At 43.9% G+C, this 144,179-nt stretch overlaps 1 long non-coding RNA gene across 1 annotated transcript; it reads right to left on the reverse strand.

Moving 5' to 3' along the window:
* Window positions 1-18,091: 18,091 nt before the first annotated feature.
* On the reverse strand, window positions 18,092-70,312 carry LOC307181136. Its single transcript, XR_013825944.1, has 3 exons — window positions 70,210-70,312; window positions 21,244-21,329; window positions 18,092-18,170 (listed from the first exon to the last, which is right to left on the reverse strand). It is a non-coding gene; the product is annotated as an uncharacterized lncRNA (long non-coding RNA).
* Window positions 70,313-144,179: the final 73,867 nt, after the last annotated feature.

Raw genomic sequence — 144,179 nt, forward strand, 5'->3', positions numbered from 1 at the left:
TACCGGAACCATATTAGGGCCTGAAACCATCCTGCGGTGTTGCGGCCAGGTCACAAGAAAGCGAGTTGAAGAAAGGAGCTCAGGGGCACTGTAATTCACAAACCTGCAGAGTTATAAATGACAGCTATCGTCCAAAAATAGACTGAAGTAAGGCTGCCAAGAGGACTTGAAAGCGGGGCAGAATTGCAGGAAACCGATTTCAGGAGGTAGACTGGAATTGCATTGAAAGCATAGGAAAAGAGGCAGAACGTCCACAATGATGCACTTGGCCAAAAAGGGCGTATGCGTTTTTTCCTGAATATATTCAGGAAAAAACGCATACGCCCTTTTTGGCCAACCAAGCAAGCTTGCAAAGGAAATCTGCACTACAATGAAGTCTCACTTCCCCCCGGTCAAAAGGGCCATCTGAAAAAAGTGTAAAATCCAGAAAGGCAGGACAGGCCATGGAGAACTGGGAGCCTTGTTATGCTGATGGGCGGGATGTAAATTGCCAACAGACACTCAGGAGAAGTGTATGGTGTTTCCTGAAACATCTAAAAAACAAAGCAACAGAACCTAGGGCACTTCCACTTATGGTCCTATAGCTTAGGGAAATTAAAATCAAAAAGACACAGCCACCCCAAAGTTTGGAACGGCTCTGTTTACAAGAACCTCGTTTACAGTACAAGTTCAACATCGCAGAAAGTGAAAAATGGATAAAGAACTTGTGGTACTTTCGTACAATGCAGTATCACTCAGCAATGAAATCTATGTCATCAGGCACGTAGCAGCATAATGAGTAGATTCAGGTACGATGATTCTAACTGAAATAAGTCACACAGAAAAAGAAACATCATAAGATATCACTAATACACGGAATGTAAACTTGGCTACACAGGAACTGAATTCCAAAACAGAACAGGGTCTCAAATTTAGAAAACCAACTTATGCTTGCTTAAGGGGAAAGGTGAGTTGGGGTGCTGCATAAAACCAGAGATTGAAATGAGCACAGATAAAGTTCCTTAAGCCAAATATGGAATAGACAAGAGCTACTCCTTGCTCAACGAAATGGACTCAACACCCCATATTAAACGCCTAAGAATGTACCTGACTAGTAAGTATCTTAAAACCTATGGATTGCTATGTCTCCGAAAGAGAAACAAGCATGTGTACAGGGGCATAAATGCAGCAGTGATAGGATTGGAGAGGTTCGGTGAGCAAATGAAGACCCTTTGAAGTCATATTGCATGGTACCCATTCCACGGGTTTCAACTACCCAGGTTTAAGGTATTCTTCTTTCAGCTAAAACATGCATGTGGAACCTAGAGTATGATCAATCATGTGATCGGGAGACGTGTTCAAATATGTCTCAGTTTTCCTCCCCTGGTACTCGGGTGCAACATTCCAGACGCTTTACTAACACTCTCCCGACTTGGAGAGTCAGTCCCTTTAACCTCCTGTTTGGCCAGGTTGCAATTTCTGCGGAAGATGAACAGGAATAGCGAGAACCAATGAGAGGCTAGCTGGAGGTGTCTGGACGGGCAAATTTAACTCTCATTTCCCACCAGGGAGAGGAATTAACCAAAGGCTCAGCATGCCGGGCCGGAACCAGATTAGGGCCTGAAGCCATCCTGCGGTGTTGCGGCCAGCTCAAAAGAAAGCGAGTTGAAGAAAGGAGCTCAGGGGCACTGTAATTCACAAACCTGCAGAGTTATAAATGACAGCTATCGTCCAAAAATAGACTGAAGTAAGGCTGCCAAGAGGACTTGAAAGCGGGGCAGAATTGCAGGAAACCGATTTCAGGAGGTAGACTGGAATTGCATTGAAAGCATAGGAAAAGAGGCAGAACGTCCACAATGATGCACTTGGCCAAAAAGGGTGTATGCGTTTTTTCCTGAATATATTCAGGAAAAAACGCATACGCCCTTTTTGGCCAACCAAGCAAGCTTGCAAAGGAAATCTGCACTACAATGAAGTCTCACTTCCCCCCGGTCAAAAGGGCCATCTGAAAAAAGTGTAAAATCCAGAAAGGCAGGACAGGCCATGGAGAACTGGGAGCCTTGTTATGCTGATGGGCGGGATGTAAATTGCCAACAGACACTCGGGAGAAGTGTATGGTGTTTCCTGAAACATCTAAAAAACAAAGCAACAGAGCCTAGGGCACTTCCACTTATGGTCCTATAGCTTAGGGAAATTAAAATCCAAAAGACACAGCCACCCCAAAGTTTGGGACGCCTCTGTTTACAAGAACCTCGTTTACAGTACAAGTTCAACATCGCAGGAAGTGAAAAATGGATAAAGAAGTTGTGGTATTTACTTACAAAGCAATATCACTCAGCAATGAAATCTATGTCATCAGGCCCTTAGCATCACAATGAGTGGATTCAGGTATGATGATTCTAACAGAAATAAGTCACACAGAAAAAGAAACATCATAAGATATCAGTAATACACGGAATGTAAACTTGGCTACACAGGAACTGAATTACAGAACAGAACAGGGTCTCAAATTTAGAAAACCAACTTATGCTTGCTTAAGGGTAAAGGTGAGTTGGGGTGCTGCATAAAACCAGAGATTGAAATGAGCACAGATAAAGTTCCTTAAGCCAAATATGGAATAGACAAGAGCTAATCCTTGCTCAACGAAATGGACTCAACACCGCATATTAAACGCCTAAGAATGTACCTGACTAGTAAGTATCTTAAAACCTATGGAATGCGATGTCTCCGAAAGAGAATCAAGCATGTGTACAGGGGCATAAACGCAGCAGTGATAGGATTGGAGAGGTTCGGTGAGCAAATGAAGACCCTTTGAAGTCATATTGCATGGTACCCATTACACGGGTCTCAACTCTCCAGGTTTAAGGTATTCTTCCTTCAGCTAAAACATGCATGTAGAACCCAAGTATGATCAACCATGTGAACGGGAGACGTGTTCAAATATGTCTCAGTTTTCCTCCCCTGGTACTCGGGTGCAACATTCCAGACGCTTTACTAACACTCTCCCCACTTGGAGAGTCAGCGCCTTTAACCTCCTGTTTGGCCCAGTTTGCAATTTCTGCGGAAGATGAACAGGAATAGCGAGAACCAATGAGAGGCTAGCTGGAGGTGTCTGGACGGGCAAATTTAACTCTCATTTCCCACCAGGAAGAGGAAATAACCAAAGGCTCAGCGTGCCGTACCGGAACCAGATTAGGGCCTGAAGCCATCCTGCGGTGTTGCGGCCAGCTCAAAAGAAAGCGAGTTGAAGAAAGGAGCTCAGGGGCACTGTAATTCACAAACCTGCAGAGTTATAAATGACAGCTATCGTCCAAAAATAGACTGAAGTAAGGCTGCCAAGAGGACTTGAAAGCGGGGCAGAATTGCAGGAAACCGATTTCAGGAGGTAGACTGGAATTGCATTGAAAGCATAGGAAAAGAGGCAGAACGTCCACAATGATGCACTTGGCCAAAAAGGGCGTATGCGTTTTTTCCTGAATATATTCAGGAAAAAACGCATACGCCCTTTTTGGCCAACCAAGCAAGCTTGCAAAGGAAATCTGCACTACAATGAAGTCTCACTTCCCCCCGGTCAAAAGGGCCATCTGAAAAAAGTGTAAAATCCAGAAAGGCAGGACAGGCCATGGAGAACTGGGAGCCTTGTTATGCTGATGGGCGGGATGTAAATTGCCAACAGACACTTGGGAGAAGTCTATGGTGTTTCCTGAAACATCTAAAAAACAAAGCAACAGAGCCTAGGGCACTGCCACTTATGGTCCTATAGCTTAGGGAAATTAAAATCAAAAAGACACAGCCACCCCAAAGTTTGGGACGCCTCTGTTTACAAGAACCTCGTTTACAGTACAAATTCAACATCGCAGAAAGTGAAAAATGGATAAAGAACTTGTGGTACTTACGTACAATGCAGTATCACTCAGCAATGAAATCTATGTCATCAGGCCCGTAGCAGCATAATGAGTGGATTCAGGTACGATGATTCTAACTGAAATAAGTCACACAGAAAAAGAAACATCATAAGATATCACTAATACACGGAATGTAAACTTGGCTACACAGGAACTGCATTCCAAAACAGAACAGGGTCTCAAATTTAGAAAACCAACTTATGCTTGCTTAAGGGGAAAGGTGAGTTGGGGTGCTGCAGAAAACCAGAGATTGAAATGAGCACAGATAAAGTTCCTTAAGCCAAATATGGAATAGACAAGAGCTACTCCTTGCTCAACGAAATGGACTCAAAACCCCATATTAAACGCCTAAGAATGTACCTGACTAGTAAGTATCTTAAAACCTATGGATTGCTATGTCTCCAAAAGAGAATCAAGCGTGTGTACAGGGGAATAAACGCAGCAGTGATAGGATTGGAGAGGTTCGGTGAGCAAATGAAGACCCTTTGAAGTCATATTGCATGGTACCCATTACACGAGTCTCAACTCTCCAGGTTTAAGGTATTCTTCCTTCAGCTAAAACATGCATGTGGAACCCAGAGTATGATCAACCATGTGAACGGGAGATGTGTTCAAATATGTCTCAGTTTTCCTCCCCTGGTACTCGGGTGCAACATTCCAGACGCTTTACTAACACTCTCCCGACTTGGAGAGTCAGTCCCTTTAACCTCCTGTTTGGCCCAGTTTGCAATTTCTGCGGAAGATGAACAGGAATAGCGAGAACCAATGAGAGGCTAGCTGGAGGTGTCTGGACGGGCAAATTTAACTCTCATTTCCCACCAGGAACAGGAATTAACCAAAGGCTCAGCATGCCGGGCCGGAACCAGATTAGGGCCTGAAGCCATCCTGCGGTGTTGCGGCCAGCTCACAAGAAAGCGAGTTGAAGAAAGGAGCTCAGGGGCACTGTAATTCACAAACCTGCAGAGTTATAAATGACAGCTATCGTCCAAAAATAGACTGAAGTAAGGCTGCCAAGAGGACTTGAATGCGGGGCAGAATAGCAGGAAACCGATTTCAGGAGGTAGACTGGAATTGCATTGAAAGCATAGGAAAAGAGGCAGAACGTCCACAATGATGCACTTGGCCAAAAAGGGTGTATGCGTTTTTTCCTGAATATATTCAGGAAAAAACGCATACGCCCTTTTTGGCCAACCAAGCAAGCTTGCAAAGGAAATCTGCACTACAATGAAGTCTCACTTCCCCCCGGTCAAAAGGGCCATCTGAAAAAAGTGTAAAATCCAGAAAGGCAGGACAGGCCATGGAGAACTGGGAGCCTTGTTATGCTGATGGGCGGGATGTAAATTGCCAACAACCACTCGGGAGAAGTGTATGGTGTTTCCTGAAACATCTAAAAAACAAAGCAACAGAGCCTAGGGCACTGCCACTTATGGTCCTATAGCTTAGGGAAATTAAAATCCAAAAGACACAGCCACCCCAAAGTTTGGGACGCCTCTGTTTACAAGAACCTCGTTTACAGTACAAGTTCAACATCGCAGGAAGTGAAAAATGGATAAAGAAGTTGTGGTATTTACTTACAAAGCAATATCACTCAGCAATGAAATCTATGTCATCAGGCCCTTAGCATCACAATGAGTGGATTCAGGTATGATGATTCTAACTGAAATAAGTCACACAGAAAAAGAAACATCATAAGATATCAGTAATACACGGAATGTAAACTTGGCTACACAGGAACTGAATTCCAAAACAGAACAGGGTCTCAAATTTAGAAAACCAACTTATGCTTGCTTAAGGGTAAAGGTGAGTTGGGGTGCTGCATAAAACCAGAGATTGAAATGAGCACAGATAAAGTTCCTTAAGCCAAATATGGAATAGACAAGAGCTACTCCTTGCTCAACGAAATGGACTCAACACCGCATATTAAACGCCTAAGAATGTACCTGACTAGTAAGTATCTTAAAACCTATAGATTGCTATGACTCCGAAAGAGAATCAAGCATGTGTACAGGGGCATAAACGCAGCAGTGATAGGATTGGAGAGGTTCGGTGAGCAAATGAAGACCCTTTGAAGTCATATTGCATGGTACCCATTACACGGGTCTCAACTCTCCAGGTTTAAGGTATTCTTCCTTCAGCTAAAACATGCATGTGGAACCCAAGTATGATCAACCATGTGAACGGGAGACGTGTTCAAATATGTCTCAGTTTTCCTCCCCTGGTACTCGGGTGCAACATTCCAGACGCTTTACTAACACTCTCCCCACTTGGAGAGTCAGCGCCTTTAACCTCCTGTTTGGCCCAGTTTGCAATTTCTGCGGAAGATGAACAGGAATAGCGAGAACCAATGAGAGGCTAGCTGGAGGTGTCTGGACGGGCAAATTTAACTCTCATTTCCCACCAGGAAGAGGAAATAACCAAAGGCTCAGCATGCCGTACCGGAACCAGATTAGGGCCTGAAGCCATCCTGCGGTGTTGCGGCCAGCTCAAAAGAAAGCGAGTTGAAGAAAGGAGCTCAGGGGCACTGTAATTCACAAACCTGCAGAGTTATAAATGACAGCTATCGTCCAAAAATAGACTGAAGTAAGGCTGCCAAGAGGACTTGAAAGCGGGGCAGAATTGCAGGAAACCGATTTCAGGAGGTAGACTGGAATTGCATTGAAAGCATAGGAAAAGAGGCAGAACGTCCACAATGATGCACTTGGCCAAAAAGGGCGTATGCGTTTTTTCCTGAATATATTCAGGAAAAAACGCATACGCCCTTTTTGGCCAACCAAGCAAGCTTGCAAAGGAAATCTGCACTACAATGAAGTCTCACTTCCCCCCGGTCAAAAGGGCCATCTGAAAAAAGTGTAAAATCCAGAAAGGCAGGACAGGCCATGGAGAACTGGGAGCCTTGTTATGCTGATGGGCGGGATGTAAATTGCCAACAGACACTTGGGAGAAGTCTATGGTGTTTCCTGAAACATCTAAAAAACAAAGCAACAGAGCCTAGGGCACTGCCACTTATGGTCCTATAGCTTAGGGAAATTAAAATCAAAAAGACACAGCCACCCCAAAGTTTGGGACGCCTCTGTTTACAAGAACCTCGTTTACAGTACAAATTCAACATCGCAGAAAGTGAAAAATGGATAAAGAACTTGTGGTACTTACGTACAATGCAGTATCACTCAGCAATGAAATCTATGTCATAAGGCCCGTAGCAGCATAATGAGTGGATTCAGGTACGATGATTCTAACTGAAATAAGTCACACAGAAAAAGAAACATCATAAGATATCACTAATACACGGAATGTAAACTTGGCTACACAGGAACTGCATTCCAAAACAGAACAGGGTCTCAAATTTAGAAAACCAACTTATGCTTGCTTAAGGGGAAAGGTGAGTTGGGGTGCTGCAGAAAACCAGAGATTGAAATGAGCACAGATAAAGTTCCTTAAGCCAAATATGGAATAGACAAGAGCTACTCCTTGCTCAACGAAATGGACTCAACACCGCATATTAAACGCCTAAGAATGTACCTGACTAGTAAGTATCTTAAAACCTAGGGATTGCTATGTCTCCGAAAGAGAATCAAGCATGTGTACAGAGGCATAAACGCAGCAGTGATAGGATTGGAGAGGTTCGGTGAGCAAATGAAGACCCTTTGAAGTCATATTGCATGGTACCCATTCCACGGGTTTCAACTACCCAGGTTTAAGGTATTCTTCCTTCAGCTAAAACATGCATGTGGAACCTAGAGTATGATCAAACATGTGATCGGGAGACGTGTTCAAATATGTCTCAGTTTTCGTACCCTGGTACTCGGGTGCAACATTCCAGACGCTTTACTAACACTCTCCCGACTTGGAGAGTCAGTCCCTTTAACCTCCTGTTTGGCCCAGTTTGCAAATTCTGCGGAAGATGAACAGGAATAGCGAGAACCAATGAGAGGTTAGCTGGAGGTGTCTGGACGGGCAAATTTAACTCTCATTTCCCACCAGGAAGAGAAATTAACCAAAGGCTCAGCGTGCCGTGCCGGAACCAGATTAGGGCCTGAAGCCATCCTGCGGTGTTGCGGCCAGCTCACAACAAAGCGAGCTGAAGAAAGGAGCTCAGGGGCACTGTAATTCACAAACCTGCAGAGTTATAAATGACAGCTATCGTTCAAAAATAGACTGAAGTAAGGCTGCCAAGAGGACTTGAAAACGGGGCAGAATTGCAGGAAACCGATTTCAGGAGATAGACTGGAATTGCATTGAAAGCATAGGAAAAGAGGCAGAACGTCCACAATGATGCACTTGGCCAAAAAGGGCGTATGCGTTTTTTCCTGAATATATTCAGGAAAAAACGCATACGCCCTTTTTGGCCAACCAAGCAAACTTGCAAAGGAAATCTGCACTACAATGAAGTCTCACTTCTCCCCGGTCAAAAGGGCCATCTGAAAAAAGTGTAAAATCCAGAAAGGCAGGACAGGCCATGGACAACAGGGAGCCTTGTTATGCTGATGGGCGGGATGTAAATTGCCAACAGACACTCGGGAGAAGTGTATGGTGTTTCCTGAAACATCTAGAAAACAAAGCAACAGAGCCTAGGGCACTTCCACTTATGGTCCTATAGCTTAGGGAAATTAAAATCAAAAAGACACAGCCACCCCAAAGTTTGGGACACCTCCGTTTACAAGAACCTCGTTTACCGTACAAGTGCAATATCACAGAAAGTGAAAAATGGATAAAGAACTTGTGGTACTTACGTACAATGCAGTATCACTCAGCAATGAAATCTATGTCATCAGGCCCGAAGCAGCATAATGAGTGGATTCAGGTACGATGATTCTAACTGAAATAAGTCACACAGAAAAAGAAACATCATAAGATATCACTAATACACGGAATGTGAACTTGGCTACACAGGAACTGAATGATAGAACAGAACAGGTTCTCAAATTTAGAAAACCAACTTATGCTTTCTTAAGGGTAAAGGTGAGTTGGGGTGCTGCATAAAACCAGAGATTGAAATGAGCACAGATAAAGTTCCTTAAGCCAAATATGGAATAGACAAGAGCTACTCCTTGCTCAACGAAATGGACTAAACACCGCATATTAAACGCCTAAGAATGTACCTGACTAGTAAGTATCTTAAAACCTATGGATTGCTATGTCTCCGAAAGAGAATCAAGCATGTGTACAGGGGCATAAACGCAGCACTGATAGGATTGGAGATGTTCGGTGAGCAAATGAAGACCCTTTGAAGTCATATTGCATGGTACCCATTCCACGGGTTTCAACTACCCAGGTTTTAGGTATTCTTCCTTCAGCTAAAACATGCATGTGGAACCCAGAGTATGATCAACCATGTGATCGGGAGACGTGTTCAAATATGTCTCAGTTTTCGTACTCTGGTACTCGGGTGCAGCATTCCAGACGCTTTACTAACACTCTCCCCACTTGGAGAGTCAGCGCCTTTAACCTCCTGTTTGGCACAGTTTGCAATTTCTGCGGAAGATGAACAGGAATAGCGAGAACCAATGAGAGGCTAGCTGGAGGTGTCTGGACGGGCAAATTTAACTCTCATTTCCCACCAGGAAGAGGAATTAACCAAAGGCTCAGCGTGCCATACCGGAACCAGATTAGGGCCTGAAGCCATCCTGCGGTGTTGCGGCCAGCTCAAAAGAAAGCGAGTTGAAGAAAGGAGCTCAGGGGCACTGTAATTCACAAACCTGCAGAGTTATAAATGACAGCTATCGTCCAAAAATAGACTGAAGTAAGGCTGCCAAGAGGACTTGAAAGCGGGGCAGAATTGCAGGAAACCGATTTCAGGAGGTAGACTGGAATTGCATTGAAAGCATAGGAAAAGAGGCAGAACGTCCACAATGATGCACTTGGCCAAAAAGGGCGTATGCGTTTTTTCCTGAATATATTCAGGAAAAAACGCATACGCCCTTTTTGGCCAACCAAGCAAGCTTGCAAAGGAAATCTGCACTACAATGAAGTCTCACTTCCCCCCGGTCAAAAGGGCCATCTGAAAAAAGTGTAAAATCCAGAAAGGCAGGACAGGCCATGGAGAACTGGGAGCCTTGTTATGCTGATGGGCGGGATGTAAATTGCCAACAACCACTTGGGAGAAGTGTATGGTGTTTCCTGAAACATCTAAAAAGAAAGCAACAGAGCCTAGGGCACTTCCGCTTATGGTCCTATAGCTTAGGGAAATTAAAATCAAAAAGACACAGCCACCCCAAAATTTGGGACGCCTCCGTTTACAAGAACCTCGTTTACCGTACAAGTTCAATATCACAGAAAGTGAAAAATGGATAAAGAACTTGTGGTACTTACGTACAATGCAGTATCACTCAGCAATGAAATCTATGTCATCAGGCCCCTAGCAGCATAATGAGTGGATTCAGGTACGATGATTCTAACTGAAATAAGTCACACAGAAAAAGAAACATCATAAGATATCAGTAATACACGGAATGTAAACTTGGCTACACAGGAACTGCATTCCAAAACAGAACAGGGTCTCAAATTTAGAAAACCAACTTATGCTTGCTTAAGGGGAAAGGTGAGTTGGGGTGCTGCATAAAACCAGAGATTGAAATGAGCACAGATAAAGTTCCTTAAGCCAAATATGGAATAGACAAGAGCTACTCCTTGCTCAACGAAATGGACACAAAACCCCATATTAAACGCCTAAGAATGCAACTGACTAGTAAGTATCTTAAAACCTATGGATTGCTATGTCTCCGAAAGAGAATCAAGCATGTGTACAGGGGCATAAACGCAGCAGTGATAGGATTGGAGAGGTTCGGTGAGCAAATGAAGACCCTTTGAAGTCATATTGCATGGTACCCATTCCACGGGTTTCAACTACCCAGGTTTAAGGTATTCTTCCTTCATCTAAAACATGCATGTGGAACCTAGAGTATGATCAACCATGTGATCGGGAGACGTGTTCAAATATGTCTCAGTTTTCGTACCCTGGTACTCGGGTGCAACATTCCAGACGCTTTACTAACACTCTCCCCACTTGGAGAGTCAGTCCCTTTAACTTCCTGTTTGGCCCAGTTTGCAATTTCTGTGGAAGATGAACAGGAATAGCGAGAACCAATGAAAGACTAGCTGGAGGTGTCTGGATGGGCAAATTTAACTCTCATTTCCCACCAGGAAGAGGAATTAACCAAAGGCTCAGCGTGCCGTGCCAGAACCAGATTATGGCCTGAAGACGTCCTGCGGTGTTGCGGCCAGGTCACAAGAAAGCGAGTTGAAGAAAGGCGCTCAGGGGCACTGTAATTCACAAACCTGCAGAGTTATAAATGACAGCTATTGTCCAAAAATAGACTGAAGTAAGGCTGCCAAGAGGACTTGAAAGCGGGGCAGAATTGCAGGAAACCGATTTCAGGAGGTAGACTGGAATTGCATTGAAAGCATAGGAAAGGAGGCAGAACGTCCACAATGATGCACTTGGCCAAAAAGGACATATGCGTTTTTTCCTGAATATATTCAGGAAAAAACGCATACGCCCTTTTTGGCCAACCAAGCAAGCTTGCAAAGAAATCTGCACTACAATGAAGTCTCACTTCCCCCCAGTCAAAAGGGCCATCTGAAAAAAGTGTAAAATCCAGAAAGGCAACAGGCCATTGAGAACTGGGAGCCTTGTTATGCTGATGGGCAGGATGTAAATTGCCAACAGACACTCGGGAGAAGTGTATGGTGTTTCCTGAAACATCGAAAAAACAAAGCAACAGAGCCTACGGCACTGCCACTTATGGTTCTATAGCTTAGGGAAATTAAAATCAAAAAGACACAGCCACCCCAAAGTTTGGGACGCCTCTGTTTACAAGAACCTCGTTTACAGTACAAGTTCAACATCGCAGAAAGTGAAAAATGGATAAAGAAGTTGTGGTATTCACTTACAAAGCAATATCACTCAGCAATGAAATCTGTGTCATCAGGCCCTTAGCAGCACAATGAGTGGATTCAGGTATGATGATTCTAACTGAAATAAGTCACACAGAAAAAGAAACATCATAAGATATCAGTAATACACGGAATGTAAACTTGGCTACACAGGAACTGAATTACAGAACAGAACAGGGTGTCAAATTTAGAAAACCAACTTATTCTTGCTTAAGGGTAAAGGTGAGTTGGGGTGCTGCATAAAACCAGAGATTGAAATGAGCACAGATAAAGTTCCTTAAGCCAAATATGGAATAGACAAGAGCTACTCCTTGCTCAACGAAATGGACTCAACACCCCATATTAAACGCCTAAGAATGTACCTGACTAGTAAGTGTCTTAAAACCTATGGATTGCTATGTCTCCGAAAGAGAATCAAGCATGTGTACAGGGGCATAAACGCAGCAGTGATAGGATTGGAGAGGTTCGGTGAGCAAATGAAGACCCTTTGAAGTCATACTGCATGGTACCCATTACACGGGTCTCAACTCTCCAGGTTTAAGGTATTCTTCCTTCAGCTAAAACATGCATGTGGAACCCAAGTATGATCAACCATGTGAACGGGAGACGTGTTCAAATATGTCTCAGTTTTCCTCCCCTGGTACTCGGGTGCAACATTCCAGACGCTTTACTAACACTCTCCCCACTTGGAGAGTCAGCGCCTTTAACCTCCTGTTTGGCCCAGTTTGCAATTTCTGCGGAAGATGAACAGGAATAGCGAGAACCAATGAGAGATTGGCTGGAGGTGTCTGGACGGGCAAATTTAACTCTCATTTCCCACCAGGAAGAGGAAATAACCAAAGGCTCAGCGTGCCGTACCGGAACCAGATTAGGGCCTGAAGCCATCCTGCGGTGTTGCGGCCAGGTCACAAGAAAGCGAGTTGAAGAAAGGAGCTCAGGGGCACTGTAATTCACAAACCTGCAGAGTTATAAATGACAGCTATCGTCCAAAAATAGACTGAAGTAAGGCTGCCAAGAGGACTTGAAAGCGGGGCAGAATTACAGGAAACCGATTTCAGGAGGTAGACTGGAATTGCATTGAAAGCATAGGAAAAGAGGCAGAACGTCCACAATGATGCACTTGGCCAAAAAGGGCGTATGCGTTTTTTCCTGAATATATTCAGGAAAAAACGCATACGCCCTTTTTGGCCAACCAAGCAAGCTTGCAAAGGAAATCTGCACTACAATGAAGTCTCACTTCCCCCCGGTCAAAAGGGCCATCTGAAAAAAGTGTAAAATCCAGAAAGGCAACAGGCCTTTGAGAACTGGGAGCCTTGTTATGCTGATGCGCGGGATGTAAATTGCCAACAACCACTCGGGAGAAGTGTATGGTGTTTGCTGAAACATCTAAAAAACAAAGCAACAGAGCCTAGGGTACTTCCACTTATGGTCCTATAGCTTAGGGAAATTAAAATCAAAAAGACACAGCCACCCCAAAGTTTGGAACGGCTCTGTTTACAAGAACCTCGTTTACAGTACAAGTTCAACATCGCAGAAAGTGAAAAATGGATAAAGAAGTTGTGGTATTCACTTACAAAGCAATATCACTCAGCAATGAAATCTGTGTCATCAGGCCCTTAGCAGCACAATGAGTGGATTCAGGTATGATGATTCTAACTGAAATAAGTCACACAGAAAAAGAAACATCATAAGATATCAGTAATACACGGAATGTAAACTTGGCTACACAGGAACTGAATTACAGAACAGAACAGGGTCTCAAATTTAGAAAACCAACTTATTCTTGCTTAAAGGTAAAGGTGAGTTGCGGTGCTGCATAAAACCAGAGATTGAAATGAGCACAGATAAAGTTCCTTAAGCCAAATATGGAATAGACAAGAGCTACTCCTTGCTCAACGAAATGGACTCAACACCCCATATTAAACGCCTAAGAATGTACCTGACTAGTAAGTATCTTAAAACCTATGGATTGCTATGTCTCCGAAAGAGAATCAAGCATGTGTACAGGGGCATAAACGCAGCAGTGATAGGATTGGAGAGGTTCGGTGAGCAAATGAAGACCCTTTGAAGTCATATTGCATGGTACCCATTCCACGGGTTTCAACTACCCAGGTTTAAGGTATTCTTCCTTCAGCTAAAACATGCATGTGGAACCCAAGTATGATCAACCATGTGAATGGGAGACGTGTTCAAATATGTCTCAGTTTTCCTCCCCTGGTACTCGGGTGCAACATTCCAGACGCTTTACTAACACTCTCCCCACTTGGAGAGTCAGTCCCTTTAACCTCCTGTTTGGCCCAGTTTGCAATTTCTGCGGAAGATGAACAGGAATAGCGAGAACCAATGAGAGGCTAGCTGGAGGTGTCTGGACGGGCAAATTTAACTCTCATTTCCCACCAGGAAGAGGAATTAACCAAAGGCTCAGCGTGCCGTACCGGAACCAGATTAGGGCCTGAAGCCATCCTGCGGTGTTGCGGCCAGGTCACAAGAAAGCGAGTTGAAGAAAGGAGCTCAGGGGCACTGTAATTCACAAACCTGCAGAGTTATAAATGACAGCTATCGTCCAAAAATAGACTGAAGTAAGGCTGCCAAGAGGACTTGAAAGCGGGGCAGAATTGCAGGAAACCGATTTCAGGAGGTAGACTGGAATTGCATTGAAAGCATAGGAAAAGAGGCAGAACGTCCACAATGATGCACTTGGCCAAAAAGGGCGTATGCGTTTTTTCCTGAATATATTCAGGAAAAAACGCATACGCCCTTTTTGGCCAACCAAGCAAGCTTGCAAAGGAAATCTGCACTACAATGAAGTCTCACTTCCCCCCGGTCAAAAGGGCCATCTGAATAAAGTGTAAAATACAGAAAGGCAGGACAGGCCATGGAGAACTGGGAGCCTTGTTATGCTGATGGGCGGGATGTAAATTGCCAACAGACACTCGGGAGAAGTGTATGGTGTTTCCTGAAACATCTAAAAAACAAAGCAACAGAGCCTAGGGCACTGCCACTTATGGTCCTATAGCTTAGGGAAATTAAAATCAAAAAGACACAGCCACCCCAAAGTTTGGGACGCCTCTGTTTACAAGAACCTCATTTACAGTACAAGTTCAACATCGCAGAAAGTGAAAAATGGGTAAAGATGTTGTGGTATTTACTTACAAAGCAATATCACTCAGCAATGAAATCTATGTCATCAGGCCCTTAGCATCACAATGAGTGGATTCAGGTATGATGATTCTAACTGAAATAAGTCACACAGAAAAAGAAACATCATAAGATATCAGTAATACACGGAATGTAAACTTGGCTACACAGGAACTGAATTACAGAACAGAACAGGGTCTCAAATTTAGAAAACCAACTTATGCTTGCTTAAGGGGAAAGGTGAGTTGGGGTGCTGCATAAAACCAGAGATTGAAATGAGCACAGATAAAGTTCCTTAAGTCAAATATGGAATAGACAAGAGCTACTCCTTCCTCAACGAAATGGACTCAACACCGCATATTAAACGCCTAAGAATGTACCTGACTAGAAAGTATCTTAAAACCTATGGATTGCTATGTCTCCGAAAGAGAATCAAGCATGTGTACAGGGGCATAAACGCAGCAGTGATAGGATTGGAGAGGTTCGGTGAGCAAATGAACACCCTTTGAAGTCATATTGCATGGTACCCATTCCACGGGTTTCAACTACCAGGTTTAAGGTATTCTTCCTTCAGCTAAAACATGCATGTGGAACCTAGAGTATGATCAACCATGTGATCGGGAGACGTGTTCAAATATGTCTCAGTTTTCGTACCCTGGTACTCGGGTGCAACATTCCAGACGCTTTACTAACACTCTCCCCACTTGGAGAGTCAGTCCCTTTAACCTCCTGTTTGGCACAGTTTGCAATTTCTGCGGAAGATGAACAGGAATAGCGAGAACCAATGAGAGGCTAGCTGGAGGTGTCTGGACGGGCAAATTTAACTCTCATTTCCCACCAGGAAGAGGAATTAACCAAAGGCTCAGCATGCCGGGCCGGAACCAGATTAGGGCCTGAAGCCATCCTGCGGTGTTGCGGCCAGGTCACAAGAAAGCGAGTTGAAGAAAGGAGCTCAGGGGCACTGTAATTCACAAACCTGCAGAGTTATAAATGACAGCTATCGTCCAAAAATAGACTGAAGTAAGGCTGCCAAGAGGACTTGAAAGCGGGGCAGAATTGCAGGAAACCGATTTCAGGAGGTAGACTGGAATTGCATTGAAAGCATAGGAAAAGAGGCAGAACGTCCACAATGATGCACTTGGCCAAAAAGGGCGTATGCGTTTTTTCCTGAATATATTCAGGAAAAAACGCATACGCCCTTTTTGGCCAACCAAGCAAGCTTGCAAAGAAATCTGCACTACAATGAAGTCTCACTTCCCCCCGGTCAAAAGGGCCATCTGAAAAAAGTGTAAAATCCAGAAAGGCAGGACAGGCCATGGAGAACTGGGAGCCTTGTTATGCTGATGGGCGGGATGTAAATTGCCAACAGACACTTGGGAGAAGTGTATGGTGTTTCCTGAAACATCTAAAAAACAAAGCAACAGAGCCTAGGGCACTGCCACTTATGGTCCTATAGCTTAGGGAAATTAAAATCAAACAGACACAGCCACCCCAAAGTTTGGGACGCCTCTGTTTACAAGAACCTCGTTTACAGTACAAGTTCAACATCGCAGAAAGTGAAAAATGGATAAAGAAGTTGTGGTATTTACTTACAAAGCAATATCACTCAGCAATGAAATCTATGTCATCAGGCCCTTAGCATCACAATGAGTGGATTCAGGTATGATGATTCTAACTGAAATAAGTCACACAGAAAAAGAAACATCATAAGATATCAGTAATACACGGAATGTAAACTTGGCTACACAGGAACTGAATTACAGAACAGAACAGGGTCTCAAATTTAGAAAACCAACTTATGCTTGCTTAAGGGTAAAAGTGAGTTGGGGTGCTGCATAAAACCAGAGATTGAAATGAGCACAGATAAAGTTCCTTAAGTCAAATATGGAATAGACAAGAGCTACTCCTTGCTCAACGAAATGGACTCAACACCCCATATTAAACGCCTAAGAATGTACCTGACTAGTAAGTATCTTAAAACCTATGGATTGCTATGTCTCCAAAAGAGAATGAAGCGTGTGTACAGGGGCATAAACGCAGCAGTGATAGGATTGGAGAGGTTCGGTGAGCAAATGAAGACCCTTTGAAGTCATATTGCATGGTACCCATTCCACGGGTCTCAACTCTCCAGGTTTAAGGTATTCTTCCTTCAGCTAAAACATGCATGTGGAACCCAGAGTATGATCAACCATGTGAACGGGAGACGTGTTCAAATATGTCTCAATTTTCCTCCCCTGGTACTCGGGTGCAACATTCCAGACGCTTTACTAACACTCTCCCGACTTGGAGAGTCAGTCCCTTTAACCTCCTGTTTGGCTCAGTTTGCAATTTCTGCGGAAGATGAACAGGAATAGCGAGAACCAATGAGAGGCTAGCTGGAGGTGTCTGGACGGGCAAATTTAACTCTCATTTCCCACCAGGAAGAGGAATTAACCAAAGGCTCAGCATGCCGGGCCGGAACCAGATTAGGGCCTGAAGCCATCCTGCGGTGTTGCGGCCAGGTCACAAGAAAGCGAGTTGAAGAAAGGAGCTCAGGGGCACTGTAATTCACAAACCTGCAGAGTTATAAATGACAGCTATCGTCCAAAAATAGACTGAAGTAAGGCTGCCAAGAGGACTTGAAAGCGGGGCATAATTGCAAGAAACCGATTTCAGGAGGTAGACTGGAATTGCATTGAAAGCATAGGAAAAGAGGCAGAACGTCCACAGTGATGCACTTGGCCAAAAAGGACGTATGCGTTTTTTCCTGAATATATTCAGGAAAAAACGCATACGCCCTTTTTGGCCAACCAAGCAAGCTTGCAAAGGAAATCTGCACTACAATGAAGTCTCACTTCCCCCCGGTCAAAAGGGCCATCTGAAAAAAGTGTAAAATCCAGAAAGGCAGGACAGGCCATTGAGAACTTGGAGCCTTGTTATGCTGATGGGCGGGATGTAAATTGCCAACAGACACTCGGGAGAAGTGTATGGTGTTTCCTGAAACATCTAAAAAACAAAGCAACAGAGCCTAGGGCACTTCCACTTATGGTCCTATAGCTTAGGGAAATTAAAATCAAAAAGACACAGCCACCCCAAAGTTTGGAACGGCTCTGTTTACAAGAACCTCGTTTACAGTACAAGTTCAACATCTCAGAAAGTGAAAAATGGATAAAGAACTTGTGGTACTTACGTACAATGCAGTATCACTCAGCAATGAAATCTATGTCATCAGGCCCGTAGCAGCATAATGAGTAGATTCAGGTACGATGATTCTAACTGAAATAAGTCACACAGAAAAAGAAACATCATAAGATATCAGTAATACACGGAATGTAAACTTGGCTACACAGGAACTGCATTCCAAAACAGAACAGGGTCTCAAATTTAGAAAACCAACTTATTCTTGCTTAAGGGTAAAGGTGAGTTGGGGTGCTGCATAAAACCAGAGATTGAAATGAGCACAGATAAAGTTCCTTAAGCCAAATATGGAATAGACAAGAGCTACTCCTTGCTCAACGAAATGGACTCAACACCGCATATTAAACGCCTAAGAATGTACCTGACTTGTAAGTATCTTCAAACCTATGGATTGCTATGTCTCCAAAAGAGAATCAAGCATGTGTACAGGGGCATAAACGCAGCAGTGATAGGATTGGAGAGGTTCGGTGAGCAAATGAAGACCCTTTGTAGTCATATTGCATGGTACCCATTCCACGGGTTTCAACTACCCAGGTTTAAGGTATTCTTCCTTCAGCTAAAACATGCATGTGGAACCTAGAGTATGATCAACCATGTGATCGGGAGACGTGTTCAAATATGTCTCAGTTTTCGTACCCTGGTACTCGGGTGCAACATTCCAGACGCTTTACTAACACTCTCCCCACTTGGAGAGTCAGTCCCTTTAACCTCCTGTTTGGCCCAGTTTGCAATTTCTGCGGAAGATGAACATGAATAGCGAGAACCAATGAGAGGCTAGCTGGAGGTGTCTGGACGGGCAAATTTAACTCTCATTTCCCACCAGGAAGAGGAATTAACCAAAGGCTCAGCATGCCGGGCCGGAACCAGATTAGGGCCTGAAGCCATCCTGCGGTGTTGCGGCCAGGTCACAAGAAAGCGAGTTGAAGAAAGGAGCTCAGGGGCACTGTAATTCACAAACCTGCAGAGTTATAAATGACAGCTATCGTCCAAAAATAGACTGAAGTAAGGCTGCCAAGAGGACTTGAAAGCGGGGCAGAATTGCAGGAAACCGATTTCAGGAGGTAGACTGGAATTGCATTGAAAGCATAGGAAAAGAGGCAGAACGTCCACAATGATGCACTTGGCCAAAAAGGGCGTATGCGTTTTTTCCTGAATATATTCAGGAAAAAACGCATACGCCCTTTTTGGCCAACCAAGCAAGCTTGCAAAGAAATCTGCACTACAATGAAGTCTCACTTCCCCCTGGTCAAAAGGGCCATCTGAAAAAAGTGTAAAATCCAGAAAGGCAGGACAGGCCATGGAGAACGGGGAGCCTTGTTATGCTGATGGGCGGGATGTAAATTGCCAACAGACACTTGGGAGAAGTGTATGGTGTTTCCTGAAACATCTAAAAAACAAAGCAACAGAGCCTAGGGCACTGCCACTTATGGTCCTATAGCTTAGGGAAATTAAAATCAAACAGACACAGCCACCCCAAAGTTTGGGACGCCTCTGTTTACAAGAACCTCGTTTACAGTACAAGTTCAACATCGCAGAAAGTGAAAAATGGATAAAGAAGTTGTGGTATTTACTTACAAAGCAATATCACTCAGCAATGAAATCTGTGTCATCAGGCCCTTAGCAGCACAATGAGTGGATTCAGGTATGATGATTCTAACTGAAATAAGTCACACAGAAAAAGAAACATCATAAGATATCAGTAATACACGGAATGTAAACTTGGCTACACAGGAACTGAATTACAGAACAGAACAGGGTCTCAAATTTAGAAAACCAACTTATGCTTGCTTAAGGGTAAAGGTGAGTTGGGGTGCTGCATAAAATGAGAGATTGAAATGAGCACAGATAAAGTTCCTTAAGCCAAATATGGAATAGACAAGAGCTACTCCTTGCTCAACGAAATGGACTCAACACCCCATATTAAACGCCTAAGAATGTACCTGACTAGTAAGTATCTTAAAACCTATGGATTGCTATGTCTCCGAAAGAGAATCAAGCATGTGTACAGGGGCATAAACGCAGCAGTGATAGGATTGGAGAGGTTCGGTGATCAAATGAAGACCCTTTGAAGTCATATTGCATGGTACCCATTCCACGGGTCTCAACTCTCCAGGTTTAAGGTATTCTTCCTTCAGCTAAAACATGCATGTGGAACCCCGAGTATGATCAACCATGTGAACGGGAGACGTGTTCAAATATGTCTCAGTTTACCTCCCCTGGTACTCGGGTGCAACATTCCAGACGCTTTACTATCACTCTCCCGACTTGGAGAGTCAGTCCCTTTAACCTCCTGTTTGGCCCAGTTTGCAATTTCTGCGGAAGATGAACAGGAATAGCGAGAACCAATGAGAGGCTAGCTGGAGGTGTCTGAACGGGCAAATTTAACTCTCAATTCCCACCAGGAAGAGGAATTAACCAAAGGCTCAGCATGCCGGGCCGGAACCAGATTAGGGCCTAAAGCCATCCTGCGGTGTTGCGGCCAGGTCACAAGAAAGCGAGTTGAAGAAAGGAGCTCAGGGGCACTGTAATTCACAAACCTGCAGAGTTATAAATGACAGCTATCGTCCAAAAATAGACTGAAGTAAGGCTGCCAAGAGGACCTGAAAGCGGGGCATAATTGCAAGAAACCGATTTCAGGAGGTAGACTGGAATTGCATTGAAAGCATAGGAAAAGAGGCAGAACGTCCACAGTGATGCACTTGGCCAAAAAGGACGTATGCGTTTTTTCCTGAATATATTCAGGAAAAAACGCATACGCCCTTTTTGGCCAACCAAGCAAGCTTGCAAAGGAAATCTGCACTACAATGAAGTCTCACTTCCCCCCGGTCAAAAGGGCCATCTGAAAAAAGTGTAAAATCCAGAAAGGCAGGACAGGCCATTGAGAACTTGGAGCCTTGTTATGCTGATGGGCGGGATGTAAATTGCCAACAGACACTCGGGAGAAGTGTATGGTGTTTCCTGAAACATCTAAAAAACAAAGCAACAGAGCCTAGGGCACTTCCACTTATGGTCCTATAGCTTAGGGAAATTAAAATCAAAAAGACACAGCCACCCCAAAGTTTGGAACGGCTCTGTTTACAAGAACATCGTTTACAGTACAAGTTCAACATCTCAGAAAGTGAAAAATGGATAAAGAACTTGTGGTACTTACGTACAATGCAGTATCACTCAGCAATGAAATCTATGTCATCAGGCCCGTAGCAGCATAATGAGTAGATTCAGGTACGATGATTCTAACTGAAATAAGTCACACAGAAAAAGAAACATCATAAGATATCAGTAATACACGGAATGTAAACTTGGCTACACAGGAACTGCATTCCAAAACAGAACAGGGTCTCAAATTTAGAAAACCAACTTATGCATGCTTAAGGGGAAAGGTGAGTTGGGGTGCTGCATAAAACCAGAGATTGAAATGAGCACAGATAAAGTTCCTTAAGCCAAATATGGAATAGACAAGAGCTACTCCTTGCTCAACGAAATGGACTCAACACCGCATATTAAAAGCCTAAGAATGTACCTGACTTGTAAGTATCTTCAAACCTATGGATTGCTATGTCTCCAAAAGAGAATCAAGCATGTGTACAGGGGCATAAACGCAGCAGTGATAGGATTGGAGAGGTTCGGTGAGCAAATGAAGACCCTTTGTAGTCATATTGCATGGTACCCATTCCACGGGTTTCAACTACCCAGGTTTAAGGTATTCTTCCTTCAGCTAAAACATGCATGTGGAACCTAGAGTATGATCAACCATGTGATCGGGAGACGTGTTCAAATATGTCTCAGTTTTCCTACGCTGGTACTCGGGTGCAACATTCCAGACGCTTTACTAACACTCTCCCCACTTGGAGAGTCAGTCCCTTTAAACTCCTGTTTGGCCCAGTTTGCAATTTCTGCGGAAGATGAACAGGAATAGCGAGAACCAATGAGAGGCTAGCTGGAGGTGTCTGGACGGGCAAATTTAACTCTCATTTCCCACCAGGAAGAGGAATTAACCAAAGGCTCAGCATGCCGGGCCGGAACCAGATTAGGGCCTGAAGCCATCCTGCGGTGTTGCGGCCAGGTCACAAGAAAGCGAGTTGAAGAAAGGAGCTCAGGGGCACTGTAATTCACAAACCTGCAGAGTTATAAATGACAGCTATCGTCCAAAAATAGACTGAAGTAAGGCTGCCAAGAGGACTTGAAAGCGGGGCAGAATTGCAGGAAACCGATTTCAGGAGGTAGACTGGAATTGCATTGAAAGCATAGGAAAAGAGGCAGAACGTCCACAATGATGCACTTGGCCAAAAAGGGCGTATGCGTTTTTTCCTGAATATATTCAGGAAAAAACGCATACGCCCTTTTTGGCCAACCAAGCAAGCTTGCAAAGAAATCTGCACTACAATGAAGTCTCACTTCCCCCCGGTCAAAAGGGCCATCTGAAAAAAGTGTAAAATCCAGAAAGGCAGGACAGGCCATGGAGAACTGGGAGCCTTGTTATGCTGATGGGCGGGATGTAAATTGCCAACAGACACTTGGGAGAAGTGTATGGTGTTTCCTGAAACATCTAAAAAACAAAGCAACAGAGCCTAGGGCACTGCCACTTATGGTCCTATAGCTTAGGGAAATTAAAATCAAACAGACACAGCCACCCCAAAGTTTGGGACGCCTCTGTTTACAAGAACCTCGTTTACAGTACAAGTTCAACATCGCAGAAAGTGAAAAATGGATAAAGAAGTTGTGGTATTTACTTACAAAGCAATATCACTCAGCAATGAAATCTATGTCATCAGGCCCGTAGCATCACAATGAGTGGATTCAGGTATGATGATTCTAACTGAAATAAGTCACACAGAAAAAGAAACATCATAAGATATCAGTAATACACGGAATGTAAACTTGGCTACACAGGAACTGAATTACAGAACAGAACAGGGTCTCAAATTTAGAAAACCAACTTATGCTTGCTTAAGGGTAAAAGTGAGTTGGGGTGCTGCATAAAACCAGAGATTCAAATGAGCACAGATAAAGTTCCTTAAGCCAAATATGGAATAGACAAGAGCTACTCCTTGCTCAACGAAATGGACTCAACACCCCATATTAAACGCCTAAGAATGTACCTGACTAGTAAGTATCTTAAAACCTATGGATTGCTATGTCTCCAAAAGAGAATGAAGCGTGTGTACAGGGGCATAAACGCAGCAGTGATAGGATTGGAGAGGTTCGGTGAGCAAATGAAAACCCTTTGAAGTCATATTGCATGGTACCCATTACACGGGTCTCAACTCTCCAGGTTTAAGGTATTCTTCCTTCAGCTAAAACATGCATGTGGAACCCAGAGTATGATCAACCATGTGAACGGGAGACGTGTTCAAATATGTCTCAGTTTTCCTCCCCTGGTACTCGGGTGCAACATTCCAGACGCTTTACTAACACTCTCCCGACTTGGAGAGTCAGTCCCTTTAACCTCCTGTTTGGCTCAGTTTGCAATTTCTGCGGAAGATGAACAGGAATAGCGAGAACCAATGAGAGGCTAGCTGGAGGTGTCTGGACGGGCAAATTTAACTCTCATTTCCCACCAGGAAGAGGAATTAACCAAAGGCTCAGCATGCCGGGCCGGAACCAGATTAGGGCCTGAAGCCATCCTGCGGTGTTGCGGCCAGGTCACAAGAAAGCGAGTTGAAGAAAGGAGCTCAGGGGCACTGTAATTCACAAACCTGCAGAGTTATAAATGACAGCTATTGTTCAAAAATAGACTGAAGTAAGGCTGCCAAGAGGACTTGAAAGCGGGGCATAATTGCAAGAAACCGATTTCAGGAGGTAGACTGGAATTGCATTGAAAGCATAGGAAAAGAGGCAGAACGTCCACAGTGATGCACTTGGCCAAAAAGGGCGTATGCGTTTTTTCCTGAATATATTCAGGAAAAAACGCATACGCCCTTTTTGGCCAACCAAGCAAGCTTGCAAAGGAAATCTGCACTACAATGAAGTCTCACTTCCCCCTGGTCAAAAGGGCCATCTGAAAAAAGTGTAAAATCCAGAAAGGCAGGACAGGCCATGGAGAACTGGGAGCCTTGTTATGTTGATGGGCGGGATGTAAATTGCCAACAACCACTCGGGAGAAGTGTATGGTGTTTCCTGAAACATCTAAAAAACAAAGCAACAGAACCTAGGGCACTTCCACTTATGGTCCTATAGCTTAGGGAAATTAAAATGAAAAAGACACAGCCACCCCAAAGTTTGGAACGGTTCTGTTTACAAGAACCTCGTTTACAGTACAAGTTCAACATCGCAGAAAGTGAAAAATGGATAAAGAAGTTGTGGTATTTACTTACAAAGCAATATCACTCAGCAATGAAATCTGTGTCATCAGGCCCTTAGCAGCACAATGAGTGGATTCAGGTATGATGATTCTAACTGAAATAAGTCACACAGAAAAAGAAACATCATAAGATATCAGTAATACACGGAATGTAAACTTGGCTACACAGGAACTGAATTACAGAACAGAACAGGGTCTCAAATTTAGAAAACCAACTTATGCTTGCTTAAGGGTAAAGGTGAGTTGGGGTGCTGCATAAAATGAGAGATTGAAATGAGCACAGATAAAGTTCCTTAAGCCAAATATGGAATAGACAAGAGCTACTCCTTGCTCAACGAAATGGACTCAACACCCCATATTAAACGCCTAAGAATGTACCTGACTAGTAAGTATCTTAAAACCTATGGATTGCTATGTCTCCGAAAGAGAATCAAGCATGTGTACAGGGGCATAAACGCAGCAGTGATAGGATTGGAGAGGTTCGGTGATCAAATGAAGACCCTTTGAAGTCATATTGCATGGTACCCATTCCACGGGTCTCAACTCTCCAGGTTTAAGGTATTCTTCCTTCAGCTAAAACATGCATGTGGAACCCCGAGTATGATCAACCATGTGAACGGGAGACGTGTTCAAATATGTCTCAGTTTTCCTCCCCTGGTACTCGGGTGCAACATTCCAGACGCTTTACTATCACTCTCCCGACTTGGAGAGTCAGTCCCTTTAACCTCCTGTTTGGCCCAGTTTGCAATTTCTGCGGAAGATGAACAGGAATAGCGAGAACCAATGAGAGGCTAGCTGGAGGTGTCTGAACGGGCAAATTTAACTCTCATTTCCCACCAGGAAGAGGAATTAACCAAAGGCTCAGCATGCCGGGCCGGAACCAGATTAGGGCCTGAAGCCATCCTGCGGTGTTGCGGCCAGGTCACAAGAAAACGAGTTGAAGAAAGGAGCTCAGGGGCACTGTAATTCACAAACCTGCAGAGTTATAAATGACAGCTATCGTCCAAAAATAGACTGAAGTAAGGCTGCCAAGAGGACTTGAAAGCGGGGCAGAATTGCAGGAAACCGATTTCAGGAGGTAGACTGGAATTGCATTGAAAGCATAGGAAAAGAGGCAGAACGTCCACAGTGATGCACTTGGCCAAAGAGGGCGTATGCGTTTTTTCCTGAATATATTCAGGAAAAAACGCATACGCCCTTTTTGGCCAACCAAGCAAGCTTGCAAAGGAAATCTGCACTACAATGAAGTCTCACTTCCCCCTGGTCAAAAGGGCCATCTGAAAAAAGTGTAAAATCCAGAAAGGCAACAGGCCATGGAGAACTGGGAGCCTTGTTATGCTGATGGGCGGGATGTAAATTGCCAACAGACACTCGGGAGAAGTGTATGGTGTTTCCTGAAACATCTAAAAAACAAAGCAACAGAGCCTAGGGCACTGCCACTTATGGTCCTATAGCTTAGGGAAATTAAAATCAAAAAGACACAGCCACCCCAAAGTTTGGGACACCTCTGTTTACAAGAACCTCGTTTACAGTACAAGTTCAACATCGCAGAAAGTGAAAAATGGATAAAGAAGTTGTGGTATTTACTTACAAAGCAATATCACTCAGCAATGAAATCTATGTCATCAGGCCCTTAGCATCACAATGAGTGGATTCAGGTATGATGATTCTAACTGAAATAAGTCACACAGAAAAAGAAACATCATAAGATATCAGTAATACACGGAATGGAAACTTGGCTACACAGGAACTGAATTACAGAACAGAACAGGGTCTCAAATTTAGAAAACCAACTTATGCTTGCTTAAGGGTAAAGGTGAGTTGGGGTGCTGCATAAAACCAGAGATTGAAATGAGCACAGATAAAGTTCCTTAGGCCAAATATGGAATAGACAAGAGCTACTCCTTGCTCAACGAAATGGACTCAACACCGCATATTAAACGCCTAAGAATGTACCTGACTAGTAAGTATCGTAAAACCTATGGATTGCTATGTCTCCAAAAGAGAATCAAGCATGTGTACAGGGGCATAAACGCAGCAGTGATAGGATTGGAGAGGTTCGGTGAGCAAATGAAGACCCTTTGAAGTCATATTGCATGGTACCCATTACACGGGTCTCAACTCTCCAGGTTTAAGGTATTCTTCCTTCAGCTAAAACATGCATGTGGAACCCAAGTATGATCAACCATGAGAATGGGAGACGTGTTCAAATATGTCTCAGTTTTCCTCCCCTGGTACTCGGGTGCAACATTCCAGACGCTTTACTAACACTCTCCCCACTTGGAGAGTCAGCGCCTTTAACCTCCTGTTTGGCCCAGTTTGCAATTTCTGCGGAAGATGAACAGGAATAGCGAGAACCAATGAGAGACTAGCTGGAGGTGTCTGGACGGGCAAATTTAACTCTCATTTCCCACCAGGAAGAGGAAATAACCAAAGGCTCAGCCTGCCGTACCGGAACCAGATTAGGGCCTGAAGCCATCCTGCGGTGTTGCGGCCAGCTCAAAAGAAACCGAGTTGAAGAAAGGAGCTCAGGGGCACTGTAATTCACAAACCTGCAGAGTTATAAATGACAGCTATCGTCCAAAAATAGACTGAAGTAAGGCTGCCAAGAGGACTTGAAAGCGGGGCAGAATTGCAGGAAACCGATTTCAGGAGGTAGACTGGAATTGCATTGAAAGCATAGGAAAAGAGGCAGAACGTCCACAATGATGCACTTGGCCAAAAAGGGCGTATGCGTTTTTTCCTGAATATATTCAGGAAAAAACGCATACGCCCTTTTTGGCCAACCAAGCAAGCTTGCAAAGGAAATCTGCACTACAATGAAGTCTCACTTCCCCCCAGTCAAAAGAGCCATCTGAAAAAAGTGTAAAATCCAGAAAGGCAGGACAGGCCATGGAGAACTGGGAGCCTTGTTATGTTGATGCGCGGGATGTAAATTGCCAACAACCACTCGGGAGATGTGCATGGTGTTTCCTGAAACATCTAAAAAACAAAGCAACAGAACCTAGGGCACTTCCACTTATGGTCCTATAGCTTAGGGAAATTAAAATCAAAAAGACACAGCCACCCCAAAGTTTGGAACGGCTCTGTTTACAAGAACCTCGTTTACAGTGCAAGTTCAACATCGCAGAAATTGAAAAATGGATAAAGAAGTTGTGGTATTTACTTACAAAGCATATATCACTCAGCAATGCAATCTGTGTCATCAGGCCCTTAGCAGCACAATGAGTGGATTCAGGTATGATGATTCTAACTGAAGTAAGTCACACAGAAAAAGAAACATCATAAGATATCAGTAATACACGGTTGTAAACTTGGCTACACAGGAACTGAATTACAGAACAGAACAGGGTCTCAAATTTAGAAAACCAACTTATGCTTGCTTAAGGGGAAAGGTGAGTTGGGGTGCTGCATAAAACCAGAGATTGAAATGAGCACAGATAAAGTTCCTTAAGTCAAATATGGAATAGACAAGAGCTACTCCTTGCTCAACGAAATGGACTCAACACCGCATATTAAACGCCTAAGAATGTACCTGACTAGTAAGTATCTTAAAACCTATGGATTGCTATGTCTCCGAAAGAGAATCAAGCATGTGTACAGGGGCATAAACGCAGCAGTGATAGGATTGGAGAGGTTCGGTGAGCAAATGAAGACCCTTTGAAGTCATATTGCATGGTACCCATTACACGGGTCTTAACTCTCCAGGTTTAAGGTATTCTTCCTTCAGCTAAAACATGCATGTGGAACCTAGAGTATGATCAACCATGTGATCGGGAGACGTGTTCAAATATGTCTCAGTTTTCCTCCCCTGGTACTCGGGTGCAACATTCCAGACGCTTTACTAACACTCTCCCCACTTGGAGAGTCAACGCCTTTAACCTCCTGTTTGGCACAGTTTGCAATTTCTGCGGAAGATGAACAGGAATAGCGAGAACCAATGAGAGGCTAGCTGGAGGTGTCTGGACGGGCAAATTTAACTCTCATTTCCCACCAGGAAGAGGAAATAACCAAAGGCTCAGCGTGCCGTACCGGAACCAGATTAGGGCCTGAAGCCATCCTGCGGTGTTGCGGCCAGCTCAAAAGAAAGCGAGTTGAAGAAAGGAGCTCAGGGGCACTGTAATTCACAAACCTGCAGAGTTATAAATGACAGCTATCGTCCAAAAATATACTGAAGTAAGGCTGCCAAGAGGACTTGAAAGCGGGGCAGAATTGCAGGAAATCGATTTCAGGAGGTAGACAGGAATTGCATTGAAAGCATAGGAAAAGAGGCAGAACGTCCACAATGATGCACTTGGCCAAAAAGGGCGTATGCGTTTTTTCCTGAATATATTCAGGAAAAAACGCATACGCCCTTTTTGGCCAACCAAGCAAGCTTGCAAAGGAAATCTGCACTACAATGAAGTCTCACTTCCCCCCGGTCAAAAGGGCCATCTGAAAAAAGTGTAAAATCCAGAAAGGCAGGACAGGCCATTGAGAACTGGGAGCCTTGTTATGCTGAAGGGCGGGATGTAAATTGCCAACAGACACTCGGGAGAAGTGTATGGTGTTTCCTGAAACATCTATAAATCAAAGCAACAGAGCCTAGGGCACTGCCACTTATGGTCCTATAGCTTAGGGAAATTAAAATCAAAAAGACACAGCCACCCCAAAGTTTGGGACGCCTCTGTTTACAAGAACCTCGTTTACAGTACAAGTTCAACATCGCAGAAAGTTAAAAATGGATAAAGAAGTTGTGGTATTCACTTACAAAGCAATATCACTCAGCAATGAAATCTATGTCATCAGGCCCTTAGCATCACAATGAGTGGATTCAGGTATGATGATTCTAACTGAAATAAGTCACACAGAAAAAGAAACATCATAAGATACCAATAATACACGGAATGGAAACTTGGCTACACAGGAACTGAATTACAGAACAGAACAGGGTCTCAAATTTAGAAAAACAACTTATGCTTGCTTAAGGGTAAAGGTGAGTTGGGGTGCTGCATAAAACCAGAGATTGAAATGAGCACAGATAAAGTTCCTTAAGCCAAATATGGAATAGACAAGAGCTACTCCTTGCTCAACGAAATGGACTCAACACCGCATACTAAACGCCTAAGAATGTACCTGACTTGTAAGTATCTTAAAACCTATGGATTGCTATGTCTCCGAAAGAGAATCAAGCGTGTGTACAGGGGCATAAACGCAGCAGTGATAGGATTGGAGAGGTTCGGTGAGCAAATGAAGACCCTTTGAAGTCATATTGCATGGTACCCATTCCACGGGTTTCAACTACCCAGGTTTAAGGTATTCTTCCTTCAGCTAAAACATGCATGTGGAACCTAGAGTATGATCAACCATGTGATCGGGAGACGTGTTCAAATATGTCTCAGTTTTCCTCCCCTGGTACTCGGGTGCAACATTCCAGACGCTTTACTAACACTCTCCCCACTTGGAGAGTCAGTCCCTTTAACCTCCTGTTTGGCCCAGTTTGCAATTTCTGCGGAAGATGAACAGGAATAGCGAGAACCAATGAGAGGCTAGCTGGAGGTGTCTGGACGGGCAAATTTAACTCTCATTTCCCACCAGGAAGAGGAAATAACCAAAGGCTCAGCGTGTCGTACCGGAGCCAGATTAGGGCCTGAAGCCATCCTGCGGTGTTGCGGCCAGCTCAAAAGAAAGCGAGTTGAAGAAAGGAGCTCAGGGACACTGTAATTCACAAACCTGCAGAGTTATAAATGACAGCAATCGTCCAAAAATAGACTGAAGTAAGGCTGCCAAGAGGACTTGAAAGCGGGGCAGAATTGCAGGAAACCGATTTCAGGAGGTAGACTGGAATTGCATTGAAAGCATAGGAAAAGAGGCAGAACGTCCACAATGATGCACTTGGCCAAAAAGGGCGTATGCGTTTTTTCCTGAATATATTCAGGAAAAAACGCATACGCCCTTTTTGGCCAACCAAGCAAGCTTGCAAAGGAAATCTGCACTACAATGAAGTCTCACTTCCCCCCGGTCAAAAGGGCCATCTGAAAAAAGTGTAAAATCCAGAAAGGCAGGACAGGCCATGGAGAACTGGGAGCCTTGTTATGCTGATGGGCGGGATGTAAATTGCCAACAGACACTTGGGAGAAGTGTATGGTGTTTCCTGAAACATCTAAAAAACAAAGCAACAGAGCCTAGGGCACTTCCACTTATGGTCCTATAGCTTAGGGAAATTAAAATCAAAAAGACACAGCCACCCCAAAGTTTGGAACGGCTCTGTTTACAAGAACCTCGTTTACAGTACAAGTTCAACATCGCAGAAAGTGAAAAATGGATAAAGAAGTTGTGGTATTTACTTACAAAGCAATATCACTCAGCAATGAAATCTGTGTCATCAGGCCCTTAGCAGCACAATGAGTGGATTCAGGTATGATGATTCTAACTGAAATAAGTCACACAGAAAAAGAAACATCATAAGATATCAGTAATACACGGAATGTAAACTTGGCTACACAGGAACTGAATTACAGAACAGAACAGGGTCTCAAATTTAGAAAACCAACTTATTCTTGCTTAGGGTAAAGGTGAGTTGGGGTGCTGCATAAAACCAGAGATTGAAATGAGCACAGATAAAGTTCCTTAAGCCAAATATGGAATAGACAAGAGCTACTCCTTGCTCAACGAAATGGACTCAACACCCCATATTAAACGCCTAAGAATGTACCTGACTAGTAAGTATCTTAAAACCTATGGATTGCTATGTCTCCGAAAGAGAATCAAGCATGTGTACAGGGGCATAAACGCAGCAGTGATAGGATTGGAGAGGTTCGGTGAGCAAATGAAGACCCTTTGAAGTCATATTGCATGGTACCCATTCCACAGGTTTCAACTACCCAGGTTTAAGGTATTCTTCCTTCAGCTAAAACATGCATGTGGAACCCAGAGTATGATCAACCATGTGATCGGGAGACGTGTTCAAATATGTCTCAGTTTTCCTCCCCTGGTAGTCGGGTGCAACATTCCAGACGCTTTACTAACACTCTCCCCACTTGGAGAGTCAGCGCCTTTAACCTCCTGTTTGGCACAGTTTGCAATTTCTGCGGAAGATGAACAGGAATAGCGAGAACCAATGAGAGGCTAGCTGGAGGTGTCTGGACGGGCAAATTTAACTCTCATTTCCCAACAGGAAGAGGAAATAACCAAAGGCTCAGCGTGCCGTACCGGAACCAGATTAGGGCCTGAAGCCATCCTGCGGTGTTGCGGCCAGCTCAAAAGAAACCGAGTTGAAGAAAGGAGCTCAGGGGCACTGTAATTCACAAACCTGCAGAGTTATAAATGACAGCTATCGTCCAAAAATAGACTGAAGTAAGGCTGCCAAGAGGACTTGAAAGCGGGGCAGAATTGCAGGAAACCGATTTCAGGAGGTAGACTGGAATTGCATTGAAAGCATAGGAAAAGAGGCAGAACGTCCACAATGATGCACTTGGCCAAAAAGGGCGTATGCGTTTTTTCCTGAATATATTCAGGAAAAAACGCATACGCCCTTTTTGGCCAACCAAGCAAGCTTGCAAAGGAAATCTGCACTACAATGAAGTCTCACTTCCCCCCGGTCAAAAGGGCCATCTGAAAAAAGTGTAAAATCCAGAAAGGCAGGACAGGCCATGGAGAACTGGGAGCCTTGTTATGCTGATGGGCGGGATGTAAATTGCCAACAACCACTCGGGAGAAGTGTATGGTGTTTCCTGAAACATCTAAAAAACAAAGCAACAGAACCTAGGGCACTTCCACTTATGGTCCTATAGCTTAGGGAAATTAAAATCAAAAAGACACAGCCACCCCAAAGTTTGGAACGGCTCTGTTTACAAGAACCTCGTTTACAGTACAAGTTCAACATCGCAGAAAGTGAAAAATGGATAAAGAAGTTGTGGTATTTACTTACAAAGCAATATCACTCAGCAATGAAATCTGTGTCATCAGGCCCTTAGCAGCACAATGAGTGGATTCAGGTATGATGATTCTAACTGACGTAAGTCACACAGAAAAAGAAACATCATAAGATATCAGTAATACACGGAATGTAAACTTGGCTACACAGGAACTGAATTACAGAACAGAACAGGGTCTCAAATTTAGAAAACCAACTTATGCTTGCTTAAGGGGAAAGGTGAGTTGGGGTGCTGCATAAAACCAGAGATTGAAATGAGCACAGATAAAGTTCCTTAAGCCAAATATGGAATAGACAAGAGCTACTCCTTGCTCAACGAAATGGACTCAACACCGCATATTAAACGCCTAAGAATGTACCTGACTAGTAAGTATCTTAAAACCTATGGATTGCTATGTCTCCGAAAGAGAATCAAGCATGTGTACAGGGGCATAAACGCAGCAGTGATAGGATTGGAGAGGTTCGGTGAGCAAATGAAGACCCTTTGAAGTCATATTGCATTGTGCCCATTCCACGGGTTTCAACTACCCAGGTTTAAGGTATTCTTCCTTCAGCTAAAACATGCATGTGGAACCCAGAGTATGATCAACCATGTGATCGGGAGACGTGTTCAAATATGTCTCAGTTTTCCTCCCCTGGTACTCGGGTGCAACATTCCAGACGCTTTACTAACACTCTCCCCACTTGGAGAGTCAGCGCCTTTAACCTCCTGTTTGGCACAGTTTGCAATTTCTGCGGAAGATGAACAGGAATAGCGAGAACCAATGAGAGGCTAGCTGGAGGTGTCTGGACAGGCAAATTTAACTCTCATTTCCCACCAGGAAGAGGAATTAACCAAAGGCTCAGCATGCCGGGCCGGAACCAGATTAGGGCCTGAAGCCATCCTGCGGTGTTTCGGCCAGGTCACAAGAAAGCGAGTTGAAGAAAGGAGCTCAGGGGCACTGTAATTCACAAACCTGCAGAGTTATAAATGACAGCTATCGTCCAAAAATAGACTGAAGTAAGGCTGCCAAGAAGACTTGAAAGCGGGGCAGAATTGCAGGAAACCGATTTCAGGAGGTAGACTGGAATTGCATTGAAAGCATAGGAAAAGAGGCAGAACGTCCACAATGATGCACTTGGCCAAAAAGGGCGTATGCGTTTTTTCCTGAATATATTCAGGAAAAAACGCATACGCCCTTTTTGGCCAACCAAGCAAGCTTGCAAAGGAAATCTGCACTACAATGAAGTCTCACTTCCCCCCGGTCAAAAGGGCCATCTGAAAAAAGTGTAAAATCCAGAAAGGCAGGGCAGGCCATGGAGAACTGAGAGCCTTGTTATGCTGATGGGCGGGATGTAAATAGCCAACAGACACTGGGGAGAAGTGTATGGTGTTTCCTGAAACATCTAAAAAACAAAGCAACAGAACCTAGGGCACTTCCACTTATGGTCCTATACCTTAGGGAAATTAAAATCAAAAAGACACAGCCACCACAAAGTTTGGAACGGCTCTGTTTACAAGAACCTCGTTTACAGTACAAGTTCAACATCGCAGAAAGTGAAAAATGGAGAAAGAAGTTGTGGTATTTACTTACAAAGCAATATCACTCAGCAATGAAATCTGTGTCATCAGGCCCTTAGCAGCACAATGAGTGGATTCAGGTATGATGATTCTAACTGAAATAAGTCACACAGAAAAAGAAACATCATAAGATATCAGTAATACACGGAATGTAAACTTGGCTACAAAGGAACTGAATTACAGAACAGAACAGGGTCTCAAATTTAGAAAACCAACTTATGCTTGCTTAAGGGTAAAGGTGAGTTGGGGTGCTGCATAAAACCAGAGATTGAAATGAGCACAGATAAAGTTCCTTAAGCCAAATATGGAATAGACAAGAGCTACTCCTTGCTCAATGAAATGGACTCAACACCCCATATTAAACGCCTAAGAATGTACCTGACTAGTAAGTATCTTAAAACCTATGGATTGCTATGTCTCCGAAAGAGAATCAAGCATGTGTACAGGGGCATAAACGCAGCAGTGATAGGATTGGAGAGGTTCGGTGAGCAAATGAAGACCCTTTGAAGTCATATTGCATGGTACCCATTCCACGGGTTTCAATTACCCAGGTTTAAGGTATTCTTCCTTCAGCTAAAACATGCATGTGGAACCTAGAGTATGATCAACCATGTGATCGGGAGACGTGTTCAAATATGTCTGAGTTTTCCTCCCCTGGTACTCGGGTGCAACATTCCAGACGCTTTACTAACACTCTCCCCACTTGGAGAGTCAGTCCCTTTAACCTCCTGTTTGGCCCAGTTTGCAATTTCTGCGGAAGATGAACAGGAATAGCGAGAACCAATGAGAGGCTAGCTGGAGGTGTCTGGACGGGCAAATTTAACTCTCATTTCCCAACAGGAAGAGGAAATAACCAAAGGCTCAGCGTGCCGTACCGGAACCAGATTAGGGCCTGAAGCCATCCTGCGGTGTTGCGGCCAGCTCAAAAGAAAGCGAGTTGAAGAAAGGAGCTCAGGGGCACTGTAATTCACAAACCTGCAGAGTTATAAATGACAGCTATCGTCCAAAAATAGACTGAAGTAAGGCTGCCAAGAGGACTTGAAAGCGGGGCAGAATTGCAGGAAACCGATTTCAGGAGGTAGACTGGAATTGCATTGAAAGCATAGGAAAAGAGGCAGAACGTCCACAATGATGCACTTGGCCAAAAAGGGCGTATGCGTTTTTTCCTGAATATATTCAGGAAAAAACGCATACGCCCTTTTTGGCCAACCAAGCAAGCTTGCAAAGGAAATCTGCACTACAATGAAGTCTCACTTCCCCCCGGTCAAAAGGGCCATCTGAAAAAAGTGTAAAATCCAGAAAGGCAGGACAGGCCATGGAGAACTGGGAGCCTTGTTATGCTGATGGGCGGGATGTAAATTGCCAACAGACACTCCGGAGAAGTGTATGGTGTTTCCTGAAACATCTAAAAAACAAAGCAAGAGAGCCTAGGGCACTTCCACTTATGGTCCTATAGCTTAGGGAAATTAAAATCAAAAAGACACAGCCACCCCAAAGTTTGGAACGGCTCTGTTTACAAGAACCTCGTTTACAGTACAAGTTCAACATCGCAGAAAGTGAAAAATGGATAAAGAAGTTGTGGTATTTACTTACAAAGCAATATCACTCAGCAATGAAATCTGTGTCATCAGGCCCTTAGCAGCACAATGAGTGGATTCAGGTATGATGATTCTAACTGACGTAAGTCACACAGAAAAAGAAACATCATAAGATATCAGTAATACACGGAATGTAAACTTGGCTACACAGGAACTGAATTACAGAACAGAACAGGGTCTCAAATTTAGAAAACCAACTTATGCTTGCTTAAGGGGAAAGGTGAGTTGGGGTGCTGCATAAAACCAGAGATTGAAATGAGCACAGATAAAGTTCCTTAAGCCAAATATGGAATAGACAAGAGCTACTCCTTGCTCAACGAAATGGACTCAACACCGCATATTAAACGCCTAAGAATGTACCTGACTAGTAAGTATCTTAAAACCTATGGATTGCTATGTCTCCGAAAGAGAATCAAGCATGTGTACAGGGGCATAAACGCAGCAGTGATAGGATTGGAGAGGTTCGGTGAGCAAATGAAGACCCTTTGAAGTCATATTGCATTGTGCCCATTCCACGGGTTTCAACTACCCAGGTTTAAGGTATTCTTCCTTCAGCTAAAACATGCATGTGGAACCCAGAGTATGATCAACCATGTGATCGGGAGACGTGTTCAAATATGTCTCAGTTTTCCTCCCCTGGTACTCGGGTGCAACATTCCAGACGCTTTACTAACACTCTCCCCACTTGGAGAGTCAGCGCCTTTAACCTCCTGTTTGGCACAGTTTGCAATTTCTGCGGAAGATGAACAGGAATAGCGAGAACCAATGAGAGGCTAGCTGGAGGTGTCTGGACAGGCAAATTTAACTCTCATTTCCCACCAGGAAGAGGAATTAACCAAAGGCTCAGCATGCCGGGCCGGAACCAGATTAGGGCCTGAAGCCATCCTGCGGTGTTTCGGCCAGGTCACAAGAAAGCGAGTTGAAGAAAGGAGCTCAGGGGCACTGTAATTCACAAACCTGCAGAGTTATAAATGACAGCTATCGTCCAAAAATAGACTGAAGTAAGGCTGCCAAGAAGACTTGAAAGCGGGGCAGAATTGCAGGAAACCGATTTCAGGAGGTAGACTGGAATTGCATTGAAAGCATAGGAAAAGAGGCAGAACGTCCACAATGATGCACTTGGCCAAAAAGGGCGTATGCGTTTTTTCCTGAATATATTCAGGAAAAAACGCATACGCCCTTTTTGGCCAACCAAGCAAGCTTGCAAAGGAAATCTGCACTACAATGAAGTCTCACTTCCCCCCGGTCAAAAGGGCCATCTGAAAAAAGTGTAAAATCCAGAAAGGCAGGGCAGGCCATGGAGAACTGAGAGCCTTGTTATGCTGATGGGCGGGATGTAAATAGCCAACAGACACTGGGGAGAAGTGTATGGTGTTTCCTGAAACATCTAAAAAACAAAGCAACAGAACCTAGGGCACTTCCACTTATGGTCCTATACCTTAGGGAAATTAAAATCAAAAAGACACAGCCACCACAAAGTTTGGAACGGCTCTGTTTACAAGAACCTCGTTTACAGTACAAGTTCAACATCGCAGAAAGTGAAAAATGGAGAAAGAAGTTGTGGTATTTACTTACAAAGCAATATCACTCAGCAATGAAATCTGTGTCATCAGGCCCTTAGCAGCACAATGAGTGGATTCAGGTATGATGATTCTAACTGAAATAAGTCACACAGAAAAAGAAACATCATAAGATATCAGTAATACACGGAATGTAAACTTGGCTACAAAGGAACTGAATTACAGAACAGAACAGGGTCTCAAATTTAGAAAACCAACTTATGCTTGCTTAAGGGTAAAGGTGAGTTGGGGTGCTGCATAAAACCAGAGATTGAAATGAGCACAGATAAAGTTCCTTAAGCCAAATATGGAATAGACAAGAGCTACTCCTTGCTCAATGAAATGGACTCAACACCCCATATTAAACGCCTAAGAATGTACCTGACTAGTAAGTATCTTAAAACCTATGGATTGCTATGTCTCCGAAAGAGAATCAAGCATGTGTACAGGGGCATAAACGCAGCAGTGATAGGATTGGAGAGGTTCGGTGAGCAAATGAAGACCCTTTGAAGTCATATTGCATGGTACCCATTCCACGGGTTTCAATTACCCAGGTTTAAGGTATTCTTCCTTCAGCTAAAACATGCATGTGGAACCTAGAGTATGATCAACCATGTGATCGGGAGACGTGTTCAAATATGTCTGAGTTTTCCTCCCCTGGTACTCGGGTGCAACATTCCAGACGCTTTACTAACACTCTCCCCACTTGGAGAGTCAGTCCCTTTAACCTCCTGTTTGGCCCAGTTTGCAATTTCTGCGGAAGATGAACAGGAATAGCGAGAACCAATGAGAGGCTAGCTGGAGGTGTCTGGACGGGCAAATTTAACTCTCATTTCCCAACAGGAAGAGGAAATAACCAAAGGCTCAGCGTGCCGTACCGGAACCAGATTAGGGCCTGAAGCCATCCTGCGGTGTTGCGGCCAGCTCAAAAGAAAGCGAGTTGAAGAAAGGAGCTCAGGGGCACTGTAATTCACAAACCTGCAGAGTTATAAATGACAGCTATCGTCCAAAAATAGACTGAAGTAAGGCTGCCAAGAGGACTTGAAAGCGGGGCAGAATTGCAGGAAACCGATTTCAGGAGGTAGACTGGAATTGCATTGAAAGCATAGGAAAAGAGGCAGAACGTCCACAATGATGCACTTGGCCAAAAAGGGCGTATGCGTTTTTTCCTGAATATATTCAGGAAAAAACGCATACGCCCTTTTTGGCCAACCAAGCAAGCTTGCAAAGGAAATCTGCACTACAATGAAGTCTCACTTCCCCCCGGTCAAAAGGGCCATCTGAAAAAAGTGTAAAATCCAGAAAGGCAGGACAGGCCATGGAGAACTGGGAGCCTTGTTATGCTGATGGGCGGGATGTAAATTGCCAACAGACACTCCGGAGAAGTGTATGGTGTTTCCTGAAACATCTAAAAAACAAAGCAAGAGAGCCTAGGGCACTTCCACTTATGGTCCTATAGCTTAGGGAAATTAAAATCAAAAAGACACAGCCACCCCAAAGTTTGGAACGGCTCTGTTTACAAGAACCTCGTTTACAGTACAAGTTCAACATCGCAGAAAGTGAAAAATGGATAAAGAAGTTGTGGTATTTACTTACAAAGCAATATCACTCAGCAATGAAATCTGTGTCATCAGGCCCTTAGCAGCACAATGAGTGGATTCAGGTATGATGATTCTAACTGAAATAAGTCACACAGAAAAAGAAACATCATAAGATATCAGTAATACACGGAATGTAAACTTGGCTACACAGGAACTGAATTACAGAACAGAACAGGGTCTCAAATTTAGAAAACCAACTTATGCTTGCTTAAGGGTAAAGGTGAGTTGGGGTGCTGCATAAAACCAGAGATTGAAATGAGCACAGATAAAGTTCCTTAACCCAAATATGGAATAGACAAGAGCTACTCCTTGCTCAACGAAATGGACTCAACACCCCATATTAAACGCCTAAGAATGTACCTGACTAGTAAGTATCTTAAAACCTATGGATTGCTATGTCTCCGAAAGAGAATCAAGCATGTGTACAGGGGCATAAATGCAGCAGTGATAGGATTGGAGAGGTTCGGTGAGCAAATGAAGAACCTTTGAAGTCATATTGCATGGTACCCATTCCACGGGTTTCAATTACCCAGGTTTAAGGTATTCTTCCTTCAGCTAAAACATGCATGTGGAACCTAGAGTATGATCAACCATGTGATCGGGAGACGTGTTCAAATATGTCTGAGTTTTCCTCCCCTGGTACTCGGGTGCAACATTCCAGACGCTTTACTAACACTCTCCCCACTTGGAGAGTCAGTCCCTTTAACCTCCTGTTTGGCCCAGTTTGCAATTTCTGCGGAAGATGAACAGGAATAGCGAGAACCAATGAGAGGCTAGCTGGAGGTGTCTGGACGGGCAAATTTAACTCTCATTTCCCAACAGGAAGAGGAAATAACCAAAGGCTCAGCGTGCCGTACCGGAACCAGATTAGGGCCTGAAGCCATCCTGCGGTGTTGCGGCCAGCTCAAAAGAAAGCGAGTTGAAGAAAGGAGCTCAGGGGCACTGTAATTCACAAACCTGCAGAGTTATAAATGACAGCTATCGTCCAAAAATAGACTGAAGTAAGGCTGCCAAGAGGACTTGAAAGCGGGGCAGAATTGCAGGAAACCGATTTCAGGAGGTAGACTGGAATTGCATTGAAAGCATAGGAAAAGAGGCAGAACGTCCACAATGATGCACTTGGCCAAAAAGGGCGTATGCGTTTTTTCCTGAATATATTCAGGAAAAAACGCATACGCCCTTTTTGGCCAACCAAGCAAGCTTGCAAAGGAAATCTGCACTACAATGAAGTCTCACTTCCCCCCGGTCAAAAGGGCCATCTGAAAAAAGTGTAAAATCCAGAAAGGCAGGACAGGCCATGGAGAACTGGGAGCCTTGTTATGCTGATGGGCGGGATGTAAATTGCCAACAACCACTCGGGAGAAGTGTATGGTGTTTCCTGAAACATCTAAAAAACAAAGCAACAGAACCTAGGGCACTTCCACTTATGGTCCTATAGCTTAGGGAATTTAAAATCAAAAAGACACAGCCACCCCAAAGTTTGGAACGGCTCTGTTTACAAGAACCTCGTTTACAGTACAAGTTCAACATCGCAGAAAGTGAAAAATGGAAAAAAAAGTTGTGGTATTTACTTACAAAGCAATATCACTCAGCAATGAAATCTGTGTCATCAGGCCCTTAGCAGCACAATGAGTGGATTCAGGTATGATGATTCTAACTGAAATAAGTCACACAGAAAAAGAAACATCATAAGATATCAGTAATACACGGAATGTAAACTTGGCTACACAGGAACTGAATTACAGAACAGAACAGGGTCTCAAATTTAGAAAACCAACTTATGCTTGCTTAAGGGTAAAGGTGAGTTGGGGTGCTGCATAAAACCAGAGATTGAAATGAGCACAGATAAAGTTCCTTAAGCCAAATATGGAATAGAGAAGAGCTACTCCTTGCTCAAAGAAATGGACTCAACACCGCATATTAAACGCCTAAGAATGTACCTGACTAGTAAGTATCTTAAAACCTAGGGATTGCTATGTCTCCGAAAGAGAATCAAGCATGTGTACAGGGGCATAAACGCAGCAGTGATAGGATTGGAGAGGTTCGGTGAGCAAATGAAGACCCTTTGAAGTCATATTGCATGGTACCCATTCCACGGGTTTCAACTACCCAGGTTTAAGTTATTCTTCCTTCAGCTAAAACATGCATGTGGAACCTAGAGTATGATCAACCATGTGATCGGGAGACGTGTTCAAATATGTCTCAGTTTTCCTCCCCTGGTACTCGGGTGCAACATTCCAGACGCTTTACTAACACTCTCCCCACTTGGAGAGTCAGTCCCTTTAACCTCCTGTTTGGCCCAGTTTGCAATTTCTGCGGAAGATGAACAGGAATAGCGAGAACCAATGAGAGGCTAGCTGGAGGTGTCTGGACGGGCAAATTTAACTCTCATTTCCCAACAGGAAGAGGAAATAACCAAAGGCTCAGCGTGCCGTACCGGAACCAGATTAGGGCCTGAAGCCATTCTGCGGTGTTGCGGCCAGCTCAAAAGAAAGCGAGTTGAAGAAAGGAGCTCAGGGGCACTGTAATTCACAAACCTGCAGAGTTATAAATGACAGCTATCGTCCAAAAATAGACTGAAGTAAGGCTGCCAAGAGGACTTGAAAGCGGGGCAGAATTGCAGGAAACCGATTTCAGGAGGTAGACTGGAATTTCATTGAAAGCATAGGAAAAGAGGCAGAACGTCCACAATGATGCACTTGGCCAAAAAGGGCGTATGCGTTTTTTCCTGAATATATTCAGGAAAAAACGCATACGCCCTTTTTGGCCAACCAAGCAAGCTTGCAAAGGAAATCTGCACTACAATGAAGTCTCACTTCCCCCCGGTCAAAAGGGCCATCTGAAAAAAGTGTAAAATCCAGAAAGACAGGACAGGCCATGGAGAACTGGGAGCCTTGTTATGCTGATGGGCGGGATGTAAATTGCCAACAGACACTCGGGAGAAGTGTATGGTGTTTCCTGAAACATCTAAAAAACAAAGCAACAGAGCCTAGGGCACTTCCACTTATGGTCCTATAGCTTAGGGAAATTAAAATCAAAAAGACACAGCCACCCCAAAGTTTGGAACGGCTCTGTTTACAAGAACCTCGTTTACAGTACAAGTTCAACATCGCAGAAAGTGAAAAATGGATAAAGAAGTTGTGGTATTTACTTACAAAGCAATATCACTCAGCAATGAAATCTGTGTCATCAGGCCCTTAGCAGCACAATGAGTGGATTCAGGTATGATGATTCTAACTGAAATAAGTCACACAGAAAAAGAAACATCATAAGATATCAGTAATACACGGAATGTAAACTTGGCTACACAGGAACTGAATTACAGAACAGAACAGGGTCTCAAATTTAGAAAACCAACTTATGCTTGCTTAAGGGTAAAGGTGAGTTGGGGTGCTGCATAAAACCAGAGATTGAAATGAGCACAGATAAAGTTCCTTAACCCAAATATGGAATAGACAAGAGCTACTCCTTGCTCAACGAAATGGACTCAACACCCCATATTAAACGCCTAAGAATGTACCTGACTAGTAAGTATCTTAAAACCTATGGATTGCTATGTCTCCGAAAGAGAATCAAGCATGTGTACAGGGGCATAAACGCAGCAGTGATAGGATTGGAGAGGTTCGGTGAGCAAATGAAGACCCTTTGAAGTCATATTGCATGGTACCCATTCCACGGGTTTCAATTACCCAGGTTTAAGGTATTCTTCCTTCAGCTAAAACATGCATGTGGAACCTAGAGTATGATCAACCATGTGATCGGGAGACGTGTTCAAATATGTCTGAGTTTTCCTCCCCTGGTACTCGGGTGCAACATTCCAGACGCTTTACTAACACTCTCCCCACTTGGAGAGTCAGTCCCTTTAACCTCCTGTTTGGCCCAGTTTGCAATTTCTGCGGAAGATGAACAGGAATAGCGAGAACCAATGAGAGGCTAGCTGGAGGTGTCTGGACGGGCAAATTTAACTCTCATTTCCCACCAGGAAGAGGAAATAACCAAAGGCTCAGCGTGCCGTACCGGAACCAGATTAGGGCCTGAAGCCATCCTGCGGTGTTGCGGCCAGCTCAAAAGAAAGCGAGTTGAAGAAAGGAGCTCAGGGGCACTGTAATTCACAAACCTGCAGAGTTATAAATGACAGCTATCGTCCAAAAATAGACTGAAGTAAGGCTGCCAAGAGGACTTGAAAGCGGGGCAGAATTGCAGGAAACCGATTTCAGGAGGTAGACTGGAATTGCATTGAAAGCATAGGAAAAGAGGCAGAACGTCCACAATGATGCACTTGGCCAAAAAGGGCGTATGCGTTTTTTCCTGAATATATTCAGGAAAAAACGCATACGCCCTTTTTGGCCAACCAAGCAAGCTTGCAAAGGAAATCTGCACTACAATGAAGTCTCACTTCCCCCCGGTCAAAAGGGCCATCTGAAAAAAGTGTAAAATCCAGAAAGGCAGGACAGGCCATGGAGAACTGGGAGCCTTGTTATGCTGATGGGCGGGATGTAAATTGCCAACAACCACTCAGGAGAAGTGTATGGTGTTTCCTGAAACATCTAAAAAACAAAGCAACAGAGCCTAGGGCACTTCCACTTATGGTCCTAAAGCTAGGGAAATTAAAATCAAAAAGACACAGCCACCCCAAAGTTTGGAACGGCTCTGTTTACAAGAACCTCGTTTACAGTACAAGTTCAACATCGCAGAAAGTGAAAAATGGATAAAGAAGTTGTGGTATTTACTTACAAAGCAATATCACTCAGCAATGAAATCTGTGTCATCAGGCCCTTAGCAGCACAATGAGTGGATTCAGGTATGATGATTCTAACTGAAATAAGTCACACAGAAAAAGAAACATCATAAGATATCAGTAATACACGGAATGTAAACTTGGCTACACAGGAACTGAATTACAGAACAGAACAGTGTCTCACTTTAGAAAACCAACTTATTCTTGCTTAAGGGTAAAGGTGAGTTGGGGTGCTGCATAAAACCAGAGATTGAAATGAGCACAGATAAAGTTCCTTAAGCCAAATATGGAATAGACAAGAGCTACTCCTTGCTCAACGAAATGGACTCAACACCCCATATTAAACGCCTAAGAATGTACCTGACTAGTAAGTATCTTAAAACCTATGGATTGCTATGTCTCCGAAAGAGAATCAAGCATGTGTACAGGGGCATAAACGCAGCAGTGATAGGATTGGAGAGGTTCGGTGAGCAAATGAAGACCCTTTGAAGTCATATTGCATGGTACCCATTCCACGGGTTTCAACTACCCAGGTTTAAGGTATTCTTCCTTCAGCTAAAACATGCATGTGGAACCTAGAGTATGATCAACCATGTGATCGGGAGACGTGTTCAAATATGTCTCAGTTTTCCTCCCCTGGTACTCGGGTGCAACATTCCAGACGCTTTACTAACACTCTCCCGACTTGGAGAGTCAGTCCCTTTAACCTCCTGTTTGGCCCAGTTTGCAATTTCTGCGGAAGATGAACAGGAATAGCGAGAACCAATGAGAGGCTAGCTGGAGGTGTCTGGACGGGCAAATTTACCTCTCATTTCCCAACAGGAAGAGGAAATAACCAAAGGCTCAGCGTGCCGTACCGGAACCAGATTCGGGCCTGAAGCCATTCTGCGGTGTTGCGGCCAGCTCAAAAGAAAGCGAGTTGAAGAAAGGAGCTCAGGGGCACTGTAATTCACAAACCTGCAGAGTTATAAATGACAGCTATCGTCCAAAAATAGACTGAAGTAAGGCTGCCAAGAGGACTTGAAAGCGGGGCAGAATTGCAGGAAACCGATTTCAGGAGGTAGACTGGAATTGCATTGAAAGCATAGGAAAAGAGGCAGAACGTCCACAATGATGCACTTGGCCAAAAAGGGCGTATGCGTTTTTTCCTGAATATATTCAGGAAAAAACGCATACGCCCTTTTTGGCCAACCAAGCAAGCTTGCAAAGGAAATCTGCACTACAATGAAGTCTCACTTCCCCCCGGTCAAAAGGGCCATCTGAAAAAAGTGTAAAATCCAGAAAGGCAGGACAGGCCATGGAGAACTAGGAGCCTTGTTATGCTGATGGGCGGGATGTAAATTGCCAACAGACACTCGGGAGAAGTGTATGGTGTTTCCTGAAACATCTAAAAAACAAAGCAACAGAGCCTAGGGCACTTCCACTTATGGTCCTATACCTTAGGGAAATTAAAATCAAAAAGACACAGCCACCCCAAAGTTTGGAACGGCTCTGTTTACAAGAACCTCGTTTACAGTACAAGTTCAACATCGCAGAAAGTGAAAAATGGATAAAGAAGTTGTGGTATTTACTTACAAAGCAATATCACTCAGCAATGAAATCTGTGTCATCAGGCCCTTAGCAGCACAATGAGTGGATTCAGGTATGATGATTCTAACTGAAATAAGTCACACAGAAAAAGAAACATCATAAGATATCAGTAATACACGGAATGTAAACTTGGCTACACAGGAACTGAATTACAGAACAGAACAGGGTCTCAAATTTAGAAAACCAACTTATGCTTGCTTAAGGGGAAAGGTGAGTTGGGGTGCTGCATAAAACCAGAGATTGAAATGAGCACAGATAAAGTTCCTTAACCCAAATATGGAATAGACAAGAGCTACTCCTTGCTCAACGAAATGGACTCAACACCCCATATTAAACGCCTAAGAATGTACCTGACTAGTAAGTATCTTAAAACCTATGGATTGCTATGTCTCCGAAAGAGAATCAAGCATGTGTACAGTGGCATAAACGCAGCAGTGATAGGATTGGAGAGGTTCGGTGAGCAAATGAAGACCCTTTGAAGTCATATTGCATGGTACCCATTCCACGGGTTTCAATTACCCAGGTTTAAGGTATTCTTCCTTCAGCTAAAACATGCATGTGGAACCTAGAGTATGATCAACAATGTGATCGGGAGACGTGTTCAAATATGTCTCAGTTTTCCTACCCTGGTACTCGGGTGCAACATTCCAGACGCTTTACTAACACTCTCCCCACTTGGAGAGTCAGTCCCTTTAACCTCCTGTTTGGCCCAGTTTGCAATTTCTGCGGAAGATGAACAGGAATAGCGAGAACCAATGAGAGGCTAGCTGGAGGTGTCTGGACGGGCAAATTTAACTCTCATTTCCCAACAGGAAGAGGAAATAACCAAAGGCTCAGCGTGCCGTACCGGAACCAGATTAGGGCCTGAAGCCATCCTGCGGTGTTGCGGCCAGCTCAAAAGAAAGCGAGTTGAAGAAAGGAGCTCAGGGGCACTGTAATTCACAAACCTGCAGAGTTATAAATGACAGCTATCGTCCAAAAATAGACTGAAGTAAGGCTGCCAAGAGGACTTGAAAGCGGGGCAGAATTGCAGGAAACCGATTTCAGGAGGTAGACTGGAATTGCATTGAAAGCATAGGAAAAGAGGCAGAACGTCCACAATGATGCACTTGGCCAAAAAGGGCGTATGCGTTTTTTCCTGAATATATTCAGGAAAAAACGCATACGCCCTTTTTGGCCAACCAAGCAAGCTTGCAAAGGAAATCTGCACTACAATGAAGTCTCACTTCCCCCCGGTCAAAAGGGCCATCTGAAAAAAGTGTAAAATCCAGAAAGGCAGGACAGGCCATGGAGAACTGGGAGCCTTGTTATGCTGATGGGCGGGATGTAAATTGCCAACAGACACTCGGGAGAAGTGTATGGTGTTTCCTGAAACATCTAAAAAACAAAGCAACAGAGCCTAGGGCACTTCCACTTAGGGTCCTAAAGCTTAGGGAAATTAAAATCAAAAAGACACAGCCACCCCAAAGTTTGGAACGGCTCTGTTTACAAGAACCTCGTTTACAGTACAAGTTCAACATCGCAGAAAGTGAAAAATGGATAAAGAAGTTGTGGTATTTACTTACAAAGCAATATCACTCAGCAATGAAATCTGTGTCATCAGGCCCTTAGCAGCACAATGAGTGGATTCAGGTATGATGATTCTAACTGAAATAAGTCACACAGAAAAAGAAACATCATAAGATATCAGTAATACACGGAATGTAAACTTGGCTACACAGGAATTGAATTACAGAACAGAACAGTGTCTCACTTTAGAAAACCAACTTATTCTTCCTTAAGGGTAAAGGTGAGTTGGGGTGCTGCATAAAACCAGAGATTGAAATGAGCACAGATAAAGTTACTTAAGCCAAATATGGAATAGACAAGAGCTACTCCTTGCTCAACGAAATGGACTCAACACCCCATATTAAACGCCTAAGAATGTACCTGACTAGTAAGTATCTTAAAACCTATGGATTGCTATGTCTCCGAAAGAGAATCAAGCATGTGTACAGGGGCATAAACGCAGCAGTGATAGGATTGGAGAGGTTCGGTGAGCAAATGAAGACCCTTTGAAGTCATATTGCATGGTACCCATTCCACGGGTTTCAACTACCCAGGTTTAAGTTATTCTTCCTTCAGCTAAAACATGCATGTGGAACCTAGAGTATGATCAACCATGTGATCGGGAGACGTGTTCAAATATGTCTCAGTTTTCCTCCCCTGGTACTCGGGTGCAACATTCCAGACGCTTTACTAACACTCTCCCGACTTGGAGAGTCAGTCCCTTTAACCTCCTGTTTGGCCCAGTTTGCAATTTCTGCGGAAGATGAACAGGAATAGCGAGAACCAATGAGAGGCTAGCTGGAGGTGTCTGGACGGGCAAATTTAACTCTCATTTCCCAACAGGAAGAGGAAATAACCAAAGGCTCAGCGTGCCGTACCGGAACCAGATTAGGGCCTGAAGCCATCCTGCGGTGTTGCGGCCAGCTCAAAAGAAAGCGAGTTGAAGAAAGGAGCTCAGGGGCACTGTAATTCACAAACCTGCAGAGTTATAAATGACAGCTATCGTCCAAAAATAGACTGAAGTAAGGCTGCCAAGAGGACTTGAAAGCGGGGCAGAATTGCAGGAAACCGATTTCAGGAGGTAGACTGGAATTGCATTGAAAGCATAGGAAAAGAGGCAGAACGTCCACAATGATGCACTTGGCCAAAAAGGGCGTATGCGTTTTTTCCTGAATGTATTCAGGAAAAAACGCATACGCCCTTTTTGGCCAACCAAGCAAGCTTGCAAAGGAAATCTGCACTACAATGAAGTCTCACTTCCCCCCGGTCAAAAGGGCCATCTGAAAAAAGTGTAAAATCCAGAAAGGCAGGACAGGCCATGGAGAACTGGGAGCCTTGTTATGCTGATGGGCGGGATGTAAATTGCCAACAACCACTCGGGAGAAATGTATGGTGTTTCCTGAAACATCTAAAAAACAAAGCAACAGAACCTAGGGCACTTCCACTTATGGTCCTATAGCTTAGGGAAATTAAAATCAAAAAGACACAGCCACCCCAAAGTTTGGAACGGCTCTGTTTACAAGAACCTCGTTTACAGTACAAGTTCAACATCGCAGAAAGTGAAAAATGGATAAAGAAGTTGTGGTATTTACTTACAAAGCAATATCACTCAGCAATGAAATCTGTGTCATCAGGCCCTTAGCAGCACAATGAGTGGATTCAGGTATGATGATTCTAACTGAAATAAGTCACACAGAAAAAGAAACATCATAAGATATCAGTAATACACGGAATGTAAACTTGGCTACACAGGAACTGAATTACAGAACAGAACAGTGTCTCACTTTAGAAAACCAACTTATTCTTGCTTAAGGGTAAAGGTGAGTTGGGGTGCTGCATAAAACCAGAGATTGAAATGAGCACAGATAAAGTTCCTTAAGCCAAATATGGAATAGACAAGAGCTACTCCTTGCTCAACGAAATGGACTCAACACCCCATATTAAACGCCTAAGAATGTACCTGACTAGTAAGTATCTTAAAACCTATGGATTGCTATGTCTCCGAAAGAGAATCAAGCATGTGTACAGGGGCATAAACGCAGCAGTGATAGGATTGGAGAGGTTCGGTGAGCAAATGAAGACCCTTTGAAGTCATATTGCATGGTACCCATTCCACGGGTTTCAACTACCCAGGTTTTAGGTATTCTTCCTTCAGCTAAAACATGCATGTGGAACCTAGAGTATGATCAACCATGTGATCGGGAGACGTGTTCAAATATGTCTCAGTTTTCCTCCCCTGGTACTCGGGTGCAACATTCCAGACGCTTTACTAACACTCTCCCCACTTGGAGAGTCAGCGCCTTTAACCTCCTGTTTGGCACAGTTTGCAATTTCTGCGGAAGATGAACAGGAATAGCGAGAACCAATGAGAGGCTAGCTGGAGGTGTCTGGACGGGCAAATTTAACTCTCATTTCCCACCAGGAAGAGGAATTAACCAAAGGCTCAGCATGCCGAGCCGGAACCAGATTAGGGCCTGAAGCCATCCTGCGGTGTTGCGGCCAGGTCACAAGAAAGCGAGTTGAAGAAAGGAGCTCAGGGGCACTGTAATTCACAAACCTGCAGAGTTATAAATGACAGCTATCGTCCAAAAATAGACTGAAGTAAGGCTGCCAAGAGGACTTGAAAGCGGGGCAGAATTGCAGGAAACCAATTTCAGGAGGTAGACTGGAATTGCATTGAAAGCATAGGAAAAGAGGCAGAACGTCCACAATGATGCACTTGGCCAAAAAGGGCGTATGCGTTTTTTCCTGAATATATTCAGGAAAAAACGCATACGCCCTTTTTGGCCAACCAAGCAAGCTTGCAAAGGAAATCTGCACTACAATGAAGTCTCACTTCCCCCCGGTCAAAAGGGCCATCTGAAAAAAGTGTAAAATCCAGAAAGGCAGGACAGGCCATGGAGAACTGGGAGCCTTGTTATGCTGATGGGCGGGATGTAAATTGCCAACAGACACTCGGGAGAAGTGTATGGTGTTTCCTGAAACATCTAAAAAACAAAGCAAGAGAGCCTAGGGCACTTCCACTTATGGTCCTATAGCTTAGGGAAATTAAAATCAAAAAGACACAGCCACCCCAAAGTTTGGAACGGCTCTGTTTACAAGAACCTCGTTTACAGTACAAGTTCAACATCGCAGAAAGTGAAAAATGGATAAAGAAGTTGTGGTATTTACTTACAAAGCAATATCACTCAGCAATGAAATCTGTGTCATCAGGCCCTTAGCAGCACAATGAGTGGATTCAGGTATGATGATTCTAACTGAAATAAGTCACACAGAAAAAGAAACATCATAAGATATCAGTAATACACGGAATGTAAACTTGGCTACACAGGAACTGAATTACAGAACAGAACAGGGTCTCAAATTTAGAAAACCAACTTATGCTTGCTTAAGGGGAAAGGTGAGTTGGGGTGCTGCATAAAACCAGAGATTGAAATGAGCACAGATAAAGTTCCTTAAGCCAAATATGGAATAGACAAGAGCTACTCCTTGCTCAACGAAATGGACTCAACACCCCATATTAAACGCCTAAGAATGTACCTGACTAGTAAGTATCTTAAAACCTATGGATTGCTATGTCTCCGAAAGAGAATCAAGCATGTGTACAGGGGCATAAACGCAGCAGTGATAGGATTGGAGAGGTTCGGTGAGCAAATGAAGACCCTTTGAAGTCATATTGCATGGTACCCATTCCACGGGTTTCAATTACCCAGGTTTAAGGTATTCTTCCTTCAGCTAAAACATGCATGTGGAACCTAGAGTATGATCAACCATGTGATCGGGAGACGTGTTCAAATATGTCTGAGTTTTCCTCCCCTGGTACTCGGGTGCAACATTCCAGACGCTTTACTAACACTCTCCCCACTTGGAGAGTCAGTCCCTTTAACCTCCTGTTTGGCCCAGTTTGCAATTTCTGCGGAAGATGAACAGGAATAGCGAGAACCAATGAGAGGCTAGCTGGAGGTGTCTGGACGGGCAAATTTAACTCTCATTTCCCAACAGGAAGAGGAAATAACCAAAGGCTCAGCATGCCGTACCGGAACCAGATTAGGGCCTGAAGCCATCCTGCGGTGTTGCGGCCAGCTCAAAAGAAAGCGAGTTGAAGAAAGGAGCTCAGGGGCACTGTAATTCACAAACCTGCAGAGTTATAAATGACAGCTATCGTCCAAAAATAGACTGAAGTAAGGCTGCCAAGAGGACTTGAAAGCGGGGCAGAATTGCAGGAAACCGATTTCAGGAGGTAGACTGGAATTGCATTGAAAGCATAGGAAAAGAGGCAGAACGTCCACAATGATGCACTTGGCCAAAAAGGGCGTATGCGTTTTTTCCTGAACATATTCAGGAAAAAACGCATACGCCCTTTTTGGCCAACCAAGCAAGCTTGCAAAGGAAATCTGCACTACAATGAAGTCTCACTTCCCCCCGGTCAAAAGGGCCATCTGAAAAAAGTGTAAAATCCAGAAAGGCAGGACAGGCCATGGAGAACTGGGAGCCTTGTTATGCTGATGGGCGGGATGTAAATTGCCAACAGACACTCGGGAGAAGTGTATGGTGTTTCCTGAAACATCTAAAAAACAAAGCAACAGAGCCTAGGGCACTTCCACTCATGGTCCTAAAGCTTAGGGAAATTAAAATCAAAAAGACACAGCCACCCCAAAGTTTGGAACGGCTCTGTTTACAAGAACCTCGTTTACAGTACAAGTTCAACATCGCAGAAAGTGAAAAATGGATAAAGAAGTTGTGGTATTTACTTACAAAGCAATATCACTCAGCAATGAAATCTGTGTCATCAGGCCCTTAGCAGCACAATGAGTGGATTCAGGTATGATGATTCTAACTGAAATAAGTCACACAGAAAAAGAAACATCATAAGATATCAGTAATACACGGAATGTAAACTTGGCTACACAGGAACTGAATTACAGAACAGAACAGTGTCTCACTTTAGAAAACCAACTTATTCTTGCTTAAGGGTAAAGGTGAGTTGGGGTGCTGCATAAAACCAGAGATTGAAATGAGCACAGATAAAGTTCCTTAAGCCAAATATGGAATAGACAAGAGCTACTCCTTGCTCAACGAAATGGACTCAACACCCCATATTAAACGCCTAAGAATGTACCTGACTAGTAAGTATCTTAAAACCTATGGATTGCTATGTCTCCGAAAGAGAATCAAGCATGTGTACAGTGGCATAAACGCAGCAGTGATAGGATTGGAGAGGTTCGGTGAGCAAATGAAGACCCTTTGAAGTCATATTGCATGGTACCCATTCCACGGGTTTCAATTACCCAGGTTTAAGGTATTCTTCCTTCAGCTAAAACATGCATGTGGAACCTAGAGTATGATCAACCATGTGATCGGGAGACGTGTTCAAATATGTCTCAGTTTTCCTCCCCTGGTACTCGGGTGCAACATTCCAGACGCTTTACTAACACTCTCCCCACTTGGAGAGTCAGTCCCTTTAACCTCCTGTTTGGCCCAGTTTGCAATTTCTGCGGAAGATGAACAGGAATAGCGAGAACCAATGAGAGGCTAGCTGGAGGTGTCTGGACGGGCAAATTTAACTCTCATTTCCCACCAGGAAGAGGAAATAACCAAAGGCTCAGCGTGCCGTACCGGAACCAGATTAGGGCCTGAAGCCATCCTGCGGTGTTGCGGCCAGCTCAAAAGAAAGCGAGTTGAAGAAAGGAGCTCAGGGGCACTGTAATTCACAAACCTGCAGAGTTATAAATGACAGCTATCGTCCAAAAATAGACTGAAGTAAGGCTGCCAAGAGGACTTGAAAGCGGGGCAGAATTGCAGGAAACCGATTTCAGGAGGTAGACTGGAATTGCATTGAAAGCATAGGAAAAGAGGCAGAACGTCCACAATGATGCACTTGGCCAAAAAGGGAGTATGCGTTTTTTCCTGAATATATTCAGGAAAAAACGCATACGCCCTTTTTGGCCAACCAAGCAAGCTTGCAAAGGAAATCTGCACTACAATGAAGTCTCACTTCCCCCCGGTCAAAAGGGCCATCTGAAAAAAGTGTAAAATCCAGACAGGCAGGACAGGCCATGGAGAACTGGGAGCCTTGTTATGCTGATGGGCGGGATGTAAATTGCCAACAACCACTGGGGAGAAGTGTATGGTGTTTCCTGAAACATCTAAAAAACAAAGCAACAGAGCCTAGGGCACTTCCACTTATGGTCCTAAAGCTAGGGAAATTAAAATCAAAAAGACACAGCCACCCCAAAGTTTGGAACGGCTCTGTTTACAAGAACCTCGTTTACAGTACAAGTTCAACATCGCAGAAAGTGAAAAATGGATAAAGAAGTTGTGGTATTTACTTACAAAGCAATATCACTCAGCAATGAAATCTGTGTCATCAGGCCCTTAGCAGCACAATGAGTGGATTCAGGTATGATGATTCTAACTGAAATAAGTCACACAGAAAAAGAAACATCATAAGATATCAGTAATACACGGAATGTAAACTTGGCTACACAGGAACTGAATTACAGAACAGAACAGTGTCTCACTTTAGAAAACCAACTTATTCTTGCTTAAGGGTAAAGGTGAGTTGGGGTGCTGCATAAAACCAGAGATTGAAATGAGCACAGATAAAGTTCCTTAAGCCAAATATGGAATAGACAAGAGCTACTCCTTGCTCAACGAAATGGACTCAACACCCCATATTAAACGCCTAAGAATGTACCTGACTAGTAAGTATCTTAAAACCTATGGATTGCTATGTCTCCGAAAGAGAATCAAGCATGTGTACAGGGGCATAAACGCAGCAGTGATAGGATTGGAGAGGTTCGGTGAGCAAATGAAGACCCTTTGAAGTCATATTGCATGGTACCCATTCCACGGGTTTCAACTACCCAGGTTTAAGGTATTCTTCCTTCAGCTAAAACATGCATGTGGAACCTAGAGTATGATCAACCATGTGATCGGGAGACGTGTTCAAATATGTCTCAGTTTTCCTCCCCTGGTACTCGGGTGCAACATTCCAGACGCTTTACTAACACTCTCCCCACTTGGAGAGTCAGTCCCTTTAACCTCCTGTTTGGCCCAGTTTGCAATTTCTGCGGAAGATGAACAGGAATAGCGAGAACCAATGAGAGGCTAGCTGGAGGTGTCTGGACGGGCAAATTTAACTCTCATTTCCCAACAGGAAGAGGAAATAACCAAAGGCTCAGCGTGCCGTACCGGAACCAGATTAGGGCCTGAAGCCATCCTGCGGTGTTGCGGCCAGCTCAAAAGAAAGCGAGTTGAAGAAAGGAGCTCAGGGGCACTGTAATTCACAAACCTGCAGAGTTATAAATGACAGCTATCGTCCAAAAATAGACTGAAGTAAGGCTGCCAAGAGGACTTGAAAGCGGGGCAGAATTGCAGGAAACCGATTTCAGGAGGTAGACTGGAATTGCATTGAAAGCATAGGAAAAGAGGCAGAACGTCCACAATGATGCACTTGGCCAAAAAGGGCGTATGCGTTTTTTCCTGAATATATTCAGGAAAAAACGCATACGCCCTTTTTGGCCAACCAAGCAAGCTTGCAAAGGAAATCTGCACTACAATGAAGTCTCACTTCCCCCCGGTCAAAAGGGCCATCTGAAAAAAGTGTAAAATCCAGAAAGGCAGGACTGGCCATGGAGAACTGGGAGCCTTGTTATGCTGATGGGCGGGATGTAAATTGCCAACAGACACTCGGGAGAAGTGTATGGTGTTTCCTGAAACATCTAAAAAACAAAGCAACAGAGCCTAGGGCACTTCCACTTATGGTCCTATAGCTTAGGGAAATTAAAATCAAAAAGACACAGCCACCCCAAAGTTTGGAACGGCTCTGTTTACAAGAACCTCGTTTACAGTACAAGTTCAACATCGCAGAAAGTGAAAAATGGATAAAGAAGTTGTGGTATTTACTTACAAAGCAATATCACTCAGCAATGAAATCTGTGTCATCAGGCCCTTAGCAGCACAATGAGTGGATTCAGGTATGATGATTCTAACTGAAATAAGTCACACAGAAAAAGAAACATCATAAGATATCAGTAATACACGGAATGTAAACTTGGCTACACAGGAACTGAATTACAGAACAGAACAGGGTCTCAAATTTAGAAAACCAACTTATGCTTGCTTAAGGGTAAAGGTGAGTTGGGGTGCTGCATAAAACCAGAGATTGAAATGAGCACAGATAAAGTTCCTTAAGCCAAATATGGAATAGACAAGAGCTACTCCTTGCTCAACGAAATGGACTCAACACCCCATATTAAACGCCTAAGAATGTACCTGACTAGTAAGTATCTTAAAACCTATGGATTGCTATGTCTCCGAAAGAGAATCAAGCATGTGTACAGGGGCATAAACGCAGCAGTGATAGGATTGGAGAGGTTCGGTGAGCAAATGAAGACCCTTTGAAGTCATATTGCATGGTACCCATTCCACAGGTTTCAATTACCCAGGTTTAAGGTATTCTTCCTTCAGCTAAAACATGCATGTGGAACCTAGAGTATGATCAACCATGTGATCGGGAGACGTGTTCAAATATGTCTGAGTTTTCCTCCCCTGGTACTCGGGTGCAACATTCCAGACGCTTTACTAACACTCTCCCCACTTGGAGAGTCAGTCCCTTTAACCTCCTGTTTGGCCCAGTTTGCAATTTCTGCGGAAGATGAACAGGAATAGCGAGAACCAATGAGAGGCTAGCTGGAGGTGTCTGGACGGGCAAATTTAACTCTCATTTCCCAACAGGAAGAGGAAATAACCAAAGGCTCAGCATGCCGTACCGGAACCAGATTAGGGCCTGAAGCCATCCTGCGGTGTTGCGGCCAGCTCAAAAGAAAGCGAGTTGAAGAAAGGAGCTCAGGGGCACTGTAATTCACAAACCTGCAGAGTTATAAATGACAGCTATCGTCCAAAAATAGACTGAAGTAAGGCTGCCAAGAGGACTTGAAAGCGGGGCAGAATTGCAGGAAACCGATTTCAGGAGGTAGACTGGAATTGCATTGAAAGCATAGGAAAAGAGGCAGAACGTCCACAATGATGCACTTGGCCAAAAAGGGCGTATGCGTTTTTTCCTGAATATATTCAGGAAAAAACGCATACGCCCTTTTTGGCCAACCAAGCAAGCTTGCAAAGGAAATCTGCACTACAATGAAGTCTCACTTCCCCCCGGTCAAAAGGGCCATCTGAAAAAAGTGTAAAATCCAGAAAGGCAGGACAGGCCATGGAGAACTGGGAGCCTTGTTATGCTGATGGGCGGGATGTAAATTGCCAACAGACACTCGGGAGAAGTGTATGGTGTTTCCTGAAACATCTAAAAAACAAAGCAACAGAGCCTAGGGCACTTCCACTCATGGTCCTAAAGCTTAGGGAAATTAAAATCAAAAGACACAGCCACCCCAAAGTTTGGGACGGCTCTGTTTACAAGAACCTCGTTTACAGTACAAGTTCAACATCGCAGAAAGTGAAAAATGGATAAAGAAGTTGTGGTATTTACTTACAAAGCAATATCACTCAGCAATGAAATCTGTGTCATCAGGCCCTTAGCAGCACAATGAGTGGATTCAGGTATGATGATTCTAACTGAAATAAGTCACACAGAAAAAGAAACATCATAAGATATCAGTAATACACGGAATGTAAACTTGGCTACACAGGAACTGAATTACAGAACAGAACAGTGTCTCACTTTAGAAAACCAACTTATTCTTCCTTAAGGGTAAAGGTGAGTTGGGGTGCTGCATAAAACCAGAGATTGAAATGAGCACAGATAAAGTTCCTTAAGCCAAATATGGAATAGACAAGAGCTACTCCTTGCTCAACGAAATGGACTCAACACCCCATATTAAACGCCTAAGAATGTACCTGACTAGTAAGTATCTTAAAACCTATGGATTGCTATGTCTCCGAAAGAGAATCAAGCATGTGTACAGTGGCATAAACGCAGCAGTGATAGGATTGGAGAGGTTCGGTGAGCAAATGAAGACCCTTTGAAGTCATATTGCATGGTACCCATTCCACGGGTTTCAACTACCCAGGTTTAAGGTATTCTTCCTTCAGCTAAAACATGCATGTGGAACCTAGAGTATGATCAACCATGTGATCGGGAGACGTGTTCAAATATGTCTCAGTTTTCCTCCCCTGGTACTCGGGTGCAACATTCCAGACGCTTTACTAACACTCTCCCGACTTGGAGAGTCAGTCCCTTTAACCTCCTGTTTGGCCCAGTTTGCAATTTCTGCGGAAGATGAACAGGAATAGCGAGAACCAATGAGAGGCTAGCTGGAGGTGTCTGGACGGGGAAATTTACCTCTCATTTCCCAACAGGAAGAGGAAATAACCAAAGGCTCAGCGTGCCGTACCGGAACCAGATTCGGGCCTGAAGCCATTCTGCGGTGTTGCGGCCAGCTCAAAAGAAAGCGAGTTGAAGAAAGGAGCTCAGGGGCACTGTAATTCACAAACCTGCAGAGTTATAAATGACAGCTATCGTCCAAAAATAGACTGAAGTAAGGCTGCCAAGAGGACTTGAAAGCGGGGCAGAATTGCAGGAAACCGATTTCAGGAGGTAGACTGGAATTGCATTGAAAGCATAGGAAAAGAGGCAGAACGTCCACAATGATGCACTTGGCCAAAAAGGGCGTATGCGTTTTTTCCTGAATATATTCAGGAAAAAACGCATACGCCCTTTTTGGCCAACCAAGCAAGCTTGCAAAGGAAATCTGCACTACAATGAAGTCTCACTTCCCCCCGGTCAAAAGGGCCATCTGAAAAAAGTGTAAAATCCAGAAAGGCAGGACAGGCCATGGAGAACTGGGAGCCTTGTTATGCTGATGGGCGGGATGTAAATTGCCAACAGACACTCGGGAGAAGTGTATGGTGTTTCCTGAAACATCTAAAAAACAAAGCAACAGAGCCTAGGGCACTTCCACTTATGGTCCTATAGCTTAGGGAAATTAAAATCAAAAAGACACAGCCACCCCAAAGTTTGGAACGGCTCTGTTTACAAGAACCTCGTTTACAGTACAAGTTCAACATCGCAGAAAGTGAAAAATGGATAAAGAAGTTGTGGTATTTACTTACAAAGCAATATCACTCAGCAATGAAATCTGTGTCATCAGGCCCTTAGCAGCACAATGAGTGGATTCAGGTATGATGATTCTAACTGAAATAAGTCACACAGAAAAAGAAACATCATAAGATATCAGTAATACACGGAATGTAAACTTGGCTACACAGGAACTGAATTACAGAACAGAACAGGGTCTCAAATTTAGAAAACCAACTTATGCTTGCTTAAGGGTAAAGGTGAGTTGGGGTGCTGCATAAAACCAGAGATTGAAATGAGCACAGATAAAGTTCCTTAAGCCAAATATGGAATAGACAAGAGCTACTCCTTGCTCAACGAAATGGACTCAACACCCCATATTAAACGCCTAAGAATGTACCTGACTAGTAAGTATCTTAAAACCTATGGATTGCTATGTCTCCGAAAGAGAATCAAGCATGTGTACAGGGGCATAAACGCAGCAGTGATAGGATTGGAGAGGTTCGGTGAGCAAATGAAGACCCTTTGAAGTCATATTGCATGGTACCCATTCCACGGGTCTTAACTCTCCAGGTTTAAGGTATTCTTCCTTCAGCTAAAACATGCATGTGGAACCCAAGTATGATCAACCATGTGAACGGGAGACGTGTTCAAATATGTCTCAGTTTTCCTCCCCTGGTACTCGGGTGCAACATTCCAGACGCTTTACTAACACTCTCCCCACTTGGAGAGTCAGCGCCTTTAACCTCCTGTTTGGCCCAGTTTGCAATTTCTGCGGAAGATGAACAGGAATAGCGAGAACCAATGAGAGACTAGCTGGAGGTGTCTGGACGGGCAAATTTAACTCTCATTTCCCAACAGGAAGAGGAAATAACCAAAGGCTCAGTGTGCCGTGCCGGAACCAGATTAGGGCCTGAAGCCATCCTGCGGTGTTGCGGCCAGCTCAAAAGAAAGCAAGTTGAAGAAAGGAGCTCAGGGGCACTGTAATTCACAAACCTGCAGAGTTATAAATGACAGCTATCGTCCAAAAATAGACTGAAGTAAGGCAGCCAAGAGGACTTGAAAGCGGGGCAGAATTGCAGGAAACCGATTTCAGGAGGTAGACTGGAATTGCATTGAAAGCATAGGAAAAGAGGCAGAACGTCCACAATGATGCACTTGGCCAAAAAGGGCGTATGCGTTTTTTCCTGAATATATTCAGGAAAAAACGCATACGCCCTTTTTGGCCAACCAAGCAAGCTTGCAAAGGAAATCTGCACTACAATGAAGTCTCACTTCCCCCCGGTCAAAAGGGCCATCTGAAAAAAGTGTAAAATCCAGAAAGGCAGGACTGGCCATGGAGAACTGGGAGCCTTGTTATGCTGATGGGCGGGATGTAAATTGCCAACAGACACTCGGGAGAAGTGTATGGTGTTTCCTGAAACATCTAAAAAACAAAGCAACAGAGCCTAGGGCACTTCCACTTATGGTCCTATAGCTTAGGGAAATTAAAATCAAAAAGACACAGCCACCCCAAAGTTTGGAACGGCTCTGTTTACAAGAACCTCGTTTACAGTACAAGTTCAACATCGCAGAAAGTGAAAAATGGATAAAGAAGTTGTGGTATTTACTTACAAAGCAATATCACTCAGCAATGAAATCTGTGTCATCAGGCCCTTAGCAGCACAATGAGTGGATTCAGGTATGATGATTCTAACTGAAATAAGTCACACAGAAAAAGAAACATCATAAGATATCAGTAATACACGGAATGTAAACTTGGCTACACAGGAACTGAATTACAGAACAGAACAGGGTCTCAAATTTAGAAAACCAACTTATGCTTGCTTAAGGGGAAAGGTGAGTTGGGGTGCTGCATAAAACCAGAGATTGAAATGAGCACAGATAAAGTTCCTTAAGCCAAATATGGAATAGACAAGAGCTACTCCTTGCTCAACGAAATGGACTCAACACCCCATATTAAACGCCTAAGAATGTACCTGACTAGTAAGTATCTTAAAACCTATGGATTGCTATGTCTCCGAAAGAGAATCAAGCATGTGTACAGGGGCATAAACGCAGCAGTGATAGGATTGGAGAGGTTCGGTGAGCAAATGAAGACCCTTTGAAGTCATATTGCATGGTACCCATTCCACGGGTTTCAATTACCCAGGTTTAAGGTATTCTTCCTTCAGCTAAAACATGCATGTGGAACCTAGAGTATGATCAACCATGTGATCAGGAGACGTGTTCAAATATGTCTGAGTTTTCCTCCCCTGGTACTCGGGTGCAACATTCCAGACGCTTTACTAACACTCTCCCCACTTGGAGAGTCAGTCCCTTTAACCTCCTGTTTGGCCCAGTTTGCAATTTCTGCGGAAGATGAACAGGAATAGCGAGAACCAATGAGAGGCTAGCTGGAGGTGTCTGGACGGGCAAATTTAACTCTCATTTCCCAACAGGAAGAGGAAATAACCAAAGGCTCAGCATGCCGTACCGGAACCAGATTAGGGCCTGAAGCCATCCTGCGGTGTTGCGGCCAGCTCAAAAGAAAGCGAGTTGAAGAAAGGAGCTCAGGGGCACTGTAATTCACAAACCTGCAGAGTTATAAATGACAGCTATCGTCCAAAAATAGACTGAAGTAAGGCTGCCAAGAGGACTTGAAAGCGGGGCAGAATTGCAGGAAACCGATTTCAGGAGGTAGACTGGAATTGCATTGAAAGCATAGGAAAAGAGGCAGAACGTCCACAATGATGCACTTGGCCAAAAAGGGCGTATGCGTTTTTTCCTGAACATATTCAGGAAAAAACGCATACGCCCTTTTTGGCCAACCAAGCAAGCTTGCAAAGGAAATCTGCACTACAATGAAGTCTCACTTCCCCCCGGTCAAAAGGGCCATCTGAAAAAAGTGTAAAATCCAGAAAGGCAGGACAGGCCATGGAGAACTGGGAGCCTTGTTATGCTGATGGGCGGGATGTAAATTGCCAACAGACACTCGGGAGAAGTGTATGGTGTTTCCTGAAACATCTAAAAAACAAAGCAACAGAGCCTAGGGCACTTCCACTCATGGTCCTAAAGCTTAGGGAAATTAAAATCAAAAAGACACAGCCACCCCAAAGTTTGGAACGGCTCTGTTTACAAGAACCTCGTTTACAGTACAAGTTCAACATCGCAGAAAGTGAAAAATGGATAAAGAAGTTGTGGTATTTACTTACAAAGCAATATCACTCAGCAATGAAATCTGTGTCATCAGGCCCTTAGCAGCACAATGAGTGGATTCAGGTATGATGATTCTAACTGAAATAAGTCACACAGAAAAAGAAACATCATAAGATATCAGTAATACACGGAATGTAAACTTGGCTACACAGGAACTGAATTACAGAACAGAACAGTGTCTCACTTTAGAAAACCAACTTATTCTTCCTTAAGGGTAAAGGTGAGTTGGGGTGCTGCATAAAACCAGAGATTGAAATGAGCACAGATAAAGTTCCTTAAGCCAAATATGGAATAGACAAGAGCTACTCCTTGCTCAACGAAATGGACTCAACACCCCATATTAAACGCCTAAGAATGTACCTGACTAGTAAGTATCTTAAAACCTATGGATTGCTATGTCTCCGAAAGAGAATCAAGCATGTGTACAGTGGCATAAACGCAGCAGTGATAGGATTGGAGAGGTTCGGTGAGCAAATGAAGACCCTTTGAAGTCATATTGCATGGTACCCATTCCACGGGTTTCAACTACCCAGGTTTAAGGTATTCTTCCTTCAGCTAAAACATGCATGTGGAACCTAGAGTATGATCAACCATGTGATCGGGAGACGTGTTCAAATATGTCTCAGTTTTCCTCCCCTGGTACTCGGGTGCAACATTCCAGAGGCTTTACTAACACTCTCCCGACTTGGAGAGTCAGTCCCTTTAACCTCCTGTTTGACCCAGTTTGCAATTTCTGCGGAAGATGAACAGGAATAGCGAGAACCAATGAGAGGCTAGCTGGAGGTGTCTGGACGGGCAAATTTACCTCTCATTTCCCAACAGGAAGAGGAAATAACCAAAGGCTCAGCGTGCCGTACCGGAACCAGATTCGGGCCTGAAGCCATTCTGCGGTGTTGCGGCCAGCTCAAAAGAAAGCGAGTTGAAGAAAGGAGCTCAGGGGCACTGTAATTCACAAACCTGCAGAGTTATAAATGACAGCTATCGTCCAAAAATAGACTGAAGTAAGGCTGCCAAGAGGACTTGAAAGCGGGGCAGAATTGCAGGAAACCGATTTCAGGAGGTAGACTGGAATTGCATTGAAAGCATAGGAAAAGAGGCAGAACGTCCACAATGATGCACTTGGCCAAAAAGGGCGTATGCGTTTTTTCCTGAATATATTCAGGAAAAAACGCATACGCCCTTTTTGGCCAACCAAGCAAGCTTGCAAAGGAAATCTGCACTACAATGAAGTCTCACTTCCCCCCGGTCAAAAGGGCCATCTGAAAAAAGTGTAAAATCCAGAAAGGCAGGACAGGCCATGGAGAACTGGGAGCCTTGTTATGCTGATGGGCGGGATGTAAATTGCCAACAGACACTCGGGAGAAGTGTATGGTGTTTCCTGAAACATCTAAAAAACAAAGCAACAGAGCCTAGGGCACTTCCACTCATGGTCCTAAAGCTTAGGGAAATTAAAATCAAAAAGACACAGCCACCCCAAAGTTTGGAACGGCTCTGTTTACAAGAACCTCGTTTACAGTACAAGTTCAACATCGCAGAAAGTGAAAAATGGATAAAGAAGTTGTGGTATTTACTTACAAAGCAATATCACTCAGCAATGAAATCTGTGTCATCAGGCCCTTAGCAGCACAATGAGTGGATTCAGGTATGATGATTCTAACTGAAATAAGTCACACAGAAAAAGAAACATCATAAGATATCAGTAATACACGGAATGTAAACTTGGCTACACAGGAACTGAATTACAGAACAGAACAGGGTCTCAAATTTAGAAAACCAACTTATGCTTGCTTAAGGGTAAAGGTGAGTTGGGGTGCTGCATAAAACCAGAGATTGAAATGAGCACAGATAAAGTTCCTTAAGCCAAATATGGAATAGACAAGAGCTACTCCTTGCTCAACGAAATGGACTCAACACCCCATATTAAACGCCTAAGAATGTACCTGACTAGTAAGTATCTTAAAACCTATGGATTGCTATGTCTCCGAAAGAGAATCAAGCATGTGTACAGGGGCATAAACGCAGCAGTGATAGGATTGGAGAGGTTCGGTGAGCAAATGAAGACCCTTTGAAGTCATATTGCATGGTACCCATTCCACGGGTCTTAACTCTCCAGGTTTAAGGTATTCTTCCTTCAGCTAAAACATGCATGTGGAACCCAAGTATGATCAACCATGTGATCGGGAGACGTGTTCAAATATGTCTCAGTTTTCCTCCCCTGGTACTCGGGTGCAACATTCCAGACGCTTTACTAACACTCTCCCCACTTGGAGAGTCAGCGCCTTTAACCTCCTGTTTGGCCCAGTTTGCAATTTCTGCGGAAGATGAACAGGAATAGCGAGAACCAATGAGAGACTAGCTGGAGGTGTCTGGACGGGCAAATTTAACTCTCATTTCCCAACAGGAAGAGGAAATAACCAAAGGCTCAGTGTGCCGTGCCGGAACCAGATTAGGGCCTGAAGCCATCCTGCGGTGTTGCGGCCAGCTCAAAAGAAAGCAAGTTGAAGAAAGGAGCTCAGGGGCACTGTAATTCACAAACCTGCAGAGTTATAAATGACAGCTATCGTCCAAAAATAGACTGAAGTAAGGCTGCCAAGAGGACTTGAAAGCGGGGCAGAATTGCAGGAAACCCATTTCAGGAGGTAGACTGGAATTGCATTGAAAGCATAGGAAAAGAGGCAGAACGTCCACAATGATGCACTTGGCCAAAAAGGGCGTATGCGTTTTTTCCTGAATATATTCAGGAAAAAACGCATACGCACTTTTTGGCCAACCAAGCAAGCTTGCAAAGGAAATCTGCACTACAATGAAGTCTCACTTCCCCCCGGTCAAAAGGGCCATCTGAAAAAAGTGTAAAATCCAGAAAGGCAGGACAGGCCATGGAGAACTGGGAGCCTTGTTATGCTGATGGGCGGGATGTAAATTGCCAACAACCACTCGGGAGAAGTGCATGGTGTTTCCTGAAACATCTAAAAAACAAAGCAACAGAACCTAGGGCACTTCCACTTATGGTCCTATAGCTTAGGGAAATTAAAATCAAAAAGACACAGCCACCCCAAAGTTTGGAACGGCTCTGTTTACAAGAACCTCGTTTACAGTACAAGTTCAACATCGCAGAAAGTGAAAAATGGATAAAGAAGTTGTGGTATTTACTTACAAAGCAATATCACTCAGCAATGAAATCTGTGTCATCAGGCCCTTAGCAGCACAATGAGTGGATTCAGGTATGATGATTCTAACTGAAATAAGTCACACAGAAAAAGAAACATCATAAGATATCAGTAATACACGGAATGTAAACTTGGCTAAACAGGAACTGAATTACAGAACAGAACAAGGTCTCAAATTTAGAAAACCAACTTATTCTTGCTTAAGGGTAAAGGTGAGTTGGGGTGCTGCATAAAACCAGAGATTGAAATGAGCACAGATAAAGTTCCTTAACCCAAATATGGAATAGACAAGAGCTACTCCTTGCTCAACGAAATGGACTCAACACCCCATATTAAACGCCTAAGAATGTACCTGACTAGTAAGTATCTTAAAACCTATGGATTGCTATGTCTCCGAAAGACAATCAAGCATGTGTACAGGGGCATAAACGCAGCAGTGATAGGATTGGAGAGGTTCGGTGAGCAAATGAAGACCCTTTGAAGTCATATTGCATGGTACCCATTCCACGGGTTTCAACTACCCAGGTTTAAGGTATTCTTCCTTCAGCTAAAACATGCATGTGGAACCTAGAGTATGATCAACCATGTGATCGGGAGACGTGTTCAAATATGTCTGAGTTTTCCTCCCCTGGTACTCGGGTGCAACATTCCAGACGCTTTACTAACACTCTCCCGACTTGGAGAGTCAGTCCCTTTAACCTCCTGTTTGGCCCAGTTTGCAATTTCTGCGGAAGATGAACAGGAATAGCGAGAACCAATGAGAGGCTAGCTGGAGGTGTCTGGACGGGCAAATTTAACTCTCATTTCCCAACAGGAAGAGGAAATAACCAAAGGCTCAGCGTGCCGTACCGGAACCAGATTCGGGCCTGAAGCCATCCTGCGGTGTTGCGGCCAGCTCAAAAGAAAGCGAGTTGAAGAAAGGAGCTCAGGGGCACTGTAATTCACAAACCTGCAGAGTTATAAATGACAGCTATCGTCCAAAAATAGACTGAAGTAAGGCTGCCAAGAGGACTTGAAAGCGGGGCAGAATTGCAGGAAACCGATTTCAGGAGGTAGACTGGAATTGCATTGAAAGCATAGGAAAAGAGGCAGAACGTCCACAATGATGCACTTGGCCAAAAAGGGCGTATGCGTTTTTTCCTGAATATATTCAGGAAAAAACGCATACGCCCTTTTTGGCCAACCAAGCAAGCTTGCAAAGGAAATCTGCACTACAATGAAGTCTCACTTCCCCCCGGTCAAAAGGGCCATCTGAAAAAAGTGTAAAATCCAGAAAGGCAGGACTGGCCATGGAGAACTGGGAGCCTTGTTATGCTGATGGGCGGGATGTAAATTGCCAACAGACACTCGGGAGAAGTGTATGGTGTTTCCTGAAACATCTAAAAAACAAAGCAACAGAGCCTAGGGCACTTCCACTTATGGTCCTATAGCTTAGGGAAATTAAAATCAAAAAGACACAGCCACCCCAAAGTTTGGAACGGCTCTGTTTACAAGAACCTCGTTTACAGTACAAGTTCAACATCGCAGAAAGTGAAAAATGGATAAAGAAGTTGTGGTATTTACTTACAAAGCAATATCACTCAGCAATGAAATCTGTGTCATCAGGCCCTTAGCAGCACAATGAGTGGATTCAGGTATGATGATTCTAACTGAAATAAGTCACACAGAAAAAGAAACATCATAAGATATCAGTAATACACGGAATGTAAACTTGGCTACACAGGAACTGAATTACAGAACAGAACAGGGTCTCAAATTTAGAAAACCAACTTATGCTTGCTTAAGGGGAAAGGTGAGTTGGGGTGCTGCATAAAACCAGAGATTGAAATGAGCACAGATAAAGTTCCTTAAGCCAAATATGGAATAGACAAGAGCTACTCCTTGCTCAACGAAATGGACTCAACACCCCATATTAAACGCCTAAGAATGTACCTGACTAGTAAGTATCTTAAAACCTATGGATTGCTATGTCTCCGAAAGAGAATCAAGCATGTGTACAGGGGCATAAACGCAGCAGTGATAGGATTGGAGAGGTTCGGTGAGCAAATGAAGACCCTTTGAAGTCATATTGCATGGTACCCATTCCACGGGTTTCAATTACCCAGGTTTAAGGTATTCTTCCTTCAGCTAAAACATGCATGTGGAACCTAGAGTATGATCAACCATGTGATCGGGAGACGTGTTCAAATATGTCTGAGTTTTCCTCCCCTGGTACTCGGGTGCAACATTCCAGACGCTTTACTAACACTCTCCCCACTTGGAGAGTCAGTCCCTTTAACCTCCTGTTTGGCCCAGTTTGCAATTTCTGCGGAAGATGAACAGGAATAGCGAGAACCAATGAGAGGCTAGCTGGAGGTGTCTGGACGGGCAAATTTAACTCTCATTTCCCAACAGGAAGAGGAAATAACCAAAGGCTCAGCATGCCGTACCGGAACCAGATTAGGGCCTGAAGCCATCCTGCGGTGTTGCGGCCAGCTCAAAAGAAAGCGAGTTGAAGAAAGGAGCTCAGGGGCACTGTAATTCACAAACCTGCAGAGTTATAAATGACAGCTATCGTCCAAAAATAGACTGAAGTAAGGCTGCCAAGAGGACTTGAAAGCGGGGCAGAATTGCAGGAAACCGATTTCAGGAGGTAGACTGGAATTGCATTGAAAGCATAGGAAAAGAGGCAGAACGTCCACAATGATGCACTTGGCCAAAAAGGGCGTATGCGTTTTTTCCTGAATATATTCAGGAAAAAACGCATACGCCCTTTTTGGCCAACCAAGCAAGCTTGCAAAGGAAATCTGCACTACAATGAAGTCTCACTTCCCCCCGGTCAAAAGGGCCATCTGAAAAAAGTGTAAAATCCAGAAAGGCAGGACAGGCCATGGAGAACTGGGAGCCTTGTTATGCTGATGGGCGGGATGTAAATTGCCAACAGACACTCGGGAGAAGTGTATGGTGTTTCCTGAAACATCTAAAAAACAAAGCAACAGAGCCTAGGGCACTTCCACTCATGGTCCTAAAGCTTAGGGAAATTAAAATCAAAAAGACACAGCCACCCCAAAGTTTGGAACGGCTCTGTTTACAAGAACCTCGTTTACAGTACAAGTTCAACATCGCAGAAAGTGAAAAATGGATAAAGAAGTTGTGGTATTTACTTACAAAGCAATATCACTCAGCAATGAAATCTGTGTCATCAGGCCCTTAGCAGCACAATGAGTGGATTCAGGTATGATGATTCTAACTGAAATAAGTCACACAGAAAAAGAAACATCATAAGATATCAGTAATACACGGAATGTAAACTTGGCTACACAGGAACTGAATTACAGAACAGAACAGTGTCTCACTTTAGAAAACCAACTTATTCTTCCTTAAGGGTAAAGGTGAGTTGGGGTGCTGCATAAAACCAGAGATTGAAATGAGCACAGATAAAGTTCCTTAAGCCAAATATGGAATAGACAAGAGCTACTCCTTGCTCAACGAAATGGACTCAACACCCCATATTAAACGCCTAAGAATGTACCTGACTAGTAAGTATCTTAAAACCTATGGATTGCTATGTCTCCGAAAGAGAATCAAGCATGTGTACAGTGGCATAAACGCAGCAGTGATAGGATTGGAGAGGTTCGGTGAGCAAATGAAGACCCTTTGAAGTCATATTGCATGGTACCCATTCCACGGGTTTCAACTACCCAGGTTTAAGGTATTCTTCCTTCAGCTAAAACATGCATGTGGAACCTAGAGTATGATCAACCATGTGATCGGGAGACGTGTTCAAATATGTCTCAGTTTTCCTCCCCTGGTACTCGGGTGCAACATTCCAGACGCTTTACTAACACTCTCCTGACTTGGAGAGTCAGTCCCTTTAACCTCCTGTTTGGCCCAGTTTGCAATTTCTGCGGAAGATGAACAGGAATAGCGAGAACCAATGAGAGGCTAGCTGGAGGTGTCTGGACGGGCAAATTTACCTCTCATTTCCCAACAGGAAGAGGAAATAACCAAAGGCTCAGCGTGCCGTACCGGAACCAGATTCGGGCCTGAAGCCATTCTGCGGTGTTGCGGCCAGCTCAAAAGAAAGCGAGTTGAAGAAAGGAGCTCAGGGGCACTGTAATTCACAAACCTGCAGAGTTATAAATGACAGCTATCGTCCAAAAATAGACTGAAGTAAGGCTGCCAAGAGGACTTGAAAGCGGGGCAGAATTGCAGGAAACCGATTTCAGGAGGTAGACTGGAATTGCATTGAAAGCATAGGAAAAGAGGCAGAACGTCCACAATGATGCACTTGGCCAAAAAGGGCGTATGCGTTTTTTCCTGAATATATTCAGGAAAAAACGCATACGCCCTTTTTGGCCAACCAAGCAAGCTTGCAAAGGAAATCTGCACTACAATGAAGTCTCACTTCCCCCCGGTCAAAAGGGCCATCTGAAAAAAGTGTAAAATCCAGAAAGGCAGGACAGGCCATGGAGAACTGGGAGCCTTGTTATGCTGATGGGCGGGATGTAAATTGCCAACAGACACTCGGGAGAAGTGTATGGTGTTTCCTGAAACATCTAAAAAACAAAGCAACAGAGCCTAGGGCACTTCCACTTATGGTCCTATAGCTTAGGGAAATTAAAATCAAAAAGACACAGCCACCCCAAAGTTTGGAACGGCTCTGTTTACAAGAACCTCGTTTACAGTACAAGTTCAACATCGCAGAAAGTGAAAAATGGATAAAGAAGTTGTGGTATTTACTTACAAAGCAATATCACTCAGCAATGAAATCTGTGTCATCAGGCCCTTAGCAGCACAATGAGTGGATTCAGGTATGATGATTCTAACTGAAATAAGTCACACAGAAAAAGAAACATCATAAGATATCAGTAATACACGGAATGTAAACTTGGCTACACAGGAACTGAATTACAGAACAGAACAGGGTCTCAAATTTAGAAAACCAACTTATGCTTGCTTAAGGGGAAAGGTGAGTTGGGGTGCTGCATAAAACCAGAGATTGAAATGAGCACAGATAAAGTTCCTTAAGCCAAATATGGAATAGACAAGAGCTACTCCTTGCTCAACGAAATGGACTCAACACCCCATATTAAACGCCTAAGAATGTACCTGACTAGTAAGTATCTTAAAACCTATGGATTGCTATGTCTCCGAAAGAGAATCAAGCATGTGTACAGGGGCATAAACGCAGCAGTGATAGGATTGGAGAGGTTCGGTGAGCAAATGAAGACCCTTTGAAGTCATATTGCATGGTACCCATTCCACGGGTTTCAATTACCCAGGTTTAAGGTATTCTTCCTTCAGCTAAAACATGCATGTGGAACCTAGAGTATGATCAACCATGTGATCAGGAGACGTGTTCAAATATGTCTGAGTTTTCCTCCCCTGGTACTCGGGTGCAACATTCCAGACGCTTTACTAACACTCTCCCCACTTGGAGAGTCAGTCCCTTTAACCTCCTGTTTGGCCCAGTTTGCAATTTCTGCGGAAGATGAACAGGAATAGCGAGAACCAATGAGAGGCTAGCTGGAGGTGTCTGGACGGGCAAATTTAACTCTCATTTCCCAACAGGAAGAGGAAATAACCAAAGGCTCAGCATGCCGTACCGGAACCAGATTAGGGCCTGAAGCCATCCTGCGGTGTTGCGGCCAGCTCAAAAGAAAGCGAGTTGAAGAAAGGAGCTCAGGGGCACTGTAATTCACAAACCTGCAGAGTTATAAATGACAGCTATCGTCCAAAAATAGACTGAAGTAAGGCTGCCAAGAGGACTTGAAAGCGGGGCAGAATTGCAGGAAACCGATTTCAGGAGGTAGACTGGAATTGCATTGAAAGCATAGGAAAAGAGGCAGAACGTCCACAATGATGCACTTGGCCAAAAAGGGCGTATGCGTTTTTTCCTGAACATATTCAGGAAAAAACGCATACGCCCTTTTTGGCCAACCAAGCAAGCTTGCAAAGGAAATCTGCACTACAATGAAGTCTCACTTCCCCCCGGTCAAAAGGGCCATCTGAAAAAAGTGTAAAATCCAGAAAGGCAGGACAGGCCATGGAGAACTGGGAGCCTTGTTATGCTGATGGGCGGGATGTAAATTGCCAACAGACACTCGGGAGAAGTGTATGGTGTTTCCTGAAACATCTAAAAAACAAAGCAACAGAGCCTAGGGCACTTCCATTCATGGTCCTAAAGCTTAGGGAAATTAAAATCAAAAAGACACAGCCACCCCAAAGTTTGGAACGGCTCTGTTTACAAGAACCTCGTTTACAGTACAAGTTCAACATCGCAGAAAGTGAAAAATGGATAAAGAAGTTGTGGTATTTACTTACAAAGCAATATCACTCAGCAATGAAATCTGTGTCATCAGGCCCTTAGCAGCACAATGAGTGGATTCAGGTATGATGATTCTAAATGAAATAAGTCACACAGAAAAAGAAACATCATAAGATATCAGTAATACACGGAATGTAAACTTGGCTACACAGGAACTGAATTACAGAACAGAACAGTGTCTCACTTTAGAAAACCAACTTATTCTTCCTTAAGGGTAAAGGTGAGTTGGGGTGCTGCATAAAACCAGAGATTGAAATGAGCACAGATAAAGTTCCTTAAGCCAAATATGGAATAGACAAGAGCTACTCCTTGCTCAACGAAATGGACTCAACACCCCATATTAAACGCCTAAGAATGTACCTGACTAGTAAGTATCTTAAAACCTATGGATTGCTATGTCTCCGAAAGAGAATCAAGCATGTGTACAGTGGCATAAACGCAGCAGTGATAGGATTGGAGAGGTTCGGTGAGCAAATGAAGACCCTTTGAAGTCATATTGCATGGTACCCATTCCACGGGTTTCAACTACCCAGGTTTAAGGTATTCTTCCTTCAGCTAAAACATGCATGTGGAACCTAGAGTATGATCAACCATGTGATCGGGAGACGTGTTCAAATATGTCTCAGTTTTCCTCCCCTGGTACTCGGGTGCAACATTCCAGACGCTTTACTAACACTCTCCCGACTTGGAGAGTCAGTCCCTTTAACCTCCTGTTTGGCCCAGTTTGCAATTTCTGCGGAAGATGAACAGGAATAGCGAGAACCAATGAGAGGCTAGCTGGAGGTGTCTGGACGGGCAAATTTACCTCTCATTTCCCAACAGGAAGAGGAAATAACCAAAGGCTCAGCGTGCCGTACCGGAACCAGATTCGGGCCTGAAGCCATTCTGCGGTGTTGCGGCCAGCTCAAAAGAAAGCGAGTTGAAGAAAGGAGCTCAGGGGCACTGTAATTCACAAACCTGCAGAGTTATAAATGACAGCTATCGTCCAAAAATAGACTGAAGTAAGGCTGCCAAGAGGACTTGAAAGCGGGGCAGAATTGCAGGAAACCGATTTCAGGAGGTAGACTGGAATTGCATTGAAAGCATAGGAAAAGAGGCAGAACGTCCACAATGATGCACTTGGCCAAAAAGGGCGTATGCGTTTTTTCCTGAATATATTCAGGAAAAAACGCATACGCCCTTTTTGGCCAACCAAGCAAGCTTGCAAAGGAAATCTGCACTACAATGAAGTCTCACTTCCCCCCGGTCAAAAGGGCCATCTGAAAAAAGTGTAAAATCCAGAAAGGCAGGACAGGCCATGGAGAACTGGGAGCCTTGTTATGCTGATGGGCGGGATGTAAATTGCCAACAGACACTCGGGAGAAGTGTATGGTGTTTCCTGAAACATCTAAAAAACAAAGCAACAGAGCCTAGGGCACTTCCACTTATGGTCCTATAGCTTAGGGAAATTAAAATCAAAAAGACACAGCCACCCCAAAGTTTGGAACGGCTCTGTTTACAAGAACCTCGTTTACAGTACAAGTTCAACATCGCAGAAAGTGAAAAATGGATAAAGAAGTTGTGGTATTTACTTACAAAGCAATATCACTCAGCAATGAAATCTGTGTCATCAGGCCCTTAGCAGCACAATGAGTGGATTCAGGTATGATGATTCTAACTGAAATAAGTCACACAGAAAAAGAAACATCATAAGATATCAGTAATACACGGAATGTAAACTTGGCTACACAGGAACTGAATTACAGAACAGAACAGGGTCTCAAATTTAGAAAACCAACTTATGCTTGCTTAAGGGTAAAGGTGAGTTGGGGTGCTGCATAAAACCAGAGATTGAAATGAGCACAGATAAAGTTCCTTAAGCCAAATATGGAATAGACAAGAGCTACTCCTTGCTCAACGAAATGGACTCAACACCCCATATTAAACGCCTAAGAATGTACCTGACTAGTAAGTATCTTAAAACCTATGGATTGCTATGTCTCCGAAAGAGAATCAAGCATGTGTACAGGGGCATAAACGCAGCAGTGATAGGATTGGAGAGGTTCGGTGAGCAAATGAAGACCCTTTGAAGTCATATTGCATGGTACCCATTCCACGGGTCTTAACTCTCCAGGTTTAAGGTATTCTTCCTTCAGCTAAAACATGCATGTGGAACCCAAGTATGATCAACCATGTGAGCGGGAGACGTGTTCAAATATGTCTCAGTTTTCCTCCCCTGGTACTCGGGTGCAACATTCCAGACGCTTTACTAACACTCTCCCCACTTGGAGAGTCAGCGCCTTTAACCTCCTGTTTGGCCCAGTTTGCAATTTCTGTGGAAGATGAACAGGAATAGCGAGAACCAATGAGAGACTAGCTGGAGGTGTCTGGATGGGCAAATTTAACTCTCATTTCCCACCAGGAAGAGGAATTAACCAAAGGCTCAGCGTGCCGTGCCGGAACCAGAATAGGGCCTGAAGCCATCCTGCGGTGTTGCAGCCAGCTCACAAGAAAGCGAGTTGAAGAAAGGAGCTCAGGGGCACTGTAATTCACAAACCTGCAGAGTTATAAATGACAGCTATCGTCCAAAAATAGACTGAAGTAAGGCTGCCAAGAGGACTTGAAAGCGGGGCAGAATTGCAGGAAACCGATTTCAGGAGGTAGACTGGAATTGCATTGAAAGCATAGGAAAAGAGGCAGAACGTCCACAATGATGCACTTGGCCAAAAAGGGCGTATGCGTTTTTTCCTGAATATATTCAGGAAAAAACGCATACGCCCTTTTTGGCCAACCAAGCAAGCTTGCAAAGAAATCTGCACTACAATGAAGTCTCTCTTCTCCCCGGTCAAAAGGGCCATCTGAAAAAAGTGTAAAATCCAGAAAGGCAGGACAGGCCATGGAGAACTGGGAGCCTTGTTATGCTGATGGGCGGGATGTAAATTGCCAACAGCCACTCCGGAGAAGTGTATGGTGTTTCCTGAAACATCTAAAAAACAAAGCAACAGAGCCTAGGGCACTGCCACTTATGGTCCTATAGCTTAGGGAAATTAAAATCAAAAAGACACAGCCACCCCAAAGTTTGGAACGGCTCTGTTTACAAGAACCTCGTTTACAGTACAAGTTCAACATCGCAGAAAGTGAAAAATGGATAAAGAAGTTGTGGTATTTACTTACAAAGCAATATCACTCAGCAATGAAATCTGTGTCATCAGGCCCTTAGCAGCACAATGAGTGGATTCAGGTATGATGATTCTAACTGAAATAAGTCACACAGAAAAAGAAACATCATAAGATATCAGTAATACACGGAATGTAAACTTGGCTACACAGGAACTGAATTACAGAACAGAACAGGGTCTCAAATTTAGAAAACCAACTTATGCTTGCTTAAGGGGAAAGGTGAGTTGGGGTGCTGCATAAAACCAGAGATTGAAATGAGCACAGATAAAGTTCCTTAAGCCAAATATGGAATAGACAAGAGCTACTCCTTGGTCAACGAAATGGACTCAACACCGCATATTAAACGTCTAAGAATGTACCTGACTAGTAAGTATCTTAAAACCTATGGATTGCTATGTCTCCGAAAGAGAATCAAGCATGTGTACAGGGTCATAAACGCAGCAGTGATAGGATTGGAGAGGTTCGTGAGAAAATGAAGACCCTTTGAAGTCATATTGCATGGTACCCATTCCACGGGTTTCAACTCTCTAGGTTTAAGGTATTCTTCCTTCAGCTAAAACATGCATGTGGAACCTAGAGTATGATCAACCATGTGATCGGGAGACGTGTTCAAATATGTCTCAGTTTTCCTCCCCTGGTACTCGGGTGCAACATTCCAGACGCTTTACTAACACTCTCCCCACTTGGAGAGTCAGCGCCTTTAACCTCCTGTTTGGCACAGTTTGCAATTTCTGCGGAAGATGAACAGGAATAGCGAGAACCAATGAGAGGCTAGCTGGAGGTGTCTGGACGGGCAAATTTAACTCTCATTTCCCACCAGGAAGAGGAATTAACCAAAGGCTCAGCATGCCGGGCCGGAACCAGATTAGGGCCTGAAGCCATCATGCGGTGTTGCGGCCAGGTCACAAGAAAGCGAGTTGAAGAAAGGAGCTCAGGGGCACTGTAATTCACAAACCTACAGAGTTGTAAATGACAGCTATCGTCCAAAAATAGACTGAAGTAAGGCTGTCAAGAGGACTTGAAAGCGGGGAAGAATTGCAGGAAACCCATTTCAGGAGGTAGACTGGAATTGCATTGAAAGCATAGGAAAAGAGGCAGAACGTCCACAATGATGCACTTGGCCAAAAAGGGCGTATGCGTTTTTTCCTGAATATATTCAGGAAAAAACGCATACGCCCTTTTTGGCCAACCAAGCAAGCTTGCAAAGGAAATCTGCACTACAATGAAGTCTCACTTCCCCCTGGTCAAAAGGGACATCTGAAAAATGTGTAAAATCCAGAAAGGCAACAGGCCATTGAGAACTGGGAGCCTTGTTATGCTGATGGGCGGGATGTAAATTGCCAACAGACACTTGGGAGAAGTGTATGGTGTTTCCTGAAACATCTAAAAAACAAAGCAACAGAGCCTAGGGCACTTCCACTTATGGTCCTATAGCTTAGGGAAATTAAAATCAAACAGACACAGCCACCCCAAAGTTTGGGACGCCTCTGTTTACAAGAACCTCGTTTACAGTACAAGTTCAACATCGCAGAAAGTGAAAAATGGATAAAGAAGTTGTGGTATTTACTTACAAAGCAATATCACTCAGCAATGAAATCTGTGTCATCAGGCCCTTAGCAGCACAATGAGTGGATTCAGGTATGATGATTCTAACTGAAATAAGTCACACAGAAAAAGAAACATCATAAGATATCAGTAATACACGGAATGTAAACTTGGCTACACAGGAACTGAATTACAGAACAGAACAGGGTCTCAAATTTAGAAAACCAACTTATGCTTGCTTAAGGGTAAAGGTGAGTTGGGGTGCTGCATAAAACCAGAGATTGAAATGAGCACAGATAAAGTTCCTTAAGTCAAATATGGAATAGACAAGAGCTACTCCTTGCTCAACGAAATGGACTCAACACCGCATATTAAACGCCTAAGAATGTACCTGACTAGTAAGTATCTTAAAACCTATGGATTGCTATGTCTCCGAAAGAGAATCAAGCATGTGTACAGGGGCATAAACGCAGCAGTGATAGGATTGGAGAAGTTCGGTGAGCAAATGAAGACCCTTTGAAGTCATATTGCATGGTACCCATTACACGGGTCTCAACTCTCCAGGTTTATGGTATTCTTCCTTCAGCTAAAACATGCATGTGGAACCCAAGTATGATCAACCATGTGAACGGGAGACGTGTTCAAATATGTCTCAGTTTTCCTCCCCTGGTACTCTGGTGCAACACTCCAGACGCTTTACTAACACTCTCCCCACTTGGAGAGTCAGCGCCTTTAACCTCCTGTTTGGCCCAGTTTGCAATTTCTGCGGAAGATGAACAGGAATAGCGAGAACCAATGAGAGGCTAGCTGGAGGTGTCTGGACGGGCAAATTTAACTCTCATTTCCCACCAAGAAGAGGAAATAACCAAAGGCTCAGCGTGCCGTACCGGAACCAGATTAGGGCCTGAAGCCATCCTGCGGTGTTGCGGCCAGGTCACAAGAAAGCGAGTTGAAGAAAGGAGCTCAGGGGCACTGTAATTCACAAACCTGCAGAGTTATAAATGACAGCTATCGTCCAAAAATAGACTGAAGTAAGGCTGCCAAGAGGACTTGAAAGCGGGGCAGAATTGCAGGAAACCGATTTCAGGAGGTAGACTGGAATTGCATTGAAAGCATAGGAAAAGAGGCAGAACGTCCACAATGATGCACTTGGCCAAAAAGGGCGTATGCGTTTTTTCCTGAATATATTCAGGAAAAAACGCATACGCCCTTTTTGGCCAACCAAGCAAGCTTGCAAAGGAAATCTGCACTACAATGAAGTCTCACTTCCCCCCGGTCAAAAGGGCCATCTGAAAAAAGTGTAAAATCCAGAAAGGCAGGACAGGCCATGGAGAACTGGGAGCCTTGTTATGCTGATGGGCGGGATGTAAATTGCCAACAACCACTCGGGAGAAGTGTATGGTGTTTCCTGAAACATCTAAAAAACAAAGCAACAGAACCTAGGGCACTTCCACTTATGGTCCTATAGCTTAGGGAAATTAAAATCAAAAAGACACAGCCACCCCAAAGTTTGGAACGGCTCTGTTTACAAGAACCTCGTTTACAGTACAAGTTCAACATCGCAGAAAGTGAAAAATGGATAAAGAAGTTGTGGTATTTACTTACAAAGCAATATCACTCAGCAATGAAATCTGTGTCATCAGGCCCTTAGCAGCACAATGAGTGGATTCAGGTATGATGATCCGAACTGAAGTAAGTCACACAGAAAAAGAAACATCATAAGATATCAGTAATACACGGAATGGAAACTTGGCTACACAGGAACTGAATTACAGAACAGAACATGGACTCAAATTTAGAAAACCAACTTATGCTTGCTTAAGGGTAAAGGTGAGTTGGGGTGCTGCATAAAACCAGAGATTGAAATGAGCACAGATAAAGTTCCTTAAGCCAAATATGGAATAGACAAGAGCTACTTCTTGCTCAACGAAATGGACTCAACACCGCATATTAAACGCCTAAGAATGTACCTGACTTGTAAGTATCTTAAAACCTATGGATTGCTATGTCTCCGAAAGAGAATCAAGCATGTGTACAGGGGCATAAACGCAGCAGTGATAGGATTGGAGAGGTTCGGTGAGCAAATGAAGACCCTTTGAAGTCATATTGCATGGTACCCATTCCACGGGTTTCAACTACCCAGGTTTAAGGTATTCTTCCTTCAGCTAAAACATGCATGTGGAACCTAGAGTATGATCAACCATGTGATCGGGAGACGTGTTCAAATATGTCTCAGGTTTCCTCCCCTGGTACTCGGGTGCAACATTCCAGACGCTTTGCTAACACTCTCCCCACTTGGAGAGTCAGCGCCTTTAACCTCCTGTTTGGCACAGTTTGCAATTTCTGCGGAAGATGAACAGGAATAGCGAGAACCAATGAGAGACTAGCTGGAGGTGTCTGGACGGGCAAATTTAACTCTCATTTCCCAACAGGAAGAGGAAATAACCAAAGGCTCAGCGTGCCGTACCGGAACCAGATTAGGGCCTGAAGCCATTCTGCGGTGTTGCGGCCAGCTCAAAAGAAACCGAGTTGAAGAAAGGAGCTCAGGGGCACTGTAATTCACAAACCTGCAGAGTTATAAATGACAGCTATCGTCCAAAAATAGACTGAAGTAAGGCTGCCAAGAGGACTTGAAAGCGGGGCAGAATTGCAGGAAACCGATTTCAGGAGGTAGACTGGAATTGCATTGAAAGCATAGGAAAAGAGGCAGAACGTCCACAATGATGCACTTGGCCAAAAAGGGCGTATGCGTTTTTTCCTGAATATATTCAGGAAAAAACGCATACGCCCTTTTTGGCCAACCAAGCAAGCTTGCAAAGGAAATCTGCACTACAATGAAGTCTCACTTCCCCCCGGTCAAAAGGGCCATCTGAAAAAGGTGTGAAATCCAGAAAGGTAGGACAGGCCATGGAGAACTGGGAGCCTTGTTATGCTGATGGGCGGGATGTAAATTGCCAACAACCACTCTGGAGAAGTGTATGGTGTTTCCTGAAACATCTAAAAAACAAAGCAACAGAACCTAGGGCACTTCCACTTATGGTCCTATAGCTTAGGGAAATTAAAATCAAAAAGACACAGCCACCCAAGAGTTTGGAACGGCTCTGTTTACAAGAACCTCGTTTACAGTACAAGTTCAACATCGCAGAAAGTGAAAAATGGATAAAGAAGTTGTGGTATTTACTTACAAAGCAATATCACTCAGCAATGAAATCTATGTCATCAGGCCCTTAGCAGCACAATGAGTGGATTCAGGTACGATGATTCTAACTGAAGTAAGTCACACAGAAAAAGAAATATCATAAGATATCAGTAATACACGGAATGTAAACTTGGCTACACAGGAACTGAATTACAGAACAGAACAGGGTCTCAAATTTAGAAAACCAACTTATGCTTGCTTAAGGGGAAAGGTGAGTTGGGGTGCTGCATAAAACCAGAGATTGAAATGAGCACAGATAAAGTTCCTTAAGTCAAATATGGAATAGACAAGAGCTACTCCTTGCTCAACGAAATGGACTCAACATCGCATATTAAACGCCTAAGAATGTACCTGACTAGTAAGTATCTTAAAACCTATGGATTGCTATGTCTCCGAAAGAGAATCAAGCATGTGTACATGGACATAAACGCAGCAGTGATAGGATTGGAGAGGTTCGGTGAGCAAATGAAGACCCTTTGAAGTCATATTGCATGGTACCCATTACACGGGTCTTAACTCTCCAGGTTTAAGGTATTCTTCCTTCAGCTAAAACATGCATGTGCAACCCAAGTATGATCAACCATGTGAACGGGAGACGTGTTCAAATATGTCTCAGTTTTCCTCCCCTGGTACTCGGGTGCAACATTCCAGACACTTTACTAACACTCTCCCCACTTGGAGAGTCAGCGCCTTTAACCTCCTGTTTGGCCCAGTTTGCAATTTCTGCGGAAGATGAACAGGAATAGCGAGAACCAATGAGAGGCTAGCTGGAGGTGTCTGGACGGGCAAATTTAACTCTCATTTCCCACCAGGAAGAGGAAATAACCAAAGGCTCAGCGTGCCGTGCCGGAACCAGATTAGGGCCTGAAGCCATCCTGCGGTGTTGCGGCCAGGTCACAAGAAAGCAAGTTGAAGAAAGGAGCTCAGGGGCACTGTAATTCACAAACCTGCAGAGTTATAAATGACAGCTATCGTCCAAAAATAGACTGAAGTAAGGCTGCCAAGAGGACTTGAAAGCGGGGCAGAATTGCAGGAAACCGATTTCAGGAGGTAGACTGGAATTGCATTGAAAGCATAGGGAAAGAGGCAGAAAGTCCACAATGATGCACTTGGCCAAAAAGGGCGTATGCGTTTTTTCCTGAATATATTCAGGAAAAAACGCATACGCCCTTTTTGGCCAACCAAGCAAGCTTGCAAAGGAAATCTGCACTACAATGAAGTCTCACTTCCCCCCGGTCAAAAGGGCCATCTGAAAAAAGTGTAAAATCCAGAAAGGCAGGACAGGCCATGGAGAACTGGGAGCCTTGTTATGCTGATGGGCGGGTTGTAAATTGCCAACAACCACTCGGGAGAAGTGTATGGTGTTTCCTGAAACATCTAAAAAACAAAGCCACAGAACCTAGGGCACTTCCACTCATGGTCCTATAGCTTAGGGAAATTAAAATCGAAAAGACACAGCCACCCCAAAGTTTGGAACGGCTCTGTTTACAAGAACCTCGTTTACAGTACAAGTTCAACATCGCAGAAAGTGAAAAATGGATAAAGAAGTTGTGGTATTTACTTACAAAGCAATATCACTCAGCAATGAAATCTATGTCATCAGGCACTTAGCATCACAATGAGTGGATTCAGGTATGATGATTCTAACTGAAATAAGTCACACAGAAAAAGAAGCATCATAAGATATCAGTAATACACGGAATGGAAACTTGGCTACACAGGAACTGAATTACAGAACAGAACAGGGTCTCAAATTTAGAAAACCAACTTATGCTTGCTTAAGGGTAAAGGTGAGTTGGGGTGCTGCATAAAACCAGAGATTGAAATGAGCACAGATAAAGTTCCTTAAGTCAAATATGGAATAGACAAGAGCTACTCCTTGCTCAACGAAATGGACTCAACATCGCATATTAAACCCCTAAGAATGTACCTGACTAGTAAGTATCTTAAAACGTATGGATTGCTATGTCTCCGAAAGAGAATCAAGCATGTGTACAGGGGCATAAACGCAGCAGTGATAGGATTGGAGAGGTTCGGTGAGCAAATGAAGACCCTTTGAAGTCATATTGCATGGTACCCATTACACGGGTCTCAACTCTCCAGGTTTAAGGTATTCTTCCTTCAGCTAAAACATGCATGTGGAACCCAAGTATGATCAACCATGTGAACGGGAGACGTGTTCAAATATGTCTCAGTTTTCCTCCCCTGGTACTCTGGTGCAACATTCCAGACGCTTTACTAACACTCTCCCCACTTGGAGAGTCAGCGCCTTTAACCTCCTGTTTGGCCCAGTTTGCAATTTCTGCAGAAGATGAACAGGAATAGCGAGAACCAATGAGAGGCTAGCTGGAGGTGTCTGGACGGGCAAATTTAACTCTCATTTCCCACCAGGAAGAGGAAATAACCAAAGGCTCAGCGTGCCGTACCGGAACCAGATTAGGGCCTGAAGCCATCCTGCGGTGTTGCGGCCAGCTCAAAAGAAAGCGAGTTGAAGAAAGGAGCTCAGGGGCACTGTAATTCACAAACCTGCAGAGTTATAAATGACAGCTATCGTCCAAAAATAGACTGAAGTAAGGCTGCCAAGAGGACTTGAAAGCGGGGCAGAATTGCAGGAAACCGATTTCAGGAGGTAGACTGGAATTGCATTGAAAGCATAGGAAAAGAGGCAGAACGTCCACAATGATGCACTTGGCCAAAAAGGGCGTATGCATTTTTTCCTGAATATATTCAGGAAAAAACGCATACGCCCTTTTTGGCAAACCAAGCAAGCTTGCAAAGGAAATCTGCACTACAATGAAGTCTCACTTCCCCCCGGTCAAAAGGGCCATCTGAAAAAAGTGTAAAATCCAGAAAGGCAGGACAGGCCATGGAGAACTGGGAGCCTTGTTATGCTGATGGGCGGGATGTAAATTGCCAACAACCACTCGGGAGAAGTGTATGGTGTTTCCTGAAACATCTAAAAAACAAAGCAACAGAACCTAGGGCACTTCCACTTATGGTCCTATAGCTTAGGGAAATTAAAATCAAAAAGACACAGCCACCCCAAAGTTTGGAATGGCTCTGTTTACAAGAACCTCGTTTACAGTACAAGTTCAACATCGCAGAAAGTGAAAAATGGATAAAGAAGTTGTGGTATTTACTTACAAAGCAATATCACTCAGCAATGAAATCTATGTCATCAGGCCCTTAGCAGCACAATGAGTGGATTCAGGTACGATGATTCTAACTGAAGTAAGTCACACAGAAAAAGAAACATCATAAGATATCAGTAATACACGGAATGTAAACTTGGCTACACAGGAACTGAATTACAGAACAGAACAGGGTCTCAAATTTAGAAAACCAACTTATGCTTGCTTAAGGGTAAAGGTGAGTTGGGGTGCTGCATAAAACCAGAGATTGAAATGAGCACAGATAAAGTTCCTTAAGTCAAATATGGAATAGACAAGAGCTACTCCTTGCTCAACGAAATGGACTCAACATCGCATATTAAACGCCTAAGAATGTACCTGACTAGTAAGTATCTTAAAACCTATGGATTGCTATGTCTCCGAAAGAGAATCAAGCATGTGTACAGGGACATAAACGCAGCAGTGATAGGATTGGAGAGGTTCGGTGAGCAAATGAAGACCCTTTGAAGTCATATTGCATGGTACCCATTACACGGGTCTTAACTCTCCAGGTTTAAGGTATTCTTCCTTCAGCTAAAACATGCATGTGCAACCCAAGTATGATCAACCATGTGAACGGGAGACGTGTTCAAATATGTCTCAGTTTTCCTCCCCTGGTACTCGGGTGCAACATTCCAGACACTTTACTAACACTCTCCCCACTTGGAGAGTCAGCGCCTTTAACCTCCTGTTTGGCCCAGTTTGCAATTTCTGCGGAAGATGAACAGGAATAGTGAGAACCAATGAGAGGCTAGCTGGAGGTGTCTGGACGGGCAAATTTAACTCTCATTTCCCACCAGGAAGAGGAAATAACCAAAGGCTCAGCGTGCCGTGCCGGAACCAGATTAGGGCCTGAAGCCATCCTGCGGTGTTGCGGCCAGGTCACAAGAAAGCAAGTTGAAGAAAGGAGCTCAGGGGCACTGTAATTCACAAACCTGCAGAGTTATAAATGACAGCTATCGTCCAAAAATAGACTGAAGTAAGGCTGCCAAGAGGACTTGAAAGCGGGGCAGAATTGCAGGAAACCGATTTCAGGAGGTAGACTGGAATTGCATTGAAAGCATAGGGAAAGAGGCAGAACGTCCACAATGATGCACTTGGCCAAAAAGGGCGTATGCGTTTTTTCCTGAATATATTCAGGAAAAAACGCATACGCCCTTTTTGGCCAACCAAGCAAGCTTGCAAAGGAAATCTGCACTACAATGAAGTCTCACTTCCCCCCGGTCAAAAGGGCCATCTGAAAAAAGTGTAAAATCCAGAAAGGCAGGACAGGCCATGGAGAACTGGGAGCCTTGTTATGCTGATGGGCGGGTTGTAAATTGCCAACAACCACTCGGGAGAAGTGTATGGTGTTTCCTGAAACATCTAAAAAACAAAGCCACAGAACCTAGGGCACTTCCACTCATGGTCCTATAGCTTAGGGAAATTAAAATCGAAAAGACACAGCCACCCCAAAGTTTGGAACGGCTCTGTTTACAAGAACCTCGTTTACAGTACAAGTTCAACATCGCAGAAAGTGAAAAATGGATAAAGAAGTTGTGGTATTTACTTACAAAGCAATATCACTCAGCAATGAAATCTATGTCATCAGGCACTTAGCATCACAATGAGTGGATTCAGGTATGATGATTCTAACTGAAATAAGTCACACAGAAAAAGAAGCATCATAAGATATCAGTAATACACGGAATGGAAACTTGCCTACACAGGAACTGAATTACAGAACAGAACAGGGTCTCAAATTTAGAAAACCAACTTATGCTTGCTTAAGGGTAAAGGTGAGTTGGGGTGCTGCATAAAACCAGAGATTGAAATGAGCACAGATAAAGTTCCTTAAGTCAAATATGGAATAGACAAGAGCTACTCCTTGCTCAACGAAATGGACTCAACATCGCATATTAAACGCCTAAGAATGTACCTGACTAGTAAGTATCTTAAAACCTATGGATTGCTATGTCTCCGAAAGAGAATCAAGCATGTGTACAGGGGCATAAACGCAGCAGTGATAGGATTGGAGAGGTTCGGTGAGCAAATGAAGACCCTTTGAAGTCATATTGCATGGTACCCATTACACGGGTCTCAACTCTCCAGGTTTAAGGTATTCTTCCTTCAGCTAAAACATGCATGTGGAACCCAAGTATGATCAACCATGTGAACGGGAGACGTGTTCAAATATGTCTCAGTTTTCCTCCCCTGGTACTCTGGTGCAACATTCCAGACGCTTTACTAACACTCTCCCCACTTGGAGAGTCAGCGCCTTTAACCTCCTGTTTGGCCCAGTTTGCAATTTCTGCAGAAGATGAACAGGAATAGCGAGAACCAATGAGAGGCTAGCTGGAGGTGTCTGGACGGGCAAATTTAACTCTCATTTCCCACCAGGAAGAGGAAATAACCAAAGGCTCAGCGTGCCGTACCGGAACCAGATTAGGGCCTGAAGCCATCCTGCGGTGTTGCGGCCAGCTCAAAAGAAAGCGAGTTGAAGAAAGGAGCTCAGGGGCACTGTAATTCACAAACCTGCAGAGTTATAAATGACAGCTATCGTCCAAAAATAGACTGAAGTAAGGCTGCCAAGAGGACTTGAAAGCGGGGCAGAATTGCAGGAAACCGATTTCAGGAGGTAGACTGGAATTGCATTGAAAGCATAGGAAAAGAGGCAGAACGTCCACAATGATGCACTTGGCCAAAAAGGGCGTATGCGTTTTTTCCTGAATATATTCAGGAAAAAACGCATACGCCCTTTTTGGCCAACCAAGCAAGCTTGCAAAGGAAATCTGCACTACAATGAAGTCTCACTTCCCCCCGGTCAAAAGGGCCATCTGAAAAAAGTGTAAAATCCAGAAAGGCAGGACAGGCCATGGAGAACTGGGAGCCTTGTTATGCTGATGGGCGGGATGTAAATTGCCAACAACCACTCGGGAGAAGTGTATGGTGTTTCCTGAAACATCTAAAAAACAAAGCAACAGAACCTAGGGCACTTCCAATTATGGTCCTATAGCTTAGGGAAATTAAAATCAAAAAGACACAGCCACCCCAAAGTTTGGAACGGCTCTGTTTACAAGAACCTCGTTTACAGTACAAGTTCAACATCGCAGAAAGTGAAAAATGGATAAAGAAGTTGTGGTATTTACTTACAAAGCAATATCACTCAGCAATGAAATCTGTGTCATCAGGCCCTTAGCAGCACAATGAGTGGATTCAGGTATGATGATTCGAACTGAAGTAAGTCACACAGAAAAAGAAACATCATAAGATATCAGTAATACACGGAATGTAAACTTGGCTACACAGGAACTGAATTACAGAACAGAACAGGGACTCAAATTTAGAAAACCAACTTATGCTTGCTTAAGGGTAAAGGTGAGTTGGGGTGCTGCATAAAACCAGAGATTGAAATGAGCACAGATAAAGTTCCTTAAGCCAAATATGGAATAGACAAGAGCTACTCCTTGCTCAACGAAATGGACTCAACACCGCATATTAAACGCCTAAGAATGTACCTGACTAGTAAGTATCTTAAAACCTATGGATTGCTATGTCTCCGAAAGAGAATCAAGCATGTGTACAGGGGCATAAACGCAGCAGTGATAGGATTGGAGAGGTTCGGTGAGCAAATGAAGACCCTTTGAAGTCATATTGCATGGTACCCATTCCACGGGTTTCAACTACCCAGGTTTAAGGTATTCTTCCTTCAGCTAAAACATGCATGTGGAACCTAGAGTATGATCAACCATGTGATCGGGAGACGTGTTCAAATATGTCTCAGTTTTCGTACCCTGGTACTCGGGTGCAACATTCCAGACACTTTACTAACACTCTCCCGACTTGGAGAGTCAGTCCCTTTAACCTCCTGTTTGGCCCAGTTTGCAATTTCTGCGGAAGATGAACAGGAATAGCGAGAACCAATGGAGACTAGCTGGAGGTGTCTGGACGGGCAAATTTAACTCTCATTTCCTACCAGGAAGAGGAATTAACCAAAGGCTCAGCGTGCCATGCCAGAACCAGATTAGGGCCTGAGCCATCCTGCCGTGTTGCGGCCAGCTCAAAAGAAAGCGAGTTGAAGAAAGGAGCTCAGGGGCACTGTAATTCACAAACCTGCAGAGTTATAAATGACAGCTATCGTCCAAAAATAGACTGAAGTAAGGCTGCCAAGAGGACTTGAAAGCGGGGCAGAATTGCAGGAAACCGATTTCAGGAGGTAGACTGGAATTGCATTGAAAGCATAGGAAAAGAGGCAGAACGTCCACAATGATGCACTTGGCCAAAAAGGGCGTATGCGTTTTTTCCTGAATATATTCAGGAAAAAACGCATACGCCCTTTTTGGCCAACCAAGCAAGCTTGCAAAGGAAATCTGCACTACAATGAAGTCTCACTTCCCCCCGGTCAAAAGGGCCATCTGAAAAAAGTGTAAAATCCAGAAAGGCAGGACAGGCCATGGAGAACTGGGAGCCTTGTTATGCTGATGGGCGGGATGTAAATTGCCAACAACCACTGGGGAGAAGTGTATGGTGTATCCTGAAACATCTGAAAAACAAAGCAACAGAGCCTAGGGCACTGCCACTTATGGTCCTATAGCTTAGGGAAATTAAAATTAAAAAGACACAGCCACCCCAAAGTTTGGGACGCCTCCGTTTACAAGAACCTCGTTTACCGTACAAGTTCAATATCACAGAAAGTGAAAAATGGATAAAGAACTTGTGGTACTTACGTACAATGCAGTATCACTCAGCAATGAAATCTATGGCATCAGGCCCGTAGCAGCATAATGAGTGGATTCAGGTACGATGATTCTAACTGAAATAAGTCACACAGAAAAAGAAACATCATAAGATATCACTAATACACGGAATGTAAACTTGGCTACACAGGAACTGCATTCCAAAACAGAACAGGGTCTCAAATTTGGAAAACCAACTTATGCTTGCTTAAGGGGAAAGGTGAGTTGGGGTGCTGCATAAAACCAGAGATTGAAATGAGCACAGATAAAGTTCCTTAAGCCAAATATGGAATAGACAAGAGCTACTCCTTGCTCAACGAAATGGACTCAACACCCCATATTAAACGCCTAAGAATGTACTTGACTAGTAAGTATCTTAAAACCTATGGATTGCTATGTCTCCAAAAGAGAATCAAGCGTGTGTACAGGGGCATAAACGCAGCAGTGATAGGATTGGAGAGGTTCGGTGAGCAAATGAAGACCCTTTGAAGTCATATTGCATGGTACCCATTCCACGGGTTTCAACTACCCAGATTTTAGGTATTCTTCCTTCAGCTAAAACATGCATGTGGAACCCAGAGTATGATCAACCATGTGATCGGGAGACGTGTTCAAATATGTCTCAGTTTTCCTCCCCTGGTACTCGGGTGCAACATTCCAGACGCTTTACTAACACTCTCCCCACTTGGAGAGTCAGCGCCTTTAACCTCCTGTTTGGCACAGTTTGCAATTTCTGCGGAAGATGAACAGGAATAGCGAGAACCAATGAGAGGCTAGCTGGAGGTGTCTGGAAGGGCAAATTTAATTCTCATTTCCCAACAGGAAGAGGAAATAACCAAAGGCTCAGCGTGCCCTACCGGAACCAGATTAGGGCCTGAAGCCATCCTGCGGTGTTGCGGCCAGCTCAAAAGAAACCGAGTTGAAGAAAGGAGCTCAGGGGCACTGTAATTCACAAACCTGCAGAGTTATAAATGACAGCTATCGTCCAAAAATAGACTGAAGTAAGGCTGCCAAGAGGACTTGAAAGCGGGGCAGAATTGCAGGAAACCGATTTCAGGAGGTAGACTGGAATTGCATTGAAAGCATAGGAAAAGAGGCAGAACGTCCACAATGATGCACTTGGCCAAAAAGGGCGTATGCGTTTTTTCCTGAATATATTCAGGAAAAAACGCATACGCCCTTTTTGGCCAACCAAGCAAGCTTGCAAAGGAAATCTGCACTACAATGAAGTCTCACTTCCCCCCGGTCAAAAGGGCCATCTGAAAAAAGTGTAAAATCCAGAAAGGCAGGACAGGCCATGGAGAACTGGGAGCCTTGTTATGCTGATGGGTGGGTTGTAAATTGCTAACAACCACTCGGGAGAAGTGTATGGTGTTTCCTGAAACATCTAAAAAACAAAGCAACAGAACCTAGGGCACTTCCACTCATGGTCCTATAGCTTAGGGAAATTAAAATCAAAAAGACACAGCCACCCCAAAGTTTGGAACGGCTCTGTTTACAAGAACCTCGTTTACAGTACAAGTTCAACATCGCAGAAAGTGAAAAATGGATAAAGAAGTTGTGGTATTTACTTACAAAGCAATATCACTCAGCAATGAAATCTGTGTCATCAGGCCCTTAGCAGCACAATGAGTGGATTCAGGTATGATAATTCTAACTGAAATAAGTCACACAGAAAAAGAAACATCGTAAGATATCAGTAATACACGGAATGTAAACTTGGCTACACAGGAACTGAATTACAGAACAGAACAGGGACTCAAATTTAGAAAACCAACTTATGCTTGCTTAAGGGTAAAGGTGAGTTGGGGTGCTGCATAAAACCAGAGATTGAAATGAGCACAGATAAAGTTCCTTAAGCCAAATATGGAATAGACAAGAGCTACTCCTTGCTCAACGAAATGGACTCAACACCGCATATTAAACGCCTAAGAATGTACCTGACTAGTAAGTATCTTAAAACCTATGGATTGCTATGTCTCCGAAAGAGAATCAAGCATGTGTACAGGGGCATAAACGCAGCAGTGATAGGATTGGAGAGGTTCGGTGAGCAAATGAAGACCCTTTGAAGTCATATTGCATGGTACCCATTCCACGGGTTTCAACTACCCAGGTTTAAGGTATTCTTCCTTCAGCTAAAACATGCATGTGGAACCTAGAGTATGATCAACCATGTGATCGGGAGACGTGTTCAAATATGTCTCAGTTTTCGTACCCTGGTACTCGGGTGCAACATTCCAGACACTTTACTAACACTCTCCCGACTTGGAGAGTCAGTCCCTTTAACCTCCTGTTTGGCCCAGTTTGCAATTTCTGCGGAAGATGAACAGGAATAGCGAGAACCAATGGAGACTAGCTGGAGGTGTCTGGACGGGCAAATTTAACTCTCATTTCCTACCAGGAAGAGGAATTAACCAAAGGCTCAGCGTGCCATGCCAGAACCAGATTAGGGCCTGAGCCATCCTGCCGTGTTGCGGCCAGCTCAAAAGAAAGCGAGTTGAAGAAAGGAGCTCAGGGGCACTGTAATTCACAAACCTGCAGAGTTATAAATGACAGCTATCGTCCAAAATTAGACTGAAGTAAGGCTGCCAAGAGGACTTGAAAGCGGGGCAGAATTGCAGGAAACCGATTTCAGGAGGTAGACTGGAATTGCATTGAAAGCATAGGAAAAGAGGCAGAACGTCCACAATGATGCACTTGGCCAAAAAGGGCGTATGCGTTTTTTCCTGAATATATTCAGGAAAAAACGCATACGCCCTTTTTGGCCAACCAAGCAAGCTTGCAAAGGAAATCTGCACTACAATGAAGTCTCACTTCCCCCCGGTCAAAAGGGCCATCTGAAAAAAGTGTAAAATCCAGAAAGGCAGGACAGGCCATGGAGAACTGGGAGCCTTGTTATGCTGATGGGCGGGATGTAAATTGCCAACAACCACTCGGGAGAAGTGTATGGTGTATCCTGAAACATCTGAAAAACAAAGCAACAGAGCCTAGGGCACTGCCACTTATGGTCCTATAGCTTAGGGAAATTAAAATTAAAAAGACACAGCCACCCCAAAGTTTGGGACGCCTCCGTTTACAAGAACCTCGTTTACCGTACAAGTTCAATATCACAGAAAGTGAAAAATGGATAAAGAACTTGTGGTACTTACGTACAATGCAGTATCACTCAGCAATGAAATCTATGGCATCAGGCCAGTAGCAGCATAATGAGTGGATTCAGGTACGATGATTCTAACTGAAATAAGTCACACAGAAAAAGAAACATCATAAGATATCACTAATACACGGAATGTAAACTTGGCTACACAGGAACTGCATTCCAAAACAGAACAGGGTCTCAAATTTGGAAAACCAACTTATGCTTGCTTAAGGGGAAAGGTGAGTTGGGGTGCTGCATAAAACCAGAGATTGAAATGAGCACAGATAAAGTTCCTTAAGCCAAATATGGAATAGACAAGAGCTACTCCTTGCTCAACGAAATGGACTCAACACCCCATATTAAACGCCTAAGAATGTACTTGACTAGTAAGTATCTTAAAACCTATGGATTGCTATGTCTCCAAAAGAGAATCAAGCGTGTGTACAGGGGCATAAACGCAGCAGTGATAGGATTGGAGAGGTTCGGTGAGCAAATGAAGACCCTTTGAAGTCATATTGCATGGTACCCATTCCACGGGTTTCAACTACCCAGATTTTAGGTATTCTTCCTTCAGCTAAAACATGCATGTGGAACCCAGAGTATGATCAACCATGTGATCGGGAGACGTGTTCAAATATGTCTCAGTTTTCCTCCCCTGGTACTCGGGTGCAACATTCCAGACGCTTTACTAACACTCTCCCCACTTGGAGAGTCAGCGCCTTTAACCTCCTGTTTGGCACAGTTTGCAATTTCTGCGGAAGATGAACAGGAATAGCGAGAACCAATGAGAGGCTAGCTGGAGGTGTCTGGAAGGGCAAATTTAATTCTCATTTCCCAACAGGAAGAGGAAATAACCAAAGGCTCAGCGTGCCCTACCGGAACCAGATTAGGGCCTGAAGCCATCCTGCGGTGTTGCGGCCAGCTCAAAAGAAACCGAGTTGAAGAAAGGAGCTCAGGGGCACTGTAATTCACAAACCTGCAGAGTTATAAATGACAGCTATCGTCCAAAAATAGACTGAAGTAAGGCTGCCAAGAGGACTTGAAAGCGGGGCAGAATTGCAGGAAACCGATTTCAGGAGGTAGACTGGAATTGCATTGAAAGCATAGGAAAAGAGGCAGAACGTCCACAATGATGCACTTGGCCAAAAAGGGCGTATGCGTTTTTTCCTGAATATATTCAGGAAAAAACGCATACGCCCTTTTTGGCCAACCAAGCAAGCTTGCAAAGGAAATCTGCACTACAATGAAGTCTCACTTCCCCCTGGTCAAAAGGGCCATCTGAAAAAAGTGTAAAATCCAGAAAGGCAGGACAGGCCATGGAGAACTGGGAGCCTTGTTATGCTGATGGGCGGGATGTAAATTGCCAACAGACACTCGGGAGAAGTGTATGGTGTTTCCTGAAACATCTAAAAACCAAAGCAACAGAGCCTAGGGCACTGCCACTTATGGTCCTATAGCTTAGGGAAATTAAAATCAAAAAGACACAGCCACCCCGAAGTTTGGGACGCCTCTGTTTACAAGAACCTCGTTTACAGTACAAGTTCAACATCGCAGAAAGTGAAAAATGGATAAAGAAGTTGTGGTATTTACTTACAAAGCAATATCACTCAGCAATGAAATCTATGTTATCAGGCCCTTAGCAGCACAATGAGTGGATTCAGCTATGATGATTCTAACTGAAATAAGTCACACAGAAAAAGAAACATCATAAGATATCAGTAATACACGGAATGTAAACCTGACTACACAGGAACTGAATTACAGAACAGAACAGGGTCTCAAATTTAGAAAAGCAACTTATGCTTGCTTAAGGGTAAAGGTGAGTTGGGGTGCTGCATAAAACCAGAGATTGAAATGAGCACAGATAAAGTTCCTTAAGCCAAATATGGAATAGACAAGAGCTACTCCTTGCTCAACGAAATGGACTCAACACCGCATATTAAACGCCTAAGAATGTACCTGACTAGTAAGTATCTTAAAACCTATGGATTGCTATGTCTCCGAAAGAGAATCAAGCATGTGTACAGGGGCATAAACGCAGCAGTGATAGGATTGGAGAGGTTCGGTGAGCAAATGAAGACCCTTTGAAGTCATATTGCATGGTACCCATTCCACGGGTTTCAACTACCCAGGTTTTAGGTATTCTTCCTTCAGCTAAAACATGCATGTGGAACCCAGAGTATGATCAACCATGTGATCGGGAGACCTGTTCAAATATGTCTCAGGTTTCCTCCCCTGGTACTCGGGTGCAACATTCCAGACGCTTTACTAACACTCTCCCCACTTGGAGAGTCAGCGCCTTTAACCTCCTGTTTGGCACAGTTTGCAATTTCTGCGGAAGATGAACAGGAATAGCGAGAACCAATGAGAGACTAGCTGGAGGTGTCTGGACGGGCAAATTTAACTCTCATTTCCCAACAGGAAGAGGAAATAACCAAAGGCTCAGCGTGCCGTACCGGAACCAGATTAGGGCCTGAAACCATCCTGCGGTGTTGCGGCCAGCTCAAAAGAAACCGAGTTGAAGAAAGGAGCTCAGGGGCACTGTAATTCACAAACCTGCAGAGTTATAAATGACAGCTATCGTCCAAAAATAGACTGAAGTAAGGCTGCCAAGAGGACTTGAAAGCGGGGCAGAATTGCAGGAAACCGATTTCAGGAGGTAGACTGGAATTGCATTGAAAGCATAGGAAAAGAGGCAGAACGTCCACAATGATGCACTTGGCCAAAAAGGGCGTATGCGTTTTTTCCTGAATATATTCAGGAAAAAACGCATACGCCCTTTTTGGCCAACCAAGCAAGCTTGCAAAGGAAATCTGCACTACAATGAAGTCTCACTTCCACCCGGTCAAAAGGGCCATCTGAAAAAAGTGTAAAATCCAGAAAGGCAGGACAGGCCATGGAGAACTGGGAGCCTTGTTATGCTGATGGGCGGGATGTAAATTGCCAACAGACACTCGGGAGAAGTGTATGGTGTTTCCTGAAACATATAAAAAACAAAGCAACAGAGCCTAGGGCACTGCCACTTATGGTCCTATAGCTTAGGGAAATTAAAATCAAAAAGACACAGCCACCCCAAAGTTTGGGACGCCTCTGTTTACAAGAACCTCGTTTACAGTACAAGTTCAACATCGCAGAAAGTGAAAAATGGATAAAGAAGTTGTGGTATTTACTTACAAAGCAATATCACTCAGCAATGAAATCTATGTTATCAGGCCCTTAGCAGCACAATGAGTGGATTCAGGTATGATGATTCTAACTGAAATAAGTCACACAGAAAAAGAAACATCATAAGATATCAGTAATACACGGAATGTAAACCTGACTACACAGGAACTGAATTACAGAACAGAACAGGGTCTCAAATTTAGAAAAGCAACTTATGCTTGCTTAAGGGTAAAGGTGAGTTGGGGTGCTGCATAAAACCAGAGATTGAAATGAGCACAGATAAAGTTCCTTAAGCCAAATATGGAATAGACAAGAGCTACTCCTTGCTCAACGAAATGGACTCAACACCGCATATTAAACGCCTAAGAATGTACCTGACTAGTAAGTATCTTAAAACCTATGGATTGCTATGTCTCCGAAAGAGAATCAAGCATGTGTACAGGGGCATAAACGCAGCAGTGATAGGATTGGAGAGGTTCGGTGAGCAAATGAAGACCCTTTGAAGTCATATTGCCTTCTACCCATTCCACGGGTTTCAACTACCCAGGTTTTAGGTATTCTTCCTTCAGCTAAAACATGCATGTGGAACCCAGAGTATGATCAACCATGTGATCGGGAGACGTGTTCAAATATGTCTCAGGTTTCCTCCCCTGGTACTCGGGTGCAACATTCCAGACGCTTTACTAACACTCTCCCCACTTGGAGAGTCAGCGCCTTTAACCTCCTGTTTGGCACAGTTTGCAATTTCTGCGGAAGATGAACAGGAATAGCGAGAACCAATGAGAGACTAGCTGGAGGTGTCTGGACGGGCAAATTTAACTCTCATTTCCCAACAGGAAGAGGAAATAACCAAAGGCTCAGCGTGCCGTACCGGAACCAGATTAGGGCCTGAAGCCATCCTGCGGTGTTGCGGCCAGCTCAAAAGAAACCGAGTTGAAGAAAGGAGCTCAGGGGCACTGTAATTCACAAACCTGCAGAGTTATAAATGACAGCTATCGTCCAAAAATAGACTGAAGTAAGGCTGCCAAGAGGACTTGAAAGCGGGGCAGCATTGCAGGAAACCGATTTCAGGAGGTAGACTGGAATTGCATTGAAAGCATAGGAAAAGAGGCAGAACGTCCACAATGATGCACTTGGCCAAAAAGGGCGTATGCGTTTTTTCCTGAATATATTCAGGAAAAAACGCATACGCCCTTTTTGGCCAACCAAGCAAGCTTGCAAAGGAAATCTGCACTACAATGAAGTCTCACTTCCACCCGGTCAAAAGGGCCATCTGAAAAAAGTGTAAAATCCAGAAAGGCAGGACAGGCCATGGAGAACTGGGAGCCTTGTTATGCTGATGGGCGGGATGTAAATTGCCAACAGACACTCGGGAGAAGTGTATGGTGTTTCCTGAAACATCTAAAAAACAAAGCAACAGAGCCTAGGGCACTGCCACTTATGGTCCTATAGCTTAGGGAAATTAAAATCAAAAAGACACAGCCACCCCAAAGTTTGGGACGCCTCTGTTTACAAGAACCTCGTTTACAGTACAAGTTCAACATCGCAGAAAGTGAAAAATGGATAAAGAAGTTGTGGTATTTACTTACAAAGCAATATCACTCAGCAATGAAATCTATGTCATAAGGCCCTTAGCATCACAATGAGTGGATTCAGGTATGATGATTCTAACTGAAATAAGTCACACAGAAAAAGAAACATCATAAGATATCAGTAATACACGGAATGTAAACTTGGCTACACAGGAACTGAATTACAGAACAGAACAGGGACTCAAATTTAGAAAACCAACTTATGCTTGCTTAAGGGTAAAGGTGAGTTGGGGTGCTGCATAAAACCACAGATTGAAATGAGCACAGATAAAGTTCCTTAAGCCAAATATGGAATAGACAAGAGCTACTCCTTGCTCAACGAAATGGACTCAACATCCCATATTAAACGCCTAAGAATGTACCTGACTAGTAAGTATCTTAAAACCTATGGATTGCTATGTCTCCAAAAGAGAATCAAGCGTGTGTACAGGGGCATAAACGCAGCAGTGATAGGATTGGAGAGGTTCGGTGAGCAAATGAAGACCCTTTGAAGTCATATTGCATGGTACCCATTCCACGGGTTTCAACTACCCAGGTTTTAGGTATTCTTCCTTCAGCTAAAACATGCATGTGGAACCCAGAGTATGATCAACCATGTGATCGGGAGACGTGTTCAAATATGTCTCAGGTTTCCTCCCCTGGTACTCGGGTGCAACATTCCAGACGCTTTACTAACACTCTCCCCACTTGGAGAGTCAGCGCCTTTAACCTCCTGTTTGGCACAGTTTGCAATTTCTGCGGAAGATGAACAGGAATAGCGAGAACCAATGAGAGGCTAGCTGGAGGTGTCTGGACGGGCAAATTTAACTCTCATTTCCCACCAGGAAGAGGAAATAACCAAAGGCTCAGCGTGCCGTACCGGAACCAGATTAGGGCCTGAAGCCATCCTGCGGTGTTGCGGCCAGCTCAAAAGAAAGCGAGTTGAAGAAAGGAGCTCAGGGGCACTGTAATTCACAAACCTGCAGAGTTATAAATGACAGCTATCGTCCAAAAATAGACTGAAGTAAGGCTGCCAAGAGGACTTGAAAGCGGGGCAGAATTGCAGGAAATCGATTTCAGGAGGTAGACTGGAATTGCATTGAAAGCATAGGAAAAGAGGCAGAACGTCCACAATGATGCACTTGGCCAAAAAGGGCGTATGCGTTTTTTCCTGAATATATTCAGGAAAAAACGCATACGCCCTTTTTGGCCAACCAAGCAAGCTTGCAAAGGAAATCTGCACTACAATGAAGTCTCACTTCCCTCCGGTCAAAAGGGCCATCTGAAAAAAGTGTAAAATCCAGAAAGGCAGGACAGGCCATGGAGAACTGGGAGCCTTGTTATGCTGATGGGCGGGTTGTAAATTGCCAACAACCACTCGGGAGAAGTGTATGGTGTTTCCTGAAACATCTAAAAAACAAAGCAACAGAACCTAGGGCACTTCCACTTATGGTCCTATAGCTTAGGGAAATTAAAATAAAAAAGACACAGCCACCACAAAGTTTGGAACGGCTCTGTTTACAAGAACCTCGTTTACAGTACAAGTTCAACATCGCAGAAAGTGAAAAATGGATAAAGAAGTTGTGGTATTTACTTACAAAGCAATATCACTCAGCAATGAAATCTGTGTCATCAGGCCCTTAGCATCACAATGAGTGGATTCAGGTATGATGATTCTAACTGAAATAAGTCACACAGAAAAAGAAACATCATAAGATATCAGTAATACACGGAATGTAAACTTGGCTACACAGGAACTGAATTACAGAACAGAACAGGGTCTCAAATTTAGAAAACCAACTTATTCCTGCTTAAGGGTAAAGGTGAGTTGGGGTGCTGCATAAAACCAGAGATTGAAATGAGCACAGATAAAGTTCCTTAAGCCAAATATGGAATAGACAAGAGCTACTCCTTGCTCAACGAAATGGACTCAACACCCCATATTAAACGCCTAAGAATGTACCTGACTAGTAAGTATCTTAAAACCTATGGATTGCTATGTGTCCGAAAGAGAATCAAGCATGTGTACAGGGGCATAAACGCAGCAGTGATAGGATTGGAGAGGTTCGGTGAGCAAATGAAGACCCTTTGAAGTCATATTGCATGGTACCCATTCCACGGGTTTCAACTACCCAGGTTTAAGGTATTCTTCCTTCAGCTAAAACATGCATGTGGAACCTAGAGTATGATCAACCATGTGATCAGGAGACGTGTTCAAATATGTCTCAGTTTTCCTCCCCTGGTACTCGGGTGCAACATTCCAGACGCTTTACTAACACTCTCCCCACTTGGAGGGTCAGTCCCTTTAACCTCCTGTTTGGCCCAGTTTGCAATTTCTGCGGAAGATGAACAGGAATAGCGAGAACCAATGAGAGGCTAGCTGAAGGTGTCTGGACGGGCAAATTTAACTCTCATTTCCCACCAGGAAGAGGAATTAACCAAAGGCTCAGCATGCCGGGCCGGAACCAGATTAGGGCCTGAAGCCATCCTGCGGTGTTGCGGCCAGGTCACAAGAAAGCGAGTTGAAGAAAGGAGCTCAGGGGCACTGTAATTCACAAACCTGCAGAGTTATAAATGACAGCTATCGTCCAAAAATAGACTGAAGTAAGGCTGCCAAGAGGACTTGAAAGCGGGGCAGAATTGCAGGAAATCGATTTCAGGAGATAGACTGGAATTGCATTGAAAGCATAGGAAAAGAGGCAGAACGTCCACAATGATGCACTTGGCCAAAAAGGGCGTATGCGTTTTTTCCTGAATATATTCAGGAAAAAACGCATACGCCCTTTTTGGCCAACCAAGCAAGCTTGCAAAGGAAATCTGCACTACAATGAAGTCTCACTTCCCCCCGGTCAAAAGGGCCATCTGAAAAAAGTGTGAAATCCAGAAAGGCAGGACAGGCCATGGAGAACTGGGAGCCTTGTTATGCTGATGGGTGGGATGTAAATTGCCAACAACCACTCGGGAGAAGTGTATGGTGTTTCCTGAAACATCTAAAAAACAAAGCAACAGAACCTAGGGCACTTCCACTTATGGTCCTATAGCTTAGGGAAATTAAAATCAAAAAGACACAGCCACCCCAAAGTTTGGGACGCCTCCGTTTACAAGAACCTCGTTTACCGTACAAGTTCAATATCACAGAAAGTGAAAAATGGATAAAGAACTTGTGGTACTTACGTACAATGCAGTATCACTCAGCAATGAAATCTATGTCATCAGGCCCGTAGCAGCATAATGAGTGGATTCAGGTACGATGATTCTAACTGAAATAAGTCACACAGAAAAAGAAACATCATAAGATATCAGTAATACACGGAATGTAAACTTGGCTACACAGGAACTGAATTACAGAACAGAACAGGGTCTCAAATTTAGAAAACCAACTTATGCTTGCTTAAGGGTAAAGGTGAGTTGGGGTGCTGCATAAAACCAGAGATTGAAATGAGCACAGATAAAGTTCCTTAAGTCAAATATGGAATAGACAAGAGCTACTCCTTGCTCAACGAAATGGACTCAACACCGCATATTAAACGCCTAAGAATGTACCTGACTAGTAAGTATCTTAAAACCTATGGATTGCTATGTCTCCGAAAGAGAATCAAGCATGTGTACAGGGGCATAACCGCAGCAGTGATAGGATTGGAGAGGTTCGGTGAGCAAATGAAGACCCTTTGAAGTCATATTGCATGGTACCCATTACACGGGTCTCAACTCTCCAGGTTTAAGGTATTCTTCCTTCAGCTAAAACATGCATGTGGAACCCAAGTATGATCAACCATGTGAACGGGAGACGTGTTCAAATATGTCTCAGTTTTCCTCCCCTGGTACTCGGGTGCAACATTCCAGACGCTTTACTAACACTCTCCCCACTTGGAGAGTCAGCGCCTTTAACCTCCTGTTTGACCCAGTTTGCAATTTCTGCGGAAGATGAACAGGAATAGCGAGAACCAATGAGAGGCTAGCTGGAGGTGTCTGGACGGGCAAATTTAACTCTCATTTTCCACCAGGAAGAGGAAATAACCAAAGGCTCAGCGTGCCGTACTGGAACCAGATTAGGGCCTGAAGCCATCCTGCGGTGTTGCGGCCAGCTCAAAAGAAAGCGAGTTGAAGAAAGGAGCTCAGGGGCACTGTAATTCACAAACCTGCAGAGTTATAAATGACAGCTATCGTCCAAAAATAGACTGAAGTAAGGCTGCCAAGAGGACTTGAAAGCGGGGCAGAATTGCAGGAAACCAATTTCAGGAGGTAGACTGGAATTGCATTGAAAGCATAGGAAAAGAGGCAGAACGTCCACAATGATGCACTTGGCCAAAAAGGGCGTATGCGTTTTTTCCTGAATATATTCAGGAAAAAACGCATACGCACTTTTTGGCCAACCAAGCAAGCTTGCAAAGGAAATCTGCACTACAATGAAGTCTCACTTCCCCCCGGTCAAAAGGGACATCTGAAAAAAGTGTAAAATCCAGAAAGGCAGGACAGGCCATGGAGAACTGGGAGCCTTGTTATGCTGATGGGCGGGATGTAAATTGCCAACAACCACTCGGGAGAAGTGTATGGTGTTTCCTGAAACATCTAAAAAACAAAGCAACAGAACCTAGGGCACTTCCACTTATGGTCCTATAGCTTAGGGAAATTAAAATCAAAAAGACACAGCCACCCGAAAGTTTGGAATGGCTCTGTTTACAAGAACCTCGTTTACAGTACAAGTTCAACATCGCAGAAAGTGAAAAATGGATAAAGAAGTTGTGGTATTTACTTACAAAGCAATATCACTCAGCAATGAAATCTGTGTCATCAGGCCCTTAGCAGCACAATGAGTGGATTCAGGTATGATGATTCGAACTGAAGTAAGTCACACAGAAAAAGAAACATCATAAGATATCAGTAATACACGGAATGTAAACTTGGCTACACAGGAACTGAATTACAGAACAGAACAGGGACTCAAATTTAGAAAACCAACTTATGCTTGCTTAAGGGTAAAGGTGAGTTGGGGTGCTGCATAAAACCAGAGATTGAAATGAGAACAGATAAAGTTCCTTAAGCCAAATATGGAATAGACAAGAGCTACTCCTTGCTCAATGAAATGGACTCAACACCACATATTAAACGCCTAAGAATGTACCTGACTTGTAAGTATCTTAAAACCTATGGATTGCTATGTCTCCGAAAGAGAATCAAGCACGTGTACAGGGGCATAAACGCAGCAGTGATAGGATTGGAGAGGTTCGGTGAGCAAATGAAGACCCTTTGAAGTCATATTGCATGGTACCCATTCCACGGGTTTCAACTACCCAGGTTTAAGGTATTCTTCCTTCAGCTAAAACATGCATGTGGAACCTAGAGTATGATCAACCATGTGATCGGGAGACGTGTTCAAATATGTCTCAGTTTTCGTACCCTGGTACTCGGGTGCAACATTCCAGACGCTTTACTAACACTCTCCCGACTTGGAGAGTCAGTCCCTTTAACCTCCTGTTTGGCCCAGTTTGCAATTTCTGCGGAAGATGAACAGGAATAGCGAGAACCAATGGAGACTAGCTGGAGGTGTCTGGACGGGCAAATTTAACTCTCATTTCCTACCAGGAAGAGGAATTAACCAAAGGCTCAGCGTGCCATGCCAGAACCAGATTAGGGCCTGAGCCATCCTGCTGTGTTGCGGCCAGCTCAAAAGAAAGCGAGTTGAAGAAAGGAGCTCAGGGGCACTGTAATTCACAAACCTGCAGAGTTATAAATGACAGCTATCGTCCAAAAATAGACTGAAGTAAGGCTGCCAAGAGGACTTGAAAGCGGGGCAGAATTGCAGGAAACCGATTTCAGGAGGTAGACTGGAATTGCATTGAAAGCATAGGAAAAGAGGCAGAACGTCCACAATGATGCACTTGGCCAAAAAGGGCATATGCGTTTTTTCCTGAATATATTCAGGAAAAAACGCATACGCCCTTTTTGGCCAACCAAGCAAGCTTGCAAAGGAAATCTGCACTACAATGAAGTCTCACTTCCCCCCGGTCAAAAGGGCCATCTGAAAAAAGTGTAAAATCCAGAAAGGCAGGACAGGCCATGGAGAACTGGGAGCCTTGTTATGCTGATGGACGGGATGTAAATTGCCAACAACCACTCGGGAGAAGTGTATGGTGTTTCCTGAAACATCTAAAAAACAAAGCAACAGAGCCTAGGGCACTGCCACTTATGGTCCTATAGCTTAGGGAAATTAAAATCAAAAAGACACAGCCACCCCAAAGTTTGGGATGCCTCCGTTTACAAGAACCTCGTTTACCGTACAAGTTCAATATAACAGAAAGTGAAAAATGGATAAAGAACTTGTGGTACTTACGTACAATGCAGTATCACTCAGCAATGAAATCTATGTCATCAGGCCCGTAGCAGCATAATGAGTGGATTCAGGTACGATGATTCTAACTGAAATAAGTCACACAGAAAAAGAAACATCATAAGATATCACTAATACACGGAATGTAAACTTGGCTACACAGGAACTGCATTCCAAAACAGAACAGGGTCTCAAATTTAGAAAACCAACTTATGCTTGCTTAAGGGGAAAGGTGAGTTGGGGTGCTGCATAAAACCAGAGATTGAAATGAGCACAGATAAAGTTCCTTAAGCCAAATATGGAATAAACAAGAGCTACTCCTTGCTCAACGAAATGGACTCAACACCCCATATTAAACGCCTAAGAATGTACCTGACTAGTAAGTATCTTAAAACCTATGGATTGCTATGTCTCCAAAAGAGAATCAAGCGTGTGTACAGGGGCATAAACGCAGCAGTGATAGGATTGGAGAGGTTCGGTGAGCAAATGAAGACCCTTTGAAGTCATATTGCATTGTACCCATTCCACGGGTTTCAACTACCCAGGTTTTAGGTATTCTTCCTTCAGCTAAAACATGCATGTGGAACCCAGAGTATGATCAACCATATGATCGGGAGACGTGTTCAAATATGTCTCAGTTTTCCTCCCCTGGTACTCGGGTGCAACATTCCAGACGCTTTACTAACACTCTCCCCACTTGGAGAGTCAGCGCCTTTAACCTCCTGTTTGGCACACTTTGCAATTTCTGCGGAAGATGAACAGGAATAGCGAGAACCAATGAGAGGCTAGCTGGAGGTGTCTGGAAGGGCAAATTTAACTCTCATTTCCCAACAGGAAGAGGAAATAACCAAAGGCTCAGCGTGCCCTACCGGAACCAGATTAGGGCCTGAAGCCATCCTGCGGTGTTGTGGCCAGCTCAAAAGAAACCGAGTTGAAGAAAGGAGCTCAGGGGCACTGTAATTCACAAACCTGCAGAGTTATAAATGACAGCTATCGTCCAAAAATAGACTGAAGTAAGGCTGCCAAGAGGACTTGAAAGCGGGGCAGAATTGCAGGAAACCGATTTCAGGAGGTAGACTGGAATTGCATTGAAAGCATAGGAAAAGAGGCAGAACGTCCACAATGATGCACTTGGCCAAAAAGGGCGTATGCGTTTTTTCCTGAATATATTCAGGAAAAAACGCATACGCCCTTTTTGGCCAACCAAGCAAGCTTGCAAAGGAAATCTGCACTACAATGAAGTCTCACTTCCCCCCGGTCAAAAGGGACATCTGAAAAAAGTGTAAAATCCAGAAAGGCAGGACAGGCCATGGAGAATTGGGAGCCTTGTTATGCTGATGGACGGGATGTAAATTGCCAACAGACACTCGGGAGAAGTGTATGGTGTTTCCTGAAACATCTAAAAAACAAAGCAACAGAGCCTAGGGCACTGCCACTTATGGTCCTATAGCTTAGGGAAATTAAAATCAAAAAGACACAGCCACCCCAAATTTGGGACGCCTCTGTTTACAAGAACCTCGTTTACAGTACAAGTTCAACATCGCAGAAAGTGAAAAATGGATAAAGAAGTTGTGGTATTTACTTACAAAGCAATATCACTCAGCAATGAAATCTATGTCATCAGGACCTAAGCATCACAATGAGTGGATTCAGGTATGATGTTTCTAACTGAAATAAGTCACACAGAAAAAGAAACATCATAAGATATCAGTAATACACGGAATGTAAACTTGGCTACACAGGAACTGAATTACAGAACAGAACAGGGTCTCAAATTTAGAAAACCAACTTATGCTTGCTTAAGGGTAAAGGTGAGTTGGGGTGCTGCATAAAACCAGAGACTGAAATGAGCACAGATAAAGTTCCTTAAGTCAAATATGGAATAGACAAGAGCTACTCCTTGCTCAACGAAATGGACTCAACACCGCATATTAAACGCCTAAGAATGTACCTGACTAGTAAGTATCTTAAAACCTATGGATTGCTATGTCTCCGAAAGAGAATCAAGCATGTGTACAGGGGCATAAACGCAGCAGTGATAGGATTGGAGAGGTTCAGTGAGCAAATGAAGACCCTTTGAAGTCATATTGCATGGTACCCATTCCACGGGTTTCAACTACCCAGGTTTTAGGTATTCTTCCTTCAGCTAAAACATGCATGTGGAACCCAGAGTATGACCAACCATGTGATCGGGAGACGTGTTCAAATATGTCTCAGGTTTCCTCCCCTGGTACTCGGGTGCAACATTCCAGACGCTTTACTAACACTCTCCCCACTTGGAGAGTCAGCGCCTTTAACCTCCTGTTTGGCCCAGTTTGCAATTTCTGCGGAAGATGAACAGGAATAGCGAGAACCAATGAGAGACTAGCTGGAGGTGTCTGGACGGGCAAATTTAACTCTCATTTCCCAACAGGAAGAGGAAATAACCAAAGGCTCAGCGTGCCGTGCCGGAACCAGATTAGGGCCTGAAGCCATCCTGCGGTGTTGCGGCCAGCTCAAAAGAAACCGAGTTGAAGAAAGGAGCTCAGGGGCACTGTAATTCACAAACCTGCAGAGTTTTAAATGACAGCTATCGTCCAAAAATAGACTGAAGTAAGGCTGCCAAGAGGACTTGAAAGCGGGGCAGAATTGCAGGAAACCGATTTCAGGAGGTAGACTGGAATTGCATTGAAAGCATAGGAAAAGAGGCAGAACGTCCACAATGATGCACTTGGCCAAAAAGGGCGTATGCGTTTTTTCCTGAACATATTCAGGAAAAAACGCATACGCCCTTTTTGGCCAACCAAGCAAGCTTGCAAAGGAAATCTGCACTACAATGAAGTCTCACTTCCCCCCGGTCAAAAGGGCCATCTGAAAAAAGTGTAAAATCCAGAAAGGCAGGACAGGCCATGGAGAACTGGGAGCCTTGTTATGCTGATGGGCGGGATGTAAATTGCCAACAACCACTCGGGAGAAGTGTATGGTGTTTCCTGAAACATCTAAAAAACAAAGCAACAGAACCTAGGGCACTTCCACTTATGGTCCTATAGCTTAGGGAAATTAAAATCAAAAAGACACAGCCACCCCAAATTTTCGAACGGCTCTGTTTACAAGAACCTCGTTTACAGTACAAGTTCAACATCGCAGAAAGTGAAAAATGGATAAAGAAGTTGTGGTATTTACTTACAAAGCAATATCACTCAGCAATGAAATCTGTGTCATCAGGCCCTTAGCAGCACAATGAGTGGATTCAGGTATGATGATTCTAACTGAAGTAAGTCACACAGAAAAAGAAACATCATAAGATAACAGTAATACACGGAATGTAAACTTGGCTACACAGGAACTGAATTACAGAACAGAACAGGGTCTCAAATTTAGAAAACCAACTTATGCTTGCTTAAGGGTAAAGGTGAGTTGGGGTGCTGCATAAAACCAGAGATTGAAATGAGCACAGATAAAGTTCCTTAAGTCAAATATGGAATAGACAAGAGCTACTCCTTGCTCAACGAAATGGACTCAACACCGCATATTAAATGCCTAAGAATGTACCTGACTAGTAAGTATCTTAAAACCTATGGATTGCTATGTCTCCGAAAGAGAATCAAGCATGTGTACAGGGGCATAAACGCAGCAGTGATAGGATTGGAGAGGTTCGGTGAGCAAATGAAGACCCTTTGAAGTCATATTGCATGGTACCCATTACACGGGTCTCAACTCTCCAGGTTTAAGGTATTCTTCCTTCAGCTAAAACATGCATGTGGAACCCAGAGTATGATCAACCATGTGAACGGGAGACGTGTTCAAATATGTCTCAGTTTCCCTCCTCTGGTACTCGGGTGCAACATTCCAGACGCTTTACTAACACTCTCCCCACTTGGAGAGTCAGCGCCTTTAACCTGTTTGGCCCAGTTTGCAATTTCTGCGGAAGATGAACAGGAATAGCGAGAACCAATGAGAGGCTAGCTGGAGGTGTCTGGACGGGCAAATTTAACTCTCATTTCCCACCAGGAAGAGGAATTAACCAAAGCCTCAGCGTGCCGTACCGGATCCAGATTAGGGCCTGAAGCCATCCTGCGGTGTTGCGGCCAGGTCACAAGAAAGCGAGTTGAAGAAAGGAGCTCAGGGGCACTGTAATTCACAAACCTGCAGAGTTATAAATGACAGCTATCGTCCAAAAATAGACTGAAGTAAGGCTGCCAAGAGGACTTGAAAGCGGGGCAGAATTGCAGGAAACCGATTTCAGGAGGTAGACTGGAATTGCATTGAAAGCATAGGAAAAGAGGCAGAACGTCCACAATGATGCACTTGGCCAAAAAGGGCGTATGCGTTTTTTCTTGAATATATTCAGGAAAAAACGCATACGCCCTTTTTGGCCAACCAAGCAAGCTTGCAAAGGAAATCTGCACTACAATGAAGTCTCACTTCCCCCCGGTCAAAAGGGCCATCTGAAAAAAGTGTAAAATCCAGAAAGGCAGGACAGGCCATGGAGAACTGGGAGCCTTGTTATGCTGATGGGCGGGATGTAAATTGCCAACAGACACTCGGGAGAAGTGTATGGTGTTTCCTGAAACATCTAAAAAACAAAGCAACAGAGCCTAGGGCACTGCCACTTATGGTCCTATAGCTTAGGGAAATTAAAATCAAAAAGACACAGCCACCCCAAAGTTTGGGACGCCTCTGTTTAAAAGAACCTCGTTTACAGTACAAGTTCAACATCGCAGAAAGTGAAAAATGGATAAAGAAGTTGTGGTATTTACTTACAAAGCAATATCACTCAGCAATGAAATCTGTGTCATCAGGCCCTTAGCAGCACAATGAGTGGATTCAGGTATGATGACTCTAACTGAAATAAGTCACACAGAAAAAGAAACATCATAAGATATCAGTAATACACGGAATGGAAACTTGGCTACACAGGAACTGAATTACAGAACAGAACAGGGTCTCAAATTTAGAAAACCAACTTATGCTTGCTTAAGGGTAAAGGTGAGTTGGGGTGCTGCATAAAACCAGAGATTGAAATGAGCACAGATAAAGTTCCTTAAGTCAAATATGGAATAGACAAGAGCTACTCCTTGCTCAACGAAATGGACTCAACACCGCATATTAAACGCCTAAGAATGTACCTGACTGGTAAGTATCGTAAAACCTATGGATTGCTATGTCTCCAAAAGAGAATCAAGCATGTGTACAGGGGCATAAACGCAGCAGTGATAGGATTGGAGAGGTTCGGTGAGCAAATGAAGACCCTTTGAAGTCATATTGCATGGTAACCATTCCACGGGTTTCAACTACCCAGGTTTAAGGTATTCTTCCTTCAGCTAAAACATGCATGTGGAACCTAGAGTATGATAAACCATGTGATCGGGAGACGTGTTCAAATATGTCTCAGTTTTCCTCCCCTGGTACTCGGGTGCAACATTCCGGACGCTTTACTAACACTCTCCCCACTTGGAGAGTCAACGCCTTTAACCTCCTGTTTGGCCCAGTTTCCAATTCCTGCGGAAGATGAACAGGAATAGCGAGAACCAATGAGAGACTAGCTGGAGGTGTCTGGACGGGCAAATTTAACTCTCATTTCCCACCAGGAAGAGGAAATAACCAAAGGCTCAGCGTGCCGTACCGGAACCAGATTAGGGCCTGAAGCCATCCTGCGGTGTTGCGGCCAGGTCACAAGAAAGCGAGTTGAAGAAAGGAGCTCAGGGGCACTGTTATTCACAAACCTGCAGAGTTATAAATGACAGCTATCGTCCAAAAATAGACTGAAGTAAGGCTGCCAAGAGGACTTGAAAGCGGGGCAGAATTGCAGGAAACCGATTTCAGGAGGTAGACTGGAATTGCATTGAAAGCATAGGAAAAGAGGCAGAACGTCCACAATGATGCACTTGGCCAAAAAGGGCGTATGCGTTTTTTCCTGAATATATTCAGGAAAAAACGCATACGCCCTTTTTGGCCAACCAAGCAAGCTTGCAAAGGAAATCTGCACTACAATGAAGTCTCACTTCCCCCCGGTCAAAAGGGCCATCTGAAAAAAGTGTAAAATCCAGAAAGGCAGGACAGGCCATGGAGAACTGGGAGCCTTGTTATGCTGATGGGCGGGATGTAAATTGCCAACAACCACTCGGGAGAAGTGTATGGTGTTTCCTGAAACATCTAAAAAACAAAGCAACAGAACCTAGGGCACTTCCACTTATGGTCCTATAGCTTAGGGAAATTAAAATCAAAAAGACACAGCCACCCCAAAGTTTGGAACGGCTCTGTTTACAAGAACCTCGTTTACAGTACAAGTTCAACATCGCAGAAAGTGAAAAATGGATAAAGAAGTTGTGGTATTTACTTACAAAGCAATATCACTCAGCAATGAAATCTGTGTCATCAGGCCCTTAGCAGCACAATGAGTGGATTCAGGTATGATGATTCTAACTGAAGTAAGTCACACAGAAAAAGAAACATCATAAGATATCAGTAATACACGGAATGTAAACTTGGCTACACAGGAACTGAATTACAGAACAGAACAGGGTCTCAAATTTAGAAAACCAACTTATGCTTGTTTAAGGGTAAAGGTGAGTTGGGGTGCTGCATAAAACCAGAGATTGAAATGAGCACAGATAAAGTTCCTTAAGTCAAATATGGAATAGACAAGAGCTACTCCTTGCTCAACGAAATGGACTCAACACCGCATATTAAACGCCTAAAAATGTACCTGACTAGTAAGTATCTTAAAACCTATGGATTGCTATGTCTCCGGAAGAGAATCAAGCATGTGTACAGGGGCATAAACGCAGCAGTGATAGGATTGGAGAGGTTCGGTGAGCAAATGAAGACCCTTTGAAGTCATATTGCATGGTACCCATTACACGGGTCTCAACTCTCCAGGTTTAAGGTATTCTTCCTTCAGCTAAAACATGCATGTGGAACCCAAGTATGATCAACCATGTGAACGGGAGACGTGTTCAAATATGTCTCAGTTTTCGTACCCTGGTACTCGGGTGCAACATTCCAGACGCTTTACTAACACTCTCCCCACTTGGAGAGTCAGCGCCTTTAAACTCCTGTTTGGCCCAGTTTGCAATTTCTGCGGAAGATGAACAGGAATAGCGAGAACCAATGAGAGACTAGCTGGAGGTGTCTGGACGGGCAAATTTAACTCTCATTTCCCACCAGGAAAAGGAAATAACCAAAGGCTCAGCGTGCCGTGCCGGAACCAGATTAGGGCCTGAAGCCATCCTGCGGTGTTGCGGCCAGGTCACAAGAAAGCAAGTTGAAGAAAGGAGCTCAGGGGCACTGTAATTCACAAACCTGCAGAGTTATAAATGACAGCTATCGTCCAAAAATAGACTGAAGTAAGGCTGCCAAGAGGACTTGAAAGCGGGGCAGAATTGCAGGAAACCGATTTCAGGTGGTAGACTGGAATTGCATTGAAAGCATAGGAAAAGAGGCAGAACGTCCACAATGATGCACTTGGCCAAAAAGGGTGTATGCGTTTTTTCCTGAATATATTCAGGAAAAAACGGATACGCCCTTTTTGGCCAACCAAGCAAGCTTGCAAAGGAAATCTGCACTACAATGAAGTCTCACTTCCCCCCGGTCAAAAGGGCCATCTGAAAAAAGTGTAAAATCCAGAAAGGCAGGACAGGCCATGGAGAACTGGGAGCCTTGTTATGCTGATGGGCGGGATGTAAATTGCCAACAACCACTAGGGAGAAGTGTATGGTGTTTCCTGAAACATCTAAAAAACAAAGCAACAGAACCTAGGGCACTTCCAATTATGGTCCTATAGCTTAGGGAAATTAAAATCAAAAAGACACAGCCACCCCAAAGTTTGGAACGGCTCTGTTTACAAGAACCTCGTTTACAGTACAAGTTCAACATCGCAGAAAGTGAAAAATGGATAAAGAAGTTGTGGTATTTACTTACAAAGCAATATCACTCAGCAATGAAATCTGTGTCATCAGGCCCTTAGCAGCACAATGAGTGGATTCAGGTATGATGATTCTAACTGAAATAAGTCACACAGAAAAAGAAACATCATAAGATATCAGTAATACACGGAATGTAAACTTGGCTACACAGGAACTGAATTACAGAACAGAACAGGGTCTCAAATTTAGAAAACCAACTTATTCTTGCTTAAGGGTAAAGGTGAGTTGGGGTGCTGCATAAAACCAGAGATTGAAATGAGCACAGATAAAGTTCCTTAAGCCAAATATGGAATAGACAAGAGCTACTCCTTGCTCAACGAAATGGACTCAACACCCCATATTAAACGCCTAAGAATGTTCCTGACTAGTAAGTATCTTAAAACCTATGGATTGCTATGTCTCCGAAAGAGAATCAAGCATGTGTACAGGGGCATAAACGCAGCAGTGATAGGATTGGAGAGGTTCGGTGAGCAAATGAAGACCCTTTGAAGTCATATTGCATGGTACCCATTCCACGGGTTTCAACTACCCAGGTTTAAGGTATTCTTCCTTCAGCTAAAACATGCATGTGGAACCTAGAGTATGATCAACCATGTGATCGGGAGACGATTTCAAATATGTCTCAGTTTTCCTCCCCTGGTACTCGGGTTCAACATTCCAGACGCTTTACTAACACTCTCGCCACTTGGAGAGTCAGTCCCTTTAACCTCCTGTTTGGCCCAGTTTACAATTTCTGTGGAAGATGAACAGGAATAGCGAGAACCAATGAGAGACTAGCTGAAGGTGTCTGGACGGGCAAATTTAACTCTCATTTCCCACCAGGAAGAGGAATTAACCAAAGCCTCAGCGTGCCGTGCCGGAACCAGATTAGGGCCTGAAGCCATCATGCGGTGTTGCGGCCAGGTCACAAGAACGCGAGTTGAAGAAAGGAGTTCAGGGGCACTGTAATTCACAAACCTGCAGAGTTATAAATGACAGCTATCGTCCAAGAATAGACTGAAGTAAGGCTGCCAAGAGGACTTGAAAGCGGGGCAGAATTGCAGGAAACCGATTTCAGGAGGTAGACTGGAATTGCATTGAAAGCATAGGAAAAGAGGCAGAACGTCCACAATGATGCACTTGGCCAAAAAGGGCGTATGCGTTTTTTCCTGAATATATTCAGGAAAAAACGCATACGCCCTTTTTGGCCAACCAGGCAAGCTTGCAAAGGAAATCTGCACTACAATGAAGTCTCACTTCCCCCCGGTCAAAAGGGCCATCTGAAAAAAGTGTAAAATCCAGAAAGGCAGGACACGCCATGGAGAACTGGGAGCCTTGTTATGCTGATGGGCGGGATGTAAATTGCCAACAGACACTCCAGAGAAGTGTATGGTGTTTCCTGAAACATCTAAAAAACAAAGCAACAGAGCCTAGGGCACTTCCACTTATGGTCCTATAGCTTAGGGAAATTAAAATCAAAAAGACACAGCCACCCCAAAGTTTGGGACGCCTCTGTTTACAAGAACCTCGTTTACAGTACAAGTTCAACATCGCAGAAAGTGAAAAATGGATAAAGAACTTGTGGTACTTACGTACAATGCAGTATCACTCAGCAATGAAATCTATGTCATCAGGCCCGTAACAGCATAATGAGTGGATTCAGGTACGATGATTCTAACTGAAATAAGTCACACAGAAAAAGAAATCTCATAAGATATCACTAATACACGGAATGTAAACTTGGCTACACAGGAACTGCATTCCAAAACAGAACAGGGTCTCAAATTTAGAAAACCAACTTATGCTTGCTTAAGGGGAAAGGTGAGTTGGGGTGCTGCATAAAACCAGAGATTGAAATGAGCACAGATAAAGTTCCTTAAGCCAAATATGGAATAGACAAGAGCTACTCCTTGCTCAACGAAATGGACTCAAAACCCCATATTAAACCCCTAAGAATGTACCTGACTAGTAAGTATCTTAAAACCTATGCATTGCTATGTTTCCAAAAGAGAATCAAGCGTGTGTACAGGGGAATAAACGCAGCAGTGATAGGACTGGAGAGGTTCGGTGAGCAAATGAAGACCCTTTGAAGTCATATTGCATGGTACCCATTCCACGGGTCTCAACTCTCCAGGTTTAAGATATTCTTCCTTCAGCTAAAACATGCATGTGGAACCCAGAGTATGATCAACCATGTGAACGGGAGACGTGTTCAAATATGTCTCAGTTTTTCTCCCCTGGTACTCGGGTGCAACATTCCAGACGCTTTACTAACACTCTCCCGACTTGGAGAGTCAGTCCCTTTAACCTCCTGTTTGGCCCAGTTTGCAATTTCCGCAGAAGATGAACAGGAATAGCGAGAACCAATGAGAGGCTAGCTGGAGGTGTCTGGACGGGCAAATTTAACTCTCATTTCCCACCAGGAAGAGGAAATAACCAAAGGCTCAGCGTGCCGTGCCGGAACCAGATTAGGGCCTGAAGCCATCCTGCGGTGTTGCGGCCAGGTCACAAGAAAGCGAGTTGAAGAAAGGAGCTCAGGGGCACTGTAATTCACAAACCTGCAGAGTTATAAATGACAGCTATCGTCCAAAAATAGACTGAAGTAAGGCTGCCAAGAGGACTTGAAAGCGGGGCAGAATTGCAGGAAACCGATTTCAGGAGGTAGACTGGAATTGCATTGAAAGCATAGGAAAAGAGGCAGAACGTCCACAATGATGCACTTGGCCAAAAAGGGCGTATGCGTTTTTTCCTGAATATATTCAGGAAAAAACGCATACGCCTTTTTTGGCCAACCAAGCAAGCTTGCAAAGGAAATCTGCACTACAATGAAGTCTCACTTCCCCCCGGTCAAAAGGGCCATCTGAAAAAAGTGTAAAATCCAGAAAGGCAACAGGCCATTGAGAACTGGGAGCCTTGTTATGCTGATGGGCGGGATGTAAATTGCCAACAGACACTCGGGAGAAGTGTATGGTGTTTCCTGAAACATCTAAAAAACAAAGCAACAGAGCCTAGGGCACTGCCACTTATGGTCCTATAGCTTAGGGAAATTAAAATCAAAAAGACACAGCCACCCCAAAGTTTGGGACGCCTCTGTTTACAAGAACCTCGTTTACCATACAAGTTCAATATCACAGAAAGTGAAAAATGGATAAAGAAGTTGTGGTATTTACTTACAAAGCAATATCACTCAGCAATGAAATCTATGTCATCAGGCCCGTAGCAGCATAATGAATAGATTAAGTACGATGAATCTAACTGAAATAAGTCACACAGAAAAAGAAACATCATAAGATATCAGTAATACACGGAATGTAAACTTGGCTACACAGGAACTGAATTCCAAAACAGAACAGGGTCTCAAATTTAGAAAACCAAGTTATGCTTGCTTAAGGGGAAAGGTGAGTTGGGGTGCTGCATAAAACCAGAGATTGAAATGAGCACAGATAAAGTTCTATAAGCCAAATATGGAATAGACAAGAGCTACTCCTTGCTCAACGAAATGGACTCAACACCCCATATTCAACGCCTAGTAATATACCTGACTAGTAAGAATCATAAAATCTATGGATTTATATATCTCTGTAAGAGAATCAAGAGTGTGTACAGCGGCATTAAAGCAGTGAAAATCAGCTAAATCCCATATTAAAAATAAATTTCTTAAACAAAACACAATGACAGTGATATAGAGAGCAATACTTAAGTAATTCATTCAAGGCTTCTGATGCAACCTGCATTTACCATATCTACACCCAGAGCTGGGTGACACATAAGGCTGGACACTTGGGGCTCATAAGATTGGTGAGGTTCGGTGAGCAAATGCAGACCCTTTGAAGTCATATTGTATGGTACCCATTCCATGGGTCTCAACTCTCCAGGTTTAAGGGATTCTTCTTTCAGCTAAAACATGCATGTGGAACCCAGAGTATGATCCACCGTATGTTCAAGAAATGTGTTCAAATGTGTCTCACTTTTCGTTCCCTGGTACTCGGGTTCAACATTCCAGACGCTTTACTAACACTCTCCTCACTTGGAGAGTGAGTGCCTTTAACCTCCTGTTTGGCCCAGTTTGCAATTTCTGCGGAAGATGAACAGGAACAGGGAGAACCAATGAGAGAATAGCTGGAGGTGTCTGGACGGGCAAATTTAACTCTCATTTCCCACAGGGAAGAGGAATAAACCAAAGGCTCAGCATGCCGGCCGAAACCAGATTAGGGCCTGAAGCCATCCTGCGGTGTTGCGGCCAGGTCACAAGAAAGCGAGTTGAAGAAAGGAGCTCAGGGGCACTGTAATTCACAAACCTGCAGAGTTATAAATGACAGCTATCGTCCAAAAATAGACTGAAGTAAGGCTGCCAAGAGGACTTGAAAGCAGGGCAGAATTGCAGGAAACCGATTTCAGGAGGTAGACTGGAATTGCATTGAAAGCATAGGAAAAGAGGCAGAACGTCCACAATGATGCACTTGGCCAAAAAGGGCGTATGCGTTTTTTCCTGAATATATTCAGGAAAAAACGCATACGCCCTTTTTGGCCAACCAAGCAAGCTTGCAAAGGAAATCTGCACTACAATGAAGTCTCACTTCCCCCCGGTCAAAAGGGCCATCTGAAAAAAGTGTAAAATCCAGAAAGGCAACAGGCCATTGAGAACTGGGAGCCTTGTTATGCTGATGGGCGGGATGTAAATTGCCAACAACCACTCGGGAGAAGTGTATGGTGTTTCCTGAAACATCTAAAAAACAAAGCAACAGAGCCTAGGGCACTTCCACTTATGGTCCTATAGCTTAGGGAAATTAAAATCAAAAAGACACAGCCACCCCAAAGTTTGGAACGGCTCTGTTTACAAGAAATTCGTTTACAGTACAAGTTCAACATCGCAGAAAGTGAAAAATGGATAAAGAACTTGTGGTACTTACGTACAATGCAGTATCACTCAGCAATGAAATCTATGTCATCAGGCCCGTAGCAGCATAATGAGTAGATTCAGGTACGATGATTCTAAATGAAATAGGTCACACAGAAAAAGAAACATCATAAGATATCACTAATACACGGAATGTAAACTTGGCTACACAGGAACTGAATTCCAAAACAGAACAGGTTCTCAAATTTAGAAAACCAACTTATGCTTGCTTAAGGGGAAAGGTGAGTTGGGTTGCTGCATAAAACCAGAGATTGAAATGAGCACAGATAAAGTTCCTTAAGCCAAATATGGAATAGACAAGAGCTACTCCTTGCTCAACGAAATGGACTCAACACCGCATATTAAACGCCTAAGAATGTACCTGACTAGTAAGTATCTTAAAACCTATGGATTGCTATGTCTCCGAAAGAGAATCAAGCATGTGTACAGGGGCATAAACGCAGCAGTGATAGGATTGGAGAGGTTCGGTGAGCAAATGAAGACCCTTTGAAGTCATATTGCATGGTACCCATTCCACGGGTTTCAACTACCCAGGTTTTAGGTATTCTTCCTTCAGCTAAAACATGCATGTGGAACCCAGAGTATTATCAACCATGTGATCGGGAGACGTGTTCAAATATGTCTCAGTTTTCCTCCCCTGGTACTCGGGTGCAACATTCCAGATGCTTTACTAACACTCTCCCCACTTGGAGAGTCAGCTCCTTTAACCTCCTGTTTGGCACAGTTTGCAATTTCTGCGGAAGATGAACAGGAATAGCGAGAACCAATGAGAGGCTAGCTGGAGGTGTCTGGACGGGCAAATTTAACTCTCATTTCCCACCAGGAAGAGGAAATAACCAAAGGCTCAGCGTGCCGTACCAGAACCAGATTAGGGCCTGAAGCCATCCTGCGGTGTTGCGGCCAGCTCAAAAGAAAGCGAGTTGAAGAAAGGAGCTCAGGGGCACTGTAATTCACAAACCTGCAGAGTTATAAATGACAGCTATCGTCCAAAGATAGACTGAAGTAAGGCTGCCAAGAGGACTTGAAAGCGGGGCAGAATTGCAGGAAACCGATTTCAGGAGGTAGACTGGAATTGCATTGAAAGCATAGGAAAAGAGGCACAACGTCCACAATGATGCACTTGGCCAAAAAGGGCGTATGCGTTTTTTCCTGAATATATTCAGGAAAAAACGCATACGCCCTTTTTGGCCAACCAAGCAAGCTTGCAAAGGTAATCTGCACTACAATGAAGTCTCACTTCCCCCCGGTCAAAAGGGCCATCAGAAAAATGTGTAAAATCCAGAAAGGCAGGACAGGCCATGGAGAACTGGGAGCCTTGTTATGCTGATGGGCGGGATGTAAATTGCCAACAGACACTCGGGAGAAGTGTATGGTGTTTCCTGAAACATCTAAAAAACAAAGCAACAGAGCCTAGGGCACTTCCACTTATGGTCCTATAGCTTAGGGAAATTAAAATCAAAAAGACACAGCCACCCCAAAGTTTAGGACGGCTCTTTTTACAGGAATCTCTTCTGCGGCACAAGTTAAATAACCCAGAGAGCAAATAATGGATAAAGAAGTTGCGGTACTTATGTACAACAGAATACCAATCAGCAATGAAATCTATGTCACCAGGCCTGTACCAGCATAATGAGTGCATTGAGGCACGATGATTCTAAGTGAAATAAGTCACACAGAAAAAGAAACATCATAAGGTATCACTAATACACGGAATGTGAACTTGGCTACACATGAACTGAATTACAAAACAGAACAGGGTCTCAAGTTTAGAAAACCAACTTATGCCTGCTTAAGGGGGAAGGTGAGTTGGGGTGCTGCATAAAAGCAGAGTTTGAAATTAGCACAGATACCGTTCCATAAGCCAAATATGTAATAGACAAGAGCTACCCCTTGCTCAACGAAATGGATTCAACAATGAGGTATCACCTCACACCTGGTAGAATAGGCATCATTGAAAATCTACAAACAAAAAATGCTGGAAAGGGTGTGGAGAAAAGGAACCCTCTTCCACTATTGTTGGGAATATAAATTGATACAGTCATTATGGAGAACAATATGGAATTTCTTAAGAAACTAACAATAGAATTACCATATGATACAGCAATCCCAGTACTGGACATATACCCAGACAAAACCATAAATCAAAAAGAGTCATTCACCGCAATGTTCATTGCATCACTATTTACAATATCGAGGTAATGGAAGCAACCTAAATGCCCACAGACAGACGAATGCATAAAGCTGTGGTACATATATAAAATGGAATATTACTAAGCCATGAAAAGGAATGAAATTGGGTCATTTGTAGAGACGTCGATGGATCTAGAGACTGTCATACAGAGTGAAGTAAGTCAGAAAGAGAAAAACAAATCTTGTATATTCATGCATATATGTGGAACCTAGAAAAACTGTACAGATTAACCATTTTGCAAGGCATAAATAGAGCAACAGATGTAGACAACAAACGTATGGACAACAAGGGGGGAAAGCTGTTGGGGGGTGGTGGTGGGAGGAGTTGAGAGACTGGGATTGGCATGTATACATTTATATGTATAAAATAGATAACCAATAAGAACCTGCTGTATAAAAATATAAAATAAAATTCAAAATTAAAAAGAAATAAAATTTAAAAAATAAAACAGAAAAAACAATTATTCCCTGCACATACATGTATTTATATGAATAAATTATTTCCATGCTTATATCTGTAAATACAAAAAAGAGGAATAAAATCTACCTTGAACCAAAAACGAAAAAGAGAAAAAAACACAGAACCCACCAGTTACACAGAGGAAAACCGTATCAGGGCACTTGCTCCAGTTGTAAACAATTCTGAAGTTGGTCAGTGGCGGGGAATCGTCTCCCATTCAGCCAGCAGCCCCCACACAACAAGCGTCCTCATTGCAAAGCTGGGGCACCGTGCCGAGGCATCTGTGAGTAAACGTGAGCTGAGCCCCAGGCCAGTTGCTGCTGAACTATTCCCACCCGTCCCAGGTAAAACACCTGAATATATACAAGGACTTGAAAGCCTAGAGGAAGGGCCATAGAGCCACACGAGTGACAGCATGCCGGCCGACTTGGTGCCTGCAGGCCAGCCAGGATGGTCCTGGCCCTGGGTGCTCTTCTGGAAGATTTCCATTTCCCTGCCTGAGATACCCGTCCTGTCCCTGCCCCCACTGCTTTTTTCCTTCCTCACCTCTGCCCAGGGAGAAATTCCAGCAGCAGGTATGGGTGACACATCCTCTTCTTTAGCAGGTGGCAGCCTGGCAACTGCTGCAGAAAGTCCAGCAGAGCCCCACTCACACTGGGCCACCCACAAAGCCGTGGCCTCTCACTCCCTCACACCAGCCCAGCCCCGAGACTGCTGACAGGGCAGAGAAAATGGCGTCAGGCACGGCTGCAGGGGCTCTTGCTGCCTGGAGTGGTATTTATATTGATCTCAACCCAGGCACACCTGGGGAGGGCTGGCCGGCACGGTAAGCCTGCCCAGGTCAGCCAATCATCACCCCTCAGGGGCTCACAGTTGCAGAAAATGGAACTTGCTGAACCAGCCAGGTCCAAGGAACAGGTGTGGGCTCCTGAGAGTCAGGATAGACAAGGGGCTGCAGCTTTGGCTTGTTTTCTAATCATTTTATCTGGCCCATGAGTGGGAGACAACTTCAAGAAAACCCTCTCCTAATGAGAGGAACCCAGGAGTCAGGCAGAGGAGGGGTGGGTGGTGGTTGGAGACAGAGGCCTGGTGCCCCGGGTGCAGTGGAAGTCTCTGGAAGACCAGGTGGAGGGAGGCCTCACGGAGTGATGCCCAGGGTCACAGACCTGTCGCAGCTGCTGTTTGTTAGTTCAAGTCCTGCTCTGAGGTGCTCTGTGTCAGCTCTGAGCGACAGGTGAGCTGGGGGTGCTCTGCAATGAGGGCTATGTGCACGGTTCCTGTGTGCCCAGCCCTGCCACGGTACCTGCAAGGGTAGCTCTGTATCCTGGGAGGGGCCTGACCACGAGAGCCCCGTGGGCTGGGGTGGGGGTGGGGTACCTGCCCAGGTGAGCTCCATATTCTGGGATTGGTCTGACCACCAGAGCCCCATGGGCTGCTGGGGACCTGGTAAAGGATGTCAGGACAGTCAGTGAAGCCACCGAGGATATACCTTCAGTTGCTCCTAATTCCTACACCCTGCTGGTCATTCTACCAACCACCAGGACATGGTATTCTGTATTAGTCTTCAATGATGCCTTCTTTTGTATTCCATTAGTCCCAGAGTCACAAGAAATTTTGGCTTGTGAGTGGCAGGACTCAACATACAACTAAAACAATACTTCCGGGCCGTCTGGCCCCAAGGGTGCAAAAATTCCCACACCATCTTTGGGGAAAGCTTAGCTAAAGACCTAAAAGTTCTACCTCTAGAAAAGGAAACCCTCCTTCAATATGCAGACGACATTCTGATCACCAGCCCTACTAAGGAGGCCTCTGAACTACCAAGCCAATAAAGGATAAAAGTTGTCCAAGAAAAAGCTCAAATATCACAGACTGCGGTGACCTGCCTGGGCTTCATTCTCACAGAAGGTCAGAGAAGCCCATCCCAGGAAAGGGAAGAAACCATTTTCAGCCTTACCCCTTTCTAAAACTAGAAGACAGCTTAGGGGTTCCTGGGGAGGCCAGGGTTTGCTGCTTCTGGATCCCTAACTACAGTCTACTAGCTGGGCCTCTATATGAAACACTGAAAGGAAAAGATGATGATCCTTTTGAATAGAATCCAGAAGTGGCCTTTCAAGAATGGAAAGAGCAGTCAATTCAGACCCTTGCCCTGGAACTCCCTAATTTAGCTAAACCCTTTGACCTTTACATTCCCGGTGAAAGGTGAATCGCCATTGGAGAATTAGTGCAAAAACTGGGACCACTTGAAATGGAACAATGCAAGAATGCCATCCAGGTAGGATAAACTACGGTCACTAAGGGGCTTGGCCCACTGCCACATCTGGCCAAGATACTGGCGGTATCTAAAAACCTGGAAATCAGCAGCCCAAAAGGCCACCTCCCTCCTAAGGGAAAAGGACCCCACGTGGTGATCCTAACCACCAACCATGCCCTGAAGTTGCAGGGTTCGCTCCGTGGGCACACCGACCTCGAGTGAGGAGGCCCTCCAACTCCAACATCCAGAGAGATAACCGGGGGCAACAGGGCACCATGACGACTCATGTGAACATCACTTGACCTGGAGTTTCTCTCATAAAACAACAAGAGTGTGTCCCAAAAGAGTAGACTACTGCTTGCAGGACTTACTGCACCCAGAGGGGAGCTAATAATCTTGGCGGGGGAACAGTATACCACACTGTCACCATAGAAAAGCCTACAGACACCGTGATGATGGTGGCCAATAAGACCGGCTGGACTCCTGTTTACTTCAAAAGGCTGTTGACTCAGTAGCCATCATGGTCCTTGATCACCACTGACCCTGGACTGTCTGGGAGTTGAGCGGGCAGGGCTCTGACACCTGGTGCTGTTTGTACGTTAATTCAGGGGCCTAATTGAAGAAAGCGCAGACTACTGGTCAGAGCATCTAGGCTGGCAGAGACGGTCAGCCTAAGGTGGCCAAACAAATGTGGGGCGGGGTGAAACCGGCCCCCACAGCGTCTCTGCACATCTCTTTCCTGGACCCTTAAAGGTCATTAGAATCTATAACACTTCCAATGCTGGTGCTCAGGTGGACGAGCAGGGAGGCAGGGGTCCTGGGGACAATCAACGTCACCGGGAGGCTGCTGGGGAGAAGCTCTGACCCTCGCCCCAGGGTATGAGGGCTCCCAACTCAGCACTCAGCAGTTACAGAAGAAGGGTCTGCACCCTCAGCACTCCAAGAATGAGGAACGGGACAAAAGGCAGAGGAGGGGTTTGTCCCCAGCAAAGCCCATTAAAACTCCCTGGGAGATAAAAATAGAATCTGGGCAATAAAGTCAAGTCTAACCTTTTTTATCCTTTGTGCTTTGTCTAATTTCACGTGCTCCTAGGGTCCCGCATGCAGAGGTTCCACACCCGGCACTTCAGACCAGATTTCCTAGTGCAGAATGGCTGGGTCGACACCTCAGCTCCTGGGGCCCAGTGCAGACTCCATGATATAGAGCCTGAGCTACAGCCAACCCGGCCCTCGAGAGCTCTGCCGCCTCCCTCCCTCCCACTGACTCTGACAGGATCTCTACACAGCAGCCCAGCCCACAGCCCACGGGGTAGTGCATGCTCTCACCTCTCCATTCTCTGATCAAAATATAAAGTTTCCTTTGCTTGTGAACCAAACTCAGTCTCGATCTGTTGGCCCCAATGACACTGGGCAGGGGGACACTTGTTGGGGTCCACTCTGGAGGATCAGTAACAGAAATTGAGACTATTGTAACCTCAATGAACAGATGTGTGAGCCAAACTGTAGTTAACATAGAACAGTGTATAAGGCTCGGGTAAAATAAGATGTTTTTAACACTTCCATTTGATATTTCCATCACTTTTTATAAGCAAGTTCAGTGAAAAGGTTTGTCTTATTTGTCAGGTCAATATTAGAGAAACGAAGTGATTTCTTTCCAAGGATGTACATCTAATAATCTTGGTTAAACCTTCAATCTTGTTTTAAATGCTTTTCCATTGAAAATGATACCTCTCTTTTAGCTCCCCCATTTCTGAGAAGTATAAAATCTTATAATTTATTATTACCAAAGGGGAAAGGTGGGAGGAGGGATAAATTAACAGTTTGGAATGAACACATACACACTGCTATGTATAAAATAGATCATCAACAAGGAACTACTGTATAGCACAGGGAACTACACTCAACATTTTGCAATAACCTATAAGGGGAAATAATCTGAAAAAGAATAGATATTTTTATTGACATCATCTATCAATGACAGTTAAAGTGTAGCCTAAGGGAAGCTGGTGGTGAGTGCTTCTGACCCTGAAGACTTCAATCATCTAAAGTTTGGACTCTGCCTACTTCCCAAGGCCCTTAATGAACATATGTGTAGCCGTAGCTTAAAAAATTCCCCAGTTTGGGTTTCGGGGAGACACTGATTTTGAAAAAGCCCTGGTGTTCTCCTTACATGAATGGGACTCTTCCTACTGCTAAAACATGTCTGTCACACCCAGAGGATGGTATACCGTCTGATCGGGAAGAGTTTGGAAAAGGCATCTCATCTCCTCATCTCCTGGTGCTCGGGTTCACCCCTCCAGCGTCTTTACTAACAGTCTCCCCACTTGGAGATGTCAGCACTATCAACATCCTGTTGCGTACAGTTTGGAATTTGTCCAGAGGATGAAGCGGAAGGATGAGGAACAATGAGAGACAAGTCCTAGGTGTTCAGACAGGCACATGTCACTCTAATTTCCAATCAGGAAGACGAATTGACCAAAGGCTAGGGTTGCCCATGGAAACAGTATAGGGCTTGAGGAAATCCCGCTGCTTTGTGGCCAGTTCCCATAAACACGAGTTGAACAATGGAACTCAGGGGCAGTAAAATTCACAAAACTGCAGAGTTGAAAATATCCATCACTGAAAAATGTCTTGAGGAAAGTCAGAGAAAAGGACTTGTAAGCAAGGGAGAATGGCAGGAAAGGGATTTGAGGAGGTAGGAAGGACTCGCCATTAAGCACAAGAAAAGGAGCTGAACATTGCCAACATTGCAGTTGGCCAAAAAGAGTGTATGCGTTCTTTTCTGTATATATTCAAGAAAAGGGCATACACATTTTTAGCCAACCAAACAGGTGGGCACTGGAAGTCAATACTACAAAAGATATCACTTCGCATCAGTCAGAAGAGCCATCCTCATAAAGCGTAAACAACAGAAATGCAGGACAGGGCAACGAGAAGAGGGAGCCCTGTGAGACTTATAGTGGAAATATATATTGCCAACGGCCATTCTGGAGAAGTGTATTGTGTTTACTAAAGCATCTAAAAAATGAGCTACAGAGCATAGGGCACTTGCACTCATGGGCGTATATCTTGGGAAAAACAAAAATCGAGAGGACACAGGCACCCCAATGTTTACCGCCCTCTGTTTAAAAGATCCTCGACTAGGATATAACTTAAATGTCTCTGGAGGGAAAAAATGGATAGAGATGTGGTACTTAGGTAGAGTGGAATATTATTCAGCCTGGAAATCAATGAAATATGGCCAGTTGTAACAACTCCGGAGGAGTTACGTATGATCATTCTAAGTGACAGAATTCAAAAAGAAAAAGACACATATCATAAGATATCACTTAAAGGTGGAATCCAAAATGGCTACACATGAAATAAATTACAAAACAAAAACAGTCAAATATGTAGAAAACACGCATAAGGCTGCTAAACGGGAAAGGTGGGGAGGGGTGAGGCATCATCCAGGAGGTTGAAATTAGCAAAGATACCATTCCAAATACCAAACTGATAATCAACAAGGCCTACACGGTAGCTAAAAGAACTGCACTCAGCACACTCAAGTCACCGGAAAAGAATATATACGACTGGTAAGAATCTGAAAAAGAATTTATTGATGTCTCTCTGTACGCGAATCAAGTGGATGTACAGCAGCAAGAAACAGAGCTTTGAAAATCAGCTGTAACCAATATAGTAATAAATTGAAAAAAATAAACGACAGAGAGACAGAGAAAACCTCTTACAACTTTTCCTCAGGGACGGTGATGCAACATGGATTGAACACATCTAGACCCACAGCAGGATGAGACATAAGGCTGGAAACTGTTTGCGCTAAGAGAAATGTGAGGTTGGGTGAGGAAATGCACACCCTTTCAAGTAATACTACCTGGTACCCATTCAATGGGTCCCAAATCTGCAGGTTCAAGGGATCTTCCTACAGCTAAAACATGCATGGAAAACCCAGAGGACTGTACACCATGTGATCGGGAGATGTGTCTAAAATGCACCTCATTTATCCTCTCCTGGTGCTCCTGTTCACCATTCCAGCCACGCTACTTAGAATCTCCCCACTTGGAGAATCAGCACATTTAAACTTCTGTTTCACACATTTTGCAAATTGTGAGGAGGATGAACGGGAAGAGGGGGAACCAATGAGAGAAGAGTTGTAGGGGTTTGGACGGGCACATATCACTCTAATTTCCCATTAAGAATAAGAATTAAAGAAAGGCTCAGCCTGCCTCGCCGGAGCCAAAATAGGGCCTGAAGCAATCCTGCGGGTTTGAGGCCAGCTCACAAAAGAGCAACTTAAAAAATGGAGCTCAGGGTCACTGCAATTCACAAACCTGCAGAGTTATAAATGAAAACTAACGTCCAAAAATATGTTGAGGTAAGGCAAAGAAGAGGATCTGAATGCAAGACAGAATTGCAAGAAACAGATTTCAAGAGATAGATTGGACTCGTCTTTAACGCACATGAAAAGCGGCAGAATTTCGACAATGATGCAGTTGGCCCAAAAGGGCGTATGCGTTTTTTCCTGATTATATCCAGGAAAAAACGCATACGCACTTTATGGGCAACGAAGCAAGCAAGCAATGCAAATGTGCACAACAAAGAAGTCTCACTTCCCACCGGTCAAAAGGGCCATCCTAAAAAATTGTAAAAACCAGAAATGCAGGACAGGCCATGGAGAACAGGGAGCCTTTATACGCTGATGGGCAGTGTGTGAACTGCCGAGAGCCACTCTGGAGAAGTGTATGGTGGTTCCTAAATCATCTAAAAAACAGAGCTACAGAGCATAGGACACTTCCAATCATGGGAGTATATCTAGGGAAGTCTAAAAATCAACAAGACACAAGCACACCACAGTTTAGGGCTACTCTGTTTACAAGAACCTCAACTTCAGTACACCTTAAATATCCCAGGAAAGAGAACAATGGATAAAGAAGATGTGGTACTTATGTACAATGGAATATCTCTTCACCATGAAATCAATGTAATAAGGCTAGTAGAAGGATAAAGAGTGGATTTAGGTCCGATAATACTACTTGAAATAAGTCAAACAGAAAAAGAAACATATCATAAGATATCACTTATAGAGGGAGGGTAAATATGGCTGCACAAGAAATGAATTACAGAACAGAACAGTGTCTCACATTTAGAAAACACACTTATGTCAGCTTAAGGGGAAAGGAGAGGTGGGGTGATGCATAAAACCAGAGTTTGAAATTAGCACAGATACCGTTCAATAAACCAAATAGGTATTAGACAAGATCTACACCTTGCTCAATGAACTGGCCTCAACACACCCTATACACCGCAGAGAAATATATCTGAGTAATAAGAATCTTAAAACCCATGTATTGATATATCTCCATAAGGGAATCAAGTGTGTGCAGAGCGGCACAAACACAGCAGTGAAAATGAGCTAAACCCCATTATAGAAATAAATTTTAAAAACAAAACGCTGAAACAATGAAAGAGAGAAAAATTCTTACAAAATTCGCTCAGGGGCTGTGATGCAACCTGGATTGACCACATATAAACCCACAGCTGGATAAGACATAAGGCTGGACACTTGGGGCTGACAGGATTGGTGAGCTTTGGTGAGCAACTGCCGAAAGTTTAATGCAATACTTCATGCTACTCAGTCCAAGGGTCCCAACACTCCAGGTTGAAGGGAATCTTCCTACAGCTAAACCATGCTTGGGAAACCCAGCGACTGGTATACCATATGATCGGGAAAGGTTTCTAAAACGCACCTCATTTTTCCTCTCCTGGGGCTCCGGATCGACATTCCAGCCGCTTTACTAACAACATCCCCACATGGAGTCAATGCCTTTAAGTTCTGGTATCGCACAGTCTGCAGTTAGTGCAGAGGATGAATGGGAATAGGGGGAACCAGTGAGAAACTAGCTGTAGCGGTTTCAATGGGCACATGTCACTCTAATATCACATCAGTAAGAAGAATTAACCAAAGGCACAGCAAGGTGCCCCAGAAGAAAAATAGGGCTTCAAGGAATCCTGTGGTTACGGGGCAAGACCACAAAAATAAGAGCTAAAAAATGGAGCTAAGGGCCACTGCAATTCAAAAACCTACAGAGTTATAAAGGCCAACTATTTTCAAAAAATATATTGAGGTAAGGCTATGAAGAGGCATTGAAAGCAAGGCAGAATTGCAGGAAACCGATTTCAGGAGGTAGACTGGAATTGCATTGAAAACATATGAAGAGAGTCAGAACCTCGACAATGATGCACTTGGCCAAAAAGGGCGTATGCGTTTTTTCCTGAATATATTCAGGAAAAAACGCATACGCCCTTTTTGGCCAACCAAGCAAGCTTGCAAAGGAAATCTGCACTACAATGAAGTCTCATTTCCCCCTGGTCAAAAGGGCCATCTGAAAAAAGTGTAAAATCCAGAAAGGCAGGATAGGCCATGGAGAACTGGGAGCCTTGTTATGCTGATGGGCGGGATGTAAATTGCCAACAGCCACTCTGGAGAAGTGTATGGTGTTTCCTGAAACATCTAAAAAACAAAGCAACAGAGCCTAGGGCACTTCCACTTATGGTCCTATAGCTTAGGGAAATTAAAATCAAAAAGACACAGCCACCCCAAAGTTTGGAACGGCTCTGTTTACAAGAACCTCGTTTACGGTACAAGTTCAACATCGCAGAAAGTGAAAAATGGATAAAGAAGTTGTGGTACTTACGTACAATGCAATATCACTCAGCAATGAAATCTATGTGATCAGGCCCGTAGCAGCATAATGAGTGGATTCCGGTATGATGATTCGAACTGAAATAAGTCACACAGAAAAGAAACATCATAAGGTATCACTAATACACAGAATGTGAACTTGGCTACACATGAACTGAATTACAAAACAGAGCAAGGTCTCAAGTTTAGAAAACCAAATTATGCTTTCTTAAGGGGGAAGGTGAGTTGGGGTGCTGCATAAAACCAGAGTTTGAAATTAGCACAGATAAAGTTCCTTAAGCCAAATATGGAATAGACAAGAGCTACTCCTTGCTCAACGAAATGGACTCAACACCCCATATTAAACGCCTAAGAATATACCTGACTAGTAAGAATCTTAAAACGTATGGATGGCTATGTCTGAAAAAGAATCAAGCGTGTGTACAGGGGCATAAACACAGCTGGGACAGGATTGGAGAGGTTCAGTGAGCAAATGAAGACCCTTTGAAGTCATATTGCATGATACCCATTCCACGGGTCTCAACTCTCCAGGTTTAAGGTATTCTTCCTTCAGCTAAAACATGCATGTGGAACCCAGAGTATGATCAACCGTGTGATCGGGAGACGTGTTCAAATATGTCTCAGTTTTCCTCCCCTGGTACTCGGGTGCAACATTACAGACGCTTTACTAACACTCTCCCGACTTAGAGAGTCAGTCCCTTTAACCTCCTGTTTGGCCCAGTTTGCAATTTCTGCGGAAGATGAACAGGAATAGCGAGAACCAATGAGAGACTAGCTGGAGGTGTCTGGACGGGCAAATTTAACTCTCATTTCTCACCAGGAAGAGGAATTAACCAAAGGCTCAGCATGCCGGGCCGGAACCAGATTAGGGCCTGAAGCCATCCTGCGGTGTTGCGGCCAGGTCACAAGAAAGCGAGTTGAAGAAAGGAGCTCAGGGGCACTGTAATTCACAAACCTGCAGAGTTATAAATGACAGCTATCGTCCAAAAATAGACTGAAGTAAGGCTGCCAAGAGGACTTGAAAGCGGGGCAGAATTGCAGGAAACCGATTTCAGGAGGTAGACTGGAATTGCATTGAAAGCATAGGAAAAGAGGCAGAACGTCCACAATGATGCACTTGGCCAAAAAGGGCGTATGCGTTTTTTCCTGAATATATTCAGGAAAAAATGCATACGCACTTTTTGGCCAACCAAGCAAGCTTGCAAAGGAAATCTGCACTACAATGAAGTCTCACTTCCCCCCAGTCAAAAGGGCCATCTGAAAAAAGTGTAAAATCCAGAAAGGCAGGACAGGCCATGGAGAACTGGGAGCCTTGTTATGCTGATGGGCGGGATGTAAATTGCCAACAACCACTCGGGAGAAGTGTATGGTGTTTCCTGAAACATCTAAAAAACAAAGCAACAGAGCCTAGGGCACTTCCACTTATGGTCCTATAGCATAGGGAAATTAAAATCAAAAAGACACAGCCACCCCAAACTTTGGGAAGGCTCTGTTTACAAGAACCTCGTTTACCATACAAGTTCAATATCACAGAAAGTGAAAAATGGATAAAGAAGTTGTGGTATTTACTTACAAAGCAATATCACTCAGCAATGAAATCTGTGTCGTCAGTCCCTTAGCAGCACAATGAGTGGATTCAGGTACGATGATTCTAACTGAAATAAGTCACACAGAAAAAGAAACATCATAAGATATCAGTAATACACGGAATGGAAACTTGGCTACACAGGAACTGAATTCCAAAACAGAACAGGGTCTCAAATTTAGAAAACCAACTTATGCTTGCTTAAGGGGAAAGGTGAGTTGGGGTGCTGCATAAAAGCAGAGATTGAAATGAGCACAGATAAAGTTCCTTAAGTCAAATATGGAATAGACAAGAGCTACTCCTTGCTCAACGAAATGGACTCAACACCCCATATTAAATGCCTAAGAATGTACCTGACTAGTAAGTATCTTAAAACCTATGGATTGCTATGTCTCCGAAAGAGAATCAAACGTGTGTACAGGGGCACAAACGCAGCAGTGATAGGATTGGAGAGGTTCGGTGAGCAAATGAAGACCCTTTGAAGTCATATTGCATGGTACCCATTCCACGGGTCTCAACTCTCCAGGTTTAAGGTATTCTTCCTTCAGCTAAAACATGCATGTGGAATCCAGAGTATAAGCAACCGTGTGAACGGGAGACGTGTTCAAATATGTCTCAGTTTTCCTCCCCTGGTACTCGGGTGCAACATTCCAGACGCTTTACTAACACTCTCCCCACTTGGAGAGTCAGCGCCTTTAACCTCCTGTTTGGCCCAGTTTGCAATTTCTGCGGAAGATGAACAGGAATAGCGAGAACCAATGAGAGACTAGCTGGAGGTGTCTGGACGGGCAAATTTAACTCTCATTTCCCACCAGGAAGAGGAATTAACCAAAGGCTCAGCGTGCCGTGTAGAACCAGATTAGGGCCGGAAGCCATCCTGCGGTGTTGCGGCCAGGTCACAAGAAAGCGAGTTGAAGAAAGGAGCTCAGGGGCACTGCAATTCACAAACCTGCAGAGTTATAAATGACAGCTATCGTCCAAAAATAGACTGAAGTAAGGCTGCCAAGAGGACTTGAAAGCGGGGCAGAATTGCAGGAAACCGATTTCAGGAGGTAGACTGGAATTGCATTGAAAGCATAGGAAAAGAGGCAGAACGTCCACAATGATGCACTTGGCCAAAAAGGGCGTATGCGTTTTTTCCTGAATATATTCAGGAAAAAACGCATACGCACTTTTTGGCCAACCAAGCAAGCTTGCAAAGGAAATCTGCACTACAATGAAGTCTCACTTCCCCCCGGTCAAAAGGGCCATCTGAAAAAAGTGTAAAATCCAGAAAGGCAGGACAGGCCATGGAGAACTGGGAGCCTTGTTATGCTGATGGGCGGGATGTAAGTTGTCAACAGACACTCGGGGGAAGTGTATGGTGTTTCCTGAAACATCTAAAAAACAAAGCAACAGAGCGTAGGGCACTTCCACTTATGGTCCTATAGCTTAGGGAAATTAAAATCAAAAAGACACAGCCATCCCAAAGTTTGGGACGGCTCTGTTTACAAGAACCTCGTTTACCGTACAAGTTCAATATCACAGAAAGTGAAAAATGGATAAAGAAGTTGTGGTATTTACTTACAAAGCAATATCACTCAGCAATGAAATCTGTGTCATCAGGCCCTTAGCAGCACAATGAGTGGATTCAGGTATGATGATTCTAACTGAAATAAGTCACACAGAAAAAGAAACATCATAAGATATCAGTAATACACGGAATGTAAACTTGGCTACACAGGAACTGAATTACAGAACAGAACAGGGTCTCAAATTTAGAAAACCAACTTATTCTTGCTTAAGGGTAAAGGTGAGTTGGGGTGCTGCATAAAACCAGAGATTGAAATGAGCACAGATAAAGTTCCTTAAGCCAAATATGGAATAGACAAGAGCTACTCCTTGCTCAACGAAATGGACTCAACACCCCATATTAAACGCCTAAGAATGTACCTGACTAGTAAGTATCTTAAAACCTATGGATTGCTATGTCTCCGAAAGAGAATCAAGCATGTGTACAGGGGCATAAACGCAGCAGTGATAGGATTGGAGAGGTTCGGTGAGCAAATGAAGACCCTTTGAAGTCATATTGCATGGTACGCATTCCACGGGTTTCAACTACCCAGGTTTAAGGTATTCTTCCTTCAGCTAAAACATGCATGTGGAACCTAGAGTATGATCAACCATGTGATCGGGAGACGTGTTCAAATATGTCTCAGTTTTCGTACCCTGGTACTCGGGTGCAACATTCCAGACACTTTACTAACACTCTCCCGACTTGGAGAGTCAGTCCCTTTAACCTCCTGTTTGGCCCAGTTTGCAATTTCTGCGGAAGATGAACAGGAATAGCGAGAACAAATGAGAGGCTAGCTGGAGGTGTCTGGATGGGCAAATTTAACTCTCATTTCCCACCAGGAAGAGGAATTAACCAAAGGCTCAGCGTGCCGTGCCGGAACCAGATTAGGGCCTGAAGCCATCCTGTGGTGTTGCGGCCAGGTCACAAGAAAGCAAGTTGAAGAAAGGAGCTCAGGGGCACTGTAATTCACAAACCTGCAGAGTTATAAATGACAGCTATCGTCCAAAAATAGACTGAAGTAAGGCTGCCAAGAGGACTTGAAAGTGGGGCAGAATTGCAGGAAACCGATTTCAGGAGGTAGACTGGAATTGCATTGAAAGCATAGGAAAAGAGGCAGAACGTCCACAATGATGCACTTGGCCAAAAAGGGCGTATGCGTTTTTTCCTGAATATATTCAGGAAAAAACGCATACGCCCTTTTTGGCCAACCCAGCAAGCTTGCAAAGGAAATCTGCACTACAATGAAGTCTCACTTCCCCCCGGTCAAAAGGGCCATCTGAAAAAAGTGTAAAATCCAGAAAGACAGGACAGGCCATGGAGAAATGGGAGCCTTGTTTTGCTGATGGGCGGGATGTAAATTGCCAACAACCACTCGGGAGAAATGTATGGTGTTTCCTGAAACATCTAAAAAACAAAGCAACAGAGCCTAGGGCACTTCCACTTATGGTCCTATAGCTTAGGGAAATTAAAATCAAAAAGACACAGCCACCCCAAAGTTTGGAAAGGCTCTGTTTACAAGAACCTCGTTTACAGTACAAGTTCAACATCGCAGAAAGTGAAAAATGGATAAAGAACTTGTGGTATTTACTTACAAAGCAATATCACTCAGCAATGAAACCTGTGTCATCAGGCCCTTAGCAGCACAATGAGTGGATTCAGGTATGATGATTCTAACTGAAATAAGTCACACAGAAAAAGAAACATCATAAGATATCAGTAATACACGGAATGTAAACTTGGCTACACAGGAACTGAATTACAGAACAGAACAGGGTCTCAAATTTAGAAAACCAACTTATTCTTGCTTAAGGGTAAAGGTGAGTTGGGGTGCTGCATAAAACCAGAGATTGAAATGAGCACAGATAAAGTTCCTTAAGCCAAATATGGAATAGACAAGAACTACTCCTTGCTCAACGAAATGGACTGAACACCCCATATTAAACGCCTAAGAATGTACCTGACTAGTAAGTATCTTGAAACCTATGGATTGCTATGTCTCCGAAAGAGAATCAAGCATGTGTACAGGGGCATAAACGCAGCAGTGATAGGATTGGAGAGGTTCGGTGAGCAAATGAAGACCCTTTGAAGTCATATTGCATGGTACCCATTCCACGGGTTTCAACTACCCAGGTTTAAGGTGTTCTTCCTTCAGCTAAAACATGCATGTGGAACCTAGAGTATGATCAACCATGTGATCGGGAGACGTGTTCAAATATGTCTCAGTTTTCGTACCCTGGTACTCGGGTGCAACATTCCAGACGCTTTACTAACACTCTCCCGACTTGGAGAGTCAGTCCCTTTAACCTCCTGTTTGGCCCAGTTTTCAATTTCTGCGGAAGATGAACAGGAATAGCGAGAACCAATGAGAGGCTAGCTGGAGGTGTCTGGATGGGCAAATTTAACTCTCATTTCCCACCAGGAAGAGGAATTAACCAAAGGCTCAGCGTGCCGTGCCGGAACCAGATTAGGGCCTGAAGCCATCCTGTGGTGTTGCGGCCAGGTCAAAAGAAAGCAAGTTGAAGAAAGGAGCTCAGGGGCACTGTAATTCAGAAACCTGCAGAGTTATAAATGACAGCTATCGTCCAAAAATAGACTGAAGTAAGGCTGCCAAGAGGACTTGAAAGCGGGTCAGAATTGCAGGAAACCGATTTCAGGAGGTAGACTGGAATTGCATTGAAAGCATAGGAAAAGAGGCAGAACGTCCACAATGATGCACTTGGCCAAAAAGGGCGTATGCGTTTTTTCCTGAATATATTCAGGAAAAAACGCATACGCCCTTTTTGGCCAACCAAGCAAGCTTGCAAAGGAAATCTGCACTACAATGAAGTCTCACTTCCCCCCGGTCAAAAGGGCCATCTGAAAAAAGTGTAAAATCCAGAAAGACAGGACAGGCCATGGAGAACTGGGAGCCTTGTTATGCTGATGGGCGGGATGTAAATTGCCAACAGACACTCGGGAGAAATGTATGGTGTTTCCTGAAACATCTAAAAAACAAAGCAACAGAGCCTAGGGCACTTCCACTTATGGTCCTATAGCTTAGGGAAATTAAAATCAAAAAGACACAGCCACCCCAAAGTTTGGAAAGGCTCTGTTTACAAGAACCTCGTTTACAGTACAAGTTCAACATCGCAGAAAGTGAAAAATGGATAAAGAACTTGTGGTATTTACTTACAAAGCAATATCACTCAGCAATGAAATCTGTGTCATCAGGCCCTTAGCAGCACAATGAGTGGATTCAGGTGTGATGATTCTAACTGAAATAAGTCACACAGAAAAAGAAACATCATAAGATATCAGTAATACACGAAATGTAAACTTGGCTACACAGGAACTGAATTACAGAACAGAACAGGGTCTCAAATTTAGAAAACCAACTTATGCTTGCTTAAGGGTAAAGGTGAGTTGGGGTGCTGCATAAAACCAGAGATTGAAATGAGCACAGATAAAGTTCCTTAAGCCAAATATGGAATAGACAAGAGCTACTCCTTGCTCAACGAAATGGACTCAACACCCCATATTAAACGCCTAAGAATGTACCTGACTAGTAAGTATCTTAAAACCTATGGATTGCTATGTCTCCGAAAGAGAATCAAGCATGTGTACAGGGGCATAAACGCAGCAGTGATAGGATTGGAGAGGTTCGGTGAGCAAATGAAGACCCTTTGAAGTCATATTGCATGGTACCCATTACACGGGTCTCAACTACCCAGGTTTTAGGTATTCTTCCTTCAGCTAAAACATGCATGTGGAACCTAGAGTATGATCAACCATGTGATCGGGAGACGTGTTCAAATATGTCTCAGTTTTCGTACCCTGGTACTCGGGTGCAACATTCCAGACGCTTTACTAACACTCTCCCGACTTGGAGAGTCAGTCCCTTTAACCTCCTGTTTGGCCCAGTTTGCAATTTCTGCGGAAGATGAACAGGAATAGCGAGAACCAATCAGAGGCTAGCTGGAGGTGTCTGGACGGGCAAATTTAACTCTCATTTCCCACCAGGAAGAGGAAATAACCAAAGGCTCAGCATGCCGTGCCGGAACCAGATTAGGGCCTGAAGCCATCCTGCGGTGTTGCGGCCAGCTCAAAAGAAAGCGAGTTGAAGAAAGGAGATCAGGGACACTGTAATTCACAAACCTGCAGAGTTATAAATGACAGCTATCGTCCAAAAATAGACTGAAGTAAGGCTGCCAAGAGGACTTGAAAGCGGGGCAGAATTGCAGGAAACCGATTTCAGGAGGTAGACTGGAATTGCATTGAAAGCATAGGAAAAGAGGCAGAACGTCCACAATGATGCACTTGGCCAAAAAGGGCGTATGCGTTTTTTCCTGAATATATTCAGGAAAAAACGCATACGCCCTTTTTGGCCAACCAAGCAAGCTTGCAAAGGAAATCTGCACTACAATGAAGTCTCACTTCCCCCCGGTCAAAAGGGCCATCTGAAAAAAGTGTAAAATCCAGAAAGGCAGGACAGGCCATGGAGAACTGGGAGCCTTGTTATGCTGATGGGCGGGATGTAAATTGCCAACAGACACTCGGGAGAAGTGTATGGTGTTTCCTGAAACATCTAAAAAACAAAGCAACAGAACCTAGGGCACTTCCACTTATGGTCCTATAGCTTAGGGAAATTAAAATCAAAAAGACACAGCCACCCCAAACTTTGGAAAGGCTCTGTTTACAAGAACCTCGTTTACAGTACAAGTTCAACATCGCAGAAAGTGAAAAATGGATAAAGAACTTGTGGTATTTACTTACAAAGCAATATCACTCAGCAATGAAACCTGTGTCATCAGGCCCTTAGCAGCACAATGAGTGGATTCAGGTATGATGATTCTAACTGAAATAAGTCACACAGAAAAAGAAACATCATAAGATATCAGTAATACACGGAATGTAAACTTGGCTACACAGGAACTGAATTACAGAACAGAACAGGGTCTCAAATTTAGAAAACCAACTTATTCTTGCTTAAGGGTAAAGGTGAGTTGGGGTGCTGCATAAAACCAGAGATTGAAATGAGCACAGATAAAGTTCCTTAAGCCAAATATGGAATAGACAAGAGCTACTCCTTGCTCAACGAAATGGACTCAACACCCCATATTAAACGCCTAAGAATGTACCTGACTAGTAAGTATCTTAAAACCTATGGATTGCTATGTCTCCGAAAGAGAATCAAGCATGTGTACAGGGGCATAAACGCAGCAGTGATAGGATTGGAGAGGTTCGGTGAGCAAATGAAGACCCTTTGAAGTCATATTGCATGGTACCCATTCCACGGGTTTCAACTACCCAGGTTTAAGGTGTTCTTCCTTCAGCTAAAACATGCATGTGGAACCTAGAGTATGATCAACCATGTGATCGGGAGACGTGTTCAAATATGTCTCAGTTTTCGTACCCTGGTACTCGGGTGCAACATTCCAGACGCTTTACTAACACTCTCCCGACTTGGAGAGTCAGTCCCTTTAACCTCCTGTTTGGCCCAGTTTGCAATTTCTGCGGAAGATGAACAGGAATAGCGAGAACCAATGAGAGGTTAGCTGGAGGTGTCTGGATGGGCAAATTTAACTCTCATTTCCCACCAGGAAGAGGAATTAACCAAAGGCTCAGCGTGCCGTGCCGGAACCAGATTAGGGCCTGAAGCCATCCTGTGGTGTTGCGGCCAGGTCACAAGAAAGCAAGTTGAAGAAAGGAGCTCAGGGGCACTGTAATTCAGAAACCTGCAGAGTTATAAATGACAGCTATCGTCCAAAAATAGACTGAAGTAAGGCTGCCAAGAGGACTTGAAAGCGGGTCAGAATTGCAGGAAACCGATTTCAGGAGGTAGACTGGAATTGCATTGAAAGCATAGGAAAAGAGGCAGAACGTCCACAATGATGCACTTGGCCAAAAAGGGCATATGCGTTTTTTCCTGAATATATTCAGGAAAAAACGCATACGCCCTTTTTGGCCAAACAAGCAAGCTTGCAAAGGAAATCTGCACTACAATGAAGTCTCACTTCCCCCCGGTCAAAAGGGCCATCTGAAAAAAGTGTAAAATCCAGAAAGACAGGACAGGCCATGGAGAACTGGGAGCCTTGTTATGCTGATGGTCGGGATGTAAATTGCCAACAGACACTCGGGAGAAGTGTATGGTGTTTCCTGAAACATCTAAAAAACAAAGCAACAGAGCCTAGGGCACTTCCACTTATGGTCCTATAGCTTAGGGAAATTAAAATAAAAAAGACACAGCCACCCCAAAGTTTGGAAAGGCTCTGTTTACAAGAACCTCGTTTACAGTACAAGTTCAACATCGCAGAAAGTGAAAAATGGATAAAGAACTTGTGGTATTTACTTACAAAGCAATATCACTCAGCAATGAAATCTGTGTCATCAGGCCCTTAGCAGCACAATGAGTGGATTCAGGTATGATGATTCTAACTGAAATAAGTCACACAGAAAAAGAAACATCATAAGATATCAGTAATACACGGAATGGAAACTTGGCTACACAGGAACTGAATTACAGAACAGAACAGGGTCTCAAATTTAGAAAACCAACTTATTCTTGCTTAAGGGTAAAGGTGAGTTGGGGTGCTGCATAAAACCAGAGATTGAAATGAGCACAGATAAAGTTCCTTAAGCCAAATATGGAATAGACAAGAGCTACTCCTTGCTCAATGAAATGGACTCAACACCGCATATTAAACGCCTAAGAATGTACCTGACTAGTAAGTATCTTAAAACCTATGGATTGCTATGTCTCCGAAAGAGAATCAAGCATGTGTACAGGGCCATAAACGCAGCAGTGATAGGATTGGAGAGGTTTGGTGAACAAATGAAGACCCTTTGAAGTCATATTGCATGGTACCCATTCCACGGGTTTCAACTACCCAGGTTTAAGGTATTCTTCCTTCAGCTAAAACATGCATGTGGAACCTAGAGTATGATCAACCATGTGATCGGGAGACGTGTTCAAATATGTCTCAGTTTTCGTACCCTGGTACTCGGGTGCAACATTCCAGACACTTTACTAACACTCTCCCGACTTGGAGAGTCAGTCCCTTTAACCTCCTGTTTGGCCCAGTTTGCAATTTCTGCGGAAGATGAACAGGAATAGCGAGAACCAATGAGAGGCTAGCTGGAGGTGTCTGGACGGGCAAATTTAACTCTCATTTTCCACCATGAAGAGGAATTAACCAAAGGCTCAGCGTGCCCTGCCGGAACCAGATTAGGGCCTGAAGCCATCCTGTGGTGTTGCGGCCAGGTCACAAGAAAGCAAGTTGAAGAAAGGAGCTCAGGGGCACTGTAATTCACAAACCTGCAGAGTTATAAATGACAGCTATCGTCCAAAAATAGACTGAAGTAAGGCTGCCAAGAGGACTTGAAAGCGGGGCAGAATTGCAGGAAACCGATTTCAGGAGGTAGACTGGAATTGCATTGAAAGCATAGGAAAAGAGGCAGAACGTCCACAATGATGCACTTGGCCAAAAAGGGCGTATGCGTTTTTTCCTGAATATATTCAGGAAAAAACGCATACGCCCTTTTTGGCCAACCAAGCAAGCTTGCAAAGGAAATCTGCACTACAATGAAGTCTCACTTCCCCCCGGTCAAAAGGGCCATCTGAAAAACGTGTAAAATCCAGAAAGGCAGGACAGGCCATGGAGAACTGGGAGCCTTGTTATGCTGATGGGCGGGATGTAAATTGCCAACAACCACTCGGGAGAAGTGTATGGTGTTTCCTGAAACATCTAAAAAACAAAGCAACAGAACCTAGGGCACTTCCACTTATGGTCCTATAGCTTAGGGAAATTAAAATCAAAAAGACACAGCCACCCCAAAGTTTGGAACGGCTCTGTTTACAAGAACCTCGTTTACAGTACAAGTTCAACATCGCAGAAAGTGAAAAATGGATAAAGAAGTTGTGGTATTTACTTACAAAGCAATATCACTCAGCAATGAAATCTGTGTCATCAGGCCCTTAGCAGCACAATGAGTGGATTCAGGTATGATGATTCTAACTGAAATAAGTCACACAGAAAAAGAAACATCATAAGATATCAGTAATACACGGAATGTAAACTTGGCTACACAGGAACTGAATTACAGAACAGAACAGGGTCTCAAATTTAGAAAACCAACTTATGCTTGCTTAAGGGTAAAGGTGAGTTGGGGTGCTGCATAAAACCAGAGATTGAAATGAGCACAGATAAAGTTCCTTAAGTCAAATATGGAATAGACAAGAGCTACTCCTTGCTCAACGAAATGGACTCAACACCGCATATTAAACGCCTAAGAATGTACCTGACTAGTAAGTATCTTAAAACCTATGGATTGCTATGTCTCCGAAAGAGAATCAAGCATGTGTACAGGGGCATAAACGCAGCAGTGATAGGATTGGAGAGGTTCGGTGAGCAAATGAAGACCCTTTGAAGTCATATTGCATGGTACCCATTCCACGGGTTTCAACTACCCAGGTTTAAGGTATTCTTCCTTCAGCTAAAACATGCATGTGGAACCTAGAGTATGATCAACCATGTGATCGGGAGACGTGTTCAAATATGTCTCAGTTTTCGTACCCTGGTACTCGGGTGCAACATTCCAGACACTGTACTAACACTCTCCCCACTTGGAGAGTCAGTCCCTTTTACCTCCTGTTTGGCCCAGTTTGCAATTTCTGCGGAAGATGAACAGGAATAGCGAGAACCAATGAGAGGCTAGCTGGAGGTGTCTGGACGGGCAAATTTAACTCTCATTTCCCACCAGGAAGAGGAATTAACCAAAGGCTCAGCGTGCCGTGCCGGAACCAGATTAGGGCCTGAAGCCATCTTGCGGTGTTGCGGCCAGCTCAAAAGAAAGCGAGTTGAAGAAAGGAGCTCAGGGACACTGTAATTCACAAACCTGCAGAGTTATAAATGACAGCTATCGTCCAAAAATAGACTGAAGTAAGGCTGCCAAGAGGACTTGAAAGTGGGGCAGAATTGCAGGAAACCGATTTCAGGAGGTAGACTGGAATTGCATTGAAAGCATAGGAAAAGAGGCAGAACGTCCACAATGATGCACTTGGCCAAAAAGGGCGTATGCGTTTTTTCCTGAATATATTCAGGAAAAAACGCATACGCCCTTTTTGGCCAACCAAGCAAGCTTGCAAAGGAAATCTGCACTACAATGAAGTCTCACTTCCCCCCGGTCAAAAGGGCCATCTGAAAAAAGTGTAAAATCCAGAAAGGCAGGACAGGCCATGGAGAACTGGGAGCCTTGTTATGCTGATGGGCGGGATGTAAATTGCCAACAACCACTCGGGAGAAGTGTATGGTGTTTCCTGAAACATCTAAAAAACAAAGCAACAGAACCTAGGGCACTTACACTTATGGTCCTATAGCTTAGGGAAATTAAAATCAAAAAGACACAGCCACCCCAAACTTTGGAAAGGCTCTATTTACAAGAACCTCGTTTACAGTACAAGTTCAACATCGCAGAAAGTGAAAAATGGATAAAGAACTTGTGGTATTTACTTACAAAGCAATATCACTCAGCAATGAAACCTGTGTCATCAGGCCCTTAGCAGCACAATGAGTGGATTCAGGTATGATGATTCTAACTGAAATCAGTCACACAGAAAAAGAAACATCATAAGATATCAGTAATACACGGAATGTAAACTTGGCTACACAGGAACTGAATTACAGAACAGAACAGGGTCTCAAATTTAGAAAACCAACTTATTCTTGCTTAAGGGTAAAGGTGAGTTGGGGTGCTGCATAAAACCAGAGATTGAAATGAGCACAGATAAAGTTCCTTAAGCCAAATATGGAATAGACAAGAGCTACTCCTTGCTCAACGAAATGGACTCAACACCCCATATTAAACGCCTAAGAATGTACCTGACTAGTAAGTATCTTAAAACCTATTGATTGCTATGTCTCCTAAAGAGAATCAAGCATGTGTACAGGGGCATAAACGCAGCAGTGATAGTATTGAAGAGGTTCGGTGAGCAAATGAAGACCCTTTGAAGTCATATTGCATGGTACCCATTTCACGGGTTTCAACTACCCAGGTTTAAGGTATTCTTCCTTCAGCTAAAACATGCATGTGGAACCTAGAGTATGATCAACCATGTGATCGGGAGACGTGTTCAAATATGTCTCAGTTTTCGTACCCTGGTACTCGGGTGCAACATTCCAGACACTTTACTAACACTCTCCCGACTTGGAGAGTCTGTCCCTTTAACCTCCTGTTTGGCCCAGTTTGCAATTTCTGCGGAAGATGAACAGGAATAGCGAGAACCAATGAGAGGCTAGCTGGAGGTGTCTGGATGGGCAAATTTAACTCTCATTTCCCACCAGGAAGAGGAATTAACCAAAGGCTCAGCGTGCCGTGCCGGAAACAGATTAGGGCCTGAAGCCATCCTGTGGTGTTGCGGCCAGGTCACAAGAAAGCAAGTTGAAGAAAGGAGCTCAGGGGCACTGTAATTCACAAACCTGCAGAGTTATAAATGACAGCTATCGTCCAAAAATAGACTGAAGTAAGGCTGCCAAGAGGACTTGAATGTGGGGCAGAATTGCAGGAAACCGATTTCAGGAGGTAGACTGGAATTGTATTGAAAGCATAGGAAAAGAGGCAGAACGTCCACAATGATGCACTTGGCCAAAAAGGGCGTATGCGTTTTTTCCTGAATATATTCAGGAAAAAACGCATACGCCCTTTTTGGACAACCCAGCAAGCTTGCAAAGGAAATCTGCACTACAATGAAGTCTCACTTCCCCCCGGTCAAAAGGGCCATCTGAAAAAAGTGTAAAATCCAGAAAGACAGGACAGGCCATGGAGAACTGGGAGCCTTGTTATGCTGATGGGCGGGATGTAAATTGCCAACAACCACTAGGGAGAAGTGTATGGTGTTTCCTGAAACATCTAAAAAACAAAGCAACAGAGCCTAGGGCACTTCCACTTATGGTCCTATAGCTTAGGGAAATTAAAATAAAAAAGACACAGCCACCCCAAAGTTTGGAAAGGCTCTGTTTACAAGAACCTCGTTTACAGTACAAGTTCAACATCGCAGAAAGTGAAAAATGGATAAAGAAGTTGTGGTATTTACTTACAAAGCAATATCACTCAGCAATGAAATCTGTGTCATCAGGCCCTTAGCAGCACAATGAGTGGATTCAGGTATGATGATTCTAACTGAAATAAGTCACACAGAAAAAGAAACATCATAAGATATCAGTAATACACGGAATGTAAACTTGGCTACACAGGAACTGAATTACAGAACAGAACAGGGTCTCAAATTTAGAAAACCAACTTATGCTTGCTTAAGGGTAAAGGTGAGTTGGGGTGCTGCATAAAACCAGAGATTGAAATGAGCACAGATAAAGTTCCTTAAGCCAAATATGGAATAGACAAGAGCTACTCCTTGCTCAACGAAATGGACTCAACACCCCATATAAAACGCCTAAGAATGTACCTGACTAGTAAGTATCTTAAAACCTATGGATTGCTATGTCTCCGAAAGAGAATCAAGCATGTGTACAGGGGCATAAACGCAGCAGTGATAGGATTGGAGAGGTTCGGTGAGCAAATGAAGACCCTTTGAAGTCATATTGCATGGTACCCATTACACGGGTCTCAACTCTCCAGGTTTAAGGTATTCTTCCTTCAGCTAAAACATGCATGTGGAACCTAGAGTATGATCAACCATGTGATCGGGAGACGTGTTCAAATATGTCTCAGTTTTCGTACCCTGGTACTCGGGTGCAACATTCCAGACGCTTTACTAACACTCTCCCGACCTGGAGAGTCAGTCCCTTTAACCTCCTGTTTGGCCCAGTTTGCAATTTCTGTGGAAGATGAACAGGAATAGCGAGAACCAATGAGAGGCTAGCTGGAGGTGTCTGGACGGGCAAATTTAACTCTCATTTCCCACCAGGAAGAGGAATTAACCAAAGGCTCAGCGTGCCGTGCCGGAACCAGATTAGGGCCTGAAGCCATCCTGCGGTGTTGCGGCCAGCTCAAAAGAAAGCGAGTTGAAGAAAGGAGCTCAGGGGCACTGTAATTCACAAACCTGCAGAGTTATAAATGACAGCTATCGTCCAAAAATAGACTGAAGTAAGGCTGCCAAGAGGACTTGAAAGTGGGGCAGAATTGCAGGAAACCGATTTCAGGAGCTAGACTGGAATTGCATTGAAAGCATAGGCAAAGAGGCAGAACGTCCACAATGATGCACTTGGCCAAAAAGGGCGTATGCGTTTTTTCCTGAATATATTCAGGAAAAAACGCATACGCCCTTTTTGGCCAACCAAGCAAGCTTGCAAAGGAAATCTGCACTACAATGAAGTCTCACTTCCCCCCGGTCAAAAGGGCCATCTGAAAAAAGTGTAAAATCCAGAAAGGCAGGACAGGCCATGGAGAACTGGGAGCCTTGTTATGCTGATGGGTGGGATGTAAATTGCCAACAACCACTCGGGAGAAGTGTATGGTGTTTCCTGAAACATCTAAAAAACAAAGCAACAGAACCTAGGGCACTTACACTTATGGTCCTATAGCTTAGGGAAATTAAAATCAAAAAGACACAGCCACCCCAAAGTTTGGAACGGCTCTGTTTAAAAGAACCTCGTTTACAGTACAAGTTCAACATCGCAGAAAGTGAAAAATGGATAAAGAAGTTGTGGTATTCACTTACAAAGCAATATCACTCAGCAATGAAATCTATGTCATCAGGCCCTTAGCAGCACAATGAGTGGATTCAGGTATGATGATTCTAACTGAAATAAGTCACACAGAAAAAGAAACATCATAAGATATCAGTAATACACGGAATGGAAATTGGCTACACAGGAACTGAATTACAGAACAGAACAGGGTCTCAAATTTAGAAAACCAACTTATGCTTGCTTAAGGGTAAAGGTGAGTTGGGGTGCTGCATAAAACCAGAGATTGAAATGAGCACAGATAAAGTTCCTTAAGCCAAATATGGAATAGACAAGAGCTACTCCTTGCTCAACGAAATGGACTCAACACCCCATATTAAACGCCTAAGAATGTACCTGACTAGTAAGTATCTTAAAACCTATGGATTGCTATGTCTCCGAAAGAGAATCAAGCATGTGTACAGGGGCATAAACGCAGCAGTGATAGGATTGGAGATGTTCGGTGAGCAAATGAAGACCCTTTGAAGACATATTGCATGGTACCCATTCCACGGGTTTCAACTACCCAGGTTTAAGGTATTCTTCCTTCAGCTAAAACATGCATGTGGAACCTAGAGTATGATCAACCATGTGATCGGGAGACGTGTTCAAATATGTCTCAGTTTTCGTACCCTGGTACTCGGGTGCAAAATTCCAGACGCTTTACTAACACTCTCCCCACTTGGAGAGTCAGTCACTTTAACCTCCTGTTTGGCCCAGTTTGCAATTTCTGCGGAAGATGAACAGGAATAGCGAGAACCAATGAGAGGCTAGCTGGAGGTGTCTGGACGGGCAAATTTAACTCTCATTTCCCACCAGGAAGAGGAATTAACCAAAGGCTCAGCATGCCGGGCCGGAACCAGATTAGGGCCTGAAGCCATCCTGCGGTGTTGCGGCCAGGTCACAAGAAAGCGAGTTGAAGAAAGGAGCTCAGGGGCACTGTAATTCACAAACCTGCAGAGTTATAAATGACAGCTATCGTCCAAAAATAGACTGAAGTAAGGCTGCCAAGAGGACTTGAAAGCGGGGCAGAATTGCAGGAAACCGATTTCAGGAGGTAGACTGGAATTGCATTGAAAGCATAGGAAAAGAGGCAGAACGTCCACAATGATGCACTTGGCCAAAAAGGGCGTATGCGTTTTTTCCTGAATATATTCAGGAAAAAACGCATATGCCCTTTTTGGCCAACCAAGCAAGCTTGCAAAGGAAATCTGCACTACAATGAAGTCTCACTTCCCCCCGGTCAAAAGGGCCATCTGAAAAAAGTGTAAAATCCAGAAAGGCAGGACAGGCCATGGAGAACTGGGAGCCTTGTTATGCTGATGGGCGGGATGTAAATTGCCAACAACCACTCGGGAGAAGTGTATGGTGTTTCCTGAAACATCTAAAAAACAAAGCAACAGAACCTAGGGCACTTCCACTTATGGTCCTATAGCTTAGGGAAATTAAAATCAAAAAGACACAGCCACCCCAAAGTTTGGAACGGCTCTGTTTACAAGAACCTCGTTTACAGTACAAGTTCAACATCGCAGAAAGTGAAAAATGGATAAAGAAGTTGTGGTATTTACTTACAAAGCAATATCACTCAGCAATGAAATCTGTGTCATCAGGCCCTTAGCAGCACAATGAGTGGATTCAGGTATGATGATTCTAACTGAAATAAGTCACACAGAAAAAGAAACATCATAAGATATCAGTAATACACGGAATGTAAACTTGGCTACACAGGAACTGAATTACAGAACAGAACAGGGTCTCAAATTTAGAAAACCAACTTATGCTTGCTTAAGGGTAAAGGTGAGTTGGGGTGCTGCATAAAACCAGAGATTGAAATGAGCACAGATAAAGTTCCTTAAGTCAAATATGGAATAGACAAGAGCTACTCCTTGCTCAACGAAATGGACTCAACACCGCATATTAAACGCCTAAGAATGTACCTGACTAGTAAGTATCTTAAAACCTATGGTTTGCTATGTCTCCGAAAGAGAATCAAGCATGTGTACAGGGGCATAAACGCAGCAGTGATAGGATTGGAGAGGTTCGGTGAGCAAATGAAGACCCTTTGAAGTCATATTGCATGGTACCCATTCCACGGGTTTCAACTACCCAGGTTTAAGGTATTCTTCCTTCAGCTAAAACATGCATGTGGAACCTAGAGTATGATCAACCATGTGATCGGGAGACGTGTTCAAATATGTCTCAGTTTTCGTACCCTGGTACGCGGGTGCAACATTCCAGACACTGTACTAACACTCTCCCCACTTGGAGAGTCAGTCCCTTTTACCTCCTGTTTGGCCCAGTTTGCAATTTCTGCGGAAGATGAACAGGAATAGCGAGAACCAATGAGAGGCTAGCTGGAGGTGTCTGGACGGGCAAATTTAACTCTCATTTCCCACCAGGAAGAGGAATTAACCAAAGGCTCAGCGTGCCCTGCCGGAACCAGATTAGGGCCTGAAGCCATCCTGTGGTGTTGCGGCCAGGTCACAAGAAAGCAAGTTGAAGAAAGGAGCTCAGGGGCACTGTAATTCACAAACCTGCAGAGTTATAAATGACAGCTATCGTCCAAAAATAGACTGAAGTAAGGCTGCCAAGAGGACTTGAAAGCGGGGCAGAATTGCAGGAAACCGATTTCAGGAGGTAGACTGGAATTGCATTGAAAGCATAGGAAAAGAGGCAAAACGTCCACAATGATGCACTTGGCCAAAAAGGGCGTATGCATTTTTTCCTGAATATATTCAGGAAAAAACGCATACGCCCTTTTTGGCCAACCAAGCAAGCTTGCAAATGAAATCTGCACTACAATGAAGTCTCACTTCCCCCCGGTCAAAAGGGCCATCTGAAAAACGTGTAAAATCCAGAAAGGCAGCACAGGCCATGGAGAACTGGGAGCCTTGTTATGCTGATGGGCGGGATGTAAATTGCCAACAACCACTCGGGAGAAGTGTATGGTGTTTCCTGAAACATCTAAAAAACAAAGCAACAAAACCTAGGGCACTTCCACTTATGGTCCTATAGCTTAGGGAAATTAAAATCAAAAAGACACAGCCACCCCAAAGTTTGGAAAGGCTCTGTTTACAAGAACCTCGTTTACAGTACAAGTTCAACATCGCAGAAAGTGAAAAATGGATAAAGAAGTTGTGGTATTTACTTACAAAGCAATATCACTCAGCAATGAAACCTGTGTCATCAGGCCCTTAGCAGCACAATGAGTGGATTCAGGTATGATGATTCTAACTGAAATAAGTCACACAGAAAAAGAAACATCATAAGATATCAGTAATACATGGAATGTAAACTTGGCTACACAGGAACTGAATTACAGAACAGAACAGGGTCTCAAATTTAGAAAACCAACTTATTCTTGCTTAAGGGTAAAGGTGAGTTGGGGTGCTGCATAAAACCAGAGATTGAAATGAGCACAGATAAAGTTCCTTAAGCCAAATATGGAATAGACAAGAGCTACTCCTTGCTCAACGAAATGGACTCAACACCCCATATTAAACGCCTAAGAATGTACCTGACTAGTAAGTATCTTAAAACCTATGGATTGCTATGTCTCCGAAAGAGAATCAAGCATGTGTACAGGGGCATAAACGCAGCAGTGATAGTATTGAAGAGGTTCGGTGAGCAAATGAAGACCCTTTGAAGTCATATTGCATGGTACCCATTTCACGGGTTTCAACTACCCAGGTTTAAGGTATTCTTCCTTCAGCTAAAACATGCATGTGGAACCTAGAGTATGATCAACCATGTGATCGGGAGACGTGTTCA

This window comes from Stenella coeruleoalba (genome assembly GCF_951394435.1).
Source record: "Stenella coeruleoalba genome assembly, contig: scaffold_164, whole genome shotgun sequence".
In the NCBI taxonomy this organism is placed as follows: Eukaryota; Metazoa; Chordata; class Mammalia; order Artiodactyla; family Delphinidae; genus Stenella; species Stenella coeruleoalba.